Source organism: Ziziphus jujuba, chromosome 9 (genome assembly GCF_031755915.1).
Source record: "Ziziphus jujuba cultivar Dongzao chromosome 9, ASM3175591v1".
NCBI classification, from domain to species: domain Eukaryota; kingdom Viridiplantae; phylum Streptophyta; class Magnoliopsida; order Rosales; family Rhamnaceae; genus Ziziphus; species Ziziphus jujuba.
In genome coordinates this window covers 12911165-13055343 of record NC_083387.1, presented here as the reverse complement: position 1 = coordinate 13055343, position 144179 = coordinate 12911165, and the positions used below count along the sequence as shown (strand labels likewise).

Genomic DNA, 144179 nt, shown 5'->3' with positions numbered 1-144179 from the left:
AATTCTTATTTAAAATTATTTTAAGTTTGTTGTTTCTTATTTTGTTTTTATTCTGTTAAAGCTTGAAGCCATATTCTATAAACTAGCCAGTACCCAGGTGAAAAATCACTTAACTTCATTTAAAGTTAAAATGAATTATACACTACAGTTTAAAAGAAAAAAAAAAATTGAAAACATCAAACAAAAAGGCATAAATGTTACCAAACGCCACCTATCCATTACATTTATCGTTATTTCCAAAAAAGAATTTTCAACCTTAAATAATCAAGAAGACAACGATTTCTAATATGTAACTCTTGTCCCCCCCTAAAACTTGATTTGGGTTGCTGTGAGTTATGAAATAAAAGCTGCATGAAGGCACAATTAATTTTGTATCTATAATATATTTCAAAATTGAAAATGTTATAAAATTATAATTTGAATGTTTGGTAAATAACAAGCTTAATTTTTGTAATTGTTCATAATAATCAAAATATGCATAAATTATTATTATTATTATAAATAATATTATTAATATATTGTCGTTTTTAAGAATATAACTTAAATTAATCTAACATATATATATATATATATATATATTGGATAATAAATATAAATCTAATTGGTCAACACATTCATTAAAAAGAGCCACTGTTATATGGATATAAGAGAATTACACTATTAGTTGTGTGTTATATTTGTAATTTTAATATTGAAATTCCAATTGTGCTGGAATATGTGTTACTTTCAAAAAAAAAAAAAAAATTGCAGCTTTTGAAGAAGTGTTTATTGAAACGTTGTGCATTTAGCATCCATTTGATATACTATATCGTATTAATTTGTATTGTATTAGTTTGGTATTGTATTATCATTATATAATATTTAGTGCAAACTGTACAATAAATTTAGATAATTTATATTGTGTTTAATGAAGTATTCTACTATATTGTATGGATTTTCTAACTTTTTAAAACAAAATTGAATAAATTATAATATTTTATTAGCATAGTATCTTATCCTTTATTTTTAATAAATAAAGAAATAAAAATCATAAAATACAACAACTTACTGATAATAATGTGCAAATGCAATAAAACATCTTAAAAAAATATATCATCATCATAGTTATATGCAAGTGCCACATCCTTATTGTTATAAAAGCCATAAGCTTTCTTTGATCCATATTTACTAATAAAAATAAATAAATAACACCAAAATAAGAAAATAAAAAAGAACAAAGCATATAAATGGCTTAAGCATATTAGATAATCATCTAAATAAAACAAAACAAAACATTTCTTCAAAAAAAAATTAAAAAAAAAAAAAGAAGAAGACTAAACTAAAAATATCAAAGCATCTCATATAGACAATTTAGTGACAAAGATTAAGAATTTGAATTACCCCACCTTCAAAATAAGGAATAAAAATGCATACCTTATAGGCTTATACATGTACTTTTATTTTTATTTATCAAAATGATTTCTTATCTAAACTATATAAATTAATATTGTTTTTCAACGGAAAAAATATATAATATTTAAAGAATTAAAGATAATAATAGTATATAGTCAATATTTTAAATTTTTTATTTGGACAAAAATAAATAGTTCAAATTGCACGATATCTTTTATTAAAAAAATGAATATTATATGTAAATAATAAAAATGTTTTATTGCAGAATTTCAAATTAAATAAATGTAAATTGCAGATCACAATGTTTGCCAATATTTATTATTTGTTTAACAATTCAGCTAATTGCATATTATCCTTCTTCTTTTTTTCTTTTTTCTTTTTTTTTTTTGTTTCCCTATAAAATCATCAACATTGCGATGCAAAAAGGCATTAAGTGCACCGTTTTATACAAGCATGTAGAGGGGAGTACAGGGTTGGGAATTTGCCAAATCTATTGTATAACTTTAATACCATGTGGGAAGTTATATACAGGTACTAAACGTAACCTTAGAGTCTAAAAGCAACTCTAATCATGCCATGCTAAGTCATTATATGAATAAAATAAAAAAAATTAAACAACCAAAAAATAAAAAAAGCTAATTTTGGTCGTGGGAATAAGAAAGTCATTATCCACAATTTAGATTCAGTTTAGCATAATTTATTTTTTTCAAAAGCATTTAAAAAATATATATTATTTTTACTGATTTCAATCAAAAATATTTTTGAAGATAGAAATACTTTTTAAAAATTATCCAATTTTTGACTTTCCAAATGATATGCTGAACAGGCCTTAAATTGGGTTGGAGCTAGTAGGCTTCACTGGTAGTTTCATTTGTCGAGCCGACAAAATATGGGTGCGTGCATGGTCCTCCTTTCAGTGTATTGGGGCAGGACCCGACTCGCCGATAGTTGGGTCTTCCATTTTAAAGCATCGGGCTTATTTAGACGAACAAAATTGGGTTGAGTATTATAGGAAAGAGAAAATGGAGAAAGCGTTAAGAATCTACGGTGAGATTCTGAGGTTGGTTCGGCGCTTGCCCAAGGACACCAGGCCTTACTACGCCAAGTATGCCCGCGAGAACTTCGTCAATTACAGAGAAGTCGACGCCAACGATTCCATAGCCCTCGAGGAGCTCTTCCACAGGGCCTACAACCATTCCATCTGGGTTCTCAATAAGGTTCCGCTTCCTCCCCTCTCTCAACTTGTTTATTTTTCGTGTATATTGGTATGAATTTATCTTCTTCGCTGAATATTTTAGATTTTGATTTCTCGAACCAATTTGGGGTTTTCTTGCCATTGCAGTACTCTGTTGATCAATCCGCAGCTGATAAGCTGAAGGAGGTTTGCTGCAATTAGCGCCTGTACATGTCTGCCAACTGTTTGTCGTAATGCCCGAACGGTACTGGCGGACGTACATTTCTTGTTTTGTGAGTGTGAGCTTTATTTGTAGTGTAGTTGACAGAAAGTTTCTAATCAAATAAAGTTTTAGTTTTTGTTATTGTTATTTTTTTTTTCTCCTAATTATTTATTTGGAAGAGATGGTGGAGACTTCATGGTACAGTTGATGACTACGGGTATACAAATTTTGATCTTTCATCTTTGTAATTCTAATTTACGAATTATAAATTATGTCTATGGCATTGCTCATCAATATTCCTGTGCTCTTCTTTTAGTGGGCTTACATATTTTGCTTTCGGTATGGGCTAGGGTCATCAAATCTTTTTCACCAAATTTTGTTTGGCAAATGATGTGACTGAAATTAGGGGCTGGTACGAAGCTAAATTATAAATTTATGGAATGTGAATCCAATAACAATCTGCTACCTTATTTGGTAGACAAAATTTAGTAACTTTAGCATTCTAACATCATTGTTCTTAAATTTGTGTTTTGGGTTGTCAAAGAAGTCTACATTTGGATAGATATTTCTTGATCGGATTTGGAACCATTTAGTTATAGGCTTATTTATTTATGTCGATCGGATTTGGAACCATTTAGTTATATGCTTATTTATTTATGTCACTGGCTTGTTGGATATTGTGGTAGGCTAATTGCACTCAATGACTGAAATGCTAACAGAAGCATTGTTGCCCATATCACTATTTAAATTCAAGGAGTCTATAAAGTTGTTTAATCAATGAGACGGAAACCAAGATATGTAATAAGATTGATCAATGGGAATTTATCTGATAAAGCTTCTAAATCAGGATTTGATAGAGATGTATATATATATATATATATATATAATGCTTATCGCATGTAATATAAACCAAATTATCAATAGTTATTATTCATCCAAAAAAAAATTATCTGTAGTTATTATACAAATTAAAATAAAGCATGCAATTCTATAAAATAACTTTTTGAGTGTTGGATTTAAATTATACCTCCACATTAATGGCATAGCCCGGGGATTCGGGTTTGACAAATATTTAGAATCCACAACCCATAGTTTGGTTAGGACTAAAGCACTCTGCATAAATGGGAATGTCAGTCTCCCATTTCCAGCTATTGGGTTGCCAGAGTGCTTCATTTTGATAAAATAGAAATTCATTGCCACAAGCACAAAAAGCCTCCAAAATGGAGGAATTACAAAGAGAGGCCACCTCCAAGCATGTCGGTAGCCAAAATGTTCAAAAGGTCTCTTGAAAGGTAGTCTAAAGTACCATTACTGTCAAACAGCATGTTGTCATGCAAGGCTTTTTTTGCAAGCATATCTGCAACATTATTGAACGAACTTGAGTCCAAGAGATAGACCAGTTGAAGTTGGTAAATAAAGACCTAAGAAGAATGAAATCATTTCTGATAGACCAGGCTGCAGGATTCTCCTGAAATCATTTCTGATAGACCAGGCTGCAGGATTCTCCTGATTAGTGATGCCTTTGACAACCAAAGTCGAGTCAAATGACCAGCAAATCTTGTCCCATTTCTAATCTGCTGCCATAGTTGCTGCCCAAACAATAGCCTTAAGTTCGACTTCAAACGGAGAATTACAGCTAACCAACTTTGAAGCAAGAAAAAGAAGATTTCCTTTACAAACCTTGGTAACAAAAGCAGTTCCTACTTGGCCATTGACGAAAGCAGAGTCCACATTAATCTTCCACCAGTCTTCCGGTGGGGCATTCCAACTTTCCTTAAGAATTTGGGAGGGATCTTTTCCTTCTTCCCCTAAAGCCAGGAACTCTTCCACCAACCCATTAAAATGAAACACTAAGTCCGTACTTGAGGAGTTCTTGGAAAATATCTTTTCATTTCTATGGTTCTAGGCAGCATACATAAGTGTGGCAGGGAAGATTGTAATTGTTCTTCCTTCCATGCTCTGGAAACAAGCTTCAGGATTAAGGTCTATGCAAAAATCAATAAGATCATCAATGTTTGAGACTTTCCACCAGTCAAGCCTACAACCCCAATTGCTTGCAAAGGCAAGCCTTCGAATACTATGACACTCCTTGAAGATGTGAAATGACGTTGCAACCTCTGCTTCGCAAAGAACACAGCACTTATCGCCCTTTCCTATCTTGTTGAAAATAATGGCAGAGTGCTTCATGTTTTTTTTTTTTTTTTTTTTTTTTTTAATTTTTTTATCTAGTTTTCTTTTTATTTTGGCCTCGTCGGATGATAAATAAAATCAAAGACTGCACTATCTTCACCAAACCATACTGGTACCAGTGATACTTATTAATCGTTTACATTTTCCATATGAGATTTTAATTATTGAAAAAGATTATTATGCTATCCATCGATCCATATTAAAATTGATATTTTTTTAAAATATATAATACATTTTTTTATAAATATCAAATTTTAATATGAATCCGTATACGAACGGATTTCATCTTAAATTTTTACCGTAATTTTTGGATTATTTGATAGTCCATGGCATATGAGTAAAATAATGAAAGAACAGGGGTGTTCACGAGCACCAGAAATTGGCTGGTGAGAGAGTAAGAAAGAGAGATGCAGAATTGCGCTTTGAGCGACGAGGTGTCGTAGGACGCAGCAAGCGATGAAAGCAATTGTCGGGAAAGGGATTTTGACTGTCGTGTCCCACCGAACCTCCATAGAATTTTCCCGCGTGTCTCCTTCATTTAAAGAAGCTGCCACGTGTTGATCACGTGTCCTTTCTCTTTCTTCTCCGCCAGCTATTAATAACCATTCCACGATCATGTCATTGCTCTGCACTAGGAGGATTTTCGATTTTCTCACCGATTTTTCAATTACTTTTTCCCGGTTTCTCAAAACAAGTAAAGGTTAAGAAAATAAGGTGTATTTAATTACAATTTATATTTTCTTGTTCACCCCATATAAATTATTTACTCAATACATAATCATAGCAGTTAATAACCTCAAAGAAAAGTGCAAGTATCTGCTTAGTAAAAATTTTCAATTATATATAATTTTGTACATCAATCAAAACAGGCTGATCACAAATGTACAAAACAATATATATATATATATATATTGATGTTTAATCACGACGTCACCTGTATTACGATAGCATACAAAAAGCTTTTGCCAGTGCGACGCGTCAACAGCGATTCCAAAATTTACCACTATTAATATGCTTTGCTTGTGCAACTGATAATCAGGTGGGCATGGGAACCACAAGGCGGGTTTCACTGATAGAATGTACAAGGCGTTTGTTTCCAAGGAAAGTTGCCACATGGACGAGAAGAAGAAAGCCATCAGTTTTGCCGAAGATAGAAAAAACGGAGGGTCTTTCCCACGCGCTCAAATTAATCAAACACGGGGTCCCCCACAAACAAAGAACGATATATTTGCCAGTCCATCAGCGGGCGTGTATGATATAGCGCGTGGAGTGTACAATCAATATATGCATGCAGAAGGACAATGGGGGTGATGACGGAAGGGAAGGAAAAATTTCGGTTTGGTGTTGCCGTTGGGGCATTGCGTTGGATGACTAAACCACGGTTTTCTCGGGGTTAGGTGGGTTTGACTGAGAAATGCCGAAAACCAAAGCCAAGCTTTGGAAAGCCCAGCAGTCACCCTGCTGAGCCCAACACAATTCATTGGCATTGAAAACGGCTACAGTAAACCAAAAACCACTTCTTGACAGTGCCATCCTCTCCCACTACCCAGCACACACACACATACTGTACCCGAGAAAAAAATAAATAAAAACACAAAAACCAAACAGAAATTAAGTCAGTACCTCTCTCTCTCTCTCTCTCTCTCTCTCTCTCCTTGTCACACATCTCTATCAGCCGGACACACGGTATACCATGACAGAAGCTTCCGTTGTTTTCTCCTGTAAGTTTCTTCCTTTCAATATCGCTTTCTCTTTCTGTTACTCGCTCATTCATCTGTGGTCCTATCTCTAATCTGCTCAGAAACGTTTCGGATTTTGCTGGCTTTTGGGTTCGAGAAGTTGAAGGGGGGCTTTTAATGGCGGAAAACGATGGTTTTGACAGGGACCATTTGGCTGTCACAGCGGGTACTAATTTCTCTCAGTTGCTGTTTGCTGACGATGATTCTTCGGTCGTGGGTCTTGATGTTAACCAGTCTTTCAACTTTGCTTCTTCCTCTGCTTTCTCTGCTGCTGAGAAACCACCCAAAATGCTCTGTTTTGGAAACTACCAGTACAATGAAGACCTGGTTTTTTCTGATACTACAAGGACTTCTCAGAAATCGGGTGTCACTTGCAGCGATTCATCGTCTACTTCGTCTAGCAACCGACTCAGCGTCAACACTTTGTCTAAACCCAACGTCGGTGTTACTCTTTTCTTTCTTCTTTTTTGGGTATTTTATACTTATTGGAAAGTGTTTTTTTGTTTTTTTTTTGTTTTTGTTTTGATAAATGGTTAACAAATTTAGCAGAAAAAGAGAAATGGGTGGGATCAAGAATCGGTTCAATCTACAAGCGCCATGACCACATATGTGATGGCTAGTCAGAAAACCTCTAAAAGGACCAAAACGGAAAACCCAACAACGACCATCCCTGCGAAGGTTAGGAAATTCAACGATGGATAATTTGCATGTCCCTTTCTGCCACATATATACTCCATGCCATATTTTTTTTCTGGGTTTGTTTTTTCTTGCTTGAATTTATAATCAAATAAGGTTTGCTCCTAATCATAGAGGAAGGAGAAGCTTGGAGAACGAATTGCGGCATTGCAGCAACTGGTTTCACCTTTTGGCAAGGTTCAATTGCAATAATAAACTAGCACTACTCAAAGTTGATTTCTACATATTAATCTTTCAGCATTGAAAAATATGTAATACTGTTTGAATTTCTTAGGCTAATTTTCGTGGTAGTCTGAAAATTCATGGGGAATTGGAATTTCTTTATTTTGGGTGCAGACTGATACAGCATCTGTGCTTCACGAAGCCATGGGCTATATCAAATTCCTCCAAGACCAAGTTCAGGTCTTGTGCTCGCCTTATCTGCAACGGCTGGCTTCTTTACCTGTAAGTGTGTATGTCAAAGACAACTTTTTAGATGCATTTTAGGATAATATAGAATTTTAACTTTCCCATCTCTCCAATTACGGCAAAAGTCTTTTTTTTTTTTTTTTTGTTTTTCCTCTCCTTTTTTTGTTCTTGTCTGTCACCTGAAATAGTGAAATTTTACCAAGCGGGTCCCACATGGTATTTGGACGGTTGAGATTTTGCCAGATTCGTCAATGGCGGACCTGTGAAAAATTAGGACTTTTGATCATTGGCTCAAACAATTGAACCGTGACAATACAGTATTTCTTTGTGTGGCAAAAGTTCCTGATTTCAGGGTTTCTTTGTTTTGTTTCTTGGCATTGTGGGGCTTTGAATTGGATAGGAAAGTGAGGGCGGTGAAAATGGTGATGGAGGAAAAGCTAGGAAGGAGCTGAGGAGTAGAGGACTTTGCCTGGTCCCAGTGGAATGCACAGTACATGTGGCAAACGACAACGGTGCTGATTTTTGGTCACCCGCTATGTCCAATGATGTGGTTTCATTATCAACGAAGCAGTGACTGGAAATTTTTCAAAACGTCACTTTTTGGGAATACGGATGAGGTTTCTTCCTGGAAGCTTGCTGAATTTGGTACTTTCATCTTAAAATTACAGGACATTTTAGGAGGAAAAATAAAAGGACAAAGGAAGAATCAGTTCATAAAATGGTAAAAGAGGGTTAAAAAAGGTGTTATTTTTAATATGTTGGAGGACTATTCCTTTATAAAATTGGGTTTGAATTTTTGATTATTTATATTGAAAATGAAAAAAAAAAAAAAAAATGGAAACGGGGGGGTATTTAGGCATTTATCTAACGTGTGTGGCATCGAGAGGAATGGGTTCAGCATGGCAAACACCTGTAAATTTTGTTAGGGATTTAAAAAAAAAAAAAAAAAAATCACCAATGCGCTACGTTGAGAAAGCTTCTCTCTCAGGCTCTATGCAGTTTTCTCACTTTTTTGGCACTGCCTCCAACGTGCTTCCAAATAGTGTGTATGAGGTTCTAGTCCTTTTTTTTTTTTTTTTTTTGGCGGCTCAGCTCAGCTACTTCCTTAAGCTAATTACCCATACTCGCCTGGTTAATTGTTTTACATTTGAAATTTGTTTTCCCAAAAATCCCCCCCAAAAAAAAAAAAAAGAAAAGAAAAAAAGTTGTGCTGATAAAAGATGTATTTAAGTTTTTTAAATTAATTTTTTAAGTGATATTTTGATTGTTATTCGAATTCTACTTCTGCCTTTCTGTCTTTATTTTTTCATTTGTTGTAACGATTTAAGTTCTACTATTACTATATAAATAGAATGGAAACAAAAATGAATTTTGCACGCGCGTTCATATAAGTTAAAAAACATATTTAAATGTTTTTAACGGAATAAAGTGAATGATTTAAATATTTTTAAAATGAATATTTTTAACTTATATTAAAAATATCTATATTTTTTTCTCTTTTGTGTTATGCATTTTTTCCCCATAATTATGTTATATTAAAGTTAAAAACTTTTAACTTCTGTTTATTTTTATTTTTATTCTCTTAATGATTTCACATTCATCAATATACGGTTTTCTTTTTCCTCGAAAGTATGGTGCAAAATGTTTTTTTGGTGGAATTATCGATCCTTTTTGTCTGTGATGGCTTTTATATATGTGCCACATCAAATACAAAATCTCTAATTGGGGACTCCTAGTGTATATATAAATATAATACTTGGAGCTTGCTTCATTCACCCAAAAAAAAAAAAGGAGAATCCTTGGAGCTCCTTATTGGATTCTTTCTTTCACATACGTTTTATGTTATTTTTGCAAGAGTGCAAATAAATACATGGCAGCCCGCTTTCCATTAACAGTATCATGTATTTGTTTTGGGCCTATCAAAAATTTTGTGCAAGTCCCACGACTATTTAAAAAGAAAAAAGTTAAAATTAAAATTTAAGAGGAAAAAAAAAAAAAAAGTCTTCAATTTGTAGCTTATGGCAAAGAACTTTCTTCCCTAAGCTAGAAATGTAATTATTTTTTGGAAGCATCTATTAGTCATTTCAAATCAACGATTGACACAACTCCAAACGTATCTTCTTTTATCTCCAAAAATCAAACCTAAATTAGATTTTCAAATTACAATTCCTCTCCCCACATCCACAAGCGTGAAGATCTACTTCTCTCTCTCTCTTTCTCTCTCATCGTCAACGGCAAGTAGGGCCCAAGAATCTTTCTGCCAAGAGAAAAAGCCTTGCCCACAAATTCTACATGGTATTTTCTCCAAAAACTATTTAAAAAAAAAAAAGAATAAAGAAAATTATAATGGACTTGAAGGGTCTCTCATGAGCCCATTGACAGATGGGCAGAGCGCATCATGCTGAGCATACCACTCTTAAAGAGACATCCAGACAAGCACTGTGGTTTTAGCCCATTGGCCCCACCTAAATTATAGCCTTGATTGAATTCAAGACCTAACCCCTTAAATTAGGATTAATATTATCAAATTTGGGAGGTTAACTTGGGATGTATGCCTTTCATGCCTTATTTTATTTTGAGAAGCACTTTGGATTTTTGTTATTGTTCATTAAAGCGTATACTTATTTAATGTGGAGGGGGAAAAAAATTACCCAAACAAAGAAAAAAAATAGAACAAAAAGAAGACATATATACGTAGTAACAAGAAGGGTTTATATCAAAAGGCCAATAATATATGCTATACAAGTTGCATAAGTCAATTTATGAACTTAAGCAAACATTTAGGTTATGAAATATCAAGTTTTGATTGGGCCATATAAATGTTTGGTTTTAAGAAAAGTCCTAATAAATCATATGTGTGTAGAAAGATTTAAAGTTCAGTAGTAGTTTTTCTAGTCCTTTACGTAGATGATATCTTCTAATTAAAAATGATGTGAAAGTGTTATTAGGCATAAAGAATTATTGAAATAATAATTTGATATGAAAGACTTGGTGAAGTTAATCATATTCTAGGAATTAAACTTTTCAGAGACCGAAAGACTAAGATATTGGCTTTGTCTCAAGCTTCCTACATTGACAAAATATTAGTCAGGTATGGCTTGGAGACTTCCAAGAGGGGATTCTTATCATTCAGACATTGAATATATATTTCTAAGGAGCAATCATTAAAAACTTTTAAGGAGAAATAATTCGTGAGTAAGAAAACTTATACTTTGGCAGTTTGCATTCTCATGTATGCCATTTTATGCATAGGCCATATATGTGTTATGCAGCGGGAGTAGTGAGTATTTTTCAATCAGGTCTTGGAGTGGAACATTGTATTTCAGTAAAACATATACTTAGGTATCTAAGGAGAATTGAGGATTATATGCTTACGTATTCTAGTGGGAGTAATAGAGGAGCCATTAGTTGGAAAAGAATCAAATAGACTTGGGTTGCTAAATCTACCATTAAAACTAAATATGTGCCTTTATTCGAAACTGTAAAGGAAGCTGTATAATTTAAGAAATTCCTTATGGATTTTCAGGTGATATTTTGTAGATCAGTCCATTACCCTTTATTATGACAGCAATGGGATTGTAGCACAATTCAAAAAGCTTAGGTGTCATAAAAGACATAAACACATAGAAAAGAAGTACCATTTGATCTGTAATTTTGGCTAGAGAGAATACATTGTGATTATAAAGATAGCTTCTAAGGAAAATTTGATAGACTCTTTTACTAAAATTATCTCAGTAAGCATCTGAGAAGCACATAAATAGTATGGGCCTGAAAAAGATCCTAGACTTACTTTACAGTTGGTTACATTCGTGCTCCAAGAGCAAGGCAAGTTGTAATTACATTTTTTTAATTTAATAATATGAAGCTTTTCCTAAAATGTTTGTGCACATTATATTTTACTTATAAGGTTTAGATTAATTATGTAATATATGATCGTATGGATTAGTCCATAGAAGATATGATTGTATGTTCTCATAATTAATGAATTGTCTCATATTTAATAAATAAAGTTGGACATTTTATTTAAATTACAATATTTTATGACATAATCTATTTTGGTTATTATAAAATATTAGAATTAATTATGATTATTCAGAGAGGATCAATAGAGATTTAATTTAGGATAAATTTCTACAAAAGGAATTAAATCTCTAGCAATATTGAATACATTATTATTATTATTTTTTTAATTCTAAGTGTATTATAAATGAGTAATTAAGTGATTATAATTTTTAAGTTATCAATAAGTGAGGTTTATAAACAGCCAATATCTTGGTGGATTGGGAACAATGATTTTTTGATTACCAAATATTTATGAAATATACAAAATTGGATTCGTATAAAATATCCTCTAGTTATGTTTCAGTACTCGTATATTGAAAAGTTACTAGCCAATACATTAAATTCGTTAGAAAAACTGATAAATCAAAAGAATAAATAATTAATTGATTAACATAAAATATTATCAATTAATTTTTAATCTTGGAGTTTGAATGTAGATTTTTAGTGAAATAGCATTGGATTATATCAAAAGTCTCAGACTTGCTCATAACAAGAGAAAAATTGTTGGATTTATGCTCTTAGAGCAAACTGATCCATTGATCAGGAATTTTGATTAATAATGGACTGTAGGATCTCCAAACTAGCTCATTATATAAAAAAAAGCTCATTAATTGGGTTCAATGTATTATTAAACCCTAGGAGGCTAGGGTTAGTAATCTATAAATATACTACCTTCTAGTCTCTAATCATATAAGATTTATTTATTATTTTTTAGAAATTAAAATCTCAGTAATAAAATGAAATATCTTGAAAGAAAAATAGAAGTTACATAAACTGTAAAATTTGAGCATGTTTTTCATATTATTATTATTATTATTATTATTATTATTATTATTTATTATTATTTTTTTTTTTTGTGATAAGATACATCCATATGCAGATTTTAAAAATACACCAATAGCATATTTAATTCAATTGGGCAATTTTTGACTTACTTTGTATGATTCCAGGAGGGACAGAGATTGGAAAAAGAAAAAGAAAAAAAAAACTTTATTACATACCAAATGGGACCTCATGTAATTAGATTTGTTAATTTTTTTTTTTTTTACTGTAATTAGATTTTTTATTCTTTAAATTCACATAATTTGCACATTATTTTTAAAATCATAAATTTTATAAATTTTAACATGTAAAATGTATAAACTTTATAAAATGCTGTAATTATGTACTTTTGATTTAAGAAGTTCGTAGGAAAAAAAAAAATTCAACATCGAACGTTTTCTCACAAACGTTTAATAAAATAAATATAAGAATATTTCATTTAGACTACCATGTAGTATGTACTTTTTTGTCCATCACAATCCATTTAGGCCATGTTTGTTACACGGAATTGACCATATCAGGACAGATTATAATCCCAATCTGATATTTAGGAAGCAAAATAGAGAACAGTATAAACTTATCCCGTTAATCAATCTATCCCCTTTGAAGGGGACAAACCTGACCCATCGAAACACTTGGGTCACTTGGCCACTTTTGTCATGCTCTCTCGAAGAAGTTCTCGTCCTCCCACCCGAAGGTGTCTCTCGCCTGACCGTTCGCCTCCTCTCTTCGATTTCTCGCCGGACCGTTCTTCGCCTCTCTCCGATTTGAAACCCCCGGTGAGTACTGTTCTTCTTCTTCGATCCGTTCGTTTTCCTTCTTCTTCTTCTTCTTCTTCATCTGCGTTCTTCTTCTTCTTCTTCTTCGCTCTGCCACCATCTTCTTCTTCTTCTTCGTCGTTTTTCATTTGATATCTTTATCTGCACAAATTAGGGCTTCGATTTGCGAGGAAGAAGGCTTTATTTTGTGTTCTACATCTACAGGTCTTGAATATCTGAAACTACTGCGAATTTGGAAGGTAAGAACGTCAATCTTTGCCGTTATAGTCAATTTTTGTCATCTATGATTGCTATGTGTTTGATGAAATGCTTCCGAGAAGTTATTTGTTCTCTGTTTCTTGATTTCTATAAAAGTGAAACTGGTTGTTAGTAAATCTAAAGGCATTCTAGTTTAGTTTTCTGGTGTTTGAGCTTTAGCAAAAGAAGAAAAATTAGTGTCTGGTGTTTCAAAGACACTTGAATAATTAGTGTCTGAAATGTGTTCTATAGATACTCATTTCATAGTCATGTCAGTACACCCAAAGAGAGGGAATTGTTGTAAATTGAAAAAGGAAGAAAGAACATTTTCCTCCTTTTTCTGGTTCATAGTTTAGTTTGTATGCCTTTGTTTGTGTTCCTGCCAAAGACTTACCAATTGCCAAGGAAGTTGGTGGTTGATTAGCCTTATGCGCTTCTCTTTATGATTCGAAGCAATGGATTTCCATTGCCTATGTTGGACCTGATAAAAGTCAAAAAGCAATATAGAATTGGGGCATATTTACTATTAACAAGAAATATAGAATTATTCCTCTGCTTGCATTCAAAAACCAATTTCTCTAGTTCTGGTTCTCCATCTCATTCATGCTTTTCCGGTCCCTTATTCCTACTCCATGTTATTACTCACTGCTATGCTTGTCAACCTATTTCATCAAATTACATAATTTGAACTTGCTTCAATTTGTTATCTACATTTTCTTGGTAAAATGTATGGTTTCTAATAAAATTGCATATTTGCTATGAATATGAACTCCACGATCCATTCATGGCATTCTGTCTCATCGTTTGTCAAAAAAAAGTAAAAAAAGGCATTCTATCTTATCATCTTAAAAATAATAATAAAAGGGGCCTCCTTATTCCTATATTTTAGAAGGCCCAGTAGCATATTACTTGTTTGACTACTTTCTGTTTGGTGTTTATTACTTATTTGACATTAGTTAATTTTCTTTTTTTTTATTCGTACATGCTATATTACTTACCTTGTTGATTTTTTAACTTTTTGATTACAATTTTGGTTTTAGATAGCTGAAGAGAATCAGGAGCTATGGCCTTAGTGAATTTTCTATTTTTTTGGTTTTGCTTCCTTTTTGTTGAGAAAATTGGTTTACTGCATATGATGAAAAGGTACACTTTTAATCAGTTCAGGAACGGCAAAGCTATAAAGAAGATTCTGTATGCTACAGATGATGATGCAACAGTGGTAGCTGAAGCTCAAGCCATGGTGTCCCACCACCTAAAGGAAGCAGAGCCCTTGAGTCCCATCGTTGAGGTGAAAAAACGAGTTCAGAAGCTTAGAAGAGGAAAGCTATTGTTAATGTTGATTTTGATGCTGCTGGAATCACAACATTGTCTCCAAGGCAAAGGATTTCTGATACTTCTGATGTTCACTGCAATGGATCAGCTCTTATGACCTACTAGATTGTTTTTCTATGTCATATGTTCAAAAAGTCCAGTATAGTGTTGTAGTAAAACAATGTTAATGGACCTAGAATTTATATACTTGGTTGTATGAGAGCAGCTTAGTTGTTTGAGAGCAGCTTCTGCTTTTGTTTGTTTGTCTTGTCTACTTATGATATGTTGTAAGAAATTAATTCTTTATCTCATTTTTGGCTTATGAGATAAGCTTTATGGTTTTATATAGCAAAGTGATGGCTGCGGTTTTTATATTTCACTACTGCTTTGCAGGGCAAAACGTGAAGCACACAAAACATTCAGATAAATTAATTAAAAATAAACCTAGTGTTTCTTATAAAAAACAATAAATAAAACAGATTCTTCTGAAGATTTATTTATTTATTTATTTTTTTGGGTTTTTTTGGTAAATTGAGTGGAAATTTGTTTCTTCAATTAAATTTCTTGGTTTTTCTATGTTGGAAATACCATTAAATTGTTTTTATTTTTAGTTAATTGTTATTTATGAAATATTATATTATAATTTAATTTTAATTTATTTATAAAATTATATACTAATATAATTAGTGGGTGTAAAAAAATATATTAAAATTTTGTATGTAAATATAAATATACAAATTTACAATTTTAATTAAATATAATATTTTTTTAACTATAAATATATTATTTAATATTTTTACTTTTAAAAATAATTATTTTAAATAATTACAAAATCGTTTATCTTGTATGGATAATTAATCTACTAGTCCGAAACAATGCCAAATGTAGAATTGTACTATTCTATTATGTCCGATCCAATCTAATCTGAACCTGTCCTGCAGTGCATCGCAGCAAACGCCACCTTATTAGGCCCAGTAAAAGCTCAGGCCTATTGAAAACCATCCGATCCACTAATCCGACCGTACAAAATCAGTGACCACCACCGACCTCCACCGATCAGGTGGGGGGTATTCGAAATCGAAATGTATAAATATAAAGGGTTTAGCTTTTGCCGCTTCATTTGAATAATGGATTAGACTTTTTAGATAGATAGATAGAGAGAGAGAGAGAGAGAGAGAGAGAGGGACTTCAGAACTGGCAAACAAAGAGTATTTTACACACTTTCGCTCCCCGAAAGAATGAGCTTGGATTCGTCTCGCTCTGCGAGCTCTACGGGCCAGAAATCCAAGCGGAGCTTCAATTCGATTTCTTCCAACCCTTCCAGTAGCAGTAACAATAAGAAGCACAAGAAAAACACCAACCAGAAAACCCTAGGTGCCGTTTGGGGCGCCAAATCTCCATCTTCTTCTCGTTCATCCTTCCGCAAGTCCCCGTTCTCCGATTTCGGCAGGTAGTTTTTTGTTTTTTTCCCCAAATTCTGATTTATTTTTCGGATATTTTGGCCTTTGTTTGCTAACAATTTGAAAAAAAGTTGTCGTTCTTTTGATAATCATTATTAAGTACAGCTAGATCTTTCATTGAACTCTACTTTGATTTCGGATTTTTATTTTTATATGCATTAGCTCGGGGATTGTGTATTGACTGCGTTATTTTTATATTTGTTTGTCAAATTGAATATAGTTATATGGTACATAAGAATAGGAAACTTCATAATCAGTTCGATGCCGAAGCTTCAAGTTCTTCGCATAGTGGATTGAGTTGTGAGAAGCCTATATTTCGAGGGATTTCTATCTTTGTTGACGGTTTCACGATTCCCTCCAGTCAGGTTTTTTATATTTCTAACTAATAGTTTGCCTTCTGTTTGGTTGCTAAGTACTGACAAGTGATAATAAAAAAAAAAAAGAATATATATATGTATGTACACACACACACATATATAACGAAGGGAATGGTGAAAATGAAAAAAATTGGACCCTGCATGAGATTTTTCATTTCATAATTTTAAGCAATTAACTATGTGCCTAACGTGGCTAAACTTAGGTTTCTTGTTTCCTTTCTTTCTTTCCCTTAGTTTTCTTTTGGGTTTTAAATTTATATTTTCTTTGGGTGGTGGATGTTGTGAACTGGGAAATGAGGTTGGAAAGTAAGTGGTGAAACAAAGCATGGAGCTTCAGCTTTCAGTTGTCTTAAATTTATTTTTGTCAATACTTGTCTGTTTCAAGGAGGGTTTATTACGTGTGGTGTTTCTTAATTATTTATTTATTTATTTTATTTTTTATTTTTACAACGAGTTGTTTCAGGAATTGCGAGGCTATATGCTGAAGTACGGTGGTAGACATGAGAATTACTTTTCAAGATATCGTGTCACACATATTATATGCAGCAATCTTCCTGACTGTAAAATAAAGAACATAAGGTTCATATTTAGTGTTTCATTTTTGTATTTCTTTTTTCTAACTAGCTTATAAAAGTTGGGAGTTCTGTTTTTCCTCTTCAATTGCTTTGGTTGACTTTGGGTTGTTCCAACACAGGTCTTTCAGTGGAGGGCTCCCAGTGGTGAAACCCACTTGGATTTTAGATTCAGTTGCTGCTAATAAACTCTTAAGTTGTAAGTTCTTGTTCTTCTTTCCTGATAAGTTTTTGTTTGGACTCATTTTGACATTCTTTTAACTTAGCTTTAGGTCCACTTATTTAAATTTGGCTCTTAAGAAATGACACACTAATGATAAAATGTGGTGGTGGAAGCAATTAAGACTGGCCAAGAGATAACTATGAGTATTCATTTGATGCATTATTTCTATGTAACTATCTATGTCTATGTTGAACACTTGTACTGGTTGGTAGTCTCTTTTATATTTTTGAAACAATGATTTGAAGTATTTAATGCACGATCTGTCTCGGTTACATGGGATTGTTATTCTTATTTTTTTCTGATTCTAGGGTTCCCATATCAACTTGATCAGCTTGTTGATAACCAACCAAGGTTGTTGGACTTCTTTGCTCCAAAAAACAGCCTGGTCTCTAAGGATGCTCTTCTTCAGTATGAAAATGAAGATACATCTTTTAAGGGAAGTGAACAGAAGGATGAAAGTTTTCCTGAAGTGGGTCAACCACTGCTCCACAGTCAGCAAATTAGTGGAGAATCTGATGATATAATGTGTCAAAACACTGATATATTGATCGAGGAACCAACTGTAGGAAGTGAAAAGTCTTGCAAAGTGAAAATAGTAGAGATGAGTAATTTTGATGCAGAAGGTGACAGTAATGTGAAAGATGAGCTTCAAACTAATTTGCATGAACTCTCTGTTAGCAGTTACTGCTCAGACAACCAAGATTCAAAAGGCTTACCAAGTAGATTGTCTTATAGGAGTCATTCAACCAAGGATCCTGACTTTGTGGAAAATTATTTCAAGGTCTTAGTTATTGGCATGCTCCAGACTTTACAACTGTTTATATATGTTTTTTTTTTTTTTTTTTTTTTTTTTTTTTTTTTTCTGGGTAGTAATTTTTACATCACTTTGCTCTCTAGATGTTTCTAATGTATATGTTTATTTCATTTCCTGAACCTTGGTTTCTGCAGAACTCAAGGCTGCACTTTATAGGAACCTGGAGAAATCGGTATCGTAAACATTTTCCCAACCTGTCTAAAGGGTTTAAGAATATGGATTCTAATCCTAATGATCGTACTGGTTCTCAGAAGACTTCCATTATTCACATTGACATGGTATTATTTAAATTCATCTATGGTAGAGTTTGATTCAACTTCAGATATAGCATGTATGGATGTCATTTTCTTCTCGTTTCTTTAAACCACTCCTAATTCATGTCAATTAAGTAAGAACTTTTTTAGATAGATTGATATGGAGATGACTGTCAGTAGAACAACTACTACCTAGATTAGAATTTTTAACTCCCAATGCCAAACTCATTTTTCAGAACTCTCTCAAATGTTTACCTTTACCTCTTGTGCCTAATTGTTCCTGATGTCTACTCTGACAGAGTTGGTCATTTTAATTTTTGGAATATTAGATTCACCTGAACCAATGACAGTCTTCTTATTTATCCTCTGTCTCTTTCTCTCTCTCACTCTCTCGTTCCCTTCCCCCTAAAAATGGACTCTGTATTTTACAGGGAAAAGCACATGTCTGCAAAAGAGGAAAACATACCACATATAATCATATACTTGTTATCATCAACACCAAAAATTTTATTTGTTAGAAAGGTAGAAAGTGGACTATGTATATCAAGATAACACAAGACCTATTAACAATGTTCTTTGCTTTAGGTCTGCCAATAACTGGAGATAGAAAGTGGGGCCTTACTTGTGCACAATTGAGGGGTCATCAAGAATGCTTGAGATAGATTAGATAGTAACGTGTACTGGAGGCAGTTTTTCATGGAGAAATATGATTAAATGTATTTACTCATTAGTTTTTTTCTATATGCTCCATATAAAGCGATGAAATATCTGTTTTTTGATGAGAAAGTTTGAAAATGTAGGGAATTGGTTGAATAAAATACTATTGACGTATTATGGCTAGGAAAAATTTATTATATTTGGAAAGATGGGAATCAGGAATCTGAATGAACATACGTGAGTTGCGATTTTTAGGTACTTTGTATTGTAACAATGTGAAATAATTTTATGCTGCAGGACTGCTTTTTTGTCTCAGTGGTCATCAGGAACCATCCTGAATTAAAGGATAAGCCTGTAGCTGTATGCCACTCTGACAATCCGAAAGGCACTGCTGAAATTTCATCTGCTAACTACCCTGCCCGTGATTATGGTTGGTTTTCGTTGGCTTATCTCAATTTCAGCTGTTTGTACAATTTATTTTGGATAGTTGCATTCTTTATGCAAGGTTTTACTTCTTGTTGTCAGGAGTTAGGGCTGGAATATTTGTTAGAGATGCCAAGGCTCTTTGTCCGCACCTTGTTATTTTTCCATACAATTTTGAAGCATATGAGGAGGTAACATTTGTTTGAAAATTGCATTTTTCTTTTTAAGGGTTGTTTAAGCTGATGAAAAAATCACTTGCCTATTAATGTTTTAGGTTCAGTGTATATTATTTTAGCAAGTTATGTGGGTTTCCTGGAGTTATGTGGTATTTTGGAAAATTTGCAGGTAGCTGATCAGTTTTATAACATATTGCACAAGCATTGCAAAAAAGTTCAGGTCTGCTTGTGGAACAGGTTCTCACATAACACTTTATTTTCAATTTTATTGTTGCTGACATTGAGGCTGATGTTACATATAGGCAGTAAGCTGTGATGAAGCATTCTTGGATGTCACGGATTTGGAAGGTGAAGATCCTGAGCTTTTAGCCTTGACGATTAGAAAAGAGATTTTTGAGTCTACAGGATGCACTGCAAGTGCTGGCATAGCTGGGAATATGTTATTATCTCGCCTTGCCACCAGGACTGCCAAACCAGATGGTCAGTGCTATATTCCTCCTAAGAAGGTATGTAACACTTCAATTTTGCTCATGTTTGCTTGATTCTCTTAGTTCTTGGTGTAGATATGCAATCTTACAAAGCAGTTGTTTACATTCTTCCAAGTATTTTTATATAGTGCTAATCTCTGTAGTATTAAAATCAAGCATGACTTAAATATTTTAAACATTTTTTTTTATTAACTCATAACTTTTTCTTGTGGTTGTAGACACTCTTTTAAATATTCTTCCATTCAGTATCACTTCAAAGGATGGATATTTTGTGGATGCTCTGTCAATTTTTCCTTCATGATTAAATTAGATTTGGTTTTGTAGGTGGATGACTATTTATGCCAACTGCCAATCAAGGAGCTTCCAGGAATAGGGCATGTTCTAGAAGAGAAGTTGAAAAAGAAAAATGTTCAGACATGTGGGCAATTACGTATTCTGTCCAAGGTCTTTTTTTTTGTGGCATGATTCTCTTTATTTCATGTTTTCTAATGATTAATTGTGGTATTATGTGATACAGGATGATTTGAATATTGAATGGCTTTAAAAAATTTTACTCTTTGCTTGGGGAAGTTAGGATGTAGCTAATATCATTTGTTTCAAGATTGGTTAGCATATGTGTTTAAACTTTCATTATTTTGTGCTTAAGAAAAATTAAAGGGAAAAAAACAAAACAAAAAAAAAACTGCTGCAGGAAGGTGTACATATTCATAAGTTAGGTGGAGCTTGAAACTATTTATAAGAAAAATCTGTTGAAGAATGGATAACTGAGGTAATTGGAACCATGCAAGAGGACCTCCAAAAGACAAGGACACATTTAGATTAAAATTTCAAAATCAGAAAACAAGAAAATGAAGAGTAACTTATTGGAAAAAACAGTGAAAAGTGGGTAATTAGAGAACCAATATGATTGGTGAAATGATGACTTACTTTATATGTGTATGCGAAAAACTTACATTACATGTGTATATGAAAACGTAAATCATTTTCATCATGCATAATACTGTATGTTTTATGTTTGCTGTGTTAGGAAATCACTCTTCTTTGAAAGCATGATATGTGGTGGGCCAAACATAGGGTTAAATAACTCTCCCTTCATGTGTAGGCTTTTATATATGAATATGAGTATGTCTTCCAGGAGGTGGAAGATCACTCTTTTTTATAAGCTTGATATGTGGTGGACTAAACATAGGGTTAAACAACTCTCCCTTCATGTTTGGGCTTATACATATAAATATGAGTATGAGATGGAGTTTTTCTTTAAGAGGTGGAAAATTAAATGTTAGATTAGGAATGTCGGGGATGCATTATTTGTTAAGGTAGAAGATGTGGGTTTGGATATGTGTGTATGAGACAATTTCTAAGAGAAACAAGAGTTATTAAACTGGAAGTAGAAGGCGTAACATATGGAATCTTTAAGTTTGAGAAGATTGCAGATGCAAGGATTTGAGCACATGGTTTCAAGCTCAAATACCATGCTGGAAAATCAATTTTCCTAAAAGAAGTTTATAGGAGGTGAGCTGGTGTTGGTTTCTACTTTTAATATATATTAGCTTCTCTTTTCCTGGTAGGTAATAATGGTTGTAATTGCCTCAATGGACTTAAAGCTCTTAATTTAGGCATAAGTTTAGTACTTGTTAACTCTGATATGCATGGCGTGTAAGGTAGGTGGCATCTGAATACTTATGTGGACCTGATTCAGATTGACTTGATCCCCAGTGTGACATGTATACCCCATTTCCATGTGTATTTACTAAACATGTTACTCGTATTCAATTTTTCCAGAAGACATATAGACTTTCATGTATATGTCTTTTTTTCTTTTTTTGGTAAATGACTTTCATTTACATATCTGTATCTTGCTGTTCAGAAGAGATGAATAATTACTTCTGGAATATTATACCAAGCAATTTGTTAGAGACTGTATCTTAATATGGTGTGTTTCATTGAATTTCCTGCTTGACAGTATTGGTAATTGATTTGAGGACATTTTGTGGTTTACTAATCTGCTACCACTTGAATTCTTATATATTTTAGAAAAAAATGGTATTTTAGATACTATTTTGTTAACAATACAAGACGTTCAAGTATTTATTGCTTGTTTTTGGCATATCCAGGACACTCTTCAAAAGGATTTTGGAATGAAAACTGGGGAGATGTTGTGGAATTATAGTAGGGGCATAGATAATCGACATGTTGGGATGATTCAGGTTTGGCAAACTACATAACTCATATCAAGTAATTGTATGCCCGCTTAATTTATTCGTGAGATAGATTTATACTCTTTCAGTCTTTCTAGATACTTACAAATCCATTTCAGTTTCTTGCAGCTTACATGCATGCTATTTGTATTATTTGATGTGAACAATTACTAGCATAATAATAATAATAATAATAATAGTAATAGCAATAGCAATAGCATAAGGTGTATGATATTTCTGAAATTATTAAGAGTTCATTGTTCATTTATGTGGTGCAATTTGCTGTTCGGGTATTGAGCAGTATGATTAGCTTTTTTGTTCGAAGTATTCTTTACTGTTGTTTTTGTCTGTATATTATTATTATTGTTTAAATCATACAACTACCATATTGTCTAAATGTATTTGTAGGAAACCAAGTCTATAGGTGCTGAAGTGAACTGGGGCGTGAGGTTTAAGGATTCAAAAGATGTTAGTATTCTAATGCTTTTTAGGGACTTACATATGCTTATAGTTTCTTTAATTTTTTGATGGCAAAGAGATAACACATTAACTTTTCCAGAGTCAAAACTTCCTTTCGAGCCTTTGCAAGGAGGTGTCATTACGTTTGCAGGGATGTGGAGTGCAGGGCCGCTCTTTTACCCTTAAGGTATATGTTCTCCTTTTTTATTTCTCAGGTATTATATGATTAATAATGGAATGCACTTAATATGCTAAATCTTGAGCAGACATCTCATTTATGTTACTCCTTGGATCTTTGGTTTGACCTAAAACTGGCCATGTTGTGATCTGTGATTTATAATTGTAGATTAAAAAGAGACGCAAATATGCTGAGGAGCCTGTAAAGTATATGGGCTGTGGACATTGTGAAAACTTAAGCCACTCCATTACGGTAGAATATGAAATAACTTGTTTATTTTCCCTTCACAAATATTTGTTGATCTCTATTGCATGCTAAAACTGGTTTTGTCTGTCTTTTCTTTCATGCTTACCTAAGGAGGTTATTCATGTTATAATAGGTTCCGGTTGCTACTGATGATGCGGAAGTGCTTCAGAGAATAACAAAGCAGCTGTTTGGGTTTTTTAACATAGGTAAACCTTACAAGTGAAATTTAGGATTAGATAGCTTGATGTGTATTTTACCAGTTACATTATTAAAAATTTTGGGACTTGAAGATCTTTTGCAAGGGAGAGCAAGAATTTTGCATACTGATATGGCAGATCTAATTTCTATTTAGATCCTGAAGCATCAATATTTTAAGACCCGAAAACAAATCTTTTATTTATTTATTTATTTTTGTCTAGTTTGTTTATTGTTTTTGCTTTTTGACTCTTCTTATTTATTTATATTTACATATAGAGAGGATATGTTGGCAACATGTTTCCTACATAGGGTGTGAACCATGCTGATGCAACATGTGCTATTGGTGACACCTCAATTAATGATTCCCTTAGCACTTACCACATAAGTAGGTTTACAACATAAGTGGGAACTAAGTTTCCAACAAATCAACCGGATATAAGTGATTGACGCCCACTGAAAACCGGGCAACTATGCTCATAATAGCAGCTTTATAATATACATATTGAGATGATATGTTGGAAACATAAGGTGTGAACCATGCTGACGTGGCATGTGCTATTGTTCCCAACATAAGATAGGAATTATGTAGGTCTCCAACATAAGATAGGAATTATTGTTCCCAACAAATCAAAAGTATTATATCAACACCCGAATGGCAAGAATTTTAATTTTAAGTTTTGTTTTTGGGGTGTGGGGTGGAGGGGGAATTTCATTGTAGGAATAATGAGAACTATCAATCAAGGGTAAACTCATCAGTACAAGAATCTAAGGTGATTTTGTTAGGCTTATGGAGTATCTTATTTGCATTATGACATGTAGAGTACTTGTAAGGACATGGTGTAGACCCCCTTACAATAGGTAAACAAATGGTAGATGTTAATTATTCTGACATGCATCAAAAGAGGGGATCAAATGAAAATTAGTAAAAGATTTTGATAAGGGAGCAGCAGCAAGGTTGGCTGCATTTATAAGTACAGGAAACAAATATGGCCATAACTATAATAAGAATTTTCTTTATACCATATATGGTCAAGGAAAAGCAAATGAAAATAATAAATTAAGATGAAAAGATGCAGCTTTAAAGCTTTAGGACCTTGTAGACAGGTTCAAAAAGGGGACAGTATAAAGGCAAAGTTCCTTCACATCCAATTTCCAAAGGCATGAAAGGGGTCGAATTGTTCTTAGTCCTTTAAAATAAATCCTTTTTTGATAAAAGAAAGAAAGAAAAAAGAAAAAAAGAATACTAGTTGTAATTGTCCTTCATCTTCTAGATTAATTGCGTTGGCTGGTGATGGAACATCATTCTTATTGCAGATTCATCATCTATATAGCATGAACAATTCATTGAATTTTAGCTGTTTATTCTCATTTTGATTTTACTAATATTTTGGGAATAGAAAAGTTCTGTTATCAGGTTATTACATGATTTTTGTAATGAAGGAACTGTGTAATATGTTTGGTTTCCAAAACATTTACATGACCTGTTTGTTATTTTTCATTGCATAGATGTTAAGGAAATAAGGGGTATTGGCTTGCAAGCTTCCAAGCTTGAGAGTGTGGATTTCAAGCAAGGTATGTAGTCTTTATTGAATGTGGTTCACTAGAGAAGAGCTGTGGTTCCATTCAATAGATTTAAGTCATGTTACATTTTTTGAATTGTGGCTTTAGCTAGACAGGAAGTTGTCTTTATCGCTTTATAGCTCTACTTTGTCACTGGATTATGTTTTACATGTCTCTCATGGTCAAACTGGCTGTCTTCATTGGTTTGAAGGGGTTGGAAAGAACTCCTTGAAAACGTGGCTCAGATCTACACCAGCAAATCTGGAAAAACCCCGTATTTCTAACTCTGTAATTAAGGACAAGCCAGTTGGAGGTAATGTGAGCTTTTCTGTAATCTTCAACATCAGCAAATAATGTTCCGACTTGGTTGATTTAGTCACTGATATTTTCATTTTTGTTCATATATACTTGTTAGTCCAAGTCTTGGTACATCTCTGCATACATAATAATAAACATGCTAAAATATTGTTTATCTTGATTTGATCAAGGGCAAATTAAATTTGCTCTAATTATTTAGTGGTGTAATTTGACAGATTGTCAGGGTGTTAGTGCTGATGAAATTCTTGGTCAGTCATGTGAAGATATGGTTGGTGCATCATATTCAGTGGATAATAATTCTTCTAGTAGTGGACTTTGTCCAAACAAGGTTTCAGCAATTCCACCTTTATGCCATCTTGATTTTGGGGTTGTAGAGAACCTTCCTCCAGAACTCTTTTCTGAACTTAATGAAATTTATGGGGGGAAGTTAGTTGATTTTGTTCCTAGAAGTAAAGGCAATAGTGAAAGTACCAGTTCTGCTCTATTACACGAAGAAGGTTATTTTCCTTACCTGACAATTATATAGCAGCTGATGTAATATTCTTAGGACCTAATAATTTTGTTTACTCAGGTAAGATGAGTGAGGCAGAGGGACCTGTTTTTTATGATCCAGCCACCCTAAATAAAATATCAAAAGAAGAGAAGGTAAACCTTTGCCTATTTGATCTTTCTTCCACAAGTTATTCTTGTTAATACTTCATGTGACCAGGCAGTGGCTTTTCTCATAATCATATCAAGTGAAAATCTTTGGAAGCCTTATTCTATACAAGTATCTCCTATTTTTAATCCTTTTATTTTTTATTTTTTAATTTCTTTTATTATTTTAAATTCAATCCTCTGTATTGTATATATGTTATATGATTTTGTTTGCCCTTTGTATGTTGCATAATTATATCATTAGTATAATGATTTTGCATGCCCTTCATTCAGTTGCAAAATTGTATCACTGGTAATCTGACTAATTTCTATACAGCTTGAAGTCGTTATTTAATCCTACCTTCTCTCCGGGAAACATCAGTAACACCTCCATCATTAATCAGCCAATACAGGGAATGTAGAAATATGGCTTTAGGCTATCTAGAAGACAAAGTAAAATGGTTTGAATATGACCAGTGGAAAATTTTAGGCCATCAGAGAACATAGAAAAAATATGTGGATTATGGATAGCTTTCCACCTGAGATTCTCCTTGACTCATAGGTCTTGACATTGTGTTAGAATTCTCTTAAGCAATTGATGCAATTGATGTAAATCGGAGATGAATATGTGATAAAATGGAAGTAGAAAACTCTGAAGCTGTGAAACAGCAGCTGATAGATAGAGAAAACTGATAAAGATGGGAGAGGGGAAAATTCAAGGGGGCAAAAAAAGAAGGAAAGAAAGGAAGGAGGCAGACAAGAATAAGGTAAGGCTAAAGAAGTAAAAGAGGATGTGGATATCCTGAGAAGAAAGGAAATAACCATTGTCGGTTCCGCTCCAGTTGCAGACAGAATATCCAGAAAGAGAAATCCCAATACGGGAAAATCTAATGACTGATGCATGTGGGGATCCACATATAGTGACTGTGATTGCCATGTGACTCCTGGAAGCATGGATATGATTATGGAATTAGCTCCATAAGGATCTAGTACAACATGGATAGTTGTGCATGGATTCTGCCTCTGAAGTGCATCCGTTTTTCTCTGAGTAGGAATTTTGCCACTGATGGGTTTTCCTTTCACATGCATACATCGTGCATCATCCATTTTGGCTTTTATATTTGATATAGCTTTTGTTATCTTTTGTTAGGGAAAGCAAAAGCAGCATAAAGAAATACTTTCAATACCATATGTGGGAGGATCTCACATTGCCTCCAATCTCACATCAGGTCTTGAGAGAACTGATTTCATGCCTTCTTCTTTAAGTCAAGTTGATTCCACAGTGTTGCAGCAATTGCCTGAAGAACTGAGAGTTGACATACTTGAGCAGATTCCTGCACACAGGAGGCAAGAGTTCTCTTCAAATACTGCGTTGGGTTCTCTTGGAGAACATCCTTTAGAATCCTTAGGGAACAGGACCACTGATAATCATGTGGAATCAACTTCTGTTTTGAAATGCAATCTTTGGATTGGGAGTCCTCCAAAGTGGGTTGATGAGTTCAAGGAGAGCAAGTATGAAATATTAAAGATCCTTGCCGTTATGTATTATAAATCAGGGTTAAGTGGAAATTTATCTTCAATACTAAGACATACTGTCTTGGATTCTCAACATCTTCTAGATACAGACTATGATGCTTCCAATGAAGCTTTATTCTGCATGTGTGAACTACTAAAGCAGTATATTGAATTAAAGATTGGGCTGGATATTGAAGAGATTTATATTTGTTTCCGCCTCCTTCAAAGGTATTTAGAAAATTCAATGACATTTCATAATGCATTAACTAGGTTTCAGTCTCTCTCTCGGTTGTAAAATGACATCTTCTAATGCATTTGCCTGTGCATTATAGTCAATAACAAAAGTGATGTTGTCTTTTCCAAAAGAAAAGATTACAGTCCTATTGATGCAAAACTGAAGTTGATTAAAATGCATACGCATGGCTTATCCATGGGACGTGGGGTGGTGGGTCTTTTTTGGGTGTGAATTGGTCATTTAGTTCAAGAAATACTAAGTTTAAACTGGCTGTTGCAGTGAGTTTCCCAAGGATGTTTTCAGCTTCTATTATTTTTAAATTTATTTTTATTTTATAGGGTTTTCTTGTTAAAAGTTGTGGCGGCATGTTAAAAGGAACATCAGCATTGGATTTTTGTCATTGAAACTAATTGTTAAGCTAAAAGATTAGACTAATTGCAAATAACATTATATTTGCATGTAAGGCACTGCAAGGAAACAGGTTTGCATGTGTAGAGGATCAAATATGCATGTAAAACGTGATACATTCATGGTAATGGTGCTGGATAAATGTCATTCATGTTTTGGTGCAGTGTTTTGTCTCCCTATTGATTTCTGTTTAAATTTTATTTTTAAAAATATTAATTTTTACTCATATAACAAAGTAATTTGGTTTTATGTATTGGATATTGCATCAGGTTCATGTCAAAGTCAAAATTTTTTGTGCAAGTTTTTGACAATGTCTTTCCTTATCTTCAGGTGAGTAATTACATGTCACTGTTTTTGAAACCATTGAGCTGTTATGCCGATTGAGTTAAGGTTGAAAATGGTTACATGTGTGCATCTGCACCTATGCCCTTGATCGCACACACGCACATACATAGCAAATTTTGTCTTGGGAGTCTTTGGAAAATATTGTCCAAGTCAAATTTTTTCCATTTTTCTCCATAATGAAGTTATACCTAAATATTACTTATGGTAAATATGAGGGAATTAGTTTGAACCTTGTTTCTGTGGTATTGGTTAGCTAACTCAGATGACTACCTAAAATTTGATTGTTTTGCATCCACTAAAAGTAGTTTTTCAACACTTATTCTTGCAATTTTCAGGATTTACTTTGCACGTCCTCTTTTGTTATGTTCATTTCAAGGAATTCATTATTTTTCTTTCCATTTTCCAAATCTTATTCTTGAGTTTCACAGCATTGAAGTGTTTAATGTCATTGTCTTTTGGTGTCATCTTTTCTTGCCATGCTCATATATCTGATTTGTTTTCTTTTATTTCAATCTCTTAGGCATCTTTCAACGAAAACTATGGTGGAAGATTGTACTTACCCTTGGAGTAATGCTTTATCATGTGATATATCTGCATCCAAAGCGTAGAATGATCAGAGGGGAAGGTCGCTTTAGATCCAGCGGGATGTTCCAGTGGCAAAAGTCATTATTTCCTTGGGAATGACCCAAGTTTGAATCCCCCCAACCCCAATATATATTTTTTTTTCAAAAAAAAAAAAAAAAGGGAAAAAAGGAAGGCACTTTAGAGCATCATTTGGTTCTGTCTTGCCATCTTTAAAGTGGATCACCACAAATATATTTAACTTACATGGTCAGTCCTTGATATTCTTTTCAATTTTATGGTAGTTTTTAAGTTTTTTCTATTGAGGAGTTATTTCCAAGTACAATATAAAATTGATTAATATTGCCCTTGTCTTTTTAAGTCATTTGATTTCTGCAAACGTCATTAATGTCTTTGATATGATGAACTTATGGTAAACGCTTGTGGTTTTTATTTAATCAACATATTATTTTTTTCTCTGAAGCCAGGTTGGTCATAGCTTATATATCATATTTCCTCAGATCTGGTGAGATGAGTCCAAAACAAGAGATCCTTCGATTCATTAATCCTGTCTTATATTTCAGGTGATGCTTTTAATAATGTTTTAAAACTGTAAGTAAAAATAAGAATAAAATTATCCATCTAGGATATGTGAAGGTCAATGGTGGTAGCGGTTGCTGTGGCATATTAATTTCTGTTATCTGCAGTCCTATATTTTTCCAGCCTTATGTTTTGTTTATTTACCTGATTCTTTGAATGTTTCAGCTTAGAGAGAGTATATTCTTAGAGAGGCAGACTTGTTGAAGAAGGTTGTACTTGTACCAACATGTACGATAGTTTACATGGAAACATAGTATCTCTGTTTGCGAGCTTTTGAGTAGCGTTCTGAATCATTGGGTTTACTCATATATAAACAGGTCTTGTTACTTTTGTTAACAAGTAGCGTACAGCTAAAAAGTTGGTATACAACTTGATATCCTTTTTAGTAATAAAACTTATGGTTGAACCAAATGCATAATGCTGTTGTTGATAACAACAGTAAATTATTGCATGTGGGACAGCTTAGTGGTAATGTTCACATTCCTCATTATGTGGGGTATTGGATTTAAGTAACATATATATATATATATATATATATATATATATATATAAGACGGTGGATTATTGAAGTTTCAAGTATGGGGTTAGGCTGTCTCATATTGGGACGAGGACTGAAGATTTGAAATTGATAACTGTCTTATACAGCAGTTAAATATGATATATTCAGTAAAAGTTCTCTAATTGTAAAAAATTGTTATAATAATATTCATATTAACACGGTATTTATTATTTTAAACCAAGCAGGGAGTGAACTTGTCGGTGTAGCGAGTAATGTCAACCAGAAATTCTGAAAACCCATGCGGCTCATAAGTCTTGTTACAGGTGCAGTATTTGAAATTACAGAAGGTAGCAATTTTGGAATACAATAATAAGTTTGAATTCTAAAGCAACTTGAACAAAAATTTCCAGCATTTCGACTCGTAGCTGTCTTTGAGATTGCTGGCATGCGGCAATCTTTTCATATGGTCCAGTTTGGGGAACCAAATTGGAAGCCAGAAGACTTAAATTTGGTCAGATTTGCTCATCCATGACCAACGTTGCTATTGATATTTGTGGACCGATTTCTTTTTTCTTTCATTTATCTTATTAAAGCAGGTTTTTTACATTGCTGTCGGTTAATAAATATATAAATGACATTAATTTTGGATATTTTTGACTTCAAATTATCGGAGATAAGGAGTTGTCAGTAATTTGAAAAGCTTAAAAAAAAAAAAAAAAAAAAATTGAAAGTCGTGGAACGCGGGCTTTAAAATTTGAAGGTGGTGGACTGTGGACTTGTGGTGGCTAATCAGTAGGGAGTCTGAAACCGAAACAGACCACCGCCCATCACAATGACTTCAATCTTAAACACCTATTTAAAAAAAAAAAAAAAAAAAAAAAATAGTATTCACGATCGGACTCGGAGGTGTTGAAAATTTATTGCATGGCCACCACGGAAGCCAATTGTTTTCCTTCCAAGTTTATTGACATATAATGCGAACGCTGTTATGTCATCCCGTGTTATTTCTAGTTACCGAATAACTCAGAACTCTAAATGGAAGGCATGTGGATTTTACAAGATAAAATGGTATGTATTTGATCATGAAAGGCTTGTGACATCATTTTTGTACTGATTGTAATTATGTAACAACTTTTTTTTTTTTTTGGTTTATTTGTTCAATATTTTGAATTTTGAATTCTTTTTGGTATATAAGGTTGACTTCGTGTATATTTATTATTATAATATGCGATCAAAAGTAGTCGTTTCCTTTTAAAAATGTAACTTCAAAACTTCGTTTTTCAAAGGTGTTATTGTTCTTTACTTGGTCCATTCTGAAAAAAAAGTATAGTTATTTTAATTAACGGTCAGACTTGTATATTCAACTTCTCGCATATTATGAAGTCCAAAAAAACAGAAAAGAAAAAATAATAAAAAGAAAAAAATTTTCTCATATATTATTATGTAGCTCCATGTTTTCTTTGTTGAAGATAGGTAGTGAAAAAGTTGGAATATAATAAGGAAAAGTTCTTTTGGGTTATAAAGTTGGTGAAAAGGAAACAAGTTTTAGAGTTTTAAAAAAGAAACATTCTGATTTGCGATTTATAAAAAAAAATTAAGATGGTTTGCTAATTTTCTTAAGTCATTAATTCGATAGTCAATCAAAGATTCGAAACAAAGTGTAGAAGGAGAATATGTATAGGGACTACTTTTCCACAGCCACAGGGTGATGCAATTTGAGAAAAAAATTTGATTGCTTGCCTTTATAGTGTGTATCTATATATATATTTTCAATTATATATCTACATAAGCTATTGTAGACGATATCACTCATCAAAAAGTATATAATAAGAATTTATCACTGTAAAATCTACACAGTTAAATATGTAATCAAATTGCAATTATATGTAATTGCGTGTGATCAGATGATTTTTAGTGAAGGTGTTGCCTATAATAATAAAATCATAAGAAACTTGTAAAAAGAGATATATTATGTCAACTTCCATCTAAGAAAAATTTTCTCAATTAGTTTAATCACTAATAGTAATTAGTATAGGACCACATGGATCAGTGAGAAATTTTATATATGTTTTCTGGTTAGTAAGAAAAAAATATATAACGTGGCTTCAACGGAGGTTAGGTTAGGAAATGAGAATGTCGTTTTCCATCTGATATATATGAATTATCTCCATGGGACGTCTGAGTATTTTGATCTTTGACTAGAGGATTGGACCTGATTTTTCTTATATATATAATTTATCTAGGGCTAGTATTCTTTGATTAAGTTATATTCGATTACTATCATGTACGAATACTTATAACCTAAGGTATAGATAAATTATTTTTTTAGTTTGAGAAGAAAATCCATTCAAAAAAGAAAAAAAAAAAACCAAAAAAAAAAAAAAAAAAGAAGTAGAGAATAAATAAACTCATCTTAATAAAAGCAGTATGCCATCTCGCTTGACTAAGAAATTGCACATATGAAAAGGAAAAAGGAGATTTGACTAAGTGAAAATTAGTAATAAAGAGTTTGGAGAATGTCAACTAAAACATGCAGATCATAAAAGAAACTAAGAAAGTTAATAGGCTAAACGAGGAGGGAAAAACAGAGACCAAAACTTATATAATATTATATATATATATATATATATATGTTATAAAAAAAAAAAAAGGAGAAATAATATATAAACTATAAACATATATGAATCAAGATATTGTCCAACAGTTTGAATAGTTCAAATTACCTCCAAAAGATCAGCTACAAAGGTACAAATGCAAGCATATTTTTCAATGGTCAATGCGTGGGTTTCAAGTTTTCCCATAAAAACTCCACATTCAAAAGGTCTGAAAACACGGCCTCCAACCCACCATATCCAAAAGTCAATTCTAAACAAAACAAATATGTGCATCAATGCATGCGGCACTCACTCTATATATATACATATACATATACATACATATCACCTTCTATAAATATATATTTACAATTAATTGATCATATCCAATATTTTTGCCTTTGATCAGATAGCTAGTCTCAAAGTTTTAAGCAAAAAATGAAGTGCTCTCATTCTTTTGTAGTGGCTTTCAATGCCGTTTCTATGATCGTCTTCTTTCTCTTGCTTTCTTTTTCCATGCAAGTCCAGGGCTCAAGACCTCTTAAAGATGAGTCCATTACTTTTTCATTTGTAAAGAGCTTTATTATAAACCAAGCATATTCGGGGCCAAGCCATAGAGGCGCTGGTCATTGAGAGGGAAAGCTAGCTAGCTAGCCAGTTAGTGTGTTTGCTTAACATGGATTTTGGTTCCATGAATTTTCCTTGCGAGTAATATACACTTCTTTTTTTTTTTTTTTAATTAAATCCATAACTTTCCGTCCTGCAGCTTTTCAGCGAAAGAATCATCAGACGATAACGATATAGTAGTCTTCGTTCTGCTTCATCAGACTTTAAGCTCAACAATTGATAAACTACGAAGTTCCAGCATTTTTGTTTCTTGTATTTTTTATTTCGTCTTTCATACCTAAGAGAGTTTTTTATTTTTTATTTTTTATTTTTTATTTTTATTTTTATTTTTTTGTTTTCTTGTATGTGGCCAAAAGAAAAAGGACTGTTTTATGGCCAATAGAAAGGATAACAAATTTGCTGTTCATTATTGTAAATGGTTCAGTTTTATACAACAAATCATCAAAACATAGTAAAAGTACCGTTATAGCTCTTTTTCCATTTGCTAATACTTTGTGTTTGTAGTACCAAAAATACTAAGCCATTTTCCATATGGGATGAAAATTTTTAAATTAAATATCTAATTCGCTTAATTTATTCTGGCTTTCATGCTTTTTCTATGAGTTTTGGTGAAAGGGGACATGGACAACTAGATTAATAATGCTTTAAAAATATATTACGGGAAAGCATATATGCCAACCAAAAAGAGCTTTTGGGGATAGGTATACATATTCAAAACGGTGTGTCACCTAATTGGAAAGACTTTAGTAATGACACTAAGAGGGACGTACGAAAGTGATTATATTTGAATAGAAGATCTTATCAGTTCTCCTATCAATAACACGTTGTTGACCTCATTGTTTATCAACGACTATGTTATTATTTTACTATGGATTAGTTAAAAGAATAAAAAACTTCAATATAAATCAATAAAATAATAATATGTTATTTATTACATAGTTTGTAAAATTGATAATTTTATTTACGCTATAAAAGTTACAAAACCAAAATACTTTAAAATTAATTTTATAAGGTGAAATTATATAAAAATGACTGAGATGAATCATAACTCAACAATATAAATGTATGTAAAGAAACTTATCTTGTCCCATGCTTTTATTCAAAGTGGTTGAAATAGAGCCAAAGTGTTTTAAGGTTAACATTATAAGTTGAATTCTCAAATTTTAACAAGAGATATTAGTACCAGGACAAGATAAAAACTATATGTAAGTTAACTTTGATGTGAATCAAATGGTGATAATCCTTATAGTGGTTCATAATGGTAAAGTTCCCCACTATCAACTGTAAAAATCAACGATGAAAATTCTGTGTTGAAGGACGGTAACCTTCATGAGCCCCACCAAGACGATGCTATGCCATGGACTTCCATGATAACATGGTGATCAGCATGCAACCATGATGGAGATATCTTGACGAGATGATTATCGATTTAAAGAGGCTAATGTGGTGGTTTTTGCTTTGAGGGGATTTTTGGAGTGTGCAAACTAAAATTCAAATTGGCTAAATATGAAGATTTTAAAGGGTACGTAAGAGATTTGGACTATTCACCCTTTATGTGAAAGGTTTAGGTTATTCACCTTCAAAAGTTAATATTCTAAAGTGAAACCTCAAATATTAACAAACCTATGTAGGGAAGTGCTTCATGAACCAAAATATTTGACAAATTATCTTGCTTTAAATAGATACATCCAAACATAGATAAATAATGAAAAGCTATGGATAATTATGTTCATAATTTATGCATCATCAGATGGTTATTTATCCATTTGATCTAGTAACATTTAATCTACAGATTATAAAAAAAAATTCATTTAAAGACTTATTTATTGATCAATAAATAAATAATTAAATTTATTAATAAAGAAAGACTTATTAAATTAAAAAGAATTTTATATAATTTTTAAGAAATAATTTTACTAGCAATATAATATATATTAAAGATTAATTAGGTTTGATTAAATCTATGATTAACAGATTGATTATCACTCAATCAACAAACAAATAAATAAAAGAATTTATAGAGAATTTTAGCATTCAGAAAAGTGTACTAATAGAAAGAATCTCATTGATAAATGCAACAAAACCATTGTTGAGTTGGTTAATTTATTGACCTCTGCTTATAGAAAACTACTTTTAATTTTCGATCAATTGATCAATTTTTATTTCAAATTTTATTTCCTTATTATTTTCTTGTACATCTTGATAAAAGCAAAAAGACTTTAAATGCATATTTAAGGGGAAAAAAAAGCTAACTTTAAAAATATAAAATCTATTAAGTAAAATTTTGTTTATGTATATTATTCTTTTTTTTATAAATTTTATCAAATATTAATTCATATATTTAATGGATGCTAAAAAAATTATTATTTTATCCATTTAGTAAATTTATTTAGTTAGTATACTTATCCAAGTTGAGATTGAACAATATAATATATATATATATATATATAATAATTTGACTCTCTCTCTCTCTCTCTCTCTCTATATATATATATATATATATATATATGGAAAATTAAAGAGATAAAATTATTATTTACCCAAAAAAAAAAAGTGATAAAATAATTGAAGAATATTTGGTACAAATCTCGTACTCGCCAAAGGCCTCACCTTAAACAATTTCTTGTATCCTTTCCGTCGGACCGGTTTGACCCATTCATTCACCCTTTCTAGCCCAAAACCCAGCCCAAATAAAGAACCCAACCAATTAATTAAGGATCCCTATCTCCCTTCTTTCGTGGGGGAGCAAAAAAGCAAAAAAGGTTATATTTTGGGCCAGTTTGTTAACGTTTTGAGCCACAAGAAACACCTCTAAATTTTGAAAATCACTTCCTTGTGAAAATTGGGTTGTTTGGCATTTAAAAGATGGAAGTGCCTTTTTATTTTTATTTTTTGAATAAAAAGGAGCAAGGCTGGTAGGGTATAGATTGATGTACTTTTGCAACCCCAAATGATGGATCTATCCATATTGATTGGATAATCTGTGCATGTATGATCGAATCTCCAACTTAGACAATGATGGTATTTAAACCTTACTCTTTTTTAATTTTTTTTTTTTTTTTGGGTAAATTACGTCCACTGCTTCTGCATTATAAAAGCACTTCACCTTTTTACTCATGTACTAACAAATAGATCAATTAGGCATTTGGACTCTAATCAAAAAGGAAAAAATTTAAATATCATTATTGTCTGGATCAAAAATTCAATCATACTTGTAAAATTATATTTATAGATAAACTGTATACATCTATATTGATAGTTTTACAGGTATAATTAAGTCTTCAATTCAGACAATGATGATATTTAAAATTACCCGTTTTGATTAGATTCCAAATGCCTAATTGATCTATTTGTTAGTACATGAGTAAAAAGGTGAAATGTTTTTATAGTGCAGAAGCAGTAGACGTAATTTACCAAAAACAAAGAAGCGCTAGAAGCAATTCTTGTAAGAATTAATCAGGTTTGTGTTACTATTTTTTTATTCACATAAAGTATAATGATATAAATTGAAGATATGATCTGTTACAAACATAAATCAACCCAGTATTAAGTACCAATATATATTTATATATATATTTGCTAAGTACCAATTTTATATATTATAACTCTGGCTTGTCCTCAAAATATATATCCATATATATGACCTCAGGTCCTCAAATAAATCACAAAAATACAAAACAGAAAACCTTAGCTAGTATACCGATTAAAAAAAAAAAAAAAAGAAGAAGAAGAAAATATATGAATATAGATATTTATATTTCCAGAACTTGTACAAGTCAACTTTTCTAGAGAAATCAGAAGATCACTAGGAACTTTCCCCTCTTTAAAAAATTACTGTATATATATTGCCAATAAAATCGTAAATACATTAAAATTTTACACTTTCTTTCATAAGAAGTAATTAATGAGAGCTTCAGCCTCACTAACTTTTGATACAAGATTCATAAGCGATAGCATAATCGCCAAATTATGACCCTTTATTGAAAAGAGAAAGGAAAATAAGGAAAAAAAAAAAAATTGTACTAAAGTAATGATATGTATGGTTATTCAGATTATTAAGAATTTGTTGCCCGACTTCTTTTATATATTCTTACTTGTCCTAAACAATTTTATTTATTATTTAATATTTATTTTCATTTATTACGAATTGTTCATACGTTATATATATATATAAAAAAAAAAAAGAAGGTGTTTTATTCCTTAACATTTGAATAGAACTTGCATGGAAATTTCAAGACCTACTTGCCCCGGTCTTCAAGCATTTTGAAAATAAAACTAAAACGATGGTAAGAAATTAATTTCTGACTTATATGTGGCTGGTCAGGATAGGAGAATAAAAGTATGCAGTGTCAATGCCTGGACAAATTTCTATATAAACACCACAACCATTTTTGTGAGCAAAAGCCATAAAAACAAAACGAAAACACAAGCTTTCTTTAAAGACAACCATGGCTCAATTCCACCAATCTTTCATCCTCTCCTCTCTTCTGATCCTAACTGCTCTGCATTCCATCCATGCCGTCGAATACGTCGTCAGCAACCTCGCCGAGACAACACCCGGCGGTATGCGCTTCAACAACGAGCTCGGAGTGGACTACACCAAGCAAACAATGGCATCCGCTACAGAATTCATCTGGAACATCTTCCGGCAAACCACGGATGCAGACAGGAAGAACGTCGAGAAGGTGAGCTTGTTCATCGACGACAGGAACGACAATGCCATAGCATATGCCATCAATAACGAAATCCACTTCGGGGATAACTATATCGATAACATTGAAGGGGATATAAAGAGGGACTTCAATGGGGTTCTTTACCACGAGATGGTTCATATATGGCAGTGGAATGGGAACGGCCAGGGAGGCGATACAGCCCGGAACTTGACGGAGGGGATTGCCGACTTTGTGAGGTTGAAGGCCGACTACGTGCCGCAGGGATGGGCGCAACCCGGAGACGGCAATTACTGGAGTGAAGGATATTCGGTGACGGCTCGGTTTCTGGACTACTGCAATGGACTTAGTGATGGGTTTGTGGCTGAGCTGAACAAGAAGATGAGAGATGGTTATAGCGACGACTTCTTTGTTCAGCTGCTGGGGAAGACCGTTGATCAGCTTTGGAGTGACTACAAGGCCCAGTTTGCAGGAAATTAGGCATATATCTTATATAAAATAGAAAGGAGTACTCTTCACTTATATGAATAAAAGCATGAATATATATTTTTTTTTTTGGTGACGTGAATAAAAGCATGAATTAGTGTATCCAGTTATCTGAAAAATCATATATGTACACCTCATAAACTAATTTAATACATAATACATTTATACAAAAAATCCTTAAAAAGACACAGTTCATTGAAAAATAAGTAAAGAAGAAAAATGGCAGCCGATATTGGCTTCCAAAAGTGGAAAAAACGATTTAAAAAGAAGGAAAGAGGGTAAACGAAGAAAATCAATTTGGACAATTTCGAGGTTTTCTCTTATCTAATTTTAAATTACCTATAAGTGGAAAAAAAAAAAAATAATTTCGAAAGACAATCTAATAATTTTTCCCATCTCATTTCAATGTGTTAAATTAATAACTTTTGAAATATAAATATGAATGATATACCAACTTAATAATTTTATTTGATATTACATCTAAAATACTTGATGAGAGAACAATTATATCTACCTTAAACTATGTTAAATTAATTAATTAATTTCATGAACTTTTTTTTCATACACTAATAGTTATTTTCACTTTATCAAAGGTTTTCTATTCACTTATCAATTTTGGAAAAATTTAAAAGATATGCGATAATTTTCTAGCTATAGTGCACGATAAAAATAAATTTAAAAAAAAAAAAAAAAAAACGAAAACATTGGTGGAAATTTCTTAATTATGTGGCTGGTCGTGATTGCAAAGCACAGCCAATTACGGAACTTCTGTTGACCGATCCCAAATAAACCAAGAAAGCTTTCCTTTTCATAATAGTTATCAGAGTCACATGTACCGTTTTCAAGCTGTACACGTAACAATTAACAACCGTCCACATCAGCTCGTGAAATTTGATGAGACAGCCTTTAAAAAAATAATAATAATAGAAAAATAAAAACGCATTTCCAATGGTTTTGTCTTCACTTCTCTCTCTCCTCTCCTTCCCTTCCAAAATGCTAACTTTCTTTTTTCAAAAATACCATGAAACAATGGCTAGCAAATGAAAAAACAACATTGTGGTTCTCTTCTTCAACTATTGGGTTTAAATGGAAAATGCAATTTTTTCACAAACCTAGTAAAATTTTATCCACGAATTGGTTGTGGGTATTGTTGGCTTTGTAGAGTTCCAAGCTCATTGCTGGAATGAAAGTTTGGAGAAGAATCTACGGACTGAGATCCGAATCAAAGCAGAAATTTCAAATTAGAACTCTAAACACATTTTATTTTATTTTATTTTTTTAGATTTGTGGATTGGGGATTAAGGAATCTCAATTGGGAAATTTGGGTTTTTGGCATTCAATTAGATATTATATATATATGTATAGATATGTATTAATATAAACAAAGAGAGAACAGCATACATAAAAAAGCTAACGAGCAATAAGAATTTCTACATATATTTATATATAATCAAAAAAATCATTAACATAACTATTTATAACTTACCGATGTTTATTCGTCTTTAGGTATATCCAATTAAGAGCTAAAGTGATTTATCAAAAACTTCACACATTGAACCTTTTTTTATTTATTTATTTTCTTACGGTGTTGATATTTATACGTTAAAAAGTTATGAATATTAGTACATTAAACTTTGTAGAATTTTATGTGGATATTTACAAATTAAAATGGTGTGATATCCACATTATTAGAATTTGTATATATATAGTACGTATAATCCTACACTAATTATTGGAATACACGATATGAAAAATGTAAATATTTGTTAAATGCATACCATTTAACCAATTTTATATTTGTGAAATTTATGAATTCTTTTTTTTTATTGATTTTTTTTCATTGTTTTAATTAATATTGAATTATAATATATTCTAAACTTAAAAAAAGAAATTCCCTCCGAATCTAATTGATTCCAAGTTTTACCATTCAACAAAACTTCCAAATACTGGTCGAATTTAGGAGTAGAATGGCGCGTTTCCCAGACAGTATACAGTTTCTTTGACTATGAGTCAGTTTGATTATTATTATTATTATTATTTTTGGCAATGATAAATCAGCTTGACTTTATCATCTAGTTAGGCAGGACTGCAGAGACAGATGTTAGGTCATTTAGGAGACTTTTTATTTATTATTATTAAATGGCGTTGGAGTTATGGAGGAGACAGGAAACTACAGCGTTTGTAAGTAGAATGCTTTTAAATTTAAATGAATATTTGAACTGGGTCCCTCTTCCCTTGATTTTTCTCCTTTGTTTTCTACCAGCGGATTTATTGTCCTTTTCTATTGGAAATTTCTAACTAATACGGTATACAGTGTAAAACATAACTAAAACCTTTTTTATAAATTACGTTGAAATTCTACACTTAAAGAAAATCTTCTGCCTCCTAAAATTAATAATCATAATTCTGACCTTACTTCTCCTATATATATATATATATATATATAAAACAACATTTACTTCACATCCACCTTATGCATAATTTTATTATTAGAATTTCATAAATTAATGAATAGACCGTTTTAAAGATTAAAATTTAATAATATATTTATGATTTATTACATTTCTGCACAATTTATTTTATCTAAAATTTTTTTTAATAGATCTCTAAATCTATATTAAATTGTTAATTAATTTTTAAATTATAATATTTGAAGCGATATAAAAATTAATAAAAAAATATTTGATGCTAAAAACTATTAAAATTGATTCGATATGGATCTGATTTTCAATATATATATATATATTAAAAATATTTATATATATAAATTTTATGATACGGTTGTATGTAAACTTTATAGATAAAAAGAATCTATGAAGTATGGATATTGCTATTTTTTAATGTATAAATATCCATATCATAAAAAATTATATATATATATATATATATATATGTCAAAAACTACTATTGTGGAATATGTTCTCTACTAAAATATAGTGCGACAAACATGTATTATTATTCAATTCATGCAATTATATACATGTAAAGAAACCTAAGATATTTAATAAGCTATAACTACCACAAATTAACATTAAGCAAATTAGACACAATTAAATAAAAAATAAAAAAACTAAATACGTTAGCAAAGAACTCTTTAATATGGCCTTTCCTAAGGCATAGATATGGCTTACGATTGGCCTATAATATGTCATACTAAGTTTAAATATTTATATATCTTAAAAATGCAAGACACAAAATCTTTTAGAAATTCCTCATTCTCACAATTGCAGAATAAAATATATATATAAAAAAAGTTCTACTTTAAATCAGCCCTTTTCTCTCTCTCTCTCTCTCTTTTTTTTTTTTTTTTTTTGGCTTTTTAAACTGGTCCTTTTCACAACCCATCAATATATTCTTCCCTTTTAAAAGGAAATTGTTGTGTTTTTTTATTATTATTATTTTATTTATTATGGAAAGAGGGATAATATTTATTAAAAACCTTTCTAATATATTAGTACATGAAATCAACCCTGTAGAAATTGAAGAATATATTTATAAAATTTTATTGAATTATATTCAATTGCTAAAAGTAATAATGTATTTTTGTGAATCAAAAGTAATCAATATATGTCGGTTTTAAAAGAGGACCATTTCCCATATCGTTTTGTCTTTGTCGGTAGAAAGCCAAAGTCCAAGTCAATGTAGACAGCTCTCTAATTGCATCCGGTCCGTAAGATGTGTGGTGTGGATATTACGATATCATTTATTATAATTATCTTAATTAAGTACTTAAATAGTGGATATCTAATACCATTCGATTTGGTTTGTTATATATGTTTCAACTTTCTGATTTTTTTTTTAAAATTTTTTTGGAAAGAACTTTCTCAAATTAAAAATTCGGACTTAATGAATTGGATAATCGCTTGCCAAAGTAGGAGTAATCTCTAATTTTTAATTTTTATTCTACTTATATTTTTACTAGCTGGTTGCAAAAATTCAAAAATACGATTATCTATGTAATGGAATTTTTTTTTTTTTTTTTGGGGTTCGTAATGGATGTTATTATCTCTCTCTATTATAGGAGCAATTTTTTATTTTTTATTTTTATTACAAGAAAATGTTAGTAACGAATGCAATTTTTCTTTTTTGAATACAACTTTGGGGAAGGGAGGATTTTTTTACCCACAATTAAAATCTGGTAGTATAGATGTACTCTTAATGTTTTCATTATTGGGCCAATCCTACCGATACACTAATGGAATTTTTTTAGAACGGCAAATTTTGGCTAAATTTTACATTAGTCACAACCCAAACATAGTTAAAAAATGTTATTATTATTATTTTTAATTATAACAAAGATGTTATTCTTGTTTACAATTATTTATCCAGTATATATATATATATATATATATATATATATATTTTAACATATGTGTGACTAAATTTTTTTTTTTTTTTTTTGGGTTAACCGTAATAAAGTTTTATATATATTTTTTAATTATAATATGTGAGGAGAGATTTTTAGCCAGGTTAAAATTTGAATATTGAATTTAGGGGTGGAAGCCTATGAATATGTAATAAAATCTGACCTAGTTGTAAGTTCTGGTCACAAAGTTGCTTAGTTGTCACGCACTAAACTTAACAAAGTATTTAATTATGAGAAGAACTTTTAAGCACAAGATTTTCACACCAACATTTATGGTCACAAGATTTGAGCAATACAATTAATCATAGAATTTAATATTTTTTAAACACAGACTTTTTTTTTTTTTCCATTTTTGCAGGTTTTTAAATCTATAACGATGTAATTGCCTTATTATTAATTTTGTTTTAGTTATGCAAGCCCTATTAGAAAAATATGTATAGAATCAATTCAAATTATTTCATTAATGTCGGGATCAATGTTAGTTTTTTTTTAAACCTTTGGATCGTGTTAAAAAAAGTTGAGATTTAAAATTATATTTATTAATTATTAGATTTCGATATATTTATTTTTTTAAAATAGAATTTTAGTATGTCATTAAATTTATATATATTATTTTTTAATTTTAAATCTTAATCCTTAATATGATATAAATGCTAATAAAAAAAATATAATATTAAAATTATCACATCGTCCTAATGTGAGCTGGATTATATATATATTAATATTATATATATTTTTTATAATGTGGACATCTACAGTACTTGTTTTATTATACAGATATCTGTAAAGACAAAAAATTATTGTCAATAATATTATACAAAAATGACTATTTTTTTAAAAAACGTTCTATTTACGAATGTAAATACATTAAAAAAAAAATCCACAACTAAGGATATCACTATATATATTTATATAGTTAAGAAATTCACACATGAAATTCACCCATATACGTATGAACCTCTCGGTATACATGTATAACTTATTTTCCATTTGTGTCTCTATTCTATATCCTTCATTTCAATACGGTTAGAATGTTAGTCATGTCTCAAGTGTGAAACTATATAATATTATATCTTCTATAGTCTGTACTTAACGTGGAGACATATACCATCTCGTTATCTCCATCAATTTCGCTCTAATAAACCAAAGCTAGTATTAAAATCAAAGCTCAAATAGTTTATTATTAATATTACTTTTATTATTTTTGAAAGAAAGAAGAATCTAATTGAATATAAAAAAAAAATTGAATAGTCTTGATCACGAATTATAACAAAAACAACAAGGCACTCATAAGGGTCCAAAAAATACCACATAAAACTCCAAAAAGAACCAAATAAACCGATAGAATACAATTTAATTGAACGAGTCAAAAGAATTAGCAAAGAAAGATTAAAACCTAAATCATTTTTTTTTCCATTGACAAAAAAACTTATATTGGTTCAAACCCTTTGTCCGTTTTTTTGGATAAGTTCATTCTTCGGTAATTTAATTAATTTGTTTGGGTAGAGACCAAAAGAAAAGGAAAAGTCAATATTTCTTCATGACCAATGCCATAAATTTCATGTCCACATTATTAAATTTCACAAGTGGTCCGTTACCCAGTTGTATACCAAAATATCTTCCTTTTACTTTCCATATAAACCGTATCCATAAATAACATTTTCTTCATAACCCAAATCAAAGAGATTAAAAAAGAAAAGAAAAAGCATAAACTACCTAAAAAATGGCTCACCATTTTTTTCTCCTCTCCGTCATCCTAGCAGCTGCAGCCATCCACGGTATCAATGCAGTCGAATACGTGGTCACCAATACTGCTGGATCAACAGCCGGCGGTGTGCGTTTCAACAACGAGATCGGAGCCGACTACAGCAAGGAAACACTGATATCTGCCACGGACTTCATATGGAGGCTACTCCAGCAAAATAATGCTGCTGACCGAAAAGACGTGCCGAAAATCAGTTTGATAATCGAGGACATTGAAGGGGTTGCGTTCTCAAGGAACAACGAGATTCATGTGAGTGCGAGGTACATAGGGGGATACTCGGGCGACGTGAAAAGGGAGATCACTGGCGTGCTTTATCATGAGAGTACACATATCTGGCAGTGGAATGGGAACGGACAGACTCCAGGTGGGTTGATTGAAGGAATTGCTGACTTTGTGAGGTTGAAGGCTGGCTATGCACCAAGCCACTGGGTCCAGCCAGGTGGAGGAGATAGGTGGGACCAAGGCTACGACGTTACCGCTAGGTTTTTGGATTATTTAAATGATCTTAGAAATGGGTTTGTGGCTGAATTGAACAAGAAAACAAGAACAGGTTATAGCCCAAATTATTTTGTTGAGCTGCTTGGGAAGACCGTTGATCAGCTTTGGAGTGATTACAAGGCCAAGTATGGAAATTAGAGGGTTTTCTTTTTATTGCTGAAGCTAGATAAATGAATAATATGCTGTATTATTTGAATAAAAAGCTTCTTTATCAATCACGAATATTAAAAATTGTGTTTTATATACGCAGTTTAAAATAAACTTCATAAATAATACATTCCATCCTATTTTTAAATTTTTGGTCAAATTTTGCGTTGAATTCTTTATTGCAAGCTAGCCCTGGACAATTATGTGGGTGTCTCATCTGCTTACATGATCTCAACAATTCAAAGGAAGAAAAAAAAAAAATTACAAAATAAAAAATATCTCAGCCAAGTGAAAATTTTCTCAGCCATCCCTGATAATTTGAACTCAATGCATATACATATGTGTATATATATACATATATATATATATATAGAGAGAGAGAGAGAGAGAGAGAGTGAGAGAGAAAGAAACATTCTCCTACGAACTATTTCCTAACTTATATTGGGAAACAATGCTAATGTAGAGACTGAAAATGGATCAACTAACATGATATTATTAAATATCTAAATGTTTACCTCAAAGATTCACTTTTCTATTTTAGACTTTTAATATTCAAATTTTTTAAAAGGATTAACATGAAAAAAAAAAAAAAAAGATTATTGAATATGGATCTCATTTTTCTTGTTCATATCTTCATGTCGTCTAGGATAAACTAGGAACTGGTTTGCATGAGACCGGTTCCATATACATATATATGTGTGTGAGTGTGTGTGTATAATCAGGTTTAAATAAAATCCTTCATATGAGAACTAATATAAGATTTTTCTTTTTTATTCATTTGATCGCATTAAGGGTTGAGATGTAAAATTAAATTTATTAATCATTGGGTCCTGATATCATTAAACTTATATTTGATCATTTTTGAATTTTAAATTTTAGCTTTTAATGTAATCTAATAATCATTAAATATGGATCTTAGTTTAACAAAGTAAGATACATCTTACTTGAGACTGACTGTATATTTATATATGACCAGACTCAAATTAGGTTTTTAGTATCAAAACTATTGTCAAGACTTTTTTTTTTAGTCTTTAGATCGCATCAAAAGCTGAGATTTAAAATCATATTTATTAATCACTAGGTTCAACATGATTCATTTTTCCTAAATATTGTTTTAGCATGTACTAAACCTATGTTTAATAATTTTTTGAATTTTAAATCCTAACCTTTAATGTGATTTAAGGGTTAATAAAGGAGACCATGATGTTAAAATCATTATATCATCCTAATATGAGTCTGACTCTCTCTCTCTATCTTTGTGTATATATATATATATATATATATATAAACTACACAATTTTTCTATAAAATACATGTATGCCATGCCCTCGATAACATTTACAAGGGCATGCAAGGGCGTGCTTGGTCACATTACATGTTACCCGTCAAATATATGACTGATAATATTTTAACACTAGATATGTCTGGTGGGTTACACGCAATGTGATTGGTGAACAGGTGATCATTGCATACCTGTGATAACAAGGGTGTGCATGTGTATTATAGCCAGATATATATATATATATATATATATATATATAATCAAGCTTATATCAAATGATTTAATGATTTTGCAATTAGAACTTTTTTTTTTGGATTTTTTTAATCATTAGATCACTTTAATGGTTGAAATTAAAATAGTCCACTTGGTCTTATGAAGTTCATTTTTCCCAAATAGGATTTTAGTATGTAACTTTATTCTTATTATGCCATTTATTTATTTTTAATATTAATACTCGAAGTGATCCAATAGCTTATAAAGGAGTACTTGATAATGTTAGAACCATCAGGTTGATCTGATGTGAGCTAAACTTTCTCTCTATGTGTACATGTCTATATATAATTATTTACAAAAATTCTCTTACAAAGAAGCCGTACAAATATTTGTTCAGAATCAAATGTTTTTTTTTTATAAGCTGCCTTATTGAAGGATACAATTTAATTCTGGATAAATCTTGGATAATATTTTTGTAACACCCCGTTTCAAAGTACGCTGGAAATTTCTCAAGTTGACCAGGTTTGACCGTCGTTGACCAAAAAGGGTCAAACTTTAACTTTTTGACTCTGTAAGAATTCTAGTTAAATGAGGCACCATTGCAAAGTACGTATCGACTCGAGTTCGTACACTAGTAGCACGATGAAAACGGAGTTACGGTTTGAAAGTTATGAGCAAAACAAGTTGAGGTCTGAACTATCTAAGGGTGTTGGAGTTGACTTTTTATTTTTGTAAAAATGAGCTTTGACTCATGTATGGTTGCAAAGTACTTATCGATATGAGTTCATAGACTAGTGGCACACCTAATTTGGACATTTCGTTGAAAAGTTATGGACCTGTAAAATTTTTCGAATACCGTAATATTTTAATATTATTTTCGAATATGTGAACAGTGTATGTACCACGTGTCAAAATCTAGCCAACTCGTGAGTGAACAGTGACTCCCAGGAAGGCATTTTGATTGGGCAAATGGTTGTGTGGGGCGTGTGAAGAGTGAGGTGGAGGAGAGAGAAAGAGGAGGGAGAAAGAGATGAGAGAGAGCCACCACCAACCGGCCACCGCCATTTCTTCCATTTCGGTCACCACTCTCATACATGCACCACCCCACCACCTCCACCTCCTCATTTCCGGCCAGCCCACCAAATTCCACGGCCAGTTGACTGCCGACGCACCCGGATCGAGGCTTTTTCAGCAGTGGTGTCGATTGTTTCAAACCCAGATTTCTCCCTATCTAGGCATCCATTTGCCCCACCGCAAGTCCCATCAGTTCACCCATCCTTTGATCTATCTTTCCTCCAAAAATCAAGGCCAATAACCACCAGACACGTTGCCGACGGTGATGGTTTCTGATGACCATGGTGGCTCGTTGGAAAACTTGATTCCGGCGAGTTCCCGATCACACCGCCCATCTTTTTCCACTAATCCAAACCCTCTGAACCCAAATCTGAGGTTAGTTTCCTCCAATTCACGGAGGTTTGTGAGATCCAAGGACCTAAAGACCGAAACATTCCTAGCAAGATTCCGGCCACCTCGAGTCCGATTTTCAGAAGGTAAGGGGTCAATCTTTAATCCTTGTGTAGTAAGCTTCGTTTCAATATATTATTTGTGAATTTTGGTTAACATTTGTATTAAATCCTCCGGGTAACCTTGTATAATTTATCTGATTAAAATATTAATTTAATCGATTTGTGTATTGTCAATGTTCTAGGAACATAGGTGAATAGGATCTTGGTTGAATTGTGTGCTCGAATTGAATGACCCACTTTCAAATTATTTTTGGGAGTTAAATTATGAATATTTTGTGTCAATTGAATATTTGAAAATGATATTTTATGTGTTAAATATTTAGTAAATTTATATTTGAAATTTTGATGCCAAAATTGAATGGAATTAAATATTTGTGCATTATAAAATATTTTGGTTTTAAGGATTTTATGAATTTGGGATTTTGTTAATTATTATTAAATTTCGTTGTTGGAATATTTCATAATTAAATATTTGAGAAATATGTTTTATGTATTTGATATTAAGAGAATTTCTATCTAGAATTATATTGCCAAATTTTGATAATTTTTAATATGTGTTTTGGTGAAAAAATAAACTTGGGAATTTAAAGAAATTGTGGGTTTAAATTCTTTTAATCATTGTTGTTTAATTGAATTTATTATGCATAATCAAGGTGTTTTATTAAATTAATTGCACTTGAATTTTATATGGATTTTAACATTATTTTGACATAGTGGTTTTAAAAATTTCAAGAAAAATATTGGTGTAAGTCATGGTGCTTTCAAATATATATATATATATATATATATATAAGCACTTGAAATATTATCTGATTGATTTTATAGTATGGGAAAAATTATATATTATCGATGGATTTATGCTGGTGATAGTAAAAAAAAATGTGGGATTGTGAATTTAAAAAGCGGTATAATTCCCATGGTAAATTTTGGAAAACTGGGTATTTTAATAATAAATTTAGTTATTTGTCTTAGATGCACTCATATAGTACTAGTGTTCTGTACTGTATATGTGGATGAACGCGCAAGTTGTAATATATCTCATGAGTTGCCATTGAACCGAGGGCAGATAAGTTTGATATTGGCCATAGTCGCCCCTCTCCATGGCAGGGATGATGGTTATAAGCAGCGGCTCTTTCAGGACACCAAAGCGACCATATGCAAGTTTCTCTCTTTAACGTCCCGTCAGACGATGCTCGGAAGGCTGGATATCGTAGGACATCAATGGTATATAGTGTGGTGCGTCAAGTTATTTTCTTGATACAAATTTCAAACCAAAATACTTTAAAATCGTATTTAAAATTAAACGTATTTAATTTTTGTTTTATTGTTTATTTGTTTATTTCAAATTAATATTTTCTAAAATGTATTTATTCATTTTTTTAATCAATTATTTTAAATTGGTGTTTTAGAATTTTATTTTACCATGTTGATATTATTTATTTAAATTTTGAGATTTTAACATGAATTTTATTGTATTCTTTTATCTATTTTAAATTGAGGTTTAAAATCTATTAAAATGTTTCTTTGATTATTTCATTAATTTAATTAATAAATTTTATAATATATATATTGAGTTTATTTTTGTTTATGCTAAATTTCTTTAATACAAGATTAATTATGATTTTATTTTATTTCATCTTATAATATCTTATTCTAAATTTAATAATTGGTTTTTAAAGTGTTTCTAATGTATATATTGAGTTCTAAATTAATATTTGTATTTTATGTGCATGATTATTTTTAATGTAAATTTTATTATGATTTTGCTTATTTTATTTATGACATTTTGTGTACAATTTAATAATTGTTATTAAAAATTAGTCTTGTTTCTTATTATACATTCTAGATCTTTAATTTAATGTATTTTATTTATAATTTATGTAATTAATTATTCCTTAATTTTTAGGGTACAATTATTGGATTTTGTGAAAACGTTTTAAAAGGAAAACTTTTCCAACTGAGTGAACTGTGAGGGTTTTGAGAGAAAATAATATTTCAACTACTTATTATTTATTTGATTATTTATTATTAATTAATCAAGTTCATCTTATTGTTATATTATTATTATTATTATTATTATAATCATATCGTAGTTAGAGTCATTCATTGAGATGATTAGCATTTCATGTTTTTAAATTTGGTTTCCCGAGGCCCAAGTTAGTAGACATTGATCGTTCGAAGGCGAGCTCGATGTCTTTGTTCTTTACTGAAAGTCCAAGACGCTTTCCCTTCTTTTGCTCCCTACCTTGTATTGTTTCTTTTATCCTTTGTTGTATTAAATTTCATATTTAATTGTATCTTGATAAAGCTATGTATACTGTTTTGGACGTTTATATATTTAATTATGCACTGATTCCCTGTTATTCATTTGAAGTGTTACAAATTTGTGAAATTAAATTGTAGTAAGGTGGGAGGAATAAAGTGGTGTATATAGAAATGTGTTTTCAATGTAGGGAATTTGTGGTAAATCCAATCCTTAAGGGAGGTTCTGCCGGATTTTCCATTGAAGGATCTGGTAGGGTTTTCCTGTGATCAAAGCTTGTTTAGGGCTCCGGTGAGGGATCTTGGACGGGTCCTGACAATTTTCCTATTTAAGAGATTCACGATATGTGTATAGACATAGTATTATTTTATTAGCAGCTTCCTATCTTGATAGAAATCGTAATGACCTTTATTATTAGTCATTTGATTTAAATTGCTTCAAACATTGAGATTTAAAGATGTATTGGGGTTTATATTAGTTCAATGAAATACTAAAAATGTAGAAAAGGCACAGTGAACCCAAACTCATTAAAATGTATCTTTAGGCTTCATTTAGGATTGATTTTGGAAATTCAAAACTAATTATTATAAGATCTAAAACTATTTTAAATGTTCGGTAAAATTTAAAATATTGAATTTTCAAGAATCTATATTCATTGCTAACTGTTTTTAAAAAATAGTAAACTACTAGCTTTTGAAATTCTAATTTTAGCTTCTCTAATTATCTATAATTGAAATGCCAGTTTTAGCCGTTATTAAAAAGTTGATATTATATTTATCCTAGATCTATTGATATACTACTAAATAACCTTATAATCAAATTTCTTTATTCTTTATTTTTTTTCATTTACAACAATTTTTTTAATGAACATTTACTATAGTTGTGATAAAAAAAATTGTGTTAAATATTTAGTAATATATATTATAATAATAAAATATAATATGACAAGTAAAGAAATGATAATAATGTATAGTCATTATACACCATAACAACAATTAAACTCTATTATTTATTGAACACTCAAATACAGATTTTGAATCATACAGTAATTATGAAATAATAGTTTGCCAACCACTTAATCAATTATTTTTGCAGCATGGCTAAAGTTTATTTTGTTAGAAGCTACAGCAATATCAAATTAAGGCTTAAAGCAATCCAAAGACTGATAAATAAGGTCATAATAGTTTTCTATAAGGATGGTTCTAATGTGAGAATTTGCATTTTAGATCTCATTACTCAACTTCTAGACGATGATATCACCAACTTTGGAGACATGATCTCTTATTCACTTGTGCTAGTGTCAAAGAGGTCAATGCTTATGTTCTAGCTTTTGAGATGAACCGATGTTCTAACTCTAGGAATGTTCTCTTTCTTAATTATAGAGTACTAGGTTAGGTTGCCATGTGGGTCTCAATCGAGGGTGAATTCCAAATTGCAGTCTCATTCTTCCCTTCATTTGATTCATAATCTTTGCAACTAAATTAATCCCCCATGTGCCAAGACTTGAACCGTGACCATGCTTTTCTACATCATTTTTACACAATCTCTTCAATTTTTATAATTGATAAAGGAAATCTTTCAAAGCCAAATGAGATCGGAAAAATGATAGCTTTCTATAGTAACAAAACTACTAGCCATGTTTTCCTTTGTGAGCATGTTGTAGGACCCCTAAATTTATGAAGCTGAAATGCTCACAGATACCTAAGTTTTTGGCTTTGATCATTCTATTCTCAAAGTGAAAAAGTTATGTGCTAAAGAAAATCATATTACATATATATTTGGTAAAATCGTATGCTTTGTATGTGCATATATTGTAACAGCTCAGACCACCTGCATGTGGATATTGGCCGCTTTGGATCCAGACTGCATGGTTTGTCAAAACGCGTCCACAAGGGAAAGGTATCTATAGGCTTATAAGCCATGCTTCATTCTCTTTTCCAACCGATGTGGGACTTCACAATCCTCTCCCCTTGGGGCCCATGCTTCGTTCTATTTTCCAACCGATGTGGGACTTCACAATCCTCTCCCCTTGGGGCCCAGCATCCTCGCTGGCACACCGATCCAGGTACTAACTCTGATACCAATTGTAACAGCTCAGACCACCCGCATGTGGATATTGTCTGCTTTAAGCCCAGCTCGTATGGTTTTGTCAAAACGCATTTACAAGGGAAAGGTATTCACATGCTTATAAATCATGCTTCGTTCCCTTTTCCAATCGATGTGGGACTTCACATATACTATTAGAATAATTATGTGGACTAAGCATAATCAGGTTATTGGGTCTTAATTTTCCAATAATGGGATTTGATACTGTATTTGACTAACATTACAACAAGGCCCATTAGAGTCACTCTCTCTTTATTATTTTGGTTGGCCCATTAAACCAAAAAAAAAAAAAAAAAAAAAACCTTATATGTTTCTCATGGCCTAATTGTAAACCCTAACATGTTTGTGAACCCATCTTTATTTTACAAATATATTATTATTATTATTATTATTATTATTATTATTATTATTATTATTATTATTTTAGAAAAAGAGATGATACCATTGAATTGAGCCGTCTAGGATTATTGTTTAACCTAAGATCCCGTTTGACAAGTATGTAAGTTGGAAGGGAAATTGATTTTTAGGATTTAGTTTCCTAAGAATTAGTTTCTTGAAAATTAATTTTTCTTATGTTATGTTTAGTGAATAATAGAAAAGTTGGAAATTATAAGTAATTAAATTTAATATTGTATAATAAATTAAGGGCAACTATGTATTTTTGAAAAATTCTAAAACTATTTTATCTGAAATTTTCAAAATAATATCTTTATAGGTAGAATAATCTTCTCACATATTTTTCTACATTGATGGGAGCATTTCAAATTATAACAATAAAAAAAAAGCATTAAACGAAATAATTTGTTAAAAGTTCAAAATTATAATAAATTCCAAACAATAATAATCCAAAAGCAATTGAAAAGATTACTAATTAATATATCAAGAAAAAAAAATTCATTCTTCTAATTAGAAGGTTACCTAGTCTGCATGCTTTTCGAGAGTCATTTTTAAGAAGTCAATCTTTTCTGCTCTAGTATTAAGCAACTTAAGTACTTTGAAATGAGTACGTTTATTCAAGTTTGGGATATTCTTGATAACATTCCAATAACTATGTTCTCTAGCATCTATTGAATCAATAGTTTGATTCAACTTGTCAAAACTTTGGATAAGCTTGCTTAGAACATCTGAATGAGAACTATTAGCCTCAAATAAATTAGATTTTCCTTTAATTTCTACTATCATGTGTATCACTTTGCATGAATGTCTTAGTCAATGAATCATATGTCATGTCATCCAAACCACCAACCCTATTGTCTTCTTCTTCAAATGTTCTAGCACTTCTGTCTTCTCCTAATCCAATTGAGTATCTCCCAGTTGCAGTTCCATTTTCTAATTGCAATTTTTATATCTTCATAGTCCGAAAAAGTTTCTGTAGGATAACTGTCAGGACCCGTCCAGAATTTCTTCCCCGGAACCCTAGACAAGCCCTGATCCCAGGGAAATACCACCGAACCTTCCAACGGAAAATCCGGCAGCACCTCCCCTAAGGGTAGGACTAACCAAAAATTTCCTACACTGAAAACACACTTCTATATTCATCCCCTTATTCCTCCCACGATACTACAATTTGATTCCACAAATTTACAGCACTTCAAAATAACAGTAAATCAGTGCATAGATAATAACTACATGTCCAATACAGTATACAGAACATTATACAAATAAATATGAATTAATACAATGACAGATACGGAAACAATACAAGATGAAGAGGAAAATGGGAAGAAATACTTCTTGGACTTTCGGTAACGAGTTGAGACGTCGGGCTCGCCCCGGACGATCAACGTCTCTCAACCTGGACCTAGGGGAACGGAATTTAAAAACGTGAGATGCTAATCATCTCAGTGAGTGACCCTATCTACTGTACACCTTTGATATTAATAATATAAAAATAAAGGAATTTAATTAATCCATACCGAACAATTACATAAATAAATAAATAAACATTTGAAGGTAATATTTTCTCTCAAAACCCTCACTATTCACTCCGTTGGAAATGTTTCCCTTTTAAAACATTTTCACAAAACCTGATATTCGTACTTCACGAAAACCAAGGGACCAAATAATTTAATAAACAACAAATAAATAAATAAATACCCCAAATATAAATAAACTGCAATAAATTATAATAAATAATTTTGTACTCTTTGGGGTTTGAAACTTCTATCCGAAAAATTTGTACTTGACGTACCACACCATATACCAGTGATGCCCTCCGATACCCAGCGTCCTGAGCACCGACTGGCGAGGAGATTAAAGAGAAAAACTTGCAAACGGCACTTCGGCGTCCCGACAGTACCGCTATTGAAACCATCATCCCGGCCAAGGAGGGGGGCGGCTGTGTGCACTATATAAGACTTGCCTGCCCACGGTCCAATGGCAACTCACGAGAGAAATAATAATACTTGCGCGCTGAACCACATATACATATATCAGAACACCAATACTGTGTGAATGCGTCTAAAATAATTATTAAACCAACCGTACCGTTTTCCAAAATTACCGTGGGAAATATACCAAATTTTCACACTTACCATCCCACATATTTTAATTCAACAAATCGGTACGAAAACATCGATAACGGATAAAAATAATTTTCCTTGCAACACGCGGTTCAATAAATAATATACCACGGGCATAATTATGAAAATTAAACCACCAATTTGAACAAATAATTTTCTTAGAATATTCAAACCAATTATGCCCAAAAATAATATAAAATCCAAACACAACGAATTACTGAAAATACTTGCTCATGTGTAATAAATACCATTTAATCACAATAATAAAAATCGGGGATTTTTTAATAACCAAAAAATTCCATTTAGCACCAACGGGTAAATATATATAAAATAATATTTTTTTCCGACTATATTTAAATTCCACCACATGAGCATAATTTCAGATACCAATTTAACAACAATTAAATATAATTAATTACCCCAAAATATTTATTAAAGGTGGGTCACTCACCTGGAGCACGCAATTAAACCATGATCCACCATGGGATCAATTCCACGACTCACCCGTACTCCTAGAACACAATTCACACACAGTCAAATAAATTAATATTTTATTCGGATAAATAATATCCGGTACCCGGGGGGTCAAACACAAACGTTATCCAAAATTGACAAATTATATGTCTATGAAAATCTTGTGAGATGAAGATCACATTACTGACCTCCATTGAGTTCAATTCGACCGGCGATGGCCGGAATTTGGTTGGAAAGATTCGGCTGAATTTAAACTTGAGGGATCTCTCAAACGGTGGGGATTTTGGGCAATCTAACCCCTGAAATGGACTCAAAGGGGTCAAAAATGGTGGAATAGAGGTATGGATCAGGCTGGGTTGGTCGGAAACGGCGAGAATCGCCGGAAAAACTTAATCGGTCGCCTCTGACTTCACCGGCCCGATCTGGGCACGTCCGGCGGCGACTGGCCGGGAAAATTGGAGGCTGAGGTCGCGAGGAGTTGGGCTTCACCGGTGGCCGGCGCGTGTGGCCGTCCGGCTACTGAAATTCAGCCAAGCGGTCGGTCAAAGAGAGAGGGGGAGAGAGTCAAAGGAGAGAGAGAGAGGGAAAATTCCTGCTGGTTTTTTGACGGGCTCGGGGAAGAAGAAGGGAAGGAAAGGAAAAAGAAAAGAGAAGGTGTTTTCCCACGTGGGGAAAAGAAAAAAAAAGAAAAAAAGAAAAAGAAAAGGAAAAGAGTAAAAAGAAATAATTTAAAATTAATTAAACAATATTAAAAATAATATTATTACATAAAACAACAATAATAAAATAATTTGATATTAAAAATGGTTGACATGTGGCATTTCACCATGGTGACACATGGTCACATTTATTAAGTCACACGTGGCACATCGTTACGCGTTTAAAAATAATATTAAAATAATACAGTATTTGAAAAACTCTACAGGTCCATAACTTCCAAACCACATGTCCAAATCGGATGTGCCGCTAGTCTACGGACTCGTATCAACTAGTATTTCACAACCATGCATGAGTCAAAGCTCAACTTTGCATGAATAAAAAGTCAACTCCGGCACCCCTTGGACAGTTTGGACCTTAACTTGTTTTGCTCATAACTTTCAAACCGTAGTTCTGTTTTCAACGTGCTACTAGTCTACGAACTCGTGCCAATGTGTACATCGTAGCGGTACCTCAGTCAACCTAGAATTCCAACCGGAACAAAAAGTCAACTTTTGACCCCCTTTAGTCAACGGTCAACGGTCAAAGTTGAAAAATTTCCGTTGTACTTTGGGATGGGGTGTTACAATAACTCCTATGCATAGCATGAGACTGAGAAGAAAAAGAAAATTAGTATTAGTATATGAAACATGACATCCTTAGTATATTGTTATACTACTTGATTGGCAAGAATTTCGGATTTCAATATCTACAGCAATAATGAAAGAAATTATAAAAAAAACAAAAGAAAAAACCACCAAGCATCCTCTCTGTTTTGCAAGTCTTGTTAAATTATCAAGAATGAAAGACAATATGCAGCAAAGGTTTCTCAAGGATTTTTTCTTTTTTGTTTTTATTTTTATTTTTTGGTTTACATCTCTAATCAAGAAGCTAGATTTTACAATTAGTCAGCGAAAAAAAAAAAAAAAGGTAACATGTTGAAATAATTTTAAAATAGTTGTTGAAGAAAATTACATCGTTAATCATAAGCAAACATATATACTAATATTAAATCAGTCTTACAAATGATTATCAGGAATACAAGATAATCAAACTACTTAAAATAAAATAAAAAGAAGCGAACAATGCACATTTGAGGCCAATAATGCATACTTGAAGATATTATCAAAACGACATGCAATCACTAATTCAGTACCAATTTACAAAGGGAGAGCTTACTTAAAATGCAACAATTACAGGTCTTGGAAGGTCAAAATGAGTTACCATTGTTTCTCAAGTCATTAACTCATTATTTTTAACTAATAACTTATAATAAATTAAAATGTGGGGATGAATCCATAATATGCCTCCAAATTACCAATAACAATATTAAATATAATAGTAATGAAATATTGCAGTATGTCTCCAAATATTATCAATAACAGTAATAATACAAGTACCAATAACATCCTTAGCTAGCAAGTTTAACAGTGCAATACAAACACTAAACTTTTCGCCTATAAATTAAAAAGTCTCACCTCAAAGTAATCCTCCCGTAATTCATTGGTATGTAGCAGTATGGCATCCCATCCAAATCCAGAGTTTTGTCGCATAAGCTGAGAATAGTTGTTATATTGTCCTTTTAACCATTTCATACGACTTAAATATTCTTTTTAAGTCGTTTGACACCCAAGATTTACAATAAGAACTGGGAGTATCTTTTTTCTACTTTTGCTCACTAAATGAACCATTTTAATCACGTCACCCATAATTGGCAGCATCAACCAAGCCTTATTAACTAATTGTTTTCTTCCATCATCCATTTTCTATATTTTTCCATATTTTTACCTTTCCATTTTTTTTCATTTCCTTGGTTTGAATCTTCGGTTAAATAGACTGCACATGAAATGTGATAAATAATTATAACTCTAAATATTAACTTCAACAATTTAACATATATATCAACGAGTTCAAATAAACTTTCACCACAATTAAAAAAAAAAAAAAAATAGAAGCTCAAATAAGCAAAAACACGAAGACGTACGTACTTTAAAGAAAATAAAACAAATCAAATAGTGACCAAATTTTCTTCATCCTAGGCACAATTTTATCTGTTTGCATGCTTTATGCAGAATATGCAATGGAAATATAAAATTTATAAGGAATTACTCATCTAAATAAGTGCAATAAAATATGGAAATTAATATATGAAAAAAAATTATCAGTAGCAAAAAAATTAAGCATTCACAGTTTACATGGGAAATCATTAATTTGCAGTTTACATGGATAAAAAAGAAAAAGAAAAAAAAAGGTACTTGACAAAAAAGAGCATAACCATTGAGCCAATAAAAGAACGCATCCAAAAAGACAAAAAGCATAAAAGAGTAGCAAAAGTGACAATAATCTTTCAACGTTTTTTTAATTGGCTTTGTGCATATTTCTTCGTTTTCACATATCAATTTTTTTTTTCTTTTTTTTTTCTATTTTTCTTTTACTTTATTTTATTTTTGGCTAAGACGTTTTCACATATCAGTTATGGTACCAAAGGGTCAAAGTTGCAAAAAAATTGAAACATAGGGATTTCATGCTCATTTACGTTGATTTTTCTTAACAAAATTGATTGCATATACATAGTCGTTCACAACAATAACAAAAATTAAAAAAAAAAATAAAATCCTAAAACCGTAAAAAAAAAAGAAAGTATTATGAGAAAACCTAATAAAACTATAAAAAAAATTATATGCAATACAAAATATATATACACACATCAATGTTCTATTATATGAAAATTACCAGAAAAGTTCTGTATTCTTGACTGGACATTTCTCACATTTCTCTTCTTTTTTTTTCTCATGATCGTGATCTTCATTGCTAGATGTGTCGTTTCTTCTTTGAAAAGTCTATTAAAGTTGTAGGGAGAATGAGAAATAAATCATGACTTTGGATACATATACCAATTGCCCAAAAGTCTAGAAAAGTTTACAAAGATCCATTCTCTATAAAAGTAAAATCTATATTGAATATTTCTAATTTTGTGGGCATTTAAAAAGCTACAATTGAATACCTCAAAACTTCTTAAGACTTATTAAAAGTTTATAAAAGTCAATATTAAATACCCCTAATTTTAGAAATGTTTTTAAAAGTTTTAACTAAATATACCTAAACTTTTTAAGCACTTAGACGTTTTTTAAAATCTAAATTAAATATACCTTTTTGAGTTTTCTATGTTTCTAAATCTATGTAAAGGAGAAGAATTTTGGAAAACAACCTCAAGAATTGATTTTTTGGATCGAATTATGGTGGAAACCAAGATTTGAGGTTAATCGGACTAGGATTCTAAAAGATTTTTTGAAGATTCCCCATAAGATCATTCGCTGAGCCAAAGATTTCATGTGGACCCCGAATCGCATCCCCACCCGCGAAAGTTAATTCCTAGACCTATAACTCAAGATGTGTGTAGATTCTTTTTGGATACTTAAGGAAGATTCTAGAAGTTTAAATATTCTAGTTAAATATTCATCAATGATCAAGAGAGAAATCAAGGCAATTCAAGATCCAAAATAAGGACAAGTAGCGGTAATTTGTTAATTTATCTTTTATGGGGCACATGCCATGTTATATACTTTGTTGATGGTAAATTATACTAAATAACAACATTTTTAGAAGTAGAAAGTGATAGAGAAAAAGAAAGTTGTGGAGAGCAAGTAAACTCAAAAAGCCTCTTTTATCCATTAAAACTCGTCCGAACAATTTGTTATGTAAATAAATAAATAAAAATAAGTGTCATGCAAGAGTTTGCCATTAAAAATAAAGAGAAAAGAAAAATGTCTCAACGTCTAAAATACAGTTCTTACCTCATTAAAGGAAGAAACACAAGTTTAGAGAGTTATTTAGAAGGTTTTAATAGAAACATACCAATTTTTTAGAGTTTCTCAAGTTTTTTTTTAAGGGTTTTAGAGTTTTGAAAGATTAATTGGAGAGTTTGGAAAATGCATATATGTGGGAAAACCATAGCTTAGAGAGCTTTTAGATGATTTCTTCACTAGTTTTTTTTTTTTTCTTCTCTTAACATTTTAATTATAAAACTTATTTTTTTTATAATTATGAATGTAAAATTTAGTTTTGCCATGAACTAATTTCCATAGCTAGGACTATGATGTAACCTAGTTATGAAAGTTTAATTACTTTAATGTATGCTGAATGTTATTTAATTAGTAACATGTTTTTGTAATATATTATTAGTATGTTTAATGATTTCATGGGCTGGAAGGATTAATTGATTTTAATAATATTTGAGTGTAGAAAAAGATAATATTATGGATCTCAATGACTTACATGAATCCATAATTAATTGGAACATAATTTTGTTTCATGCTATGTTTAATGAATTTGCATGATTTAATTTATAGGCCGATATGAATATTATCAATTGTGAGTAAAAATTATTCTTGATTAATTTTGTGATTAAGTGAGGTTAACAAAGTTACTAGTTAATTAAATTCACATGATTAGATAATTAAATTGGGATTGGTAATAGGCAAATCAATTGTCCTAGTATTCATAATTATTGGATTCTCTATCTTACTTCAAATTGATTTAATTTTTTAATTGCTTGCTTTTGTTTAATTCTAGTTTACTTAATTGACATTTTAATAGGCAGTTCAAATGTTTTGAAAGCCTAATTATCTTTAGTATTTAACTTTTAGGATATGTTTAGGAGTGATTGAATTACCAAATTGGTAATTTTTTTTACAACAAAATCACTAAGAATGATTTTAGATTTTTTTAGTCAAATACTATAGGAAGTATTTTTATGCTTTCTACAGCGCTTTTAGGCCACCAACTATCACAGCCAAACAGGTTCTTAATCCCTTGGATATGATAATACTATTTTTCTATTTTTATTACGCGAAAATGATTTGTGTAATTGCGAGTTGATTTTATACATAAGAAAGATAGATTTACATACCCCCTGTGGCTGAAGAGTAAAGCTCTTGCATCTGTCCTCATATTTTCCTTGTATTATTTCTACCTTGCTTAGGTCCATGTAGCCAAGGATTGACCTTCTTATAAATCCAAAAAGCCTTTTTCTACCATTTCATAAAGATCTTAAGAAATAAACAGGGTTTTCATTTGAAAACTCTAAAAATCATAATTTTCCCCCATGAGATAAGGATAATAAATTTGGAGAATAATTAATGGTAGGATTTGACGAGGTCATTGTAAAGGGATTTGCTTATGAACAGATTTTGGAAATATGGATGAAGAAGAATTAAGAGGTTAGCTCTAATGCCCAAAATATGTTGGGTGCTAAATAATATTTTAAAGAAATGGAAGTTATAAGTTGCAAGAGGTAGATAATTTAAGAAAATAGAAGAGAGAATGCAAGCCACGGATTGGAGGAGTAATGAGAAAGTACTAAATGAGTAAACTTTTTATTGCTTCATTGCCTTACACGGTTATCACCCTTACATCGGTATTGATAGGAACACAAAAGAGTGTTCCAGCAAGAACAAAGCAAGATATTTTTTTTAAAGAAAGCTGCCATGCACCATGCCTTACCATAATATGAGCCATACCTTGAACAAGACAAAAGCAAATATACATTTTTCTAATCTATGACTTAAAATATGGGATATTGTCCCACTACATGAATTACTTTTTTCACACCATGAACATTTTGAGAAAAAAGCTAAGGCATACTTTCATTCATGTATTACCATTACATTTATACATGATTTGATAACCAATATAGAAAACCGTTAATCATATGAAAACTACTTCTATGCATGGACTAATTGAATATACAAGGAAGGAGTAAGCTGCACATGGAGGAACCTATTGTTGTGGCTAAAATCAGTTGTATATATATTAGACTAATAACTTTAAGACTCTTTACACACACATTTATATAAGCCATTACATATAGCTGGGGGAGCCACACCATACGAACCTTTTGGACTAATCATGACAGACGTAGCACTCTACACTCTTCTCACTGCACTAGCTCTCACTAACTAACCGAAACCCACTCAACTCTTTTCAAACTTTGAGAGCTTAATTATGAACCCAAAACAAGCACTCTTTTCAAACTTTGAGAGCTTAATTATGAACCCAAAACAAGCATACTTAAAAATATATGATAGTAATAGTAGGTCATGTAGCTATCCGACGCGAATTGAGTGATTTATTTGAACTTGATCTTGATTATCTTGAATATTACAATCTGATTCGGTTTACTTAACCGAAAGAACCAAAGAAATATCCTAAAGAATACGAATTCATAGGCTTCACCTAGTTGTAAATGTATTAAGAATATACTTGAAAAAAACAATATTAGAATACAAGTGAATTGAATGAACCCAAAGTCTTAACAAAAGAGAGAATTTACCACTTTTTTTTTTTTTTTTCCCATTAACAAAAACGTTAATTGGATCAGACCGCACCTTGTTTTGTCGGATAAGTTCATTCGTTGGTAATTTAATTTGATTAGGGTAGTGACCAAGGGAAAGGAAAAGTCAATATTCCTTCATGACCAACACCATAACTTTCAAGACCACATTATTAGATTTCACAAGTGCTCCATAAGCAATTTCTGTACCAAAAATATATTCCTGTTATTCTCTCTATATAAACCATAATGAAATATATCACATTTTCTTCATAACCCAAATCAAAAAGTTATTTAAGAAAAAGAAAAAAAAATACATAAAATGGCTCACCATTTGTTCATCCTTTTCTGCATCCTAGCAGCCGTAACCATCCATGGAATCCATGCAGTCAAATACGTGGTCAACAACACTGCGGGATCAACCACCGGCGGTGCCCGTTTCGACAAGGAGATTGGAGCCGAATACAGCAAGCAAACACTGATATCTGCCACGGATTTCATATGGAAGCTATTCCAGCAAAAAAGTGCTGCGACTCGAAAAAATGTGCAGAAAGTCACTTTGATCATCGAGGACATTGGAGGTATTGCGTTCGCAATCAACAACGAGATCCATGTAAGCGCGAGGTACATAGGGGGATACTCCGGCGATGTGAAAAGGGAGATCACCGGTATACTTTATCATGAGAGTACACATATTTGGCAGTGGAATGGGAACGGACAGACCCCAGGTGGGTTGATTGAAGGAATTGCCGACTTTGTGAGATTGAAGGCTGGCTATGCACCAAGCCATTGGCTCCAGCCAGGTGGGGGAGACAGGTGGGACCAAGGTTATGATGTTACTGCTAGGTTTTTGGATTATTTAAATGATCTTAGAAATGGGTTTGTGGCTGAATTGAACAAGAAAACCAGAACTGGTTATAGTCCAAATTATTTTGTTGTGCTGCTTGGCAAGACTGTTGATCAACTTTGGATTGGTTACAAGGCCAAGTATGGAAAGTAGAGGATTTTAGATTTATGAAGCTACATAAATGAACAACATGCTGTATTATCTAAAATAAAAAGCTTGTTAATTAATCAAGAATATTAAAAAGGGTGCTTTTCATATGCGGTTTGTAATAAACTTCATAATTAATAACTTGTAACCTATTTCTAAATTTCGGTCAAATTTCGCCTTGGATTCTTTATTGCAAGCTAGCCTCAGAGAATTATGTGGGTGCCTCATTCGATTGCATGATCCCAGCAATTCAAAGGATGAAAAATAAAAAATAAAAATAAAATTATAAGATCTTGGCAAAGTGAAAGCCGTCCATTATAATATTTACTCAATGTGTGTGTGTGTGTGTGTATATACATATATAAGTGAAAGAAAAGTAAAATCAAGAGAGACTGATGAGGTACTTCAAAGTAATTTATGTTCTAATTATTACTTTTTGCCTTCCGATGTTTCATGTAGGATCTATGCAGTATTTAGGCCATGTTTGGCATGATTTTTGAAAATCCACTTATGACTTTTTAGGGTTCAAAAGTTACTTCTACGAGCATTTGAATGGTTTCCCAGAAGTGCTTCGGGTCTTCAAAAAAGCTTTTAAGCAAAATTACTAAAAATTAGCTTTTCAGAAATCTCTTATGCAAAAGCAAAAACTTTGAAGAAACATAAACAAAAACTATCCTAAACAGGGCCTTGATAGAGAATGTTTATTTTCGTTTGGTTTCTGTTGTCTGCGTCTAGTTTTCCACTTTATTTGTTTACACTGTTTTCTATCTGCTTCTGCATTCAGTACTGAATATCATGGATTCAGCAAAAAATTCTTTGAACCTGTTTTCTCCATGACCAAGCATCCCTAGTTGCTGGGTAAACTAGTTAAATCCTTATAAATTATTAGTCATGGATGATTTATATACCTGTTAGATTCGCAATAGATGATATATTTATCAAAATTTTTTATAAAAAATATCTTGGAGAGCATGGAATATATTATTCCTGTATATAAATGAAAACTTGTATTTAACTTCAATTCCTGCTAAAACTAATAAATATGTGATATAAGTGGACCACTTCCAATTGGCGTTCATCTTCTTGATCGTTAATTTTGTCATGAAGTACTATATTAGTCCAGTTAATGGGGACAGCTCTCTAATTGCATCCACATGGTAAGATGTGACCTGTAGATTATATAATACAAGGCCACTGATTAAGCTCATATATATATATATATATTAATATCTTAATTAAGTGCTTAAGAAGCTTAGTGGATGATTAAATATCATATATATATATATATATATATTAATATCTTAATTAAGTGCTTAAGAAGCATAGTGGATAATTAAATATCATTTGCTTGACATACTATGTTTCAACTTTGGGCTCGTCTCCATAGAAAAGGCAATGGAAAAACCATTATGTTTATATGCATGCATAGCCTTTCAGTTGGTGTATACATGTATGTCCTATATATAGCTTGATAAATTTCCAATTGATATGTGGCCATATCCTTTAATACGGTGAGAATGTTAGTCATGACTCGTGTGAATAAACTTCATTTAGTTAATTAATATATATCTTCTCTATAGTCTGCACTATCGTGCAGATCTACGCCAATTGGCAATTTCACAGATTGTTAGTTCTCTTAATTGTAATCTTTTAACACGAAATCAAAGCTCAAATTATTAAAAAAATTATAATTAAATTGAATAATTAATATTTTGGTCAAGAAATAAGTAACACTGGTGGATACAGTTCGAGTATAAAGCTGGTTAACATTGTTGAATCAGATAATGCTCCACTAGCATTTTTCTTTACAATATCATCCACTAGTTGAGCATTATCTGGTTCAACAATGTTAACCCGCTTTACACTCAAAACTGTATCCACTAGTTTTACTTATTTCTTTGACCAAAACATTAATTGACAAGTTTAATTAAGGAGTGTAACATTGTTGAATTTGCAAGACAAGTTTAATTGAGGAGTGTAACATTTCTCTTATTAAAGTGTGATTGATTGGATCTGCGAACGATCCTTAAAACAACGATCCTTAAATAATTGCTTTCTATCTTTTTAAGATATATGTATTCCTATTTTTCAGTTACTTTTATACGTTGTTAATCTTCCTTTCTTCCAACTTAGTGAAGGCATGTTTGGTATAACTTTTGATTTCACTTATTTATAACTTATGCTTCTTATGATAAACTATGGTCTTGCTTAGCATAGTTTATGGGTTTTAAGGCTCAAAAGGAGCTTATGATTTGAAAAGAAAAGCTCCTAACTAAAGCCAATAAAGTGCAACTTCTCAGGAAACTCTTTTTGAATCAGAGAAAAAGCTATCGCAAGTAATGCCTATTTTCACTGGTTTTGGTTTTAAGCACTTCTATAGGCCTAATGCTCTCCCAGAAAAGTATCCAAACACTCTTTGAAACTGCTTCTGAGTTGCAAAAGCAGAATTACAATGTCAGAAACCTTGCCAAATAAGGCTGACGTATACAATTCATGACAAAAAAAACCCTGTTATACAATTTGATTGGAGAAATTAATCTAAAATAAGTAACAATGAAGATTGGTTTATATACCATTGTCCTTTTGTTGAATAAGGCCAATTAGGGTAGAGACCAAAAGAAAAGATGGCCAACGTCGAAACTTTCACGACCTTATATTGGTAATAATTAAATTTCTACTTGTTCACTCAACAACTTGCTACTATGTCCAAAGAAAAGGAAAAAAAAAAAAAAAATCACGAGCTCGCTACCAAAAATATCTGCCTATTGTTTCCCCTATATATCCATGCACCAAAAAAAAAAAAAAATCACATTTCCAAGAAGATAGGTTCTCATGTCAGTTTGATTGGCCATATGATCAAACATCAAAGAATATATGCTTCCGAGATGACCACCTCTCTACACGATTTGAATTGATGCTATTGGCATCAATATCAAATCTACTAAACTGAAAGGTGAATCATGTATAAGACAAATCAAAATGGAACATAGATCGAATTGAAAGGGGAATCACATCAGGAACATATATGATTAGATGCCTAAAAAAAAAAACTAATCAAACAAGAAGACTAATATGAAAAGGACATTTGCTTCTACAAGTCAACTATCTAATCCCCTTGGGATTAGGAGTTTGAATCCTATTAGGATTCTTAAAAGTCAAAGACACTATATAAACCTGACCATTACACCAAGCAAAGCTACCTAGTTCTAAGTTTACAATGAGCTTTAGAATACTTCAAATTCATTGCTAACTTAAGTATCGGAGTGTCTTTAGCTGCATCATGTTACTGTCCCAATATTCTTCATGTGATTTATACTTTTTCTTGCAGATCAAGGAAGAAGATCCAAGTATTCACAATAAGATTCCAATGTCTAGATTTGTACATCAATAGTTTTGCACGCCAGGTAAGGGTGTTACATTCAACAAAGCTTAACACCTAAAAGAACCTTTAGTTTTTCTTGTGGAAATTTGGAAGCAATGGCAAATGTTTTAGAAATAAGAAATTGTACCAATCAGGAGCCCAGTCACATTAACCAAGAGATTGGATGTGAAGTTTAACAAGTTAACTGAACTACCAATGAGCTTTCTTGCAAGCAAAACTATTAGTGGTGAGAGAGCAATTAGCGAATTTTGTTATGGCTAATTATGAGCAAAGAGCAATCAATTTAACTATTAGTGGTGAGAAAGCAATTAGCAACTTTTGTTGTAGCTAATTATGAGCAACGAGCAATCAATTTTTATTTAGTTGATCGGTTTGCAAATCTTTAACCATTGGCTCTTCCTAGGATTAACCTAGAAGCCCTTGATAAAGATCAAGAAAGGATTTCAGAGAAGATGACCTCAAAAGAGAACATAGAGCTTCAACATTAGAATGACCAAAGGCTAGTGAAGGAATGAGAATCAGAAAGATGAAGTGATGAGAACCCGCCTGTGCCCGTACAACCGACTACCTGTTGGGGTGCTGATCCAATTATGATGAAGACCGGGCCAATCACTAGAGCACAAGCCAAGAGATTTGAAGACAACCTGGCTAGATTCATACAGGGAGTTATCAATTCTCAAAAGGGTTTATCCATACCCGTAGATACAAGACATGCATCTAAGTGGTGGAGGACGATATGGATCCGGATAGCTGTTTTAGTGCATTTTTAAAATCCGGGCAGTAATGAATGGGTTCAACACTTCTTGAACTAAATTAATATCACTAAGAGTTCATGGAAACAAGTCAAGGAAGAAGCAAAAGCAAACAAAGAAACCATTTGCGCATAGGAGGAATTTTTGGTCGAAATTGCTGTATTTGTTGCTGGCTTTATTGTGTTTTGTTGATTAAGCATTTTGTTTTTGTTCCAATCAAGGGAAACGTATGGAAATCATAATTAATCCTATTCGGAAATATACATAGCATATGGGAGCTAATTTGGAGCCTTTACAAGCTAAAAATTGGTCAAAGTTAGTTTAGTAGTCAAACTAGTCAACTAGTTTTGTAATTTGAATTTGACTTTTTATTTTAGGAAATTAGTCTTTTTATTGGTTTTTATATATCTATTTTCTGGACAAATTAACTTAGGAAAGTTATTAGTTTATTATTTCAATTGTAAATTAATTAATTCCTAATTCAAAATAAGGAAATTAATTAATCCAAATTAGTTTAGGAAAGCATGAAAAATTCGGTCAAGCTTGTTTTCTAATTCCTTTGGGCCGAATTTCACCTAGCAAGTTAGGGTTTTTTGTTTTGTGACTTTAGCATATTTAAGGGATTATTTTTCAATGAGAATACACATTTAATATTAGTTAGAAATTTATTTATGAGATAGAATTCTCTTAGTTCTCTTTGAACACCTAAAACACCATTAGAGAGAGAGTGTTTTAGTTTTGACTTATCAATAGGACATCCATTACCTATTATGGTATCTTCATCATATACTAAGGTTTCTAGTCACAAATTGGTTAGGGGTTGAGGTGATCATAAAAACTTGAACTTAATTATGGATTCGGGCTAATATAATACGGTTTAGGAGCAAGTTGACCTAGGTTCGTATCATTTGATATCAGAGCCGAATTTTATTCAGCTTGATCTATCTTTATTTTCTTTATATGTTTTTGTTTTTTTTTTGCAATTTTAACATTAGGTTAAGGTTGTTTCATACTCCTACACATTCTGCATCTTTAAAAAAAAAAAAAAAAATTCTCATAGTCGAAATTAGGTTCTTTGTTTTACTGTATTTTTTGCTTCCTAGTTTGTTGGTTTTTTTTCATCATCTTTGTTCTTGTTAATTTGGTTATTGTTGATTTTTCTTTGATATTTTAATCTTATTTAATTGCATTCATATGTAAAAAAAAAAAAAAAAAAAAAGGAAAAGAAGTGCATTTGCGGCAACAAATTACAAATTTTGAAAATTTGTATTTTGGTGGTCACATGTTTGATTTTTATTGGATTGAAGTTCGCGGTTTGAGTTGATTTTGATACTGTTGGAAGTTGTGTTTGCAATACTTTATTTGTGATAAAAAAAAAAAAAAAGATCTGGAAGCATATTTCACAAATCCTAAATATTGTGCAATTTGTTTTTGTTTGGAGTGTGGTCTTGAGTTTGGTGGAATTTTGGCATTGGAATTACAATATTTGTTGTTGATTTTGCTACTGGAGTGAGTTTATATTCTGTGAGTAACCGAAAAAAAAGAAAAGAAAAGCCGAAGATAAAAAAAAATAAAAATTGAAAAGACCGGTTTTTGGTTACAATTTTGAGTTTGAATTTATTGCTGGAAAATTGTTGGAGCTACTAAGATATTGCCTATTTATTCAATATTTGGTTGCTGAATATTTGAATTTTGAGTGCTTAAAATTATTTGGTTTAAAATTGGTAAAGGATTTGACACAAAGACTTAAATTACAAGAACAACAACCAACAACTATTCCATATTTTGTTCGAATTGATTCTTGTTCGTTGGTTGAATCTCTTTTCTATATTTTATCCTTAAATTTTTGGTTTCTTAATATTTTGGTCAGTTTCTTATTGTTTTTGAAAATTGCTTGTTGAGTTACCTTAGTTTTGGTAGTTAGGCGAGAGTAGGTTTTGTCAATTCACTCGGTATTTTTTCGTTTTAGTTGTTGTTTTGTTGATAAGTTTATTTAAGACATACTTGTGATCAATTTGCTGTTTTGTGTGTGTTTTAATTAGAACTTTGAGATAACTCTTTGAGTGAAAAAAGGCAAGAGAGTGTTAGCTTAAAAGAGGGTAAAAATAGAAAATAGTGTGTAAACACTAGTGTCGAGACATTGTTTGAGTGAAACACGTGAGGGAGTGAATTTGGTGAGGATTTTTGTATTATTTTACTAACATGGAAAATTCAAGGATGAGGAGAGGCGATGGATCATTAAGAATTAATAAAGTCTAGAATCCGCAGGGTTCAAAGGTGATTCAAGAGCAACGGGAAGTGGAGGCGAACAAACCGACATGATGGTGATCATGGAATGACTCCAGCAGATGAATGCTCGCTTTGGTCACCTAGATCAAAGATTGAACAGAGTTGAGAATTTACAAGGTCAACCGAATCTTAGGAGGGCACCACATGGAGGTTGAGGTCAAGGATGAGGTGCTCATGGACATCTTAGGGAGGAGTTTGAAGGAGGTAACTTTGGAGATAACCTTGAAGAGGAGGTTGATGATATTTTTGCACTTTAAGGAAGGACAACCCGTGGGAGACCAGCAAGGGAAGAGGATGATAATCTTGGAAATATTAAGGTCATCATACACCTTTTATGGGAAAAAGTGATCCAGAGGCTTACCTAGAGTGGGAGGAGCAAATGGAGATGATATTCGATTGTCATAACTATTCGGAGGCTAAGAATGTAAAATTGGCAACTTTGGAATTTGGTCATTGTGCACTCCAATGGTGGACAAATGAGCAAAGTACCCGAAGAAGAGTTGGAGATGAACCTATTATTACTTGGTGACAAATGGAAGGAGCCATAAGAAAGAGGTTTGTACCAAGTCATTACCATAGGTTGCTGCATCAAAAACTCCAATGATTATCACAAGGTAGTAGGACTGTGGAGGTTTACTACAAGCAGATGGAGATGCTCATGATGAGATTGAGCATGAATGAAGATAGAGAAGCAACCATGCCAGGATTTCTAGGTGGGTTGAAACAAGAGATAGCCAATATTGGAATTACAACAATATGTGGAATTAGAAGAAATGTTGCATGTGGCTATCGAACTTGAGAATCAATTCAAGAGGAGGGGTACAAGCTCATGGTTTGGAGGTACAACAAGTAGCGGGAGGACAAATCCAAGTGTTTGGAGAAGCAATCCCACATATGACAACAAGTCAAAACTGAAGCTAGGTGATGAGAGCACCAATCGGCAAAAAACTGAAGCCAAAAACTGTCCAAGCACCAAGGAATGAAGGTAAATCTGATCCTAAACCTTCTAGAACTCATGACATTGTGTGTTTTAAGTGCCAAAGATGAGGACACATTTCTAGTCAATACCCGAATAGGAGAATCATGGTCCTGAAAGGTAATGAGGATCAAATACAAACAGAGAACATTTTCCACACCCGATGTAAAATTGAAGATAACATATGTAGTATGATAGTTGATAGTTGATAGTGGAAGTTATGCTAATGTAATTAGTAATTTGGTAGTTGATAAGTTAGGCTTAGCAAACCATTAAACATCCAGAACCATATAGATTACAATGGCTTAATGATAATGGTGAGATGAAAGTAAATAAACAAGCCAATGTAAAATTCAGCATTGATAAATATGTAGATGTTGTATTGTATGATGTGGTTCCTATGCATGCTGGTCATATTTGATTGGGGAGGTCATGAAAATTTGATAAGGATGCCATACACTATGGGAGAAAGAATTCCATTGTATTTAAATTTAAAGGGAAAAAGGTTAAGTTGGAGCCGTTAACTCCAAAGGAGGTATTTAGAGATCAATTGCAACAAAGGAGAGAGGCCAAAAAACTTAAGGAGAAGTCTAGTGTGGCACCACAGTTTCACCATCAATTCATGGGGCTAAAGCTGAGTTTGCTGTCCAAGAACTTGAATTGCCAAGTTCTATCTCTTCTCTTTTATAGGATTTTGAAGATGTCTTTCTAAAGGAGATTCCAAATGGTTTACCACCTATACGAGGGATTGAACATCAAATACATTTTGTGCCAAGAGCTGCAATTCCTAATAGACAAAGGAGTTACAAAATCAGGTAAGTGAGTTATTAGTTAAAGGTTATATTCGTGAGAGCATGAGTCCATGTGTTGTTCCTGTTTTGTTAGTACCTAAACAAGATGGATCATGGCGCATGTGTGTTGATTGTAGACTATAAATAATATTACCATTAAGTATAGATATCTAATTTCTATATTAGATGATATGCTTGATGAATTACATACTGCATGCATGTTTTCAAAAATTGATCTTAGGAGTGGATATCATCAAATTAGAATGAAAGAGGGGGATGAATTGAAAACGGCATTTAAAACTAAGTGTGGATTGTATGAATGGTTAGTGATGCCTTTTGGTTTAACTAATGCACCTAGTACTTTCATGAGGTTAATGAATCATGTTATGCATCCATTTATTGGTAAATTTGTAGTTGTATATTTTGATGATATTCTAGGGTATAGCCGAAACCTTGATGAGCATGTAACGTATCTTAGGCAAGTTTTAAATATTCTTAGGAACAAAAGGTTATTTGTTAACATGAAAAAGTGTGATTTTTGTAAAGATGAATTGGTTTTTCAAGGACTTGTTGTAAGTGCTGCAGGAATTAAAGTTAATCAATCCAAGGTGAAAGAAATCCAAGAGTGGCCGCAACCTACATTTATCACCCAAGTGAGGAGCTTTCATGGTTTGGCTAGTTTTATCGAAGATTCATGAAGGATTTTAGCACCATTGCAGCACCTTTGACTGAAGTTATGAAGAAGAATGTTGGCTTTAAATGGGGGGAAGTACAAGATAAATCTTTTAATTTGTTGAAAGAAAAATTAACTAATGCACCTTTACAAGTTTTGCCTAATTTTTTTAAAACTTTTGAAATTGAATGTGATGCTTCAGGTGTAGGTATTGGAGCTATTTTAACGCAAGAAGGAAGACCCATAACATACTTTAGTAAAAAGCTAAATGGAGCGGCGTTGAAGTACCCGACATATAATAAAGAGATTATATGTTAGTGAGGGCTTTGAATACGTGGCAGTATTACTTAATGCCGAAGGAGTTTGTGATTCATATGGATCATGAATCATTGAAGCGCATCAAAGGCCAATGAAAGCTTAACCGACGACATGCTTAGTGGATGAATTCATTGAGACTTTTCCTTATGTCATCTGCTACAAGAAAGGTAAGAAAAATGTGGTTGCCGATGCATTATCCCAAAGGTACGTATTATTTTCTACCTTATATGCTAGATTTCTTGGATTTAAACAATTGAAAAAACTTTATGAGCATGATAGTGACTTTGGTAAAATATTTAGGAGGTGTACAAAACATGGATTTAATAAATTTTACATTTTTTAGGGATATTTGTTTAGGGAAAACCAACTTTGTGTGCCTAATTTAGCATTCGGGAATTGTTAATGAAGCAAGGTCATGGTGGTGGTTTAATTGGTCATTTTGGTATTTTAAAAATTTTATCTTTGCTGCAAGAACATTTTTACTGGCCTAAAATGATGAGAGATGTGAGAGAATATGTGAAAGATGCTTGGAATGCCGAAAAGCCAAGTCTAAATTGAAGCTGCATGGTTTGTATCATTCTTTGCTGATTTCAACCTTTTCTTGGGTGGATTTGTCTATGGATTTTGTTCTCGGTTTACCTAGGTCTAAAACAGTTAAGGATTCAATTTTTGTTGTTGTGGATAGATTTTCTAAGATAGCACATTTTATTGCATGTAATAAAACTGATGATGCATCTAATGTTGCTAATTTATTCTTTAAGGAAATTGTGAGGTTGCATGGTATGCCTAGAACTATTGTTTTGGGTAGGGATGCTAAGTTCTTAAGTTATTTTTGGAAAACTTTATAGGCTAAGTTAGAAACTAAACATTTATTTTCAACTCCTTGTCATCCACAAACTGATGGACAAACTAAAGTAGTAAATAAGACTTTATCTGCATTGTTAAGGGCTTTAATTAGTAGGAATTTAAGAACATGAAAAGAATGTTTGCCACATGTTGAATTTGCTTATAATAGATCTTTGCATTCAGCTACTAAATATACTCCATTTAAAATTAATTATGGTTTTAATCCTTTGATTCTATTATATTTAACACATTTACCTTTAATTGAACATGCTAATTTAGATGGAAAGCAAAAAGCTGATTTTGTGAAGCAGATTCACGAAAAAACCAAGGCAAATATTGAGAGGAGGACCGAGCAATATGTAAAGAATGCAAACCAAGGCTGAATAAAGGTTGTTCTTGAACTTGGAGATTGGGTTTGGTTGCACTTAAGAAAGAGGAGGTTTCTCCGAACAAAAAAAGTCCAAGCTTATGAGGCGTGGGGATTGACCTTTTCAAGTTTTGGAGTGGATTAATGAGAATGCTTACAAACTTAACTTACCGTGTGAGTATAATATTGATGCTACATTTAATGCTGCTGACTTATCTCCTTTTGCTGCAGGTGATGATTTTGATTTAAGGTCAAATCTTTTTCAAGAGGAGGGGAGTGATGAAAACCCATCTGTACCTGTACAATCGACTACCCATTGGGGTATTGATCCAATACAGATGAAGACCAGGCCAATCACTAGAGCACAAGCCAAGAGACTTAAAGACAACCTGTCTGGATTCGTACAGGGAGTTATCAATTCTCAAAATGGTTTATCCATACCTGTATATACAATACCTGTTTTACGCATCCAAGTGGTGGAGGTCGATATGGACCCGGATAGTTGTTTCAGTGCATTTTTGGATTCTGGACAGTAAGGAATGGGTTCAACACTTCTTGAACTCAATTGATATCATTAAGAGTTCATGGAAAAAAAGTCAAGGTAGAAGCAAAAGCAAACAAAGAAGCCATTTGCGCATAGGAGGAGTTTTTGGCCGAAATTGCTGTATTTGTTGCTGGATTTATTGTATTTTGCTGATTAAGCATTTTCTCTTTGTTCCAATCAAGAGAAACATGTGAGAATCATAATTAATCCTATTTGGCAATTTGCATGGCATATAAGAGCTGATTTGGAGCCTTTACAAGCTAGAAATTGATCAAAGTTTTATTAGTCAAACTAGTCAACTAATTTTCTAATTTGAATTTGACTTTTTATTTTAGAAAATTAGTCTTTTAATTGGTTTCTATTTCTCTATTTGCTGTAAAAATTAACTTAGAAAAGTTATTATTTTATTATTTCAATTGTAAATTAATTAATTCCTAATTCAAAATAAGGGAATTAATTAATCCAAATTAGTTTAGGAAAGCATGAAAAATTTGGCCAAGCTTGTTTCCTAATTCTTTTGGCCGAATTTTACCTAGCAAGTTAGAGTTTATTGTTTTGTGACCTTAGCCTATTTAAGGGCTTATTTTTCAATGAGAAGACAAGTTTAATAGTATTCAGAAATTTATTTATGAGATAGAATTCTCTTAGTTCTCTTTAAAGACTTAAAACACCATTAGAGAGTGAGTGTTTTAGTTTTGACTTATCAATAGGATATCCATCACCTATTGTGGCGTCTTCATCATACACCAAGGCTTCTAGTCACAGGTTTATTAGAGGTTGTGGTCACCATAAAAACTTGAACTTAATTTGTCAATCCTGGCTAATATAATATGGGTTTAGGAGTAAGTCGACCTAGGTTCGTATCATGAAGCCTCAATAAATTAAAAGAAGCACAACTAAACAACCAAAACAAGGGACAAAGGCCACAATTTTTAAAAGTGAAAGCTGTTAAAAGTAAAGTAGTTATTGGGTAATCTCATGAAGTTGCGTTAGACCTAAGAGAGAATAACATGGCAAAAAAAAAAAAAAAGAAAAAAAAAAGAAAGAAATCGAAAACAAAACAAAACAAAACAAAAAACAAAAAACAAAAAACAAAAAAATAAAAATAAAAGACAACCAAACAAAACAAAACAAACCATAGAATCAGGCCATAACCAGAGAGAGTTATTTGAATAGGAAAAAGTAGAGACTAGGAGGCACCACATCACTTGCTGCGAAATAATGTGCAACCTTAAGATCTTCATCAGGCCATAACCAGAGAGAGTTATTTGAATAGGAAAAAGCAGAGACTAGGAGGCACTATATCACCTGCTGCAAAATAATGTGTAACCTTAAGATCTTCATCTAACGATTGCTCAAGAAATTCATAAGCTAAAAAAAGAGAAAGAGGAATGCTTATCGAATGAAGAATGAATAAGCAGGATGGTAAAGTCACCATTCACTTGTTGGATATTGGAAATGAATTCTTCTTCTTGTTTCATCATGCCAAAATTTTTCTATAATGGAAACTCTGATCCAAAAGATCATATTTTGCAATATATGGGTGTAACATCCCACATCGGTTGGAGAGGGGCACGAAGCGGTCTTTATAAGGCTGTGGATACCTCTCCCTTCAAGACGCGTTTTGACAAAACCTTGAGGCTAGGGGGGAGAGAGGGAGTGAACCCTGGGCCAAAGAGGACAATATCTTGATGTGGGTGGATTGGGCCGTTACAGTGGTATCAAAGCCAGTACCTGGATCGGTGTGCCAGCGAGGACACTGGGCCCCAAGGGGGGAGGATTGTAACATCCCACATCGGTTGGAGAGGGGCACAAAGCAGTCTTTATAAGGCTGTGGATATCTCTCCCTTCAAGACGCATTTTGACAAAACCTTTAGGCTAGGGGGGAGAGAGGGAGTGAACCTTGGGCCAAAGAGGATAATATCTTGATGCGGGTGGACTGGGCCGCTACAGACAAAACCTTGAGGCCAGGGGGGAGAGAGGGAGTGAACCCTGGGCCAAAGAGGACAATATCTTGATGTGGGTGGACTGGACCATTACAGTGGTATCAGAGCTTGTCTAGGGTTCCAGTGAGGAATTTTGGACGGGTACTGACATGGAGACTTCGTTGCCATTCGAAATTCCAAGTGAGAAACAAGAAGCAATGATGTGTAAGCTACTTGCTTCTAGTCTCAAATGGTCAGCACTAAGTTGGTTTCATTGTAACACCCCATCCCGAACCATGTTGGAATTTTTGCACGTTGACCGAGGTTGACCGTTGACTGTTGACCGAAGGGGTCAAAAGTTGTTCCGGTTGGAATTCAAGGTTGACTGAGGTACCGTTACGAAGTACACGTTGGCACGAGTTTGTAGACTGGTAGCACGTTGAAAACGGAGCTACGGTTTGAAAGTTATGGGCAAAACAAGTTGAAGTGCAAACAGTCCAAAAGGTGCCGGGAGTTGACTTTTTCTTATTGTGTAATTTTGTGTTGACTCTTGTATGGTTGTAAAGTAGTCATCGATACGAGTTCATAGACTAGCGGCACGCTTGAATCGGACGCTTGGTTAAAAAGTTATGGACGTATGAAATTCACCGGATACCGTATTATTTTAATATATCTGGCTTAAATGCACAGTAACGCCACATGTCAGGTTCTGATTGGTCCACGTGGCATGAACAGTGTCACACAGGGGTTTTTATTTGATAAAATTCTCGGGGAAGAGAGAGAAAGAGAGAGAGGAGAGAGAAAGAGAGAGAGAGAGTCCGCCGGCCGCCGGAATTTTTCAAACTTTCCGGCCGAGTTACTGTGCAGGCGCCGGCCAGCAAGGTTGCCCTCCCCATTTCCGGAATTTTTCCCCTCCACCGTCGGCCACCGCAGATCGGCCCACTTCCGGCCATTTTCCGGCCACACGCGCCGTACACCCTTCACCCTCTCCTCAAGTCCGGCCGACCCACCAAAAATCACGGCCATCGGACCACCGACGCGCCGGGATCGGAGCGTTTTCCGGCGAGGGGCCGGAAAACTTCAAACCGTGATTTCTCCACCGTCTGGCCTCCGTTTTGCTCACCGCCGGTCCCGTTGGGTTGCTCTCCTCACAATCTACAAATCTGCAAAATTTCACGACCAACGGCCACCGCACGCGCCATCGCCGGCGACGGTTGCCGGTGACCGCGGCGGCTCACTGGAAAGTACTGTTCCGGCGAGTACCCAGTTTTCCGGCCGGCTCCAGTCCGCTGTGTTCGACCTCCTGAAGCCGAATCCGGCATCCGTTTTCGCCAATTTACGACGGTTTGGGAGAATTGTGGAGCCGAAATCCGAAAAGCTTCCCGGCGAAATTCAAACCCCGTCGGGTACGATCCTTGGAAATTGAGACCGAATCTGTGATCAGCATCACTCGAGCTTCGATTCGGTATATAACTCGTAAATTCTAGATATCGTTTGTGTTTTGACCCCCCGGGTACGGGATATTATTTACCCGATTAAAATATTATTTTATTTGACTGTCTGTGAATTTTGTTCTAGGAGCACCGGTGAGTCGTGAAATTGATCCCATAGTGGATCGTGGTTTAATTTCGTGCTCCAGGTGAGTGACCCACCTTCAAATTAAATTTCGGAATTTAATTGGTGAATATATTATGTGTGATTTAAATATTTGGAATTTAATTTTTATGTGCCAAATATTTATTTGATTTATTGTGGAATTAATTGTGAAATTATTGGATTTAAGAAAATGTGCATTTTACAAAATTTATGCCATGTGAAATTATTTTATGGATTTGAGGATTTTGAAATTGGTGTGGTTTTAATAGTAAATTGGGCACGATTTGATTTTCAAATATTTCAAGGAAAATATTTGCTTATGTTGGTGATTTCAATTTTTATAAAATATGCCCATGGAATATTATGAGATTTGATTATTATATTTCGAGAATTATTTGTGATATTGGGAAAATATGGATATTTGAATTGATGGATTTGGGAGTTGGTGGATTTGAAAATCATGGAATTTATGGTGTTGATTATAAAAAAATTACGGAGGATTTCCGGGTTCAAGCGGATGGACTATACCCGCTATATTTATGCAAAAATGTGAAATTTGTTATATAATTTAAATTTTTGGATTTTATGATTTTTAGATGCACCGTGCACGTACTGGTGTTCTGTTTATATGTGATATGGTTAGTGTGCACACGGTTATGATTAGCGCGCAGGTGGGTGTGAGTAGCGCGCAGGTGGTTGTGATTAGCGCAGGTGGGTGTGAGTAGCGCGCGGTTGATATTATGAGGTTGTCCTGTGGTTGCCATCGGATGAGGGTAGGCCACCCCCCATGGCCGGGACACCAGGTTAGCAGCGGCGCAGTGGGACGCCACGCGACCGTATGCCGGTTTCTTTCTATAACCTCCTGTCTGGCGGTACCTTGGGACGCTAGGGTACTGTTGGCGCCACTGGTATATAGTGGGTGCATCAAATGATTTTAGAACTGTGTTTTAAAAATAAAATGTTTTGAAACTGTATGGGAATTAAAAATATAATTATTACTGTTCTGGTATTTATTTGGTTGGGGATCTTAAATTGGTTTAATTTTCTCTTTACTTAATTATTCAATAAATTAATTTCCTTTAAATTAAAATTTTCGGATGCGTGACTTACTATATTCTATTTGATATTTAGTGAATTAATTGATGTCTTGGTTTTCGGGGATTACGAACAAAGGGTTTTGTGAAAAGGTTTTAAAAGGGGAACTTTTCCAACTGAGAGAATTGTAAGGGTTTTGAGAGAAATTATTATTTTCCAATTAATTATTATCTATCTACTGTATTACCGTGGTATTATATTGTATAGTAGATAGGGTCACTCACTGAGATGATTAGCATCTCACACTTTTAAATTCTGTTCCTCTAGCTACCAGGTTGTCGTTGTTCATTCGGAGCGGACTTGACCTTCTTCGCTGTTTTAGTTCGGTAGTACCCGGTTACTCTTTTATTGCAGTTGTAATATTTCTTTCACTCTTGTTGTATTTATCTTGCACTGGATTACTGTATTTATTTTGAAGTGTTGAAATTTGTGGAATCAACTTGTAGTATTGTGGGAGGAATAAGGGGATGTTTTTAGAAGTGTGTTTTCAGTGCAGGTAATTTGTGGTAAGTAAATCCCTTAGGGGAGGCTCTGCCGGATTTTCCGTTGGAGGGTCCGGTAGGGTTTCCCTGGGATCAGGGCTTGTCTAGGGTTCCGGGAAAGGAATTCTGGACGGGTCCTGACATTCATCGTCTCAAATCTAAATCCACTAATTCTTCTAAAAAGTTGGTCAAGAAATTTGATCCAAATTTTTCCTCTAGTAAGAAGATTCAAAAAGAGTTAATGATCTTTTCCCCGTTATTCAAAGAAAATGGGAGTCTATAAAGAACATTGTACAAAGGTTCAATGAGGAAAAGGTGCAAATTATCAATTATGAAGAACCAGGAGCTATAACTACGTTCCAAAAAGGAATACAGAGTGAGAGCCTTCTATATGAGTCCCTCACTAGAAAGAAGCCCCAAACCTTGAAAATCCCTAATTCAGGCAAAGAAGTACAATAACCTAGAGGAAGACTAAAGATAGGAAAATGAGATTAGTCAGCTAAAATAGAAGCAAAAAAGAAGGAAGAACTTACTGAAAATAGAACAAAGTTGAGAAGACACTTTAGGAGGACCATGCGAAGAGAATATAATATTTTAGATCCTTTCAAACACTACTTACTTCGTATCACTCCATTGAATATGGTGAAGTATCTTGAAAACAAGGATTATTTCAAATGGCTAAGAAAGACGTATTCAATTCCTCAAACCCAAAACACTTCAAAATTTTGTGCATTTCCTAATGATGTAGGTCATTTAATGAAAGATTACAAATAACACAAATGGGGATAGAGAATTTAATCAAAAGTGGGTACTTGAAAGAATACATGCTAGAGAAAAGAAATATAGAGAAATGATTGAGAAGAAAGGAAGATGGTTCCCATTAGGGAAAGAACCAAAACATAAATGTAACCAAAGATTATACACACCATCCATGGAGGATATGGTAGTGGCAGTCACATGATGTTAGCTAGGAAAAAACATGCAGTAATGGCTAAAAGGTAATTTAATATCGTTGAAGTGTTAGCGGTAACTTCAGTTGCAAATATTGCTTTTATCAAAGAAGACGAAAAAGGGGATGCATATGCCTCCCAATGATGCAATAGTGTTCATATTAGATATCTCGAACTGCCTTGTTAAAAGAATTCTAGTCGACAATGGCAATTCGGTAGATATCATATCCTTATTAACCTTAAGACAAATGGGTTAGAAAGAATAAGAATATAGAAAAGCTTCGTATAGACCTTATAGGTTTTCATTGGTAAAACTAGCACTGTGATCGATAAAGTTATTTTGGAAATCATAACTCATGGAGTTATTATCTATTCAATCATGATGGTGGTAAATGCAACTTCAGCATGCAATGCGATCCCCTTAAAAGCCTTGGAACTCAGAAATCCTAGCAATTAAGATAGAGGATGGAGGCATGGAGCAGATCAAGGAAGTTATTTTGTATTCGTCTCAACCCAAGCATGTTATTCGAATTGGAAAAAAAAAAAGACAGCTATAATGAGAACAAAACTACCAAAATTATTGAAGTCTCACTGTAATTGTTTTGCTTAGAGTATGGCAAATATGTCAGGAATTGACTAGAATCAAACTAAGAGTTGATCCATCTTATTGTTGGATAATCTATGAAATAATGTTTAAAATGGAGGCTTGAAAAATAAAGGAGGTTAAAAAAAATATTGTTTTGGTAAAACAAAAAGAGTGGGCTGAGACAATACAATTAAGAGAAAAGCTAAAAGAAAATACAACTGATCTCATTCTACAAAATAGGATTATATTTGCAATGAGCCTAGATGCATATATATATATATATATATATATATATATATATATATATATATAGGAGAATAGGCGATGGAATTCATGATATATTTGGATAAAGGTAAAGTTAGTAGGAATCTAATTTTCTTGGGAAAATAATAACTTTATGTTGTTTGGATATTTATTCTAAGGTGGAAAAATATGGGTCCAGAAAATTAGATTCCCATTAACGTAGGAAAATATGTGGGAAAGTTATTCCCATCTATATAGGTGTTTTTTGGAGAATCTCAGAGAAAATAGTTTTGAAATTTTTTTAAAATACATATTTACCCTTAATTTATTATACAATCTTAAATTTAATTATTTATAAATCCCAACTTTCCTATTGCTCACCAAACAAACCAAGAGAAAAATTAATTCTTAGGAAATTAAATTCTAGAAAACTAAATCCCAAGAATCATTTTCCTTCTCAACTTTGACATTTTCCAAACGGATCCTCAAATTAAAATTGAATTCTCCTTTGGTAGAGTTCAATTTGAAATTGAATTCTCTTAAAGTGATGGAGTTCAAATTGAATTTGTCCTCTATCATGATAGCTTTCGTTGCTTGGCTTCCACTTTAGGAGAAATTTTTCTGTGCATAATGTGTACCAAGGTGGAATCCTTATCGATACACATGACCAATAAAAAAATATCATATATAACATAGTCATTTAAAAAACCCACTTCACCTTTTTTATATTGCTAACCCCGTTAACCATCCGTTATCCCTTTTCTCCTTTTTTTTTTAAATTTTTTATTTCTTTTTGCTCCTCTTCCACCTTCATTTAGCTCCACGCCGTCTTTTCTGCTCAAAAAAATAGAAATCCTCTGTCCTCTGTTCTCAGATCTTCACGTTATTCCCTCCATATTTGATCTTTTCTCGTCCACACCAATCACTAGATCTACATCATCCTAGGCGAAGTCTTAATTTCCTCTACTTAGGGTTTTCAATTTCTGCCCCTTTTTCATTGATATTCCAATCTCTCTGTCAACATATAGAAATCCTATATTATGGTATCGTTTTCAAGTTCTACGTTCTACATTCTCAAAGGCGACTTTGATGCCGTGCCCACCATGGCCGAAGAAAGCAAGAACCCCGCCCGCAACATACCGTCGGCCTTGTGGGCTCCATGACCCTCACCACCCTCCTCTACTGCCTTCTCGTATCACCCTCTGCCTCATGCAGCCCTTCCACCAGATCGAGGCCAAATCAGTTTCAGAGACATCAGTGTATTCTTCCTCTACAGCTTCTTGGAAAACCATTAGCAAAAAGTAAGTTTCTTAAAATACCACTCTACTTTCTGTTACTGGTTATGAAACAATCAACATATACTTCTGTCTAAAGCGCATAAATAATTGTATGCCATGACCAGTATGAAAAAGAAAAAAATGACCAAATTACATATTGGATTTACTCTACAGTGGAAAATTAATCATAATTTATATCTAAAACATACAAATTCGAAGAACTTGCTAGTAAAAATTCTTTGACAACTCCTTCACAAGTCTGGCAGTAAGTTAACATTGATGAGGCTTTTGTTTATTATTTTATTTTTAATAAATTTTTTAAGTTCTACTCACTAATATGCCAAAACACAAATTGGTACTTGTTTATCTCCTTAGCACAAAACCAACATCATTCCCTCAATTTGAATACCATCTCTTGTATTAAATCATAAGTGCTGGATTTTGTTTACTTTGTCTTGAACATCATCGATCCATATAGGCAAATGGTTTTGTATTTTTTGAAAATTAATGCCATTACAAGATTTATGCTTAAACTATGAGCTCGTAGAGGGTGCAAATGGAGCAAATTATAAGTTTAGAAGATTGTTATGAACTTCAAATCCTTATGTAGCTCTTAGAAAACTAATTTCTAATAGAATTGTTATAGTATGAACAAAAAAATTTAGGACCCTTATCAAATCATGGAATGAATCATTTTTATTTTTATATTTTTTCAAGAATTGAGAATGATTTCTATTGTTTGAGGAAATATCATTAGGATACCAATTTATTGTTTATTAGTTAATTTCTTATATTTTTCATTGCTCAATAATATTGAAAGTTAAGCACATATCTAGTTTTTCTACAGATTCCTAAACATTTGAACATGCACAAGTTTGATTTCTAAACCCACCTTGTGAAGCTCAAGCACTACTCTTGTTGAAGCATGTCGCTGCCAAAAAGTTTCCTCCGAGTGGTAAGCCAAAGTCTTTTAATCTGCTAGATGCTGCCCAATCATGTTGTTCTTGTTAGGAATTCTAGGTGTACAATTTTAGAGTCTTTGTAATGGATTTTTTTAGTGGCTATCTTTCTAATGAAATGTTACAAAAAGATGAAAAATTTGGTATATTGGTTCCTGATTTTGAAACTTTAGTATATGTTTTTGAGTCGTTTGAGGACTTTTAGTGGATGTTTAGAATGAAATGTTTTACAAAGAATGAAAACCAGACCTATTGTGCTCTGTTTTTTAATTATGAATGTATGGGACCTATTGTGCTCTGTTTTTTAATTATGAATGTATGGTTTTCAATCCTTTATATAGATGTTATATTTACAAAGAATTAGAACCTCACCAATCCTTTTAAGACTTGTAAGGATTTGTTTTATAGATGTTGTGTTTACAATATAATGTTACAAGAATATTGCAATAAGATTGTGACAAAATTCATGTGGCGAAATTTGTCAAAGAGACTTCCATTATTAATCAAAGCATAGCCATATTAAACGCCCTGTCCCATTCTCTTTTCACCATAAATTTGACACCATATGCTTGCTACATATTTCATTTATGTGTGTAATGTCCCATTACTTTCCAGCTTTCCCTTATGCAAACAAAATATGCTATGTAACTCTAACGTAATAAGAATTCAAACTACAAAAGTAAAAAATTGGTGAAACAAGCAAATCAATCATGAAAATATTCAAATAAACAACTTTATTATTATTAAAAAAAAAATCTTTATAATCTGTCAAAAATGATGTAAATTTATATTAAATAAGACAATCGATTTATTTGTCAACATCAAAGGAACTTTAGCGGCTCAAGGCTTGATCAAAAGTTTCCCATTCCCATTCTAGTTCTTGAGATGTCAGAGGTATTGTCGGGTTTGAACAGCATTCCCTAATATAAAATCAAAACACCAAATGAGCTCGTAACTTATATAGAAAACTCTAATCATCAAACATACAACATATAAAAGGAGAATGACTTACTTCATTCATCAATATTAGATTTGACTGAGAAAAGTGATATGATAGAGATGGAAGATGGGCAGATGAGTCCTGAAAATAATATTTTAAATATTGAAATTAATACAAATAATAATGAGATACTCCATCAACACTTTGCAACATGGTTGTAAAAGGAACACTTGCATAGCTCTGATTCTAAGTGAAAAATCATAATAGCAATAGTAACAATTTATGAATTTAATAAATATTACTCTCATAACCAAATAAAAAATTAATAAATTAATAATCAATACCTGGTTGCACATTGATACATGAGGAGAGATATTCCATTGATCAAAATGGTTTACAGCCGATTGGCTTGGCTGCTTCTTTTTTCCTATAAAAATTTAAAAAATAATATATTATACAAAAAGCATAATGCAATCTAAAATATATTACAAATAATATTACAACTTCTATTTCAAGTATAAAAGAAAAGTACTCTTACCTGAAGTTGTAGCTTTCTGTGGACTTGACTTTACGTTTCTCAAAATGGTTTATGAGCCGAGAGTTTGATAAGCCTTTCGGCTTTGCTTGTGGTGGATCTAAAACTGGTGTTATATTACTGTCATTTTCTTGATTGACTTCCTTACCTCGTAAATCAATATCCTCCTTAAGCTTGTTCTTTTTAATTTCTCTTTCAATTTCTTCCTCAAGCTCAAGTATTTTTTTTCTTACAAATGGTTCTTGCTACTTGTGTCAAAACCTTTATAGATAGAGTTACTTGCAATACGAATCAAACTATTACACCAAACCACCTTCGAATCCTTTTCACTTGTTGATGAACCAGCGATTCTTCATAATCCATAATCCCATTTTTGGCTTCTTTTGTCCAGCATTTGAAAATATATTGATTTGGAATTCTATTAAAGTTTTTTATGCTAAGTACTCTCAAGGTATGGCAGCACAACATACCCAATGACTTAAATTTTTTACCAGAACAAGAAACAACAACTTCGGATCCACATTCATTAATAAAGTGCACAATACATATTTTCTTACTACCTTATTCACATATTTCAAATTTACTAAATGAATCTCTAGAAACAACTCTTTCCATGTTGTTGCAATACTTCCAAGCAACTCTTTCTCAAAAACTTTAAACATTTTACAAGTATACACTTGAGATGCATGATCCAAAATTCCACTTTTTTCATTACTTTTATAGGTGCACCTTGTTTACATCGAAAATCCTCATTCATCTCTGAAGAATGCATTCCAGCCACCACATTTTCAAAAGCAATCACAAATTTGGTTAGACTTATAATCTTGTTAGCTATGCCATTTAAAACATTATTTGTACTTTCATTTCTCTGGGAAGATTTAATTTCACCTGTAAAGAGATCCTTAGTAAATGCAGTACTCCACTTGGCTCGCACCCTGTATAACATGTTAAGCCAATTATGATCTTTAAGGTTAAACTTCTGAATCATTTTATCCCAACTTTGTTGAAATTCCAATTCTGTATCACAACCTTTGAGGCACTTATTAAACAAATACTTAAACTCAGAATTTGTATTTAATTCCCCCAAATGTGATGGAGCATTCTTTGAAATATGCCATTGACATAGACGATGTCGTGTATTAGGAAATATTCTCTCTATAGCATTTGACATTGCCTGGTCTTGATCTGTAAAAATTGTTATTGGTTGCTTGTGTCCCATTGACTCCAAAAATGATTTAAATAACCATTCAAATGAAGCAGTTGTCTCATCCAATAAGAATGCACAACCAAACATCACATTTTGCCAATGATGATTGACACCAACAAATGGTGCACATATTAAATTGTATTTGTTGGTGCAGTATGTAGTATCAAAAACAAGTACATCTCCAAAACAGTCATAATCAATTCGTGATCTTCCATCTCGCCAAAAAAAATTTGTCATCCTATTTTCTTCGTCAACTTGAATAGTGTAAAAAAACATGGAATCTTCAACTTGTCTTGCCTTGAAAATATTTATTAGACTTTGAGAATCTCCAGCACTAATCACCATCATTTTTTGCTTACTAACATAATTGTAACAATCTCTCTTTGTAAATCCAACATTTTGAATGCCTCCTACTTCTTCTGCAAGGTATGAAAAAGCATCCTTCGTCCTTATTCCGGCATTGACCATGGAATCTATGATATTGGCCTTAGGTTTTGAAATACAATGGCCAGATTTTAATAAATGTCTTTCCGATGGCTTTGCAAGCTCATGATTATGTTCCAAAATAAATGAAACAACTTTCCAAGTTCCATCTTCATTTAGGAAGCGAATAGAAGCTTTACAACCAGTTCTAGTTTCTAATCTTTTTGTTTTTTTCTCCTCAACAAAATCACCATCTAACTTAAAACCTTCTTTAGAACACAAAAATTCACGAGTACGTCTATTCTTTGAACCGGTAAAATATGTGACCCTTCCTTTGCGAATGCTAAAACCAATCTTTAATGCATATGCATTGTAAAGATCGAAAGCTTCTTCTTCACTGTTTACCATCTTTCCCATTAAATTACTATCTTCATTTTCTTTTCGATTTATAAACTCTATATTTCCAATTTCTTCAACATCACTACCAACATATATCACTGTTGAATTTCAAAAAGATTCATAATAAGGAAATATAAATATTCTAAGCAAGCTATGCTTCTAGTAAGCTATAAAATAATAAAAACTCAAAAACATGGAAACAAAATCAAAATTCAGTTCACGGTATGTACACAAGTTATGTTTCTAGCAAGTTTCTTGCGGTTCCACAATATAGGAATAATGAAACAAATTAAAAAAAAAAAAAAAAAAAGAACAAAAAAAAAGAGTTCCTTTTTTGAGAAAGTGGAATTTTGGATCATGCATTTTTCCATCCCCTTTACTACTTCAGACAATTGCTATGATAAATTAAGGAAGTATTATATAAATGTTTTGTTTAAAAATATTTTTTAAAAGGTAAAATTCTGGAGTTGCAGTTTACTACGAAGCCAACTAGCACCTTGTTAGTTGTAGGTTTTCTATTTTCATTTTTTTTTTTCTTAATATCTTGAGCCTTTTGAAATATCAATATAATCACCTTATGTGCTTCTCCAAATATATTTTTTATTTTATTTTTTATTTTACATTATTCGTTTTAAAATCCAACTTATCGACCCCTTTATTTTCAAATTGGTGTACATTGGTCCCAAAAAAAAAAAAAAAAAAAATGAGTTCCTTTTTTGGGAGCTATACACTTGTTTTCTAGGACCTGTACGTTTTCTGGTTTGTTTATTTCTCTATACAGTCAGTTTTATCATAGAAAAATAATTGATAATTGAAGCAAATTAAATAATATCATATAAAAGTTTGATTATACATCATCTTATGCAACAATATATTAAACTAAACGTGTAAACCAGATAAAAGAATAAATATTGAATGGAAATCGTTACTTACCTGGACCAGTAGTGTCCATACTTTTGAGCATGCGCAAGAGTCCAAAAGCAAAAAGATGAAAAGCAAGCTATATGGAAAAACTGAAAGTTCTAGGGTTTCAAAATATATCTCTATTTCTACGTCTTTTATTCCATTATATTTTCTAATATTTGGTTCTTTCCTTATCAAAATAAAATAGAAATGGGATAATGGAGGGTTAACGGGGTTAACAATATAAAAAAGGTGAAGTGGATTTTTTAAATGACTATGTTATATATGACATTTTTTTATTGGTCATGTGTACCAACAAGGATTCCACCTTGGCACACATTGTTCACAGAAAACTTTGTCCCTCATATTAAGTATACTTTTACAAACACTTCTTAAATTGCTGATTTTGCCATGAAATTACAAATTATTTATTATAATTATTATTTAACATTTTAACACTTATAAGCAAATTTAGCAGACGAGAAAAAAGTACATATTCGAAAGGAATCAAATAATCAATAGGGATGTTAATAAGCTTGAAGAACATGATTTAATCTAAGAATTCGAATTTCTAGATTGGCTAGCCAATCTCTTAGTAGTTAAAAGGAAAAATGGAAAAAATGGGATCTGTATAGATTTCACTGGTCTAAACAAGGCCTACTCAAAAATAGTTTTTCGCTTTCCAAGATATATGCTGGATGATACAATTGCAAGACATGAAGTGATGAGCTTTATGGATGCATTCTTAGGATACAACCAAATTTTGATGCGTCCTAATAATTAAGAAACAACATCTTTCATGATTAAAAGAGGCACTTATCGCTACAAAGTGATACCTTTCAGATTGAAAAATGCAGTGGCAACGTATCAAAGGTTGGTGAATCAGATGTTCAGAACCGAAACCACTGATGAACACAAACAAAGAAGCTTGATGTAAAATAAGATTAGACTGAATTTGCAAACATGAAAAAATTGAAGAATGTTTTCTAGCTTCAAGGAGTTTGGTTTTCAAAAAAACTCAAAGGTTTGAAAATGGCAAACATGGAGAAATGGAGGAGAAGATATGGGTTTTAAATCCTAGATGAACAGTTAAGATCTCAAATTTGAAATTCAAACGAACGGTCTATGTTAAAGCAACAATTTAATTTCTCTTTCCATGTGTGCATTTCTGGTTGTAACACGTGTATTCATATCATGGCTGCCAGCTCAACACAATAAGGTTAAGTGCATTTAGTGCTTCTCCACAAACCATAATAATTTATCTTTACTCTCTTAATTGAAACACCTCACGGCTGATAAAAATAGCTTTTATGGTTTCCACTGTAATATCGGCTAAGAAGGTTGTTTCTGAGAAGAATAAATTCTCACATTTGCTTGATTGGTCATATGATCAATTATTTAGATACTATATGCTTCCGAGATGAATTAATTCTTTATACAATCTGAATTGATACGATTGGAGTTGATATTATATCAACTAAACTGAGAGGCAAATCACGTATTAAATGAATCTAAAGCTGAATGGAACAAGACCAAATTGAAAGGTATTCACGTCAAGAATAAATATGATTGGGATGTCTGAAGAAGACTAATATCGAAAGGACCTTTCTATGAGTCAACTGCAACTCAATAAATAACTCTCTGATTCAATACTCTTTGGGATTAGGATTCCGAATCCTATAAGGATTCTTGAAAATCAAAGACACATTGTTACTTAAACCCAACCGTTACACTCTGCAAAGGTACATCATTCTGAGTCTACACTGAGTTTTAGAATACTTCAAATTCACTACTAAACACAAAAGTGTATTTTGCCAGCATCCCATTAGTACTCTTAACATTCTTCATGTTGTTTACCTTTTCTTGCATATCAAGGAAGAAGATTTGAGTATTCATAATAAGATTCTGGCATTCAGAGTTGCACATCAACAATATCTGCCATAGATTTCATATGGTGGCTGTTCCAGCAAAACAATGCTGCAGATAGAAAGGACGTGGATCATGATTTCGCAACGAATGCCCAGATTCATGTCAATATATACAGGGCACCTCAAGGATTACCAAGGGGAATGCCGTAATTAAAGAAGGAGGTCATGGGGTTTATTTGTCGTGAGATGAGCCGTATAGGGCAATGGAATAATAAAGAACAGATCCAGGTTGGTTGATTGAAGGAATCGCAGACTTTGTGAGGTTGAAATCTGGGTATCTACCAAGCCACTGGGCGTCGCCAGGGGAGGGATAAGGTTGGGGCAAAGGCTACGATGTTACTGCTGGGTTTTTGGATTACTGTAATGGACAAGAAAATGAGAAATGGTTATATTCCAAATCATTTTGTTGAGCTGCCGGGGAAGACCGTTGATCAGCTTTGGAATGATTATATGGCAAAGTATGGAATGATTTTTAGAATAAGATTCTTTGTTATCTAAATAAAAAAGCTTCTTAGTGAATAAAGGTTATTAAGAAGGGTGTTTCACATACGCAGTTTATAATAAACTTTCAAAAAAATAATAACAGCAAAGTGAAAATTTGCTAGTCTAGAGAGATTGATAATGGGTCTAATATTTATTTTTGTTTCAGCTATTTTATTGTTCTTCTTAACCCAAAATCTTGGAATTGACTTATGGAAACTAGGAATTACTTCTCAATACAAACTCACTTATATCGTTTCAATATTACAGTAGATCTGGCAATGTATTGTATTCATATCGTGTTGTGTCATGTTCATGTGAAATTTAATTAATCCAAACACAATCCATTAAGCTTTAATTGAAAACAAATAAATTCGAACTCATTCAATAAATTATTGTGTAACCCGTCATCCAATCCGTTAACCCATTAAAAATTAATATAAATTTAAAAATTTAAATTTTACTTAGCTTTCAAATAATAAAATAATTAAAAAAACTTACAAAAATTTTTGTTTGTTTTTAGATTTTTTAAAAATTAAATTAAAAAAGGACAAACTAATACACGTTTAACAATAAACTAAATAATTTTAATATTATAAAACTTATATGTTTACAAAAATATCTTTTTTTATGGATCCAATGGATTATCATGTATTATCATGTTTTACCCATTAAAATTTGTTAATTTACTGTGTTTTATTGGACGACACTATTACGAACACAATACAATATCATCAACCCAAACCCATAAATTATCATATAAGTTCGTATCGTATTATCGAATCGTGTGAGATTTTACTAAGTCTAAATTCCCTTTCTGTTTGGGGGATTATTCATCAATTTTCTTTTACCCCAGAGATCGGCCCTGTTATTAATTCAGTGACAAACTACTTGATTTATTGCTTTAACTCCAAATCAAGTTCTGAAGTTCTTCCAAGAAGTTATACAAGCTCAATCTCCATCTATATTATTGCTCATTAACAAGCCAACATTACTGGATGGAAGGATCTGCGGATCGAATGACTGAAACGACTTGATCAATGGTCTTGAATTTTCGCCTTTCCTTAAGAAGCAGCTTTGCCAAATGGAGAGCTCGCCTTTCGCAGTTAGCTCGCTTGCCGGGGTCAGCAATTGATTCGAAATCCTCAACATGTGCAACACCAACAATTCTCCTTATCATTTTCGCAGAACCGAATCCAAGTGTGTCATGGAGAAGATCTTCCATATATTTGTTTTGTATAAGATTTTGAAGCTCAGGGTTGTTATAAATTGCAGAAAGGTATGCTTCACCAGAACCATCCTTGTGTTTATCCCATAAGGCTATGAATTTCTTGTGGAAAAGGTTCCAACTCTCTTCAATTGTCCTCAATATCCACTCCTTGTATTTCTGTACCATAATTAAAGTAATAATTTCACATATTTATGTTTACTCAATTAGTATATTATAGGATAATTAGAAATTAATAAGAAAAAATAAAGTGAGTAGTGTAACATACTTTGCGATCGTTGGTAGCATTAGCATGTCCATCTTGTGCAAAATAAGCCAAAATGAGGTTTCCCAGAAAAGCCCCAACATCATAACCCATTGGTCCAACAAAAGCAAATTCAGAATCTATCACTTGGGTCGAGTCACTAGTAACCATTACAGAGCTAGTGTGAAGATCTCCATGAATTAGAGCTTGGGCTCTCTCACAGAACCTAACAGCAAATTAAGCAGAAAACTCTAATATATATATGCTTTTGCAATTTCGAAACAAATAAAATTGGAATTTAATAAACAAGAAATTAATATATTGGTAAATATTATTACTTGGATTTCAACTCAGCAACTTCAATCTTCAAAGCGTTATCCTCTCGAATAGCCTCAGCCTCGGCATCAAGATAAGGGGAAGTCCAACGGTTATGTTCAGACACTTTGTATGGATCGGAGAACACAACCTGCTCAGTCAGCCTGCATATCCCCTCGTTCCCACAGTATTCAGCAACTGCCCAAAAAAACAAAGAAATTAATATGCACAAAAATGATGACTATTTAGAGCTTATATAAACAATATAGTACCCCCACATCGCATTCAGCAGAGCATATGAACCAAGAGAAATTTTATAGTTTCAAGTGCACAAATTTGGCGCGCATTCATTGAATTCGAGTATAAAGACAGACAATTGGCATTTCTTCAAGCAACAAATTGATTTCAGATCATATATATATATATATATATAGAGAGAGAGAGAGAGAGAGAGAGATAGATAGAAAGTGATTCTTAAATAGAATACCGTATGAATCCTAGACAGAAATTAAAGATTTATCCAGATTTTCCATGTCAGAGATTAAAATCATATAATATATATAGTCACATTTATTATATAATATATATATATATATATATATATATACCAGCACGTTTATGGTCGGTGGTGGAATGAAAAAGGAGAGAAGTGTGGAAAAGAGTGTTGGCCATGAATTCCGACATGTGATCGGCCAGCAGTGGATACTCAATTCCGGCAACCAAGCCTTTCCTGAGGATTATATGGGGAGGCTCCAAGTACCGCATGCCGATCAAACACATCGTACGGTCGAAATGATAAACTTCGGGGACATGATCAGGGCACCACCGTCGGTGCTCTTTCAACGACGACGCTTCATAGTATGCTCGTTCCTTCGTCATCGGCCATGATTCCCCTATCAACCGTACGTACGGTACAGCCTTCACAGTTCACAAAGCCCATAGAAAAAAAAAATCAAAAAAAAAAAAAAGAAAGCAGAAATTAAAGTTGCCGGAAAATTATATACCTGCTTGATGACGAGGGAACCGGCGGAACCGATGACGATGTAGACGAAATTAAGGTTGCCATCTCCGACTTCTTTGACGGTCAAACCGTCGAGCTTGTTACCGAGCTTTGAAGAGAGAGAAGGGACGGTTTTTATGTACTCTACCAGGGAGTCCACGTTCAGTGTCCGGAAATCGGAGAACGACATCGTTTGATTCGATTCGACCGGCGGTGAGAGGTTGAGATAGGCAGTTCACAAAGTGAGCTGTTTGTGTTTTTTGGCGGAGCTTGAGAAATCCGAATTTGTATAGAGGGAAAAGAGTAAAAGAATGGAGGGAATGTACTTGGTCGGCTTTTTCTTACCTTTCAATTTTGTCACGTGGTGTGGGCCTGCGCTATTCGGCATGAGTCTTGAGACTTGACTCTTTGCATGTTTGGTGGACGCATGAGCCTTGACTTTTGATCCATGGTGGTTTCTGTTGCAGTTCTAAAACTAAATTTCGATACCCCTAACCAATGTCATTTCATACGGCTGCTTCCTTATTTATTTTTAAAAGATTCTAGAATAATTTACCAAAATCTATGTTATTGCTGCTCTTAAAAAAAAAAAAAAAGGTCTATATTAAATATTAAAATTCATTAATCAATTTATATTTTTAGTAATTTATTGAAATTTTTTTATTATTATTCACTACCTTCGGTAAAATTAGATATTTGTGGGTAATTAATTGTAAGAAAATTAATAGAGTTTCAGATTGTTATGACTTTTTTTTTTTTTTTTTTTTTCGAATAGATTGTTATGACTTTCAGTTACATAAAAAGGTAAAGTAAAATACCTATCTTTTACAATCTTTTTGTCCATGTTGATTAGATCTTACTTACATGGATGAGCTTAACAGAAAAAGAAGTGTTACAACTTCAGTTAACTCTGTATTTCATTTTTCAAGTACTCAATAAAGTTTCTCCCCCGAATGACACTAAAAAAGTTGCTCCAACTATTTATTAAAAAAAAAAAAAAAAGTACCCAAAAAGTTTTTTCTGTTTTTTTTGGCTAAATAAAAAGTTTTAGAAATTTAGTGAATATTACAATTGAGTAGAATAATTGTAGATAGAATCCGCACAGCCACAGAATTTAATATATAATGTTCGCCTTTTGTTTAGTCTTTGTTGTCTGCATCTAGTTTTCCAGTTTGGCTGTTTTGTTATTTTTTATTTCTATCTACTTCTTCTTTCAGCAATGAATATGGACTTGGCAAAACATACTGGTAACCTACGTGTATAACTAGGGATTTAAAAGAAAAAAAAAAAAAAATTGTCCAAACTTGATTTAGTCTACGTCCGACTCTGTTCAATTTCCTTAAGCACATTAAAAAAAAAAAAAAAAAAAAAAAAGGAACTGTCAACTTCTATCTAGGTTGAGTTCTTAACCTTTTAATATAGATCTTGTCTGTGAGCCAGTCCATTGGGCAATCCGTTGGGTCTTCCCGAGATCCAGCCTAATTAGCTAGCTGGATATTATTTATATATATTATTTATATTTTTATTAAATGTATTATAAATATTTTATTATAAATTAAATTATATTTAATTATTAATTATTATAAAAAATAATTTATTAAAAATAATTATAGATTCATCAAATTTATTAATCAAATATTTAATACCCAATTACGATAAAAATAAAAAAATTGATATTTAATAATTTGCATTATTCATTTGATTTAGTTTCTATGATTATAAATTATTTATTAATATATCAACCATTAATAAAATAGCTTGATTATTTAGTATAAAAAATTTAACACTTATAGCATTATCTATGTGTTAAGCTCTTATTTTTATTTAATTATTATAAAGATAATTTAAGCAAAAGAAAAATATTTTTGAATCTAATTTTAAAACTAAGAAAAATAAACATTAAATTTTTGGCTCTCAAATTGGACCTGAATTTTAAATCTAGAGTTTGATATCCAAGCCCTAAACCTAATTTGATACCTACAGGACTGGATAGCAGGTTTTAAATTTGACATATTGATCCAGTCGGGTTGGGCAGCCCGACTTTACACTGTTATATATAAGTATAAAAATACCACAAATCATACAATTAACTTGCACGGCTTTGTATGTTCTCAAGAGAAGCAACAAACCAGGACTGCCACTTATCAATAAGGAAGAAAACGTAGTCATAATGGAACAGCACCATAACGACCATATGCAGTAAGAGCCCGGGTTATTCTTTGATACTAATACTATACTCTTAATGAAACAGAAAAACTCGGGGCCTTTCCACCAGAAAACCCAGATTTAAGCCGGCTGTCAACTCTTTTTACTACAGAGCTACACCATTTACGCGACTTGCTGCATAGCAGTGACGATTTGATCAATGGCATGGAACTTTTTTCTTTCCTTGAGAAGCAACTTTGCCATATCAAGTGCACGCCGCTCACAACTGGCTCGTTTTTTAGCATCACTGATAGATTCAAAATCCTCCACATGGGCTACACCAACAACTCTCCTGTCAATTAAGATTAATTGAAAGCATATTATTACAGATTACTGCAAAAGAAATTTAAAACAATAGCAAACAGATCCTGCAAGATGACCTCAATATGACATGAAATGCATACTACAATCAATTTCTCTGTTGGCCACACATCACTCAACCTAAAACTCAGACATATTATTTGTTTGATGAGTGAAATTAACTGAACTGGTTGAAGCATTGCACCTAATTATCAGAGACTAATTATCTATTTTCTAAAATGTATATATTATAGAGCTTCAAATGTTTGGTTGTAAAATGAAACTAGGTAGTGGATACATTAAGAAAAAAAAATTCTTGTCAGAGCTAAATATGCTAAAAATAGGAACTAGACGATTTAAACGTAGATGCCATAAATTATAAAGAGTAAAGAACATCTTCACTACTCAGGACAAAATGGCCTTTGCTTAGAGGAAGGTAAAAATAGGAAGTGCAAAAATTGAAAATCTTGAACACATTACAGAATTATGTGCTGGGGAAAAAAAAAAAAAAAAAAAAAAAAAAAAGGGGGGAATGCCATTTCTGTCTCACCTTATCATTTTGGCAGCACCAAAGCCAAGGGTGTCATGGAATAAGTCTTCAACATATCTCTTTTGCACAAGATGCTGAACCTCAGAGTTGTTATAAATTGCAGGAAGATAAGCTTCACCAGAACCATCCTTGTGCTCATCCCAAAGTGCTATGAATTTCTTCTGGAAAAGATTCCAAGTGTCCGCAATTGTCCTCAAAATCCATTCCTTATAGCTCTGTACAATAAAAAGGTGAGTTCAAATATATTTCCCCAAAATATATTAGAGAATAATAAAAATTAGTAAGTTAAAATTTTCTAAGAAAGGCTGCTAATATGCATTCCAAAAGAAGTAAAAAATGAAATAAGAAATTGCAGTATTATGAAAATAATGATTAATTGAATCTTTTTGTTTGACCAAGCACTTCATTGCCAAAGTTTTTCAGACTGTCTCCAATCTTCTCCTATGCATTTCATTTGTCACCTCTTCACCTTGAACACTCAAAACTGCTTTTCTTAAATCATTTACAACAACACCGCAAGGTGGAGGTGTTGATTTTGACAGTACAAGAGAGCTAAGTCTCATAAGGAAAATGTTGAGCAGTACAACCAATATGAAATTTCTGAATAACTTCAGACGGTAAGTTAATAACAAGACTGCTCAGATGACTAAGAAGGTAAACTCCCAAAGCAGAAATAGCACTTCACAAAAACTAAAGCACAATAACAACACCAAGCTAAAGAAATGATGTGCCAGTTTAACCGAGTCCATGGGCTACAGTATGAAGAAAACGAAGATATTTAAAGATAGCTTGCTTAAGATAATGGATAAAAGACAAAACAATTTAGACATACTTTTCGATCATTCCCACCATCAGCATGTCCATCTTGGGAAAAGTAGGCCAAAATGAGGTTTCCTATAAATGCGCCAACATCAAAACCTATTGGTCCATAAAATGCAAATTCTGGATCTATAACTTGAGTTGATTCAAGCGTAACCATCACAGAACCAGTATGAAGATCTCCATGAATTAGGGCTTGTGCCCTTTCAATAAACCTTCACCAAAGACAACTCTGATATATTAATTGAGAAACACAAAAAAATAATTGAAACCTTCATAAATGGAGAAATCTCCCAGCTAAATAACATTACTTGGATTTTAGCTCGCCGATTTCAACTTTCAAAGCATTATCCTCTCGTACAGCCTCAGCATCATGATCCAGATAAGGGGTAGTCCAACGGTTATATTGAGACACTTTATAAGGGTCAGAGAAAACAACCTGCTCGGTGAGCCTGCATAACTCCAAGTTCCCACAAAATTCAGCCACTGCAGAAAAATGCTACAAGCATCAGCTACATGTTCTTAAAAAGTATAAATTTCTGAAAAAATACGATACACAGAAGAAAATAAATGGAACAGAAAGTATACGGATGCAAACAATAATTGTAGAAAAGAGATTATACCTGCATGTTTGTGGTCAGTGGTGGAATGATAAAGAAGAGACGTGTGGAAAAGAGTCTTTGCCATGTAGTCGGATATGTGTTCAGCCAACAATGGATACTCAATCCCAGCAATCAAACCTTTCCTCAGGATAATGTGTGGAGGCTCCAAGTAGCGCATGCCAATTAACGACATAGTACGGTCAAAATGATAAACTTCTGGAACATGATCAGGACTCCAATGGCCCTGTTCCTTTAATGCCAATGCTTCAAAATATGCTCGTTCCTTTGTCATTGGCCATGATTCGCCTATACAACGTATGTATGGTAGAGCCTTTGCACACACAAAAACATATACAATCAGCATACAGGTGAAGGGGTATCCAGATAAAGAGTTTGTCGTGTACTACTTACTCTACCATACAACCCATCCAAATAAAATTTTAATAGCCAATTTGTGTAATTTAGAATTTCCTTGAAGATTTTCATTAGCTCAGAATTTAGTGTCTCAAAAGAAGTCCTAACCAAATTGGTTCAGAATTCAATACCCAAATTAACTAATTCTCACCCCAAAAAAAGCAGTTTCTTTTCCAAGTTCAATCGAGATGGTATCCCTAAATCCCATATTCCCATTTCAAAAAACTTGTTCTACTATCATCTATCACAGTCCAAAAAGGTTCAAGAGACCAACACTCAAAAACGTCCCCACTACGCGAGAAAGCATATCACTTTTTGGGTTCCTTTTAGTCTCAAAATACAAAATTGCCAGAAATTTCAATTAACAAAATATTCAACAATTTCGAAAAACACACAGCTAAAAGCAAGTCTTTAACAGAAAAACACTATTTCAATTGCAGAATAAACCATTTGCTCCAAAACACAAAAAAAAAAAGGGGCAAAACCCAAAAAGAATTTTACCTGCTTGATGACGAAAGAACCAGAGGGACCAGCGACGATGTAGACGAAATTGAGGTTACCATCTCCGACTTCTTTGATGGTCAAGCCGTCGAGGTTGTTGCCAAGCTTAGAAAAGAGAGCTGGGACGAACTTTATGTAGTCTACGAGCGACTTCTCATCGAGTGGCCGGAATTCAGTGAAGGCCATGTTTGGCAGCCAAGAAGCAAAGCTTGAGCTTTATACTATTAATGGGGTTTGGAACTGCGATTGCGATGAAAAGAGAATGGTCGTCTTAAAAGCGAGAGAGGACTGTGAGAAGGAGATGAGTGACAAGGCTAAAAGGAAAAGGCGTGGCTAACGTTGGAATTGGACAGTGAAATTCCAAAAGACTTTTTGGGGGGAAGAAAAAATGAGTGCGCGTGGTGCACTGAACCTGGTCCGATTTCGTCATTTTTGATTTTTCACGCTCGCCACTCTCACTCCGATAAAATTGGGAACCGGATTCTCCAATTCACACTGCACGAATTGGATGTTTCCAAACACCAAATCCTCCGATCCAATGGGAAAATGGGGATTGAATTAATTGTTTATTTGTTTTTTTTTTTTTCTCCGAATTAATTTTATATTTGGATTTTTTTTTTTTTCATTTTAAAAGCCAAAAAATTCCTTTTCTGTTTTTTCAAGTATTTTGGAACTATAGGAGATAAAGAAACTAAAAATAAAAAATAATAAACGAACTAACAAACAAAATTTTCTTTTGCCTTCTGTTTAAATAATGTATTGACTTCTTTTTATTATTTTCATTGGAAATTTTTTTTTAATTTTGAAAGAAAATTGTTTAATTATGGGAAAAAAAATACTATATTTTAAAAAAATTAAATTAATTCTTTTTTTGTAAGAAAAGAAAATAAAAAATTAAATCAAAGTGTTGCTTTATTCGAAAATCAGAAAGATATGATATTGAATTTACATTATGTAAATATTAAGTTTTAATTTTATTATTTTATGTTTAAAACTTTTTTTATTAAATTATTTGAAAAGAAATAGACTTTGAAAAGGAAGTGGATAAAATATTCAATGAGAAAGGGATGCTATGCAATTATAATTTATAAGAGATAATTAGATTTTTTTTTTTTTTAATTTTAATTTTTTAATGAGAACAACGGTATTCATATGGGTTGTTGGTGGGAAAGGAAGGTAGCAATTGGATAATAATAGCAGCAGCAGCAGGGATTGAGTTTTGATCACTCATTTCCGGCCCAGCCCACTCAATCTTTGAATGAGATGGCGACGCCGGTAGCGGTGGCGACCGCATTTCTTCTGTGCCTCTCCGCCTCCCAAATCGCCGGAGAATTGGACGTTGACTTGCCCGGGGATTCATATTTACGGCGCGAATCCATGGACAGGTCTCTGTGTGTGCAGCTCATTCAGCCTTCCGGTTATCCTTGCTCCGAATACACCGTACTTTCTCTCTTTCTGTACATATACATATATATATATATATATATATATTTCTCTTAAGCATACTTCATTCTTTATGGCTAGAATAATTACTGAAATTATAAATATTTTGTTCATATTTATCATAGATTTGATGGAATAATTACAAAGATGATTGAATTTAGCTGTTGTGTAGCGCTTTTTTGTGATGTTTGCCTTTGTGGAAATGAAGCAGCGGAACATCTAACTTCTTTAAACAGCAACAATAATTATAAGTTGATGTTTGCTAATTTTCTAAGCAGTGAAACAGAGCTTTATAATTTTAGTGAAATTTTGTTCAGAATTCTGGGCGTATTTGGCTCTTTTTTTTTTATTTTTTCCTAATTTTTTTTTTTTTTTTTGGAGTTATAGAAATTGAACATCCCTATTTGCTGACTGAGATGGGCTTTTTTTATTTTAGATTCAAACAAAGGATGGTTTCTTGTTGGGTCTTCAACGCGTCTCGTCTTCTGCTGGGAGTATAAGACAACAACGGGGCCCACCGGTTTTGCTTCTACACGGACTCTTCATGGTGAAATTTCCTCTCATTCTTTTACCACTTTGTTCCTTTATTTTTGAATAGGAGAAAAGACACAAGTTGTTTTGGAGTTTTGGTTTGTATTGGACAAGAACGTTTAACATTTTAAGTTTACAGATTATCAGTATGATGGTTAGAACTTAGAACTACTTCCTTCAACCTTGCAATCACTTGACACATTATGCTTGTGCAGCTTCAATCTAGAATCCCATTTGCGACATGCAAGTGATCACAGTTTTACAGCTGTTTATTGTTTGCTAGGCTATACAAATTACCTCCCTGTTTATGGAATGGAACAAAATGGTTTCTTCCACATGTTAAAAGTCTTTTTCTGTTCAGTATTCTTCCAAGAGACATTGTTCTAAGTCTTATAGTTTTACACTTAAAATAATGACGCCTAACGCTATCAGTGGTATGCATATGGCTAATCCTTTTCTTTTTCCTCCTTTTTCTCCTTTTGTTTTTATAAAATTTTATATTAAACACTCTTTACAGGTTTAGAGCTATGAAGTTCAAAAACTGCTCTGGCACAAGTTCAATAGTAGTTACTTGAAATGCTTGATTTTCCCTAGTGTCATGTAATAATTGCTAATTGTAATTTGTAAGACTTGTTTACATGTAAACTTGGAGATTTTTTCTTAATGTGGTTAGGAACTGGTTAGCAACCAGGTGATTCTGACTGTTAATTCATGAATAAAAACTTCACAAAACGTAACACTTCATTTGGCTGTTTGTGTATTGGTTGGAAGTGGTTTGCTCGATTGTTGGATTCCCTCTTGTTAACTGGAGAATGTACCAAAGATAAAAACATTTCAGAGGGAAAAAAAAAAAAAAAAAGTGATAATATAAGTGTTAATTAGTAATGTCTCTCAAAAAAACATTGCTAGTTTTTATGTTTGTTCAGAATTCAACTATTTATTGCTTAGATACCGCTCCCTTCAATGAAAGTGCAGTGTTTTCAGTTTCTTTTAGCATTTTTTTTTTCTTGTTTAAAAAGAATTATAATTCAGGTTTGAATTAGTATAACTTAAATACAAAAGTATCTATGTTATACCTACAGATTACAATAAAGTAAAACCAGTTGGTTGCTTCTTGATCTCATTGTCGCCCACTTTGAGTTGTAAACAGGCTGGTGATGCATGGTTTTTAAATTCACGGGAAGAATCATTGGGCTTCATCCTTGCAGATCATGGTTTTGATGTTTGGGTAGGAAATGTCCGTGGAACAAGGTGGAGTCATGGGCACATATCTTTATCCATCAAAGATAAGGTATTTTCCTGTTTATCTTATAAGAGCTTGTCACTATGATATGGTCCTTTGTCTATTTCCCAGTGGTTAAACAAATAATTATTTTTTGTTCGCTTGGAAGCACCCATAACTGGAATGCATGAGAAAGCTTGGGTTTTTTCCCATTTATTTCTTTTCTATGAGTAGAAAACTTTTGATAAATGGAAACTTTTGACAAATGGTTATAGAGTATGCAATCTGGAGGTGGAAAAAAAAAAAAAATGAATAGCTAATGGACTTTCCTGTTTCATTATATCAGGTTGTTCAGGTTGAACAGTGATGGCTCAGGCTCTAAGTAAGAGCAGAAAAGACAGATTGAAATAATGAAACATTTATATAACTGTTAATATAGTATTTCTAGTTCTCTTTAAAAACATTTTATATAAATGATCATGTAAATTCTAGTATTTGTCTGCTAGTTTACAGATCTTAATTGTCATTGGTGGTGATTACTATCATCAATCTGTTTATAGTTGCATGACAAGAACAAGAAATATTCATATCTACAATCGCTAATTATTTTCCGCTTATTGTATTGTGAGTTTGGTGGGCTTATATTTTATTGCAGGATTTTTGGGATTGGAGTTGGCAGGAATTGGCTTTGGATGATCTTGCAGAAATGATCCACTACATAAATTCTATAACAGACACCAAAGTTTTAGTTGTTGGACATTCACAGGTATTCTACCTTGTCTTTTAATTGTATCCTAGCATCCTATTTTGCTACCTGCTTTTCTATGGACTTTGGTCATTTGGTCTTTTCAGGGGACAATCATGTCTTTGGCTGCTCTAACTCAGCCTCATATAACAGAAATGGTTGAAGCTGCTGCTCTTCTATGTCCAATATCTTACTTGGATCATATCACCAGTCGTTTTGTACTTAGAATGGTTCACATGCATCTTGATCAGGTAGTCCTTAGATGTTGTTGATTACTCTATTCAAGTTCGAGATAATAAAATTGATGATGTATGTTCATCCTTGACAGATAGTTCTTGCAATGGGTATTCATCAACTTAATTTTAGAAGGTTGATGTTGTCCTTTTCCCTCTATTCTCTTTGAATATTATGACTTTACAATAGCATTACTTCTATCTTGTCCGCTTTCAGTGAATGGGGCGTTGACCTTTTAGATTCATTATGTGATGGCCGTATAGACTGCAGTGACTTGCTAACTTCCATTACAGGTACTCTTCTATGCTTTCCCTGTATCCATGTGAGTACTTGTGCTGAAACATTTTCTCTCTGCTTTGATGTTCATGCAACAGTTTTTCAAGGAGTGCTTAGTTTAAACATCTTGATTGAACGTTATGTATCTTGCTTGTTAATGTTGAGCGAACCAATCAATTATTTCAGTGTGACAGTTATTTTCACTCGGATAAGATTGCAACATTACTCTATAAGTACTTTTGATCATGTTTCTATGATTGATCTAGCTGGAAATAGATCTGGAGAGAGAGAGAGAGAGAGAGAGAGAGAGAGAGGGAAAAAAAAAAAAAAAAAAAAAAGGGAAGGGGGTTTGGGGGAAGAGAGGGAGGTGCTACTTGAAACAACCATAGTTTTAGTTAAAGGCTTTTCCATGTATTAGCTTTTTCAATTTGAACCTAGTGATATTAAACATCCTTGGAAAGATGCTCCTATTTGAAGTGGACTACTCTTGAGACAAGCATAAATACACATTTATGTGGTGTGTATATAATGTTTTTATATATGAGAGAAATATGAGGAGAAAATGATCTTCATAGAAGTATTGTCTAAGTATCAAGTGTTTTCTCATAACTACTTCAATCTTGTTTAGTTATTATTTCTTAAGTTGGTGGAGAGGGGAGAGGAAGGGGGTGTCCTAATATGTACAAGCAACTTAGCAAGAGCTTTATCGGGAAGGGTCCTTTCTGTTATGATTACACATTTTCAATTTTATACAATTTTTGGATATTAGTACATACAATTAAATTTCTTGGGGAAAAAAATTGATTACATTGCAGGGGAAAACTGTTGCTTTAATGACTCACGGGTGGACTTCTACCTCGAGTATGAACCGCACCCATCATCTGCAAAAAACTTGCATCATCTATTCCAGAGTATGCTCTTTAACATTTATCTTGGTTCCTTTTTCCAGTCTGGTTGTACCTTACCTGCAAATTTCAGTCATCTGCATATAGTGTGATTAACTCTGTTTAGAAGCTCTGAATTACACTTTCTGTGATGCTTGCAAAAAATCTTGAGATTACCATATTGTGGGAAGCTTTTAATATAGATGTCATGGTGTTGAGGCTTTATTATCATGGTTGTTTTAATTTTATCCTAAGCTTGTATGAAGTATGCATAATTCTACAAGAGATCCAAAGATTGTGAATGGCAGGAGGTCCTTGAATTAAGTGGTTGCTTGGCAACAATTCATTAAATAATTCATAAGTTGTTTCCATATTGAGCTTTCTACTCTGGAGTTCAGAAATTTGACTGAAGAAGAGTTAAAATAATAAATTGTCTTATCTATTATGTGCCATGACTCATGGGTGATACGTTTGATATTATCCCTAGTTTTAAGTTCTGTCCGACAATGCCACTCAGAAGATTATGATATTTCCTGACATGAGAAAGTGAAAAAGATGGTCTAGGTGTTCTCCTTTGTTCATGATCGGTATGTATTAATATTTTAACATAATCTAAAAAATCCTTGTTTTCCAGATTTTAGTGTTTTTAGATCAAGCTGATTACATGATGTTTATAAAAGTGACTATAAGCAATTGCAGCTTAAATCTAATGAATACTTTTGTAGAGCTCAATCATGTTCCAGAAAAGATTAGGAACATAAATATATCTGTAATTCTGTTGATACTTCCATATCATCTTAGAATCTTAGAAATTTATGTGCTTTCAGTCAAATCTTATCTCTTAGGCACATCAACTTCTACAAGATTGGGCAATATAATTTGCATTGCACATTATACGGTCTGTTTTCGATGCTTGATCTTGCTGCCAACTACATCACTTGATTAATATCTATCATTGATTAATTAATTTAGATGTTGATGCTACTTGATCTTAATTATTTTTCTTCAACTCTTGCTGCTTATATTTTTGACAATTGCTTTTTCGATTGTCAGTGATTCGTGATGGTACATTTTCTATGTATGACCACGGAATATTCAAAAACCTGAAGCTATATGGACAACTGAAACCCCCTGCATTCAATCTTAGCAACATACCCAAGTCATTGCCATTGTGGATGGCTTATGGGAGAAATGATGCTTTAGCAGACATGGTAGATATCTCACACACTCTTAAAGAATTGCAGTCCACTCCAGAGTTACTTTATCTCGAAAATTATGGTCATTTAGACTTCATCGTCAGCGTAACAGCAAAGGAAGATATTTATGATCACATGATTGAGTTTTTGAAGTCAAGGGGAAAATCTAGCAGCATATGGTGACTGCTTGCCGGAACAAGTAATCACCAAGGTTCATGTATTTATTCCAATGTAAATATCCATATATTGTTGTAAAGAAAATTGTCATAACCGTGTAAGTTTGTTTCTACCCTATTTGAAGATGATGACAATATGGAGTTGGAAGGTTAATTTAAGTTACCCTGCTTTCATTTATATAACATGAAAATTGGCTTTCAATGCATTATTTATCGTTTTATCTTGATGCAAGTTTTTCCCTTTGGAATCAGATAGATTCATACTTAAAAGAAGTTGATAATAAGTTCTTTCAAAATTGACTATTTGTCCCTTTGTTAGAAGTGTTTTTGAAATATTTTACAATCGAGTAACTCGCTTCATGAATGAATCGGATCAAATTGGAAAATGGAATGGTTTGTACAAATTATTACTTTCATCATCATACTACTTTTGGATTGTAGAAATGAGAGATAAACCCAGTACTCCATTGTCAAGCTGTCAATATCATTTATTAAAAGATGGAATTGGCCATTCAGGGCGTGAAGCTGCAGAAATGGTGTTAAAAATATTACAACTGGGGGAGGGGCCTTCCCTATGAACACTGTCTTTGACAAGTTAAAAATTGGATCAAATTGGAAAATGGAAAGATCTATACAGGTTATATTTTTTGTCACCATACTGCTTCTGGATTGCAGTAATGAAAGATAAACCCAGTACTCCATTGTCAAGATGTCAATATCATTTATTAAAGCATGGAATTGGGCATTCATGGTGGGGAAGCTGCAAGAATGGTGTTAAAAACATTGCAACTGGGTGAGGAGCCTTCCCTATGAATACGGTCTTGACAAGTTGTTGAAAATAATATGAATATAATAAATTTAAAATTTTAGAAAAAATGGTAATTCAATATAGTATAAAAGCCAAAGATTTTTAAAATCGTTCAAAACATAACAATTCGATCTATTGAAGTGAACTAGAAGATATTAAAGCATCACCAATGATAAATATCATTTTAATACTGTCATTTTCAAAAAAATTATTGATTTGAACTTTACAATTATAAATATCAATATTGATGCTAAATGCATTAAAAAAAAAATATCATGGCTTAATTTAACATTCATTCTCCAATGACAAATACCAAAAATTAACGATGCCAAATTTTAAATATTAAATGGTAACTTGGATCTATGTTTGAATTACTTTTTTCAAATTAAAAATAAAATAAATATTAACTAACTTAATAAATGATATGGATGAAGCACATAAACTTTATGATAGTAAACCTACTGCCAATTTGGTGCCAAACCCAAATGGTAGACTATGGCTATGTTTTAGCAATGGCAATGCCCAAAAGGTATATGCAATTGGAGATGCTTCTATTTTAGTTTTATTTGTATTCATCATAAAAGAGTTCGAATTAGAACAAAATCATTTTCTACTTTGTCATTTTTAATAGAGTGCCTCTATAATGTTGGTTATATTTACACCACAAATTTTGATACCTATGTTACATTTTATATGTGCTAATTTTTATTCTTATTTTTATTATTTACACTTTTAAATATAACATACATTACATCGTATTATCCTTAATTAATTTTCAAATTAAATCCCAACATTAATACTATAACACTAATTCCCAAATCTCTTTTATCTTCAACAATCACTATTGATATTTCTTTACATGTGCAGCAGCCAAGAATATCTCAACTTATAATTGCATTCACGATCAACTTGTTTCTTTGTGCCTCACTGGTTAATTTCTTGGCTTCTTCAGCTTTCTTTTCTACTTTTTTTTTTTTTTTTTGCTTTGTTTTGTTTTTTTTTTTTTTTTTCCATTTTTCTATAAAAATAACAATAAATTAAAATAAAAAGCTGTTTGACTGGATTCTGTGTTTTTCATATTTAACTATCCTTCTTAGATTAGTTCATTTATAAAAAAGTATTTCTTTCCGTTTTTATTTTTTATTTTAGTTTGTTATATAGAGCTTGGATGAATGAGTTTTAAGAGTTAACAACTTCAGAGTCTATGCATTTCTTTTGAGATACATATACTGAACAGCTTTTAAAACGTATATGGCCAAAACAATTGTTTGGAAGAACAAATAGAATGAAAATTAAACAAAAACAAAAAATTACATTAAAAAAAAAAAAAAACATACAGAGAAAGTAGATAAATTCTAAAAGAAAGCTAAATACTTATATTTATAGGATTTAAATGAATAATTTGCTAATTATTTTTGTTGGATTTTTCATCTTGATTGATAAACTCTATTGTCTTCATTTTTAGGGTTTATTTTTATTTTATTTTCTAAAACTTTATTGTAATTTACATAGCATTTTATTTGTAGCATTTCCTTTGAGATACATATATTGAACAACTTCAAAATGTATATGACCAAAACAATTGTTTGGAAGAACAAATAGAATGAAAATTAAACAAAAACAAAAAATTACATAAAAAAAAAAAACATACAGAGAAAGTAAATAAATTATAAAAGAAAGCTAAATACTTATATTTGTAGGATTTAAATGAATAATTTGCTAATTATTTTTGTTGAATTTTCATCTTGATTGATAAACTCTATTGTCTTCATTTTTAGGTTTATTTTTATTTTTTTCTAAAACTTTATTGTAATGTACATAGCATTTTATTTTTGTTTTGTTTATGAATTTAGGATATTTGTGACTTTTTAAAAAAAGATATTTTTGAAATATTGAAGAATAGTTAAAAAAATTTTGTGGGTATAAAAAACAACCATCCCTGTTGCACCTTCTTCTTCTGCTTGTCTAATGTTTTTTAATCGTTTGTTTTCTTTTTGTCCTTTTGCTTGTATCTAATATATAGTGATATTTTATATTTTTTTAAAAACATTTAATTGTTTTGATTGAAATGTTAGAACTTGAAGACCACGAAACTTTTATTTAGCAATGATTTGTTTTTAAAAAAACACGAGTAAAATGATAAAACTCTAAACATAGGTAACTGGAAGAGCACGTAATCTTTTTCTAAGCAATTTTTTGTTTGTTTGCTCGTTTGCTAAAAGGCGGAGGTTTTTTTTTTTTTTTTTTTTTTTTTTTTTTTGGTTTGCTATCTCCACCATCCCATGACTGGAACCTTGCACTTCTTGATTTGGGTAGCAGCGTTCAACCAAGTGAGCTAAAGGGCAGAGTTTTGGTTTTTGTAAACCAAAACTGCAAGCAAGCACAAGTGTCCATCTCCTGATCCAAAGTTACAATAAAAAACTTGTTCATCAAACTAATGGGCCAACAGCCCCCTGTACATGAATTTAAAGGCCATTTACATAAAACATGGGTCAGTTGATTTACAGCTCTTAGAATCCAACAAAAGGAAGCATAGTAGAAAGACCAAAGCAAATAATTGATATCAGCAAAAAAGGTCTCGGTCAACCAGTGAAGGTGGATCTTCTCCGAAGAGTTTAAGCTGTCAATAAGGTTCTTTGTATCATGTTCACAAATGACTGATCGCCAACCCATGTCTCTGCCAAGCAGCAAAGCTTGAAGAACTGCAAACAGCTCTGCCACCTCAGGATTATCAAAGGGACGTTTTTTCAAGAGAATTTTGAAAGCACTTCCATCATGGATCCTGGATACAATACCACAAAACCTAGCTCCATTCATAACCGCAGCATCAGAATTCAACTTCACTACCCCAAAGTTTGGGAAGAGGAGGGGCAGAAAAAGGCTTTAAGCTCAAAAACTCTGAGAATATTTGTTCAAGGAGTTCATAGCCACCTCAATCTCCGGGGTTTTCGAATTAAAGACAAAGTCATTTCTCAATCTCCAGACAGTATCAAAAGTAAGCACCTCAAATAGGAAAAACTTGTCTCCCTGTTCTTGTTTTTGTTTTCATATATAGAAATTTGACTAAGAGTGCAAAATCTGTCTTTAATAATAATTTTTTACAAAATTTTATATTGTATCTAAAGTCTGGGTTTTAGAAATGCAATAACGTTGTTACAGTAACAACCATAAAAAAACATATTATTCTTACAAGAATTGTCCTTGAAGAGAGAATTTATACTTTTTAATGAGAACTTTGTGATAATTCTTTGAGTGAAAAAAGATAAGAGAGTGTGAGCTTGAAAGAGGGTAAAAGCTGAAACTAGTATGCAAACACGAGTGTTGAGACCTTATTTGAGTGAAACACGTAAGGGAGTGAATTTGGTGAGGATTTATTTTATTTTTGCAATATATTTACTAACATGGAAGATTCAAGGACGAGAAGAGGAGTAGGAGATGGTTCATTGAGAATTAATGAAGATTCAAAGGTGATTCCCGAGCTATGGGGATGGGAGATGAGCACACAAACATGAGGGCGGTCTTGGAGCAATTACAGTGGATCAATGCTCACTCTGATCACCTAAATCAAAAGATGGACAGGTTGGAAACATCACAAGGAGGGTCTAATTTGAGGCAAGAATTTCATGGTGGCTGAGGTCAAGGTCGAGGCGGTCGCAGATGCCATGATGCGAATCCATCCGTACTTGCACAACCGACAATCCGCTGGGGTGCTAACCCAATAAGAATGAAGACTGGACCGATCACTAGAGCTCAAACCAAGAAGTTTAAGGACAACCCGGGACCATTTATACAAGGGGTAGTTAATTTTTAAAAGAGCTTGTCCATACCCAAAGATACAAAACCTGTTCTAAGCATTCGAGTGGTGGAAGCCGATACGAACCTAAGTAGCTGTTGTTGTGCAAATTTAGACTCTAGGAAGCAAGGAATGGTTCCAACACTTCATGAACTCAATGAATATCATTAAGAGGACATGGAATCCAGCCAAGGTAGAATCAAAAGCATCTAAAAAGGACTTGTACGGATAGCATCTCAATTTGGCCGAAAATGTTCAGTTTAGCCGTTGGCTTTGACTTTTCTTCTTGTTTGACTAATTCCAATCAAGAGGCAATGTGTGGGAATCACTATTAATTATATTTGGTATCCTACATGGCATATAGAAGCTGATTTGGAGCCCAAACAAGCTGGAGATTAGTTAAAGATACTTTAATAGTCAAACTAGTCAATCAGTTTCCTAATTTGATTTTGACTTTTATTTTAGGAAATTAGTCTTTTATTTGGTTTCTATTTATTTATTTGCGGGACAAATCAACTTAAGAAATTTATTATTTTATTATTTTCATTGTAAATTAATTAATTCCTAATTCAAAATAAAGGAATTAATTCATCCAAATTAGATTAGGAAATGAGGTGAATTTTGGCCAAGCTAGGTTTTCTATTATTTGGTGGCCGGTTTTACCTAGTTAATTAGGGTTTTATTTTGTAACTTTTTAGCCTATTTAAGGGCTTATTTTATCAATAATATGCAGTACATTATCCATATAGAAAATTATTTATGAGATTGAGTTCTTTTTGCTCTCTTTGAACACCTAAAATACCATTAGTGAATGAGTGTTTTAGTTTGACTTATCAATAGGACGTTCATCACTTATTGTGGCATCTTCATTATACCAAGATTTCTAATCATAAGTTGGTTAGGGGTTAAGGTGACCATTAGAATTTGAACATAATTAGATCCAAACTAATATAATATGGGTTTTGGAGCAGGTTGTCGTAGGTTTGTATCACGCCATAGGGAGGATTTTGAAGGAGGAAATTATGAAAATAATTTAGAGGAGGATTTTGAAGACATCTATGCTCTCCAAGGAAGGCAAAACTGTGGGAGATCAGCAAGGGAAAAGGATGATGATATTAGAAATATTAAGGTCAACATTCCACCTTTCATGGGAAAAATTGATCTAGAGGCTTACTTAGAGTGGGAGGTGTGTATGGAGATAATCTTCGATTGTCACAACTATTCGGAGACTAAAAAGGTAAAGGTGGCAGCAATGGAATTTGGACATTATGCCCTCCAATGGTGGACAAATAACCAAAGTACCCAAAGGAGAATTGGAGATGAACCAATCACTACTTGGCGACAAATGAAAGGAGTCATGAGAAAGAGGTTAGTATCAAGTCATTACCATAGGTTGCTGCATCAAAGACTCCAATCATTATCCCAATGTAGTAGGTTCGTAGATGATTATTACAAGAAGATGGAGATACTCATGATGAGGTTGAGTATGAATGAGGATAGAGAAGCAACCATAGCACAGTTTCTAGGTGGGTTGAATCGTGAGATAGTAATAAATTGTAATCACAACAATATGTGGAACTGGAAGAGATGTTACATGTGGCTATCAAACTTGAGAATCAATTCAAGAGAAAGGGCAAAAGTACACGCCTTGGAGGAGTATCCAACAGTAGGAGGTCAAATCCAAGTGACACATATGATTACAAGCCAAAACCGAAACTAGGTGAGGAAAGCACTAATCGGCCAAGAAAAGAAGCCAAAGCCGAATCTATCCAAGCGCCAAAGAATGAAGGCAAACCTGATCCTAAACCTTTTAAAACTTGTGATATTGTGTGTTTTGAGTGCTAGGGATGAGGATATATTGCTAGTCAATGCCCAAATAGGAGGATCATTGTGCTAAAAGGTAATGCTGAGCTAGAATCCAAAAGTGAAGAAAGTGATGCTGAAACCGAATTTGTTGAAGATGAAGTTAGAGATGAAGGGCATGATGAATCTGAAACACTAAAGGCTTCAAGGGCTGAATTGAGTTTGGTGGCAAGAAGGGTTCTAATCGTGTACAAAGAGAGGACCAAATTCAAAGAGAGAATATCTTCCAAACGTGATGTGAAATTCAACGTAACATTTGTAGTATGATAGTTGATAGTGGAAGTTGTGCAAATGTAATTAGTAATTTGGTAGTTGATAAATTGGGGTTAGCAACCATTAAACATCCAGAACTATATAGATTACAATGGCTTAATGATAGTGGTGAGATGAAAGTAAATAAACAAGCCCAATTAAAATTCAGCATTGACAAATATGTGGATGTTGTATTGTGTGATATTATTCCTATGCATGGGGGCTATATTTTGTTGGGTAGGCCATGACAATTTGATAAGGATGCCATACATTATGGGAGAGAGAATTCCATTGTATTTAAATTTAAAGGGAAAAAGGTTAAGCTGGAGACATTAACTCCAACGAAAGTATTTAGAGATTAACTTTAAATGCAGCAAAGGAGAGAGGCCGAAAAGCTTAAAGAAAAGGCTAGTATGGCACCCATGGCTTCAATAAATATTCAAGGAAACCAGGTCATGCAAGAACAACTAGGTAAGTGTCCTAAACTCAAATTAAGGGGGAAAAAAATAGAGAAACCCGAGAGTGTGAGAAAGTTAGAAAAAGCCGACAATGTGGGCAAAAGTGAGATGGCCAAAAAAGAGGAAGAAAAAGAAAGAAAAGAGGGGAAAAATACAAATTTTTATCTTAGTTTTGGGGATGTTAATAAAGTCATCTTGAGTAAGAAACCATTTTTGGTCATGATTTATGAAGATAATTATTTAAATGATCAAGCTAATCCCGAAGAACTTGAATTGCCAAGTTCTATTTCTTCTCTTTTGCAGGAATTTGATGATGTCTTTCCGGAGAAAATTCTAATGGTTTACCACCTATCTGAGGGATTGAACATCAAAATGATTTTGTATCGGGAGCTCTAATTCCAAATAGGCTTGCATATAGAAGTAATCCCAAGGAGACAAATAAGCTACAAAGGAAGGTAAGTGAGTTACTTAATAAAGGATATATTTGTGAGAGTATGAGTCCACGTGCTGTTTCGATTTTATTAGTTCCTAAAAAAGATGGTTCATGGCGCATTGTGTAGATTGTAGAGCTATAAATAATATTATCATTAAATATAGGCATCCGATTCCTAGGTTAGATCACATGTCAGATGAATTGCATGGTGCATGTATGTTTATAAAAAGTGATTTTAGGAGTGGATATCATCAAATTAGAATGAAAGAGGGGGATGAATGGAAAACCACATTTAAGACTAGGTATGGATTGTATGAATGGTTAGTGATGCCTTTCATTTAACTAATGCACCTGCTATAGATTGTATGAATGGTTAGTAATACCTGTTCATTTAACTAATGCACCTACTACTTTCATGAGATTAATGAATCATGTCATGCATACATTCATTGGAAAATTTGTGGTTGTTTATTTTGATGATATTCTTGTATATAATAGGCATCTAGATGAGCATGTAGAATATCTTAGGCAAGTTTTAAATATTCTTAGGAAGATAAGGTTGTTTGCTAACTTGAAAAAGTGTGATTTTTGGAAAAGTGAACTTGTTTTTCTAGGATTTGTTGCAAGTGCTACAGGAATTAAAGTTGATCAATCCAAAGTGAAAGCAATCCAAGAGTGGCCAAAACTTATCTCCATTACCCAAGTGAGGAGTTTTCATGTTTTGGCTAGTTTTTATCGAAGATTTGTCAAGGATTTTAGCACCATCGCAGGACCTTTGATCGAAGTTGTAAAGAAGAATATTGGCTTCAAATGGGGGGAAGTACAAGATAAATCTTTTAATTTGTTAAAAGAAAAATTAACCAATGCACCTTTTCTAGTTTTGCCAAATTTTTCTAAGACTTCTAAAATTGAGTGTGATGCTTCAAGTGTAGGTATTGGAGTTGTTTTAATGCAAGAAGGAAGGCCCATAACCTACTTTAGTGAGAAATTGAATGGAGCTGTACTAAACTACCCGACATATGACAAAGCGATATATGCTTTAGTAAGAGCTTTGGAAACGTGGCAGCATTACCTAATGCCGAAGGAATTTGTGATCCATACAGATCATGAATCTTTGAAGCATATTAAAAGTCAAGGAAAGCTTAACTGAAGGCATGCTAAGTGGATTAAGTGGTCGTCGATGCATTCTCCCGAAGGTATGTACTATTTTCTATCTCAAATGCTAGATTGCTTGGATTTTAACAATTGAAAAACTTTATAAGCATGATAGTGACTTTGGAGAAATATTTGGGACCTATACAAAACATGGTTTTAATAAATTTTACATCTTTGAAGGGTATTTGTTTAGGGAAAATAAACTTTGTGTGCCTAATTGTATCATTAGGGAGTTATTAGTTCGGGAAGGTCATGGGGGTGGTTTAATGGGTCATTTGGTATTTTAAAAACTTTATCCTTGTTGTAAGAATATTTTTATTGGCCTAACATGAGGAGATATGTGGAAAGAATATGTGAAAAATGCTTGAAATGCCGAAAATCCAAGTCCAAGTTGAAGCCGTATGGTTTGTACCTCTAATTACCGATTCCTTTTTCTCCTTGGGTGGGTTTGTCAATGGATTTTGTTCTTGGTTTACCTAGGTCAAGGAAAGGTAAGGATTCAATTTTTTTTTTTGTGGATAGATTTTCTAAGATGGCACATTTTATTGTATGTAATAAAACTGATGATGCATCTAATGTTGCTAACTTATTCTTTAAAGAAATTGTAAGGTTGTAAGGAATGCTTAGAACAGTTGTTTAGGATAGGGATGCTAAGTTCTTAAGTTATTTTTGGAAAACTTTGTGGGCTAAGTTAGGAACTAAACTTTTATTTTCAACTAGTTATCATCTACAAATTGATGAACAAACTAAAGTAGTAAATGGAACTTTGTCTACATTGTTACGGGCTTTAATTAGTAGGAATTTAAGAACATGGGAGGAATATTTACCCCATGTTGAATTTGCTTATAGTAGGTCATTGAATTCAGCTACTAAATATACACCATATGAGATTATTTATGGTTTTAATCCTTTGATGTCATTAGATTTAACACCTTTACCTTTAAGTGAGCGTGCTAATCTAGATGGAAAACAAAAAGTTAATTTTGTGAAGCAGATTCATGAAAAGACAAAGGCAAATATTAAGAGGAGGATGGAACAATATGCAAGGAGTGCTAATCAAGGCCAAAAACAAGTTGGCTTTGAACCTGGAGAATGGGTTTGGTTGCATTTAAGAAATGAGAGGTTTTCTGAACAAAGGAAGTCCAAGCTTATCCCGTGTGAAGATGGACCCTTTCAAGTTTTGGAGCGGATTAATGAAAATGCTTATAAACTTGACTTACCGGGTGAGTATAATGTTAGTTCTACATTTAATGTTGCTGAATTATCTCCTTTTGCTACAGGTGATGATTTTGATTTAAGGGCAAATCCTTTTTCAAGAGGAGGGGAAAGATGAGAATCCACACGAACCTGCACAACCGACAACGCTGGGGTGCTGATCCATTACGGATGAAGACCAAGCCAATCAGTAGGGCTCAAGCTAAGAGATTTAAGGAAAACCTAGATGCTTTTATTAACAGAGTTATCAATTCTCAAAAAGGCTTGTCCATACCTGAAGATATAAAGTCTGTTTTAAGCATCCAAGTGGTGGAAGACATTACGGACCCAGATAGCTGTTTTCGTGCAAATATGGACTTTGGGCAGCATGAAATGGTTCCAAAACTTCAAGGAATCAATGAATATCAATAATAGGTCATGGAATAAAGCCAAAAAGCAACACAAAAGGGCTTGTGCGCAAGGGGACAAGTTGGCCAATTTTGCTGGATTTTGTTGCTGGCTTTACTGTATGCTGTTGAATTGGCCTTTTCTTTTTGTTCCAATCAAGGACAACGTGTGGGACTCATAAATAATCCTATTTGGCATCCTACATGGCATATGGGAGCTGATTTGGAGCCTTTATAAGCTAAAAATTGATCAAAGATACCTTAGTAGTCAAACTAGTCAACTAGTTTTCTAATTTATTTTTAACTTTTTATTTTAGAAAATTAGTCTTTTATTTGGTTTCTATTTATTTGTTTTCTGGACAAATCAACTTAGGAAAGTTATAATTTTAATATTTTCTTGTTAATTAGTTAATTCCTATTTCAAAATAAAAGAATTAATTAATACAATTTAGTTTAGGAAAGTAGTGAGAGAATAGGCCAAACTTGTTTCCTAATCTCTTTGGCCGGTTTTTGTCTTAGCTTTTTGGGTTTATTGTTTTGTGACTCTAACCTATTTAAGGGCTTATTTTTGAGAAAGAACACACCTTCAATAATGTTTAGAAAATTAATTGTGAGATAAAATTCTCTTTGTTATCTTTGAACACCTAAAACACCATTAGAGAGTGAGTGTTTTAGTTTGACTTATCAATAGGACTTCTATAACCTATCATGGCATCTTCATTATACCAAGATTTCTAATCACAGGTTGGTTAGGGGTTAAGATTTTTTCCATAAAAACTTGAGCCAATTAAGATCCAGACTAATATAACATGGGTTTAGGCACGAGTCGACCTAGGTTCATAACGAAAAGGTCAAAAAAACCAACCTTGATCAGCTTTAAAGATTTATGATCTTCCTTTCTATGCTCCAAAACTTCTACAAAATTCCAAAAATCTTCAAAGTTATTGAATCCCTAACAATCTTAAATGGATACCAAAATCCTAAATTTCAAAATAAAAATAAAAATAGAAGCTCTTAATATTAACCCTAATAGCATTTAGGGCTAGAAGAAAAAGAAGAAAAGAAGAGGAAAACTTACCCGATACCCTAGCGTCTCAAAGTTGAAAATAAACGTGTCTTTTCCTTCCTTTTTATAAAACCAAAAATAAAGTAAATATTTTTTTTTAAGTTCCTAATAAAATAGAAAAATCCTTATAAATCAAACATATTAGGATAAAAACTCTCTTTTTTTTAATAAAAAAAATAATTATAAAACTTTAAAAAGACAATAATATTATATATATATATATATATATGTATGTATGTATTTGTCACGGCTTTCCAATTAGGCAAAATAATTGGTATTGTACTTCTAATCAATGAGCCCTTCAAATTGTTCATTTGCACGACCGCACGGTTAAGAGCAACTTAACATCATTATATTGAGGTTCCAAGTTTTTTCTTCCCCCCACATCCTTCCTAAGACCTTGCATCATTGTAGATCCTCTTTTTTTATGTTCTTCGAATGAAATACTCAATCTGGCATATCATTTGATGATGTCATCATCATTATCGGGGAAGATGTGTTCATCAAACAGTTGCATAAATGTACATGGTATTTATTGGTTTGACAGTCTAACTGCATGCATTTTGTGTCTTCTGTTTCTTTTAAGGTCTCACATGTTTATCGAGAAGGAAATGGTGTGGAGATATTCTTTTGAAGACTGTAATTATTGACTTCGAGTTCAATTGGTCGTTTCATTTGCCAAAGTCATGTATTCAATAACGCACCTTGGATTTATTAGAGAGGGGTCATTAACGTTTTACGTAGTTTTCTTTTTGTATATCCTCCTTTGTATAACTTTTTTTATTTTTGGTTTGCTAAAGTTTTTGGTTTTTGGTGGGTTTACTTTTCTAGATGCTAGTCTCGCTGGAATTTAGTGGGTAGTTTTTTGCCAAAAGCACTTGTTTTGATTACTATTATTATTATTGCCTCCTTTGAATCAGCTTGTTGAGTTGATGGACATTTTAGATGTGGTTTTTGGTAAAGCATTTATATTTATATTTTTGTTAATTGTAAATAATATGCTTTTCACATCCATATTTATAAGGTCATAGATTCAAACACATGATACTATCAAATTTTTTTATACCATCTTTTCCTTAATCTTGAAAGAATTCAATTGCTGAAAAAAAACGAAAGCTAAAAAACTAAGAACATCCTCGAGAAACTCTTTAAGAATAAAAAGCATCTTTCACATAATAAAGAGTATCTTTAAACGTAAAGAGGAAAAATTTTAAAATTTCTTCAAAAATGCTCTTTATATTACATTCTTTATTTTTATTTTATCAATGAACATTTATTGTTATGTATATTTCCTTCCTTTTTTGTTTTTTGCTTTCTAACAATAAATAATAATTAAAATATCTTAATATAATATAGTGGCTTTGAAATTTAATAAATATTAAATAATATTAATATAATATTAGATATAAAGAGTGTGTCTGCCTCTCCAAATTTGGAGAGCCAAACCTACTCTGTATTTTAAAAAATCAAAATACAAAATGGATAAAAGCTTATTTTTAGACATTGGCTCTTCAAAATAAAAAATTTATAATAGATAAAGAATCCCTTGGGGATGCTCTAACACAAGCACTATCATCTCATTTTCGGTTCTTTAATGATACTTCTCTTAAGGTTAAAAACTAAGTAACAATATATATATATATATATATATAAATGGAAAAAAAAAAAACTTAGGGTGTAATTGCCTATCTTAAGTCACATAATATATCATGTTAGGGCATATAATCAATGATCAATATATGACTTTATTTTGGTGAACCATAAATCTAGGGTTCTAAAGTGTTAGCATTAGCTAATGATAGTTAAAGTTTATTAAACATCTCAAAATTTTATAAGTTTGAAAAAAAAAAAAAAAAAAGACAAAATTTGAAATTCTATTTAATTTGCCATTTATGTTTTTTTTTTCTTTCTTAATTTTTTGTAATTAAGATATCTAAATATCTAACAAACTATAATTGTTACCATTTAATATTAATAAAAAGTGCTGAAAAAAAACCAACTAGCTAGCAATTAATCTAACTTTTAAAACTTCTAATTAGATTAAGAAAGTATTGATTAAGTTGATAACAAACTGCAATTGAAGTAAGTGCATTAAATGAATTCCAGACATTTATGAAACATAAATGCACACCGTCAAACCCCAGACGGCATATTTATTTCCTTCGTTTATCTATTAATAACCAAAAAAATTCCAGCCACAGACCGGACCAATATCAATGCTCTTTCCCTTTTTACCCCCTGAAAAAAACAAAAAAAAAAAAAAACAAATAAATGATAACAATAAAAAAATTAAAAATTTACACGGCGGAGAAACTTTCATACATAGAGCACCGAAAATACAAATCCCAAAATTAAGCTAAAAAATATACTTAATTTCCACTTTCTTGACCTAACTTGGAAAAATATATATAGCAAATCTAAACTGCTTAATACGAACATTATTAATTTTATTTCACAGGGCTTTATTTTGATTCAAATTAAGTTTAGGGGCATAAATCACACCCAGAAAAAACCAAAAACAAAAAATAAAAATAAGAATTTTATGTTATCACCGATCGTGCTGTATGGTTCCGAACACAACCTTGTCTCGTTGTACTAATTGACCAATAGTCCAGAGTTCTCCGGTATTCTCATCAAGTGGCAGCTGGCTTTGAATTGTACAAACCAGATCTCTTCCGAATCTCCTCCACAAAATCTTGAATATTCCGATCGGAAGATCCACCTTCCGCAACGGCTTCCTCCGCCGCTTTTTTCCATCTCGTTGCGTTCTCTTTCAACTCCACCGCTCTCTTCCCCACCGTCGCCTCCACCAAAGCTTTTCCGATGACATCCCTCGGTATCACTTTGTTCTCAGCCTCACCACGACACAGTCTCACTCCAACTCCATAAACATCCACCAAGAACTTGGCGTTCGTTACCTGATCGCCCCATTGAGGATAAGCCAGCACCGGAACGCCGGAAGTCAGAGCTTCCACCGTTGAATTCCAACCGCAGTGAGTCAGAAAACACGCTACCGAAGGGTGAGCCAGAACCTGTTCTTGTGGACACCACTGCACTATTTTTCCTCTCGTTCCGATTTTCTCCATGAACCCATCTGGCAAAACATGTAAATCGTACCCGAAAGCTACGTCCGGTGGTTTCATCACCCACAGGAATGAAACCCCGGAGTTTAACAGTCCGTAAGCAATTTCTTCCACTTGCTCTTGCTTGATGTAAGCTATGGTTCCGAATGAAATATATACTACTGAGCCCGGACTTTTCGAATCCAACCAATCAAGACAATCGTCGGCTTTCAACATGTCACCGCGAATATTTGAGACTGAAGCTTTTGGATTTTTGAATAGAGGACCTACGGTTTTCACTTTACAAAACTTTGACATGCCTTCGATGATTTCATGCTCAAGCTCATCGAAAGTGTCTGCTAAAACACAGAAAGATTTCGACAAGTTCTTGAACTGGCCTAGAATGGCGGTTCCTAAGATTTTATAAGGACTAGAGGGATGCAAGAAGCTAGGGATCTCGTCGTATTCGAGAAGTGGAAGATTCGGCAACTGAACATCGACGGAAGGATCTAATTCCGAAGGAAATGGAACCGTTTTATGGAAATAATGATAGTAACAGCTGAAAACGGCACAGGATTGAATCCAAAGAGTTGCACAAGGAATACCAAGATCTTCTGCGACATCGCAGACCCAAGGGATAAAAGGGTTGTTCACGAAGCAAAAAACGGGACGGCCTTCTTTCTCGTGCCTCTTGATGGTTTCGGGTAGGAATTCTTTGCCTTTGAGTTCAAGCTGAGGAACGTAGAAGTCGAGGTCTCGTCGTTTCGGATCGTCTTCTATGCAGTCGTCTTCGAAGAACTCGAACCTGATGAAACCGTTTCCAACGGGAGTCAGTTGGTCGTCGATGATATTGTTGGCTTGTCGTATGTCTTTGCCGGCGTGCTCGGTTGTAGAGAAGGTGATTAGCAGACCTTTCGCTGCTAAGCGTTTTGCTAATCTGAGCATGGGATTGATATGGCCTTGAGCTGGGAAGCAAACTAGAAAGAGATGGATTGGAGGTTGTAGCCCCATTTTTTGAGCTTTTTTCTCTCTTTCCTTTTTTCTCGAAGTAAATGCTTGTTTAGGAGGAGTCTATATTATTATCTGTTTGTGTGTATATATAGATATTTGAATTGGTGTAGATCAATGAAGAAAAATAATAAAATAAGAAGCATGTGCATTTAGCAGGTTTTGCTTCATTAATTACGCAACAAGTTATTATTATAAAAGCTAGGATTTTAATATTATTAATCACCAAAATAAGGCTTTGTTTCAGATGACTTTTGTTTTCATTTTTCCATAAGAACTTCGTCAAAACTACATTTTATTGGCTTAAGTTGGAGGTTTTGCTAGACGTGGATCCCTGAAGGTTTTTCCACAAAACGGTCTAAAATGTCTTAATAAATGGAATCAACTCAATAGAATTAGGTATTTTGTACTGGAAAATTAGGTATTTTGTATTATTATTGTTATTATTATTATTATTATAAAAACGTCATTGAATACTTGTCACAATTATATAATACTTTGTTTTATTTAAATTTTTATAATACATAATAAGAAAAAAGTTTATAAGTTTTCATACTTCCTCTAAGCGAATGTTGTGTAAGAAAGTGCATAATGTCCACTAAAACGGTCATGCATTTTATTATGAATTTCGAAATTAATTATATATCAAACTTGAATAAATTCTAAACAAAGTCCAGTATAGTACTTAAATTAATGTGCTTTGATGTTTGTTATATATTCTCGCATTATTATTAATTATTATTATTATTATTATCACCATTATTTGAAAAAAGAAAAACTGTTCTTTGAGAAGGTTTCCATTGTGGCCGAACGTCAACCGCATGCTCTACCTGTTCATCAACGTCCACTAATTTATGGATTTATTTATAATTTTAGAAATAAATACACGTAGCTGTATTTTTGTCCTGGCCGCTGAAAAGGGGCTGCCACCCCACAAAACATAATAACTGACAGCCTCCTCCTTCAATTAACAATTTTGTACAGATGCTGTTTAATTTTGAACCTTCCCTCATCAAAAATAAAAAAGGCACCTGCCTTCTCGGCCTCCACTCTCTTCACAAATTAATAATGTTTTATTCACAATATATGAAGAATATATTATTCCACGTGCATTGCGAGGATCCACTTAATTAATGCTCGAACAAAGATCATCTTCGTATGTAATTAATAATTAATTTAATTACATTGGCTTTGCCGGAAGCTAAAGAACGATGGCAACAAGACAATAATTGATATTATCAGATACTTTAATGAGTTAAACACATTTTTGGCCTTTTCAAAAATCATTACATTTTTGCATTATGCTTTTTTAATTTTAATTATATATTAATACATTACCTAAGAAATAATTTTTATTATGTCAATATGTTCAATAATATGAATGTTTAAAATAAATAAGGGAAACTGAGAAAATAATTTAAAGGATTTTTTTAGGAAGGTGAGATATTACATATGGGATAGCTCAAAGACAAAATAGTTATTTATTGTAAAAAAGGAACATAAACCGTTGTTTATCCATTTCAAATGATCGTTAGTGTTTGGACCAAAATAACTGAAATGAAAATAATTTAAAAGGCAATGTCAGAGACTTTAAAATATGAAAAGAAAAGTTGAAAGCAAAAAATAATAGGACAAGCAAATATATATTTACTTTTTTTAATACAAGCAATGTATTATTGGATTACGTTTCGTAAAAACGTTTTCAGTATTAATCCTTTTTTTTCTTTTAAATATTAGGGTATCTATTTGAAGTGAAGATTACCATCCCATAAAATAATAGTGATCCCATTAGACTTGTGCAATTACTACCAATAAATACAACAAATATAGTGCAAATGAGTTGCAGTTATCACTTAGCAATGAAGTTCAAGAATATATAGGTCACTAGACTACCATCACATAAAAAAATAATTTTGCGTTAAATTTGTGCAATTACTACTGTTAAAATAAAAGAATATGCAAATGATTTGTAGTTGTCACTTGGCAAAGAAGTTCAAGAACATATAGGTCCAATGATTTGTAGTTATCGCTTAGCAAGGAAGTTCAAGAATATACAAGGCACTAGACTTTTGCTATTATTCTTATTATTAGTATTTTTCTGGTTCCAAGGAGGAAACACCGTAAATGGAGGAAAAGACTCCTACGGTTGTATCCTAGGGTGTTGCCTTATCTTCAGGTTTGAATTTCCTAACTTTCATTGTAAAATCCTGTCCCAATAAATGCCCAAAATTTTAAAATTTTGATCGGATTTGACCAACCGGATTGTTAATTTGTCCAAGTTTGACTTTTTAAATGGTTAAGAATTTTGGTTTGACCAATAAACCATAGCATAAAGTACGTCAATAAAAGCTCGTAGACTAGTTGTACGTCTAATTCTGAGTTATGGTTCAAAAGTTAAGGTTTTACAAAGTTTCAAACATAAGTATTTTATCGATATTCAAACTAATCATGATTTTTGTCTATTAATGACCCAAGGGTCTATATATATGTATATAAAAGAAACCATGTCTTTATTAAACAATTTGAAAAATATTAAAAAAGTCAAAAAAACCTCCTAAGATCTTGTGAAACTCGAACTAGATCAACTTGACCCTTTTTATAACCAAACTAGATTGATCAATTTTCGCTATTTTTTGAACCACCACTATTCATATGTGCTGGCCATCTTGATAGAGGATTGAGCAGCAATAAAATCACCAAATTTCATGTTTTCAATTCATCGAACATGCTCGAATCTAGACAGCGACGTTGCAACGGCTCCATTGCAAGTCTCCGGTGGGTTAGTCAAATTTTTGGCTGTTTTAGCTTAATCCATATCCCTTACCTGCTATTTTGACCACTTGAGCTTGATTGTGACCTCTATTCACCGAAATTCCTCATGTTTTATGAAATTCATCAACATCAAATTTGACCGAATTTTCCATTGTGTTTTTTGACCGCCGGTGACATTTTGAATCAAGATGAGCTTAGATTCTTACCCACTCCATAAGCTTTCCATTGATATTAAGTTTGTAAATTTTAAATGTTTTTGATAATTTTTCCATTTTTAAATTAATTAATTAAATACGGACAAAAATTGGACTGTGCTTGAATTCAATTGGACAAATTGGACAAAATTAAAGTTGGATATGTATAATTAGGTATAATGGAAGGTTTAATTTCATTAAATTGGCCTTCGAATAAAAAATCCCAATTTTGGATACTGAATCCTAAAGGGTTCTAGTATAATTGGACCCTTTGTGTCCAATTTATATGATCTGGGAGTTGTATAAAATATTTTAAGATATTTGGTACTTATAAATGCCTTGGGTTTAAGTTCTAAAGCTTAAGAAATATTTCTATTATATGATACGCAATTGTAAAGAGACTAGAGGTGATCCTGCGAAGGAGTAGAGTAGATTCAATGGTATCTATGAATGATTTATATTTTTAAATGATTTTTGGGCATTATTAGTAGAATTATATATCTATATATATATGGTTTTAATATTTTATATATATATATGATTTGATTTTAATATTAGTGTATATATGTATAAATATGTACTATTACATATATTCATTCATTATCATTTCATGTAACTTTTGACAAAATTTTATTTGTTTTTAATTCAAATGAGTTTGTGGTGAACTTGAAAATTTTGATATTTAAATATTTTGGTATTTGAATTGATGTTTTAATCTTTTTGAAAAGTAATTGATTTTGAGGAAATGGATTTAAAATTGTATATTTTAAGCATATTTAAGTATTTATATTTCAAAATACTTAAAAATGGTTTGTGGTAATATATATGTTCTTGTTGCTATTCATGTTTTGGTATGAAATGATGATTTTGAATATTTAGTATTAGTTGCGATTTACGATATTATATTTATTTGGGAAAAATAAAAAGTATGATTTTGAAAAGATGGTTTATAAATACAACATTGTTGTTTTTAAAAGATGTAGCATATAGCACTAATGGTTCTATTTATGTTATTAGCCACGTATAGGCTTACTCATCATATGTGTAGTCATGATATGAGATGATAATCATGAGTTGTGTGAGATTTTTTCAAAATGATGATGAGTTTTATGCTATTTTCTCAAAGTGATATGAGTTTTGTGCTATTTTCTTAGATTGATGATGATTAGTATGCCATTCTTTCATGACCATAGGATGACAGGTTGTCATAACATGAGAAAATAATGATATATTATATACCATTCTCTTAGAGTGATAATAAGTTGTATGCCACTCTCTCATGATGTTGGCTTCTGTATATCTCTTTGCTGTCTGGTGGTGTTTCCAGACACTGTGCACTATCTGATAACGCTAGGTATATCATATGATACATTGTATATTTTCTTTCTAATATACATATTTTTGTAGTTTTATTACGTTTCATTATTGTTTCTAAATTATGACTACATTGTTTGTTGTCTAGCATTATAGTTATATTTTAGTTGATTACTAATATTTTAAATTATAAATTGCCCATTTATGATATTGATTTAAGATACAAGTCAGGTTTTGTGAAATGGTTTTTAAAAGGGAAACATTTCAAAAAAGTGAAATGAGGTCTTGAGTGAAATGTTTTGAAATTAAATGACTATTTTCATATTATTATTTTATTCTACTCACTAAGCTTGTTTTATAGTTTTATATTTTTAAATTGTTTCTTTAGGCCTTAGTTGACAGGTTACATATACTACGTCTAGCATTTTCATCATCTTCTAGGTATATTATCACCTTATACCTTTATCACCACTGTTATTCCATTATTGATGTATTTTCCTTTTCACATACTTTTGCTGGGTTTATTATTTATGCTATCTTCTATTTAGTTTTAAACTCTTACACTTTTTTAGATTGCTCTGGTAGATTGACCTAATATATATGACCCTTTGTTTTATTTCTCTTTCTTTAGATTTAGATTGGGAATCCTTGATGTGATATTGTTGATTTATGGAAATCTTTTAAAGTATTATTGACATTCTACTTATAGTATTGGTTATATCCATTTATGGGAGGTCCTATTGGACTTTTCAGTACCTATTCAGTGGAGCTTTTCTAGGTGGGACCATTATGGGCATTTAGAAGAAGCAGGGGTGGTCCTATTATTCATGGTAGATTCCTTAATGAAGGACTCATTTCAAGGTCTTCTATTTCCACTCCATTACAGTCGTCATCTCATGAGGTTCATCTAAATTTAGCTTTGAACGTGGTGATTGTTGCTTTTGTTGCATTTGACTTTCCTAGTGTGGGTGTTATAGATCCATAACCTTTAGCAATGTTGCTAATGAAGGAGGACCTTGGTCTTTTGTCCAAGTTAAAATGAAGAAAAAGTCATATTAGGAAAGTAGTAGGCTGTCTAAAAGTGAATGTGATAAAAGGAAACTTTATGGTAGTTAACCTAGATTTGAAGCCCATTATGAAAGCTAATTCTAAGTGTTTTAAATGAAGCTGCTCTTTCGAAATTGCCATGGTATAGGTAACACTTAAACTCAGTTGGTTTTACGTAACTTTTATAAAGATTATAGGCTAAGTTTTAGTTGCTTGGCTGACTTGGTTGAGTTGCAATTTGTTTCATCATTTGGGAGTTCTTTGCCTATTATTTGGGTTTTTGCTTCTAATATACTAACCGATGCCTTTTTGCTTCATGTGAATGAGGCATAGTTTATGGTTAGCTTTTTACATTTGTGGCACAAATATTGTGTTATTTTTGTTTACACTAGTGTATTTTTCATGTTCATAGATGTTCTTAGTGGCAATTTCATCGAAGTTTCTATTCTTCTATAGTGGACCCTTGGACAATTATTGGGGACTTTAATTCAACTCTGAGGGCTTATGAGAAGATTAAAAAAGCTTTCCTATGCTCAACTTGTAAGGAGTTTTGTTTGCCTATTGAAAATTCTAATATTAATTTTATTGATACTAAAGGCTTTTACTTACGCTCGGAGGTGGGGGGGTCAAAAGTTATGTGGAGAGTAGATTGGATAATTCATTTTGTTCTTAGTCATTTCTCCAATTTAAGATTCTATTCAGTGCTTGGTGTTGTCTTGACATTTTTCTTATCATAATCTTCATGTATTGTATTTTGAGAAAGCGTTTATTTATAAACCTAGACATTTTTCTATCCCTTTCAACATGGATGATGGAACCTTCTTTTTTCAAAGTAGCTGAGGATGCTTGATCTACTTTTGTTCATGGAAACCCTATGCGTCGTGTAATATGAAGTTCAAAGTGGTCAAGATTACTATTAATAGTTGGAATCAGGTACTTTTGGTAACTTGTAGTCTCATCTTGTTGATGCTAAGGTTCATTTGTAGAATGCTCATGATGAATTTGCTACTTACATCTTCTTTGATGAATGTTTTCAAGTTGAGCTTAGTGCTCATGAGCAACTAGATTTAGAGCTTAAGCATCAGGACTTACTTTTGAAGGACACATGTTGGCTTAGATGGATTAAGGAATGTGATCAAAATTCTTCTTTTTTCCATTCTTTTTTGTACTTGAGGGTGGGTGCTGATGCAATTTGGTTTGTTTTTTACGGTTTTTTTTTTTTTTTTTGTAAACCAAACTATGGAGGAAAATCAAACCAAATTGAACCAGTTCAGTTCAGTTTAATTTGGTTTGGTTAAATATTTTATTTTTAATTTTTTTAAAAATATTATTATTTTTTAAATATTTGAATTTAATATTATTAATATATTTAATTAAATAATATTGATTATAATAAAATAATAAAAAATTATATATAATATATAGATTCGGTTCGGTTTGGTTAGATTTAGGTTATTTTGTATTATTGTTCACCCAAATCGGATGGAAAAGTGGACCGAATCATTTAATTGAGTTTGGTCCAATTTTTGTTTGTGACCACCCCTAGCTGCAGGCTCAAAAAGTTTCTAAGCCTCTATTTTCCTTGCTGATGGATGGAATATTACCATCAAATTTATTTAGCATCATGTTGTTAGTTACTTCTTAGACTTGTTTAGTTTTGATGGTTCAGTAGCTCATTGTGATGAGTTTTTGGTTCCGAAGGTCATTCAAAATTTAGTTACTCAACAGGATAATGATTTTCTAATTGCTTTTCCTATGGATGAGGAAGTGAAAAGTGTTGTTTTTGCTTTGAATTGTTCTAGTGCTCCATGTCTAGATAGTTTCAATCATTCTATTAGAACTTTTGGAATATCATTGGTCCTAATGTGATTGATGAGGTCAAGTTCTTCATTGTTTTGGGTTTCATAGAACCTAGCTTAAATTATAATTTTTTAATTTTAATTCTTCATGTTTAGGAAGCTCAATATGCTGATAAATTTTGTCCCATTGTTCTTGGTAATTTTTTGTTTAAAGTTGTTACCAAGATCTTTGTAGATAGATTATTTGGGATAGCCTCTCGTCTTGTTTCTTCAAATCAATTTGGTTTTCTTCATGGTAGGAATATGTAGGATTGCATTGCGGTTGCTTCTAATTGTGCTAATATTTTGGATATGAAATGTTTTAGTAGTAACATGGCTATCAAGATTTACATTTGTAAAGCTTTTGACATAATGGGTTTGAACTTTTCACTATCTGTATTGAACTTTTCACTATCTGTATTGAACTGCTTTGGTTTTTGTTCCGAATTCCATGCGTGGATCTTGGCAATCTTAGCTTTTGCTTGGGTTTCAATTTTGAATAATGGTTTTCCTTTTGGTTATTTTTCTTGTTCTTGTAGAGTGAGGTAAAGAGATCTTCTTTCTTTTCTATGGCTTGCTCTTATTAAAGAATTTATTAGCCTTTTTTTTATCTACTTTGGTGAAGTCTAATGAGTTGGCTCTTATGGCAGCAATAAGTTACTCTTATGCTTCCTTTCATTTTATGAATGCAGATGATTTTTTGATTATTTGAAAAAGAAGAGTTCAAAATATTATAATGATGACGATGCTTTCTGAACTTATAGTGATATTTCAGGTCAAATGGTTAATTGGGACAAATTTTTTATTATTTATTTATTTATTTATTTTTTGTACCTGAGACATTCTATTTCTTATTCGATTCAACACTAGTTGATGGAGGTTTCTAGTATGAGGCATGGTATTTTTCCTTTTAATTATTTGAGGGTTCTTTCATTTAAAGGAAAGTCTTCGAAGTTTTTGATAAAATTCTTCATTAATTGGAGGCCTAGAGAGGTAAATTGCTCTATTTGGCTAACATAATTTGTTGGGTTAATTTTGTTATTACTTCAATATTTGTTTACTCCTTTTAAGCTTATAAATGGCTAAGTGGTTTAATTAATTCTATGAATAAGGCTGCTTGGAATATCTGTTGTTGTCCTCAAAAGTTTGGTGGCTTAAGTATTAAGAAGCTTTTCATTTTTAATAAAAGCTTTGCCATGTAAGCTCACGTGGAAGGTCATGACCTCTCCTCCTATTTTGAATTTCTTTAAGCTGGATATGTGGGTAAGAAGTCTTACTATGTTGCTTCCTCTATTTGGCCAGCTATGCATGAGCTACAAGGATCTATTTTTCTATCTACTTGTTGGTTGATTGGTAATGATTCTCAGGTGAATTTTTGGTTTGATAACTACTTAAGTAGGTTTTTGAAGGATGTCTTGAATCTTCAAAATTGTAAATGTGGGGTCCAAATATTTTAGTTTCTCCTTATCTTTTTTTTTCTTTTTTTTTTTTTTTTTTCAGATTTAGGTAATTGGTTATTACTTGGCTTTTTTTTTCCCCCTTAATTTTTATTTCCTCTGCTTTCATATTGCATTGAAAAACTTGGTAGATTGGTCATCTTTTGATCGTTTGATTGGCCGTTCTTTGTTCATCTAAGGAGATGTATTTGCATTTGTTAGGGACTTTCATATTCAAGAGTGGTATAGATATATTTAGGCAAAATATATTCCTCCTGCTATGTTGGTGATTGTTTTGGAATAGGCTTCATAAGGATGGTGTGTTCCATGCTAGGGGATTTAGTTTGGCCTCTAAAAATATCCTACTTGTAAAAAGCATGAAGCTTTTATTTCTCATGTTTTTCTTACTTGTCTTAATGCTATTACGGTTTATAGTTTCATAGAAAATCAGTTTGATACCAAATTAAATGTTTCTTTAACTCTTCTGCATCTCTTCCTTATTGCTTTGAAGCCTTTAAATTCAAGCCTTTTACAAGCATTTATTATTATTGGGTTTTCTTATATTTGGTATGTTCAGAATCAAGGTTTGCATAAGGATATCTTGGTGCCCATTTCTCAGTCTCTTTTATTTGTGAGCTGTGTTATTAAGGAGGTCAATTTATTACAAAATTGTGTGATGTGGAATTTAGTTTAGGATTTGTTACTTTTTTGATGTCTAGGAGTTTCACCTAATCTTAGGAAGGCTTCATGCATTATTTTGATTCATTGGATGCTTCCATTACTAGGATGGCTTAAGGAAAATACGGATGGTGCTTCTATTTGTTCACTTGAAACTTTTAAAGGTGGTAGAGTCTTTCGAAATTGACATGGTTTTGTCCATGGCTTTTTTGCAGTCTAATTTGGGTCTCTCTGATGCTTTTGAGGTAGAGTTATTGATAGTAATGCATGCCTTGGATATTGCTTAAAAGAGAAACTGGGATCATATTTGTTTGGAAAGTGATTTCATGTTGTCCATCTATTGTAGACTTAATCTTCTCATGTTCCTTGAAAGTTGAAGGCTAGATGGGCATCTTGCATATCTTTTATTTCCTCCATTTAGTTTCATCTTTCTCATATCTATAAAAAGGGGTAAAAAGGTGGGAAATTTGTTGTTTAAGACTACTGTGACCCCTTGTTAGAATAACTTGGAAAATTTCCAACAATCCGATGTCCGCTAAATATGCAAGTGTACCATTTCAAACCTATAGCAGTTCAAAGAAAGAAAATATGCACTAGGGCATTCCACTTCAAACTTATAACAGTTTATGAAAGAAAAAAATGTGCGCCAGGATGTGCCACTTCCAAAAAAATAAAAAAATGTGTACCAGGATGTACCACTTCAAACCTATAACAGTTCAAAGAAAGAAAAATATACACCAATTGAATTAGACTACTCAGACAATTATATTGATTATCGGAGAACAAAATAATTTGTAAGGTTCAATTGTCTTAATAATTAAAGAACTTTAAAAAATAAAATTTTAACCAAGAACAATTGATTAGTTAACTAAGAAAAATTGACTAATTAAAGTAAATTATAATAAGAATAAACTTAAATACTCTAGAGTATTGTAGTTGTATTTAGAGGTGTCTATCTAAATGCTGAAGATGCTTCAATATATAGGCAATGAGCTTCTCAATATGCTTTTTGTATTTTCGATATGGGACTTTTCACTTTGCATTACTTTAACAAATTCCATTTATACTTGTGACAATTCAAAACGTTTCACTTCTAAATCATATGGCACAATGCATTCTTCTATAATATTTAACCATTTTTTAACCAATAATTAAAATAATATTTGAATAATCAAATATTAAATTAATAAACATCCAAATTAATTTATGGTCCAGACATTGTCCCCTTACTTTGTAATTTTGTAGTGAAATGCAAGAATTGCAAAGCAAATATTAATGTATTGATCTTGTCATTACAATTGCCATGGCTTACAACACAAATCCTATATGTCCAACCATATATCTAGCCTATTCGACCTCATTTCCATCTTGTCTAACCTAGCCAAACAAATGGATCTGACCATGCATATTTAATTCGGCTTGTTATAACATGGCCATGACCCAACTTTATCCAACTGATCTTAAAGGAGATAATTCAAGCTTTCTATTTAATAAAGGCTGTAAAATTCGGTCCAAGCCTATCTGCTTAAGACTCGGCCTTGAAAAAGCAACCAAAATTGGCTAGCTTTAAAATTATTACCATAAATTGAATTGAATGGCCATGTAAATTTTGGTCTAATTCTATTAACTTGTTGATGTTACATGTGCAGGGTCATGCCTCCTAGCTCCAACATCTGACTCAACATCTCGCAACATTTTCTAGCATTCTTCAATGTTGTGACTCCCACTGAATGGCCATCTTTTTCTATCATGCGTGCCTGATCAGGCTAACATCCAAATGATAAAGTTAGGAGGACAACCATGTTGACCATCACTTCTTCCCTAGTTCCAACTTTGACCATCAAAGACTTGCCAATTGAAGAAACAATTATGTGTTTCTCTGCTAGATTGTTGACTAGTCATTTAAGTACGACCAGACTTCAACATTACTTTTTTACCCATCTCTTTGCATATTTCTTCATTCCAAAAGTGCTAACTTAAGATGAGATAACCATTTTCTTGGCAGTGGTTTCGACTAACTTCTTCAAGTTTTATGGTCTTTCCTCTTACTTGCATAGATGTGACTTCAATTCCTTCAGTATATTATCGTCTTTCTTATTTTCAAGCCATGTTAGTATTTTCAAGGTCTTTTTTCAGTAGTTTTCTCATGAGCATTTGCTTCTTCTACCAGTCTCCTGGTCGTTGCATGCTGGCATTGCATCCATCTATTATGAGTCATGGTAAGTAGCTAATAAGACTTATATCCTACACGATACTAGCTGCCTATTTCTGTAACCGGTGGTCAAAATGTCCTTGGCTTCTTAATTTTCTAAGAAACCGATCTTGTTCAATCATTTCTAGAAAATGTGACTTAGAGCTTAGAGTTAAATTGCCCCTCCGGTATAGACATTCCAGTTTCTAATGTTTATCTTGCACCTTTGGTTTTAGGCGTTGGAACACTGACTTAGGACTACGAGTTCCATAGTTCTTTGTTGGAAACTTTAATACATTCAGCTCACATAGCTTTACGGGTTACTTATTCTCATCTCCAACCTTATGTCTGCAATGGATACAAAGCACCTTAGCTGATTATTCAACATTTTTGGCCAAATACTCCCTTCTAGGTTTATTCTCCTTCTTCCACACTTTTTCTGATGAAGGATATCCTAAATCAACCTTGACTCTAGGTTTGGTTTAGTCTGAAATGTTGGCCGAAATTATGTCCACTTCGGTCGATAGGAAAAGCATCCTTCCTTTTTTTCAGGAACTTCAAGGTGCACTTATCAATTTTCACTATTTGATACATCCACATACCATGCCACTTGCAATATGGTTTCTTTTTCATCTCTTTAGCTGTTGGCAAAACATGGCTATCAGATAATTTAATTACCTTGTCAGCTAATAAATGCTCAAAAATTTGGTCAGCTTTGGAGATGCTAAAATTGTAGACTTTTTATGGCTTGAGACGATTGTTTTTTGTATTTATAACCAATTGAGGAATCTTCTAGTTCCTTGTTGGTCTAGCTAAAGTTTTGCATACATATGGCCTAGTGGCCACTACTTTAGGTACACCGATTTCGATGGTGGCATCCTCGATTCCTTAGTCCTCAATCTCGACCAAATAAATCTCAGTAGTTGGGTTTTTATAGTATGAACCTTGAAATAAGTTCTTCCTCTAATACTCTTCCTTTAGAATACTTTTATACCTAGATGCCCGATAGACTAACTCAAACAAATTGTTAAACTCCTTCCTCTCAAACTTCTTTGAAGCTTGTAACTTCGTCCACCTTAAGCTAGCTTGACAAACTCCCTTTTTTCTGGTATGTTTAGATGACATTTGATTCTTGCCCTCTTGAATCAGGCCAATGAAGTTCTCATCGATTCTTCATCCATCTAATGCAAATGCGACAAGTCAATCATGGAGATCTTCGGCTCAATCCTGTAAAATTGATCATGAAATTTCTACTCTAACTCCTGCCAAGTATAAATTGAATTTGGTTGCAAGTCGATGTACTAGGAGAAAGTAGAACCTGTTAAAGAATTAGCAAACAAGTAGAACTTCAAAAGTCATTAGCCCTAGCTTTTACACACTAGATAATGAAGCGGCCTATATGCTCAATAGTTGATTAATTTTCTTCACCCAAAAATAAGTTGAATTGAGGAAATCTGAATCCCCTTGGAAATTCTATCTGATTAATAGTCTTAGGGTGAGGCCTATGGTAAGATGATCGACCAACTCTTTTGAATATAGAGTCGATCATCTCCTGGATGATGGTCTCAATGGCTTCCTTATCCATTCCATGACCATTTTTCATCCACTTTTGGACATTACATCTGTGTCTCCATGTCGGACTGTGGTAATCAACCTGATATTGATGGTCTTCATTTTGGCCATATGGAAAATTTTGACTATACTGTTTAGCATATCCCCCACCATGGCCTTGATTTCGGATAGGTTGGAAAACATGGGACTGAAAGTTTGTTCTTCCTCCACTATCATTATTTGCGGTCGAAAAAGCCTGCATGCAATAAGGTGTAGCTTGAAAAACCTGCACCACATGAGGTAGGCCTAAAGAGCCTATACAATCTACTATTCTCGATCATTTCTGACATTCTGGCCTTGGTTCTCAGTTGGTCTTTCGACACGAATTAGATTCTAAGCTATTGGGAGAATATAAGGTTGGAATTGTCATTCTGGCATAATCATCCTTCCTACATTTCCATTCATTCTAGCCGGAAGGGCTGGCTCATCAATCCTTGATGTGCTGCCTTCAAGCACAATCGAAAAGGCTTGCACCTGTTCTTCCTGGCTAGTAAATGGCCATGCACCACTTAATGATGCTTGAGTAACCTGCAATTTTGGCGTAACAAATCTATAATGCCTTCCATCATCCATTGTTAGGTCTCCTGGAATGCTTCCATCTTCTTTTGACCTCCTTCAAATCTCGAGATAGCTTACAAATCAACTCCTAGGTGGATATGTCGTTCGTCCTGACACTTGCTAACTCTTTCCTCCTTATTGCTGTCATGAGTGTCAGAATCTTGAGATATTGATCGAGTTTGTACCATTGTCCTCAGTTGAAATCTTATGGTCCCACCAAGCTTGCTAAAAGGATATGTTGGAATATGTTGAAAAATTTCCAACAATCTATTGAAATATGTGGCCACTTCAAACCTGTAACAGTTTAAAAAAAGAATGTGCATAAGGCGTACCACTTTAAATTTGTAATAGTTCAAAAAAAGAAAAAAAGTACACCAAGGCATGCCAATTTATGCCTATAATAGTTTAAAGAAAGGAAAAAAATGTGCATCATGACGTGCTACTTCAATCCTATAAAAATTTACAGAAAAAAAAAATATGCACCAATTGAATCAAACTATTCATATAGTTGTATTGATCATTGGAGAACAAAATAATCTACATGTTCAATTGCCTTAATGATTAAAGGACTTTAAAAAATAAAATTTCAAGTAAAAATAATTGACTAATTAACGTAAATTCTAATAAGAATAAGCTTAAATAGTCTAGAGTTTTGTAGTTGTATGTAGAGGTGTCTGTCTAAATGTTGAAGATGCTTCAATATATAGGTAAGGAGCTCCTCAATATACTTATTGTATTTCCGATGTTGGACTTTTTACCTTACATTGCTTTAACAAATTCCATTTATATTTGTAACTGTTCAAAACTTTTCACTTTTAAACCATATGAGGCAATGCATTCTTTTCTAATATTTAACCATTTTTTATCAATAATTAAAATAATATTTAAATAACCAAATATTAAATTAATAAAAATCCAAAATAATCTATGGTCTAAACACCCATTCCCTTGATTTTTGGCACGTAGAGTTGCCTTTGCTTGTATCCTTGCTCATTTTGATGATTTGTTAGGTGATTATTTATAGATTTTGTACTTAGTTTGTTGGATATTGTTTTATCTTCTCCTTGAGGACTTTGTGTAAATTCTTTCTATTTTAATATATTTTTTCTTTTGGGTAATTTTACAAATGATTTGCATTATCACTTATTGTTGGCTAAGGTTTATTTATTTATTTATTTTAACTATATCACATATATTTCACTTATTTTAATTGTTTATTAGTAATAAAATAAAGTTTATTAAATATATCAATAAATTACCAATGTGAATGAAGGAATAAAAAATATTAAAAACTAACATAATTTCAAATTGTATTTCATTTTATATTTATAACTTTTTGTTTTCCTTGCATTTATAGGTGATTGATATATCTAGCTATTTATTCATTAATATGAATAAACAATTAAAATAAACAAACTATCTTTATTTTAATGGGGGAAAAAAAAAAACAAAAATAGAAAAACCAAAAACCAAAAACAAAAACTAAACACCTTAATAAAAAGCAGGTAATAACGCAGCTCAAGAAGATTAGAGGTACCAACATCCCAGTCTATGACCTGGGTTCGAATCTCACCAGCCAAAAAAAATAATAATAATAATAATAATGTATAGGCCAGACTCACTTACATCCAAAAATGCTAATGTAAACATTACAATTTACAATTGTTGATTATTAAGAAGACCATTTTGAAAAAGTGATTATATGCAAAATTAGTTGTTATTTTTATTATCTGATACTTTTTTTTATCTTATATTTTATTCCGTATATTGGGCTCGCTTTTGAGGTAGATCAGTATTCCCAGAAGGCAATCGTTGGTCCCACAATTTTTTTTTTTAAATTTTTGGTTTAACATTTTTTTTTTCATTCTAAATAACTATGCTTGTTGTTGGATGCAAAAGAAAAGTAAAAATAAAATATGCTTTTTCTTTTTTTACAGGGAAATTAGAACATTATATGATAAAATAGTGGCAAAAGCTACGAAAATGTTAGAGTATCCTCAAAAGACTCTTAAAATATGTCATTCTCTTTATTTTAAAAATACAACATTTAAAAAAGAGTTCCAATGAACTCTTTATTTTGACTTTTTAATATAAAAAATTGATTCCAAATATAGAAAGCCAAAACCACTCTTTGTTTATTTATGTAACACATTTTTCTATATCACTATTATAATTTTTAAGAGTTAGGTAATTCATAGAGAGGGGCTACAAGTAAAATAATAAATGTTTATATAAAAAAATAAAAGTAAAGAGCTTAAATAGAGAGTTTACTAGAGAGCATTTTAAAATTTTACTAGTTATTTTAAAAGATACTCTTTATTATAGAAAATATATTCTTTTACCTTAAAGAGTCAATTGGAAATGCTGTTACTAACTAAGGACTTTAAATATGGTATTATTTCTCATATTTCACTATTAGTAAAATAGTATATGATTTTGTTATTTTTTTTTTCTAAAAAGTTTCCACTAAAACCAATACATTTACTCCAAAATTATAATATTGTTGCAAACCACTTTCATAAAATAAAACAAAAAATTATTTATTCAATACACGACAAGCACGATTGTTTTTGTAACAGTTTTAACCTCTTTTCATTTAAAAACCCTTTTTAATTCTAATATACACAATTTTTTATTTCATTTTAAGCAAATGATGTGTAACATATTTAAACCATACCTTTTAACTTGAACATAACTGAAATAACTACTATTTACATACCAAAAAGGTAAAAATTTTAAATTTATTTATTTCTCTTACCAGTGGAGCTTATGTTAAAACAAAATCGTACGGGGTAAGTTCAAAATAAACAATATCATATTAATAAAGTTGGATCATAAATCTCGGATGCGATAAAATGATATCAGAATCTAAATTAGATTAAAAGTATGCCGGTGAAGATACTGTATCCAAAAATAATGAATTATAAGATTTATACGTTTCAAAAGATATGAGACAAAATAGGGCAAGACCAACGAATAATCAGACATAGTTTGGGAATGACATAGTTAAGTGATATATAAGTTTTGATATTTCTTCTACTAGTATGATGCCTTTTGCACAAATTAATGGGGTTTGGACCAAAGCAAAACCATGCAGACTAGGTGTTAAGCTGCGTTAAACAAAACAATGGACAATATTATACTATTAAGAGCTGCGCCAGCGACACATCAAACAAATAATATCATACTACCATGAAGCCGACTTCTTTCTAATTGCGTAGTCACTTGTAGGAAGGTTTTGAATGAAGCCGAACAGCCTGACGCATGTAGGAAGGACCATCTTTAGTTCCGGGTGGACCTACCGAGGCGAGGTGTAACATGATAATTCATTGGCGTACTTATATTTGCAATAAAAATGAAACCCCTTTTAATTCCAAAATTCACAACTTTTTATTCATTTTAACCAAACGATAATTCATTATTCTACAATAATTTTTCAATAAAATAAAAACCCTTTTAGTTCCAAAATTCACATTTTATTTGTCATTCTAAACAAATCAGATGACTTACTGTATTTTATTATTATTTTGAAGGTATTAATTTTTTATTTTAGATGACATGTTCATGTATAATTTATCAAAAGAAAATAATTAAATTTAAAATTATTTTATAAATACTCACCTTAACATTGTGCAATCGTATGAGATATCAAGGAGGATTAGTTTTTATCAAAATTAGGTCCGTATAAATTTCAATCAAGCTAATACTTAGGTCGGTGGAAAAACCTATTGATACCTTTTATCTTAAGGTAAATATCTTTAATTTGTTAATTTTTTTTTAAAATGGTAGTATATCGAAAAGAAATTGAAACATGAGTAGGTTATGCTGATTTTTTTCAAAATAGAAATATAATATTGAAAACAATCAATATAATAGAGGCTATAGTGATATTCACCATTTATTTTACTATACTAACTAGTATGAAAGAGCATTTTTAATGGTTTTATAAATTACTAAAACGTCTTGCAACATCAATAATATAAACAACCATTTAAAAAAATATATTCTTCAATGGAACTATTCAAAGACTTTGTGATGTGGCATGAAAAAAAAAAAAAAAAAAGAAGACACTTTTTGAAGGAAAAAAATAGATTAACACATGAATAGAAAATTGTTATTTGTTATCACTCGTGAACGATCACCAATACGACTTATATACTAGGTGACAATTTAAATCTAATTAAAATTTGTTATATAAATTGGCAATCATAACTAATGGTGATAAATAACAAAATTCTTGATTAATTAATATTTGAATAGAGCTATTGGAGATTGATGTTTTAATTAAATGTATATTAAATAACGAGCCCTTATTAACTTTTGTATCACATGCATAGCAATTTACATTTTTAATGGAGATGCTCTAGATGTCTTGCTTAAATATTCAAGGTGAACCAATCAAATAATCCCTTATTTTTTCATGCTTTGGTTTAAATAATCTTGTTTGTTATTAAAAATTAAAATTACCTTAAATAATTAAAATATATGGAGTTAAAGTAATAGAAGTGAAAATAAACCGAACCAAACTGGGCTAAGTTGAACCAAACCAAGTGTTAGGATTTTCAAAATCAAATTAATCAGAAAAAAAAAAAACACACACACACACACACAAACTTCAGCTCATAATTAAAAAAGAAAAGAAAAAGAAAATGCTAGACACAAGCTCAAAAAAAGTTTAAAATATGTTATTTATGACTGGGTCGGTTTATTCAATAAAAAGTTGAATTTAGCTAAACCATAAAAAATTTGAATTTAGCTTGACCTCTTATTAGATCAAAGCTTAAAAAATTTGAACATTTAAGGCCTATTTAGTAATGTTTTCAAAAACAATTTTTAATTTAAGGATGACAATTTGAGTTGACATATCATGTTCGTGTCAAATCATTTATTAATTGTGTCAAAATTGCTCAACTTAAACATGATCCGTTTATTAATCGTATCAGAAATTTTCAATCCAAACATGACACATTTAATAAGCAGATAATTTATCACGACCCATATAACCCATTTATTAAGTAGGTCAATTTGGGTCAACACAACCTGTTTACACGAAATTAAACAATTTGTACGAAATTTATTCAAGTAAATAAATTACCTTGTTTAAATTGATTATTTCATATAAAATAAAAATAATTTAATCATTAATTAATTCAAAATTAAAATGTATATGTAAAACCATATAATTATAGTTACAAATTTACAATAATATAACATATGATATGATAATATAACAATCTTATATAATAGTTAAATATATATATATATATATATATAATAAACTTAATACTACTTTTATAAAAATAATATAAAAAAACTTTATTAATAATTATGTTTTTAATTTTCTACGTCTCCAATATTCTTAGGCATATTAATTTTTATTTATTCAATGTCCATAAATCATACATGTGTAAAACATATTATGTTTAAGTAAATAAATTTTATTTTTTATTTTTAATTAATAAAAAAAATTAATAATACAATCTTAAATAAGTTTGATATTTATTAATATAAAAAAGTATTAATCAAAGTTTTATTAATGATAAACTTAATATATTATAGTTATAATTTAAACGGATTATAACTATGTTGGGTTGAATTGACATGTTTAATTAAACAGAACAATTTGGATCAAATTTGGATTAAGTAGGTCAATCAAAAACTAATATGTGTATTAATTGTGTTAAACGGATTGATATGAATTTCATCCAAACCCATTTATAATAAACCAAAATCCACTAACTTCGTGTCATTTTCGAATCGGATCATCGTGTTATGATCTAAATTATCATCCCTAATTTTTATAAATTATCTTGCAAAATGAAAATCATAAATTTTATTTTGCATTTTTCGAATTTAAAAACATATTAATAATATATTCAAAAATATTTTTTAAGAATAAAAATAATAAAATTATGTTTGGCAAATGTTAATAAGATAACTATCTATATGGTAAATAATATATTTGTTTCTGAAAAATGGTAATCTTTATTTGTTTTTATATATCACATATAATAAATATGGTATATATCTATTTAAAATAGAAAATACTTCAAAAATTTTCAAATTCATGGAAAATATCTTTTGAATGTTTTTTAAATTTACCGAACATTGATCTTCAACTTTTTTCAAATTTTAAATTTCAAATAAATCTACTGCATGTATTTTTGGTTATTTTTTAATTTCTAAAATGAAAAATATTGTTTCGTAAAACAATACTGTACCCTTAATTTCTAATTTCTTTTTAATAAATGTATTGATTTATTTTCTTAATGTTTTTATAAAATTAAATATAAATGGTGTATATTTTAATTAATATTCTATATATAAATATTTATATATCTATATATATATATAGGAATAGAGATTCAAATTGTTCCTAAACTACTTAAATTTTTTTATTTATTATTCAAGATTAGTTTATTTTTTGACAAATGGATTGAGAATACTAAAATTGAACCGATTTCAAATCTATCCAACTTATTTACAATCCTAAAAACATTTTTTTAAAATAATTCATAAGGCTAATGGTTTTAGTTAACCATTTTTTATGCCCAAATTCTCCGATCAACCGATCACAAATTTGTCATGAATCTGCATATATAAACTAATCAAAAATAAAAAATCAAAGATATATTTTCCTTTTCCTTTGAAAAGAAAAAGTCCGATATCTTCACGTAATCTTTTTTTATTCTTTTATGTTTCTGGTTTCTTGGTAATAGATCATTATCTTCACGTAATCTCTCAATTTGATTCGCGCATATTCCGCATTGCAATTTCATCGACTTTATAAAATTTTTTAATAAAGACATTAGAAGCGGTAAGCCAAGAAAAATCATGTATAAAAAACAAAAGACATCTATTTCATCAAGGCTGATTTTCCCTTAGTACGTCATCAAGAAAATCACCTTGAAGGGATTGATGGGTCCCACATCCAAATTAATGGACACTGTTCAAACTCAGACTACCATCAGTTGATTAATTTCGTTTGTTTCCTCTCTCATCAATAAAAGATGTACCACATACAGGCACAAACTCTTCACAACCGTCCGATTAAGACTAGTTTCCAGATTCTTTCATTAAGTTTTGGGCAACAAATACCGACAGATTATCACTTTCTATTTCTCGAATTCTTATTGTGTATGAGTCGAATTATTTTTTTATGAAATTTTTTTTTTTTTTTTGCTTTTAAATTATTTTTTTATAAATTATTTTTACTGTCAGATAGACAGGTTATCATTGGTCAAATTTCCGGTTTGGGCTGTTCTAGCTATTATATTTTATAAGCGTAGTGTTGGACCCGACACAAAATGGCTGGAATGATTAACAAAATGGTTAGAATAGACAACAAATAAAATTCGTCTCGTGAAAGCAACCAGCTTCGTTAAAGTAATAATTAACATTTTGAATGAGTGTGTTCCACCAACACGATAAATTCAGCGACAAGGTTATATTACTTTGGAACAATAAATTTTGAATTTGAATTTGAATTTGGATAAAATTATTGGTTAATAACGTATGCAATAAAGTGAGAAAAGAATATAAATTTGATGAGTCACATCCATTTTTAAATTACAAAATTATTGTAACATAACACAAAAATAAGAATAATGATAATAATAATTGATTCAAATAAAATTCATTTTTATTTAAACAATTCATTTGAATAGCTCTTTCTTTCAACGCATGGTTCTTGTTTCTTGTTTCTCTCTTCTTCCTTCTTGTTTGGAGCTCTTTCATTTGTTGGACGATCCTATAAAATAAATTTAATTCATCCATTTTTAGTCTTTCTTCCATCTCTGTTAAAGTTTAACTTAAACATAATTTAATTATTTAAATTTAAAAATATCATCAACTTCTTTTTAAATTTTAAAAATACATCATTCTGTTACCTTTTTTTCATTTGCATCTTTTATCTCCAAATTCCATATAAGAAATATTAATTTTAATTTTCAAAATCTAAGATATTAAATTTCAGTTAATATAAATCTTGTAGAATCTAGATATATATTCTGAAAAAATTGTTGCCTCTCACCACCACTTTCACACTAAAGCTTATCATGAACTCCACCAACACATGGTATTCACTTAGAACATGTTTGGTTTATGGAATAAACATAGAAATAGAATTTCTATTCCGTAGATTTTGTTTTTTCTATGTTTGATAAGTTTTTGAATTTGGCAATAGTTATTCCATATAAATAGATATGCATCCACTTAAATGAATAACAATTTCTCATTAAAACTTCATAATCCTTATTTTTATGTTTTAATTTAGATAAAATTTAAAATATCTTTATTATATTTAAATTTAAAATGATTATCACATACTAAAAACATATAAATAAATATAAAATTTACTTTTGAATTAATTTTTTTTATCAAATTTGAATTTTTTGAAAAAGAAAATATTTATAAAGTCTAAACTTTAATTTTAAGTAAATATTTTTACCAAACATATAAATGGGAATTATCAATCCTTTTTCCATTTTCTATTCCTATGAATAACTATTCCTATTTCTAAAAGAATACGTATTCTGTATACTAAACGTAGGATTACTAAATGAATTTATTTAAATTTTCTGGTATATCACTTATTAAATGAATTTATTTAAATTTTCCTGTTAACTTTACCAAACTAAAAATCTATATATATGTTAAAAAAAAAAATATTCATACAACTCATAATATCCATAATAACTAGGGGCATAAACATGTTTATTGGTTTGCATTAAATGATTTCACTTACAAAAGCAAGAATTCATTATTTATATTCAGTTGTAATTTGGCAAAAGTATAGTTCGACATGACTTCTATTAGCCTTTGGTTTTTAAAGCCTCAAAACCAGCTTCTTAGACTATTTAAGGTTTTAAGAAGAGTTTAAAACCATATGAAGTGTATAATATGTAAAAAAAAAAAAAAAAAAAAAAAAAAAAGCAAAACATTTTTTTTTTTGAAAGAGCAAAGTTCTAAAGAAGTAAAATTAAAAGTTATTATAAACATGGCTTTTGGTTTATATTCATTTTTCAACCAATAATAATAAATATCAAGTGGGATTAGCTTAATTGATAAGCTACTTATGCCTATAACTAGGAGGCCATGAGTACCAGACATTGGGGTTGAGGAAAATTTGTAAATCTTCTAACAAAATAAATAAATAAATAAATAAATAAAAATCCAATGATAGTGATAAACCATTTGCCACATAATTGGTTTGTGTGGGTAAGATTTATTCTAAGCTACAAACCCTTTTGTCAAGTTGAAATGGTGTCTCGATTGGCAAAGGTGTTTTGAGAGACA

General features: G+C 32.1%; 11 protein-coding genes, 2 long non-coding RNA genes and 1 pseudogene across 36 annotated transcripts; 10 read left to right on the top strand and 4 right to left on the bottom strand.

The window, feature by feature from the left end:
* The first annotated feature begins 2368 nt into the window (after nucleotides 1-2368).
* LOC107427002 (LYR motif-containing protein At3g19508) lies at nucleotides 2369-2930 on the top strand. Its single transcript, XM_016037335.4, has 2 exons — nucleotides 2369-2609; nucleotides 2735-2930. The coding sequence occupies exons 1-2, from the start codon at nucleotides 2415-2417 to the stop codon at nucleotides 2786-2788; spliced, it is 249 nt and encodes an 82-aa protein (XP_015892821.2). The 5' UTR covers nucleotides 2369-2414; the 3' UTR covers nucleotides 2789-2930.
* Nucleotides 2931-5910: 2980 nt separating this feature from the next.
* LOC107426999 (transcription factor bHLH113) lies at nucleotides 5911-8802 on the top strand. Of its 3 annotated transcripts, none has more exons than XM_025077083.3 (6): nucleotides 5911-6700; nucleotides 6819-7156; nucleotides 7265-7396; nucleotides 7529-7591; nucleotides 7751-7858; nucleotides 8223-8802. In XM_025077083.3, exons 1-6 carry the CDS (start codon nucleotides 6673-6675, stop codon nucleotides 8394-8396), a joined length of 843 nt encoding a protein of 280 aa, XP_024932851.3. In that variant the 5' UTR covers nucleotides 5911-6672; the 3' UTR covers nucleotides 8397-8802. The 3 variants fall into 3 exon arrangements, with proteins under 3 accessions (XP_024932851.3, XP_015892818.3, XP_024932852.3); XM_016037332.4 differs by having other exon boundaries at nucleotides 5917-6700; nucleotides 6781-7156; XM_025077084.3 differs by having other exon boundaries at nucleotides 5921-6700; nucleotides 7268-7396.
* A 4476-nt stretch (nucleotides 8803-13278) lies between these two features.
* LOC107406775 (uncharacterized) lies at nucleotides 13279-15377 on the top strand. 2 transcript variants are annotated; one of them, XR_003054403.3, is made up of 3 exons: nucleotides 13279-13485; nucleotides 13640-13724; nucleotides 14882-15377. It is a non-coding gene; the product is annotated as an uncharacterized LOC107406775 (long non-coding RNA). The 2 variants fall into 2 exon arrangements; XR_001580609.4 differs by having other exon boundaries at nucleotides 13280-13485; nucleotides 14887-15377.
* Nucleotides 15378-15993: 616 nt separating this feature from the next.
* Nucleotides 15994-31081, top strand: LOC107426998 (DNA repair protein REV1). Of its 15 annotated transcripts, XR_007242969.2 has the most exons (26): nucleotides 15996-16483; nucleotides 16714-16858; nucleotides 17334-17449; nucleotides 17565-17641; nucleotides 17974-18446; nucleotides 18614-18757; nucleotides 19688-19820; nucleotides 19916-20004; nucleotides 20159-20209; nucleotides 20292-20495; nucleotides 20802-20921; nucleotides 22592-22684; nucleotides 23084-23143; nucleotides 23235-23321; nucleotides 23481-23564; nucleotides 23692-23764; nucleotides 25263-25328; nucleotides 25528-25629; nucleotides 25850-26131; nucleotides 26206-26279; nucleotides 27421-28013; nucleotides 28698-28758; nucleotides 29294-29604; nucleotides 29823-29918; nucleotides 30679-30756; nucleotides 30844-31081. XR_007242969.2 is itself a non-coding variant. In XM_048480638.2 (23 exons), the coding sequence occupies exons 1-23, from the start codon at nucleotides 16272-16274 to the stop codon at nucleotides 29342-29344; spliced, it is 3390 nt and encodes a 1129-aa protein (XP_048336595.1). In that variant the 5' UTR covers nucleotides 15996-16271; the 3' UTR covers nucleotides 29345-29719. The 15 variants fall into 15 exon arrangements, 2 of the variants coding, with proteins under 2 accessions (XP_060676358.1, XP_048336595.1); XR_007242974.2 differs by having other exon boundaries at nucleotides 29856-29918; nucleotides 30679-31081; XR_007242968.2 differs by having other exon boundaries at nucleotides 30679-31081.
* A 6791-nt stretch (nucleotides 31082-37872) lies between these two features.
* Nucleotides 37873-38912, top strand: LOC107410155 (uncharacterized). The gene has a single exon (XM_016017561.4). The coding sequence runs from the start codon at nucleotides 38103-38105 to the stop codon at nucleotides 38802-38804; it is 702 nt and encodes a 233-aa protein (XP_015873047.2). The 5' UTR covers nucleotides 37873-38102; the 3' UTR covers nucleotides 38805-38912.
* Nucleotides 38913-44807: 5895 nt separating this feature from the next.
* LOC125424287 (uncharacterized) lies at nucleotides 44808-45734 on the top strand. Its single transcript, XM_048481175.2, has one exon. It carries the CDS (start codon nucleotides 44900-44902, stop codon nucleotides 45575-45577), a length of 678 nt encoding a protein of 225 aa, XP_048337132.1. The 5' UTR covers nucleotides 44808-44899; the 3' UTR covers nucleotides 45578-45734.
* Nucleotides 45735-63312: 17578 nt separating this feature from the next.
* Nucleotides 63313-64101, top strand: LOC107405778 (uncharacterized). Its single transcript, XM_048461734.2, has one exon. The coding sequence runs from the start codon at nucleotides 63322-63324 to the stop codon at nucleotides 63997-63999; it is 678 nt and encodes a 225-aa protein (XP_048317691.1). The 5' UTR covers nucleotides 63313-63321; the 3' UTR covers nucleotides 64000-64101.
* Nucleotides 64102-81912: 17811 nt separating this feature from the next.
* Nucleotides 81913-84321, top strand: LOC112489974 (uncharacterized). The gene is made up of 2 exons (XR_007243153.2): nucleotides 81913-83109; nucleotides 83933-84321. It is a non-coding gene; the product is annotated as an uncharacterized LOC112489974 (long non-coding RNA).
* On the bottom strand, nucleotides 84128-91017 carry LOC125424329 (protein FAR1-RELATED SEQUENCE 5-like). 6 transcript variants are annotated; one of them, XM_048481445.2, is made up of 3 exons: nucleotides 85329-91017; nucleotides 85057-85125; nucleotides 84128-84964 (listed from the first exon to the last, which is right to left on the bottom strand). In XM_048481445.2, exon 1 carries the CDS (start codon nucleotides 87564-87566, stop codon nucleotides 86115-86117), a length of 1452 nt encoding a protein of 483 aa, XP_048337402.1. In that variant the 5' UTR covers nucleotides 87567-91017; the 3' UTR covers nucleotides 84128-84964; nucleotides 85057-85125; nucleotides 85329-86114. The 6 variants fall into 6 exon arrangements, with proteins under 6 accessions (XP_048337402.1, XP_060667527.1, XP_048337403.1 ...); XM_060811544.1 differs by having other exon boundaries at nucleotides 84128-85125; nucleotides 85329-85411; nucleotides 85523-91017; XM_048481446.2 differs by having other exon boundaries at nucleotides 84128-84293; nucleotides 84332-91017.
* Nucleotides 89303-90877, top strand: LOC107427003 (uncharacterized; annotated as a pseudogene).
* A 573-nt stretch (nucleotides 91018-91590) lies between the features above and the next one.
* LOC107427008 (methylthioribose kinase) lies at nucleotides 91591-94014 on the bottom strand. The gene is made up of 5 exons (XM_016037341.4): nucleotides 93651-94014; nucleotides 93255-93564; nucleotides 92670-92844; nucleotides 92356-92557; nucleotides 91591-92246 (listed from the first exon to the last, which is right to left on the bottom strand). The coding sequence occupies exons 1-5, from the start codon at nucleotides 93834-93836 to the stop codon at nucleotides 91851-91853; spliced, it is 1269 nt and encodes a 422-aa protein (XP_015892827.2). The 5' UTR covers nucleotides 93837-94014; the 3' UTR covers nucleotides 91591-91850.
* A 1525-nt stretch (nucleotides 94015-95539) lies between these two features.
* Nucleotides 95540-99534, bottom strand: LOC107427009 (methylthioribose kinase). The gene is made up of 6 exons (XM_016037342.4): nucleotides 99038-99534; nucleotides 98144-98453; nucleotides 97832-98006; nucleotides 97534-97735; nucleotides 96702-96916; nucleotides 95540-96143 (listed from the first exon to the last, which is right to left on the bottom strand). The coding sequence occupies exons 1-6, from the start codon at nucleotides 99221-99223 to the stop codon at nucleotides 95975-95977; spliced, it is 1257 nt and encodes a 418-aa protein (XP_015892828.3). The 5' UTR covers nucleotides 99224-99534; the 3' UTR covers nucleotides 95540-95974.
* Nucleotides 99535-100064: 530 nt separating this feature from the next.
* Nucleotides 100065-105965, top strand: LOC107427010 (triacylglycerol lipase 1). 2 transcript variants are annotated; one of them, XM_016037345.4, is made up of 9 exons: nucleotides 100093-100477; nucleotides 100917-101027; nucleotides 102162-102302; nucleotides 102889-102999; nucleotides 103086-103229; nucleotides 103307-103347; nucleotides 103429-103505; nucleotides 104304-104399; nucleotides 105426-105965. In XM_016037345.4, the coding sequence occupies exons 1-9, from the start codon at nucleotides 100301-100303 to the stop codon at nucleotides 105749-105751; spliced, it is 1224 nt and encodes a 407-aa protein (XP_015892831.3). In that variant the 5' UTR covers nucleotides 100093-100300; the 3' UTR covers nucleotides 105752-105965. The 2 variants fall into 2 exon arrangements, with proteins under 2 accessions (XP_060676344.1, XP_015892831.3); XM_060820361.1 differs by lacking the exons at nucleotides 104304-104399; nucleotides 105426-105965 and adding an exon at nucleotides 103587-104297 and having other exon boundaries at nucleotides 100065-100477.
* Nucleotides 105966-119245: 13280 nt separating this feature from the next.
* Nucleotides 119246-121393, bottom strand: LOC107427006 (putative UDP-glucose glucosyltransferase). The gene is made up of 2 exons (XM_048461810.2): nucleotides 119755-121393; nucleotides 119246-119411 (listed from the first exon to the last, which is right to left on the bottom strand). The coding sequence occupies exon 1, from the start codon at nucleotides 121244-121246 to the stop codon at nucleotides 119807-119809; it is 1440 nt and encodes a 479-aa protein (XP_048317767.1). The 5' UTR covers nucleotides 121247-121393; the 3' UTR covers nucleotides 119246-119411; nucleotides 119755-119806.
* Between the last annotated feature and the right edge of the window lie 22786 nt (nucleotides 121394-144179).

Bases quoted from the DNA above. Each gene is read 5' to 3' on its own strand.
- LOC107427002 (XM_016037335.4), top strand. From the start codon at position 2,415: ATGGAGAAAGCGTTAAGAATCTACGGTGAGATTCTGAGGTTGGTTCGG. The intron at 2,610-2,734 runs GTTCCGCTTCCT...TTGCCATTGCAG, and splicing joins CCATCTGGGTTCTCAATAAG to TACTCTGTTGATCAATCCGC.
- LOC107426999 (XM_025077083.3), top strand. From the start codon at position 6,673: ATGACAGAAGCTTCCGTTGTTTTCTCCT. The intron at 6,701-6,818 runs GTAAGTTTCTTC...GGGTTCGAGAAG, and splicing joins AGCTTCCGTTGTTTTCTCCT to TTGAAGGGGGGCTTTTAATG. The intron at 7,397-7,528 runs GTTAGGAAATTC...TCCTAATCATAG, and splicing joins CAACGACCATCCCTGCGAAG to AGGAAGGAGAAGCTTGGAGA.
- LOC107426998 (XM_048480638.2), top strand. From the start codon at position 16,272: ATGAGCTTGGATTCGTCTCGCTCTGCGAGCTCTACGGGCCAGAAATCC. The intron at 17,642-17,973 runs GTAAGTTCTTGT...TTCTGATTCTAG, and splicing joins TGCTAATAAACTCTTAAGTT to GGTTCCCATATCAACTTGAT. The intron at 23,322-23,480 runs GTATATGTTCTC...TTATAATTGTAG, and splicing joins GCCGCTCTTTTACCCTTAAG to ATTAAAAAGAGACGCAAATA.
- LOC107410155 (XM_016017561.4), top strand. From the start codon at position 38,103: ATGGCTCAATTCCACCAATCTTTCATCCTCTCCTCTCTTCTGATCCTA.
- LOC125424287 (XM_048481175.2), top strand. From the start codon at position 44,900: ATGGCTCACCATTTTTTTCTCCTCTCCGTCATCCTAGCAGCTGCAGCC.
- LOC107405778 (XM_048461734.2), top strand. From the start codon at position 63,322: ATGGCTCACCATTTGTTCATCCTTTTCTGCATCCTAGCAGCCGTAACC.
- LOC125424329 (XM_048481446.2), bottom strand. From the start codon at position 87,566: ATGGGAAAGATGGTAAACAGTGAAGAAGAAGCTTTCGATCTTTACAAT.
- LOC107427008 (XM_016037341.4), bottom strand. From the start codon at position 93,836: ATGTCGTTCTCCGATTTCCGGACACTGAACGTGGACTCCCTGGTAGAG. The intron at 92,845-93,254 runs GTATATATATAT...TTTTTTGGGCAG, and splicing joins CACCGACCATAAACGTGCTG to TTGCTGAATACTGTGGGAAC. The intron at 92,247-92,355 runs GTATGTTACACT...ATTATGGTACAG, and splicing joins ATGCTACCAACGATCGCAAA to AAATACAAGGAGTGGATATT.
- LOC107427009 (XM_016037342.4), bottom strand. From the start codon at position 99,223: ATGGCCTTCACTGAATTCCGGCCACTCGATGAGAAGTCGCTCGTAGAC. The intron at 97,736-97,831 runs GTAATGTTATTT...TCTTTGGTGAAG, and splicing joins ATCGGCGAGCTAAAATCCAA to GTTTATTGAAAGGGCACAAG. The intron at 96,917-97,533 runs GTATGTCTAAAT...TTTATTGTACAG, and splicing joins ATGGTGGGAATGATCGAAAA to AGCTATAAGGAATGGATTTT.
- LOC107427010 (XM_016037345.4), top strand. From the start codon at position 100,301: ATGGCGACGCCGGTAGCGGTGGCGACCGCATTTCTTCTGTGCCTCTCC. The intron at 100,478-100,916 runs GTACTTTCTCTC...TTTTTATTTTAG, and splicing joins ATCCTTGCTCCGAATACACC to ATTCAAACAAAGGATGGTTT. The intron at 102,303-102,888 runs GTATTTTCCTGT...ATTTTATTGCAG, and splicing joins CTTTATCCATCAAAGATAAG to GATTTTTGGGATTGGAGTTG.
- LOC107427006 (XM_048461810.2), bottom strand. From the start codon at position 121,246: ATGGGGCTACAACCTCCAATCCATCTCTTTCTAGTTTGCTTCCCAGCT.